At 46.4% G+C, this 143,394-nt stretch overlaps 2 protein-coding genes across 5 annotated transcripts; both read right to left on the bottom strand.

Moving 5' to 3' along the window:
- Positions 1-46,228: 46,228 nt before the first annotated feature.
- Positions 46,229-55,707, bottom strand: KLHL38 (kelch like family member 38). 2 transcript variants are annotated; one of them, XM_066265722.1, is made up of 4 exons: positions 55,483-55,707; positions 53,300-54,892; positions 48,414-48,519; positions 46,229-47,252 (listed from the first exon to the last, which is right to left on the bottom strand). In XM_066265722.1, the coding sequence occupies exons 2-4, from the start codon at positions 54,650-54,652 to the stop codon at positions 46,963-46,965; spliced, it is 1,749 nt and encodes a 582-aa protein (XP_066121819.1). In that variant the 5' UTR covers positions 54,653-54,892; positions 55,483-55,707; the 3' UTR covers positions 46,229-46,962. The 2 variants fall into 2 exon arrangements, with proteins under 2 accessions (XP_066121819.1, XP_066121820.1); XM_066265723.1 differs by having other exon boundaries at positions 53,300-54,887.
- An 18,958-nt stretch (positions 55,708-74,665) lies between these two features.
- ANXA13 (annexin A13) lies at positions 74,666-123,156 on the bottom strand. Of its 3 annotated transcripts, none has more exons than XM_066265720.1 (12): positions 123,063-123,156; positions 121,601-121,723; positions 102,165-102,240; positions 93,597-93,691; positions 90,870-91,040; positions 88,556-88,589; positions 88,374-88,453; positions 86,463-86,531; positions 85,943-86,044; positions 81,151-81,226; positions 78,332-78,444; positions 74,666-75,276 (listed from the first exon to the last, which is right to left on the bottom strand). In XM_066265720.1, exons 1-12 carry the CDS (start codon positions 123,075-123,077, stop codon positions 75,157-75,159), a joined length of 1,074 nt encoding a protein of 357 aa, XP_066121817.1. In that variant the 5' UTR covers positions 123,078-123,156; the 3' UTR covers positions 74,666-75,156. The 3 variants fall into 3 exon arrangements, with proteins under 3 accessions (XP_066121817.1, XP_066121816.1, XP_066121818.1); XM_066265719.1 differs by lacking the exon at positions 123,063-123,156 and adding an exon at positions 121,986-122,018; XM_066265721.1 differs by lacking the exon at positions 121,601-121,723 and having other exon boundaries at positions 123,063-123,143.
- Between the last annotated feature and the right edge of the window lie 20,238 nt (positions 123,157-143,394).

The following is a 143,394-nucleotide window of genomic DNA, read 5'->3' as shown; positions in this document are numbered from 1 at the left end:
TCACTGTAGCTCTCAAAGGGTGCTTGATAATGTCTGTTGAGTGGAATTGTATGCAGTCGGTGTACAAGGCATTTCTGTTATGATTTCAGGAGCCCCAGAAAGAAACTAGCCAACTCCCTGGTGGATGCCTGAGACCTCCCTTCCAGGTAAGGTTTTCGTTTCACTTCAGACAGCTTACCAAAAGGGTGACTGGGTTTTCAGCTCTCCTGGAAATATCTGAATTACAGCTCAAGCATCTTAACCACAAAGGTCTAAGCTGTTCTGGATTGAAATATACACCATTTATCTAAAAATATACACTGTATCCCACACACTACCCTGAGAGGTCTATACAGCTAGTGCTCGACTTACAACCACGATTGGTTCCGACAGACTGGTTGTAACACGATTTGGTCATAAGTTGAGTAGGCTATATGTACAGTACTGTGAAATGATGTTATAAAAATCTTTAAGTCATATTTTATCATAATTTTCTTTCATTATTGTTATATATCATAATTTTCTTTGTTCATTTTATGCCATTTGTATCATCTCTACACCATTTTGTTTCTTATTTTTACATTTGTCAGGTTTAAGTAAAACACTGCATTACCAGTACAACTGGTTTAATATTTGCAAAACATACAAAATTAAAAAATACAGGTGCATACAAAAATACAAAACACAGGTGTAAAAAATACCATAGGAAACATTTTCCCAATTGCAAAACATATCAAAATATATAAACATGTATGAAACATTTTATTGACCACTGGTGCTTGGCTGTGGATCATTGATGTCATCATCTGGGGCAGCAGTTGGGGTTACCAGAGTTGATTTTTTCATAAACATGGTGAGCTTTGTCTGAATTGTATGTTTCTTTTTTTCTTTATAAATTTCACGATACGGATGAAACATATTGTGCACCATCCGTTCAATCCTTGCAAATCGTTCGATGTTTGGGTCCATTGCTTCGAAATGTATCAGAAGTTTACTCAGTAAAGATAAAGCTCTGATAATCCCTTAGTGATGAACTTTCTTTCTGGCTTCTCCTCTTCTTTCTCTGCTTCTCTTCTTTCTTCTTCCACCACTCTTTCTTTTTCCAGTTCGATTAGCTCTTCATTTGTAAGTTCTCCGGATTCTTTGTCTAGCAACTCTTCGACATCTTCCATTTTACACTCCAAAGAAAGGTCTTTAGGGGTTTGATGAAAAATATCCAAGACACAAAACACAAATTGCTGTACTGAGTCTGGGATAACAGTTGAAATGGTGCACGTGGAGGTGGTAGTGCTGCCGGAAGCTGGTCCTCACTGTCGTATGCCCAGCTGGCAACGCTTGCGCTGCCAGACGCGGAGCAGTCGTGGCTAGCTATTGTGGTCGTAAAGTCGAATGGCCGCGACTTGCATAGGTCGTAAGTCGATCAATACCTGTAGTGTGATAATTATCCAAGCTTGTGGGCTCTGGAACCAAGCTGTCTAGGTTCAGATTAGTTGCTAATATACACAGTTCCTACCGAATAGCGATGTTGTGAAATTAAAGGGGTTGGTATTCGTAAAGTGAGTTGAGCAGAGCTGGGCTCAAGGTTGGTGCTTAGCAAGTGGGGTTGTTAATGTTGTCGTGGTATTATTGTTATCTCCCATCTAATCTGGATGATGCAACTGTGACCCTTGGGCCCCCCCCTTTTCTCTGTACCCACCTTGAGGCCAAGCTCAGCACCTTACTGGATCCTTCCTTCAAATCAGATCGAACTCCCAATGTCTCGGTGATAAATGCAGACCTTAATGAAGACTTCTCAGGAAAATTTGGATGACAATGTTGCTGTCACACAGCAAAACTTTAAGAAAAAATTCCCTTTTTCAGCATCTCTGTTCTTTCTCCGTAGTTCCTTTTTCAACACAAGCAACCTCGTCTCTGCTCCTTCCCCAGATACTCTCTCACCCCATTTGGCGGGAGCTTCTCCTGCGACCCACAAATCATCTTTTTCCTTTTCGCGGTTAGAATGTTAATGAACAGAAAGTGCTATTTATTATTTTATGTCAAAGAATAAGTACAAATGCTACATTCCCACAGTTCCTGGATAACCCCAACCTTCAAAACTCATTTAGGTTACCTGCTATGGCCAGGGGTGTGCTGGAGCTGATTCACACCCACTCACAACTGCCACTTGTACACATCTCTTTCCAGCTCCACTTTCAGCGATGCCACATTGGTAACTTGAAATCTGTCACAGGGAGAGTATTTACACCACAGAAATGGGCAAGTGCAACAAACCAGACTTTCTCTTGAGAGTGGATTGTTAAAGGTTTACCAGCACATTACTGCTGCAGCCACTGACACTACACCACTCTGGCTCTCAGGCAAGGGTGCCCTGGCTTGGTTTTTTGCTTCCTAAATTCCTGCTATTCTGAGACTGAGTATAGATTGTTAAGGAGAATTGTTCTGAGTTCTGTAAGCTCTACTCCAGTCCAGCTGTCATCCCTTCTTCCTTCTTTTTCTTGGCCTTATTTCTATTTGTTTTCCCTGGAATCTGAGCTCTTCTCTTCTAGTTAATGAGCCCAGATCTCACCTTGGGCTGGTTCAGGTTCATTCTATTTATTTTTTTGGTCTGAGTCCCCCGCATACCACCTGGTAGGGGTCTCATAAATTATGACCCAGAGTGTGTAAGATTTGATCACAGGAATACAGGAATGGGCCAGTCAAAGATGCTGGAGCAGTTACATGACCACAAGGACTGGAATGCTGTAAGGCATGGTTTCACTGTCAGCTAGCTCTCACTGCAGTCCTGCAGTCAATGGTTTTCCATGTAGCTGCATGTTAGAATTTCCTGATTGCCCAAGTACCACCCCATCGATTCAATCAGACGGACCAAGGGATCATCTTGCCTCTTCAGATCTAGATAAGATGGTTTGGAATTCCCCTTTCTCCATCTGTGGAGGGCCCAAGATTCTCCCTGTTGACTGTTAATTTTATATTCTCATGGTCACTTCTGTTTTGAAACCTTGCCTCTGATGCTCTGGTTTGGTTTAGGAATCCTCTTACCGTCCCATGGATGCTTCTCTGTGTCATAAATTCATCCAAATGTCACTCCCACAGGAAGCCTGCCATTGATTCTCCTAAGTCAAGCTCTTCTTGACATACACACATATATTTTAAGTTACTCTGTACTTTTTTCATAACAGGTAAACCAGTTTGTGATTACATATTTAGTTTTTTTTTTTTTTTTTTTTTTTTTTCCTGAAGTTGGAAACGGGGAGGCAGTCAGACAGACTCCCGCATGCGCCCGACCGGGATCCACCTGGCACGCCCACCAGGGGGTGATGCTCCGCCCATCTGGGGCATCGCTCTGCTGCAATCAGAGCCATTCTAGCGCCTGAGGCAGAGGTCACAGAGCCATCCATCCTCAGCGCCCGGGCAAACTTTGCTCCAATGGAGCCTTGGCTGCAGGAGGGGAAGAGAGAGACAGAGAGGAAGGAGAGGGGGAGGGGTGGAAAAGCAGATGGGTGCTTCTCCTGTGTGCCCTGGCCGGGAATCAAACCCGGGACTCCTGCAAGGCCAAGTTTTGTATTTTTTGATTAATTAGATTCTACACTCTATGAGGGCAGGGGTTTTGTCTAATTTTTTCTGTCCTGGGAATCGAACCCGGGACTCCTGCCAAGGCCAAGTTTTGTATTTTTTGATTAATTAGATTCTACACTCTATGAGGGCAGGGGTTTTGTCTAATTTTTTCTGTCAGACCATGTGCGTAGACCCTCATGCTTGGCACAGACTGGGCACTCAATGGATAGCTGTTGGGTGCTGAAGAGGTGCCTATGGGAAGGAAAATGACTAGGCTTCAGAAAGAGGTGGCAACCAGGAATGATAAACCAATCCAGATGTCTTAATTGAATGTTTCTGGTTCCTTCTTCTTTCTCCAAAGACCAGCCTGCTTGCCTTCCAGTCTACTCAGGGGGTGAGAGAAGGTCATTATGCAGCTCCTTAGTGTACATCACCTCCATCTAAGAGACCAGCTCAGGCTGAACTAGACTCTTAGTCCCAGTTCCTAGATGGGAGAATGTGATTGGCTCTAGCTGACTCAGGTGCCCAATTCTGGTCCAGTTACCGCTGGTGAAGGGACAGGGTATGAGGTATGCCTGTAAGTGGCACGCCTAAGGAGTCATGTAAACTTGGCAGACACCCCCCAAAGATCTTCACTGTAGCCAGTATATAGTGTCACTGTCAAAACTAAAAATTAACCTACAAATGGTGATAAAGAACTGGGAGAATGGGAGAGGAAAGACAGGTGGGCCCAGGTAGCTGAGAGGAAAAGTGAGGACTCCCCATCCATAAGTTGGGGAATGGGTTGTTCGCTTGTCTCCCTGGGTCTGATTTTTAGTTCTAATCCCAAGGGCCTGGAAAGGACAAACATTCCCAAGACCGATTTCCTGGCTGCCTTTAGGCCTCTCATGCCAGGGGAGAAGAGAAATCAGATGGCTTGGTGCCCGGTCTGCGGAACGGAGCTGGCTGGCTCCGGAGTGGGCTGGCATTATCCAGATCTCATCTGACTAACATGAAGTTGTTGACAATGAGGGAGGGTAGAAATTCCTAAAAGGGAGAGTACAAGCCCTAAGCGGTCTCGAGCTCTCCGGGCGAGTCTGCTGTGGAATAAACATGCTGGGCAGAGCTCCGGTCCTGCTCACGATTCTGTAGATGACAGCTTAGTGAGTGTCTACATGAGTCCACGGGATGTAACAAAACATGACATAGCCTCCACCATCATGGAACTATGGGAGCGACTGAAACACAGTAATGTCATTATGGGACAGTGTGGTTGGTGAATGCTCTAAGAGGGTCAAGTGACAAGGAGGCACATGGATGGGGCACCAACCCATGGATGTCAGAGCAAGCTTCCCGGAGAAGGGGATATTTAGGTTGGGACATAACAAATAGGATTTAGACCAGTGAACGGGGGGCATGGTGGGGTGAAGAATAGGATTTCAGGCAGACAGAATGGTATTTACAAAAGCCTACAGAAGAAAAGAGCCTGGTGTCATCTAGAAATTACAAATTGTTCAAAAGTCTAGAACCCTGTCCGGCTGGTCTGCCCTGGGCAGTACTGTGCGTGTTGCTCTACCCTCCCATTGTTTCACGGATGGGATCCTTGTGCTCCCCATGAATGGAGGCCATCCCCAAATATCACAGGCTTTGACTTCTAAGGGAGGAGGACACGGGGGAATCACAATGGTCTCAGTCAACCTCTTTGGGCCATGGTTGTCTCCTCTGCAAACTGTCTGGGACAAGGAATGTGAGAGCAGTTTGCAAAAGGAATGGGTATAGTTACTTTTCATGGTTCTCTGCAGTCCCTGTGTCTGAGGCTGTGCTGTCCACACTCTTTGGCGGAATCCTTCACTTGACCAGTTCTGCTCTCTAGGGCTGTGCTCCGATGTCCTGCCCCAAGGTGTGCATGGCCGCTCAGTCAGCATCCCTCATGGTGATAATACCATGCCTCCTCTCCATCCCCACAACCTGACCCAGAACATCTCTAACAGTTCTGAAAAGCTAGGGGCACTGGAGCTTTATTTGTCTGGGTTTGGGGGATATTCCTACTGTGACACTGGTGTCCCTATGGATTGCCAATGTTGGCTGGCAAGACAGATGTCCCTCTCCCTCTTACTTCTCTGTGCATGCCACCTCTTGAGCTGCAGATAGACACAGAGAGAGCCAAGGGGAAGAAGACGATCTTCTCAGTAAGGGGAGGTGCACTCTTCAATCAAGACTGTTTCTAACCAGAATCTCATGACCACCATGGGCCTGAGTTTTTTTTTTTTTCTGAAACTGGAAATGGGGAGAGACAGTCAGACAGACTCCCGCATGCACCCGACCGGGATCCACCCGGCACGCCCACCAGGGGCACGCTCTGCCCACCAGGGGCACGCTCTGCCCACCAGGGGGCGATGCTCTGCCCCTCCGGGGCATTGCTCTGTTGCAACCAGAGCCACTCTAGCGCCCGGGGCAGAGGCCAAGGAGCCATCCCCAGCGCCCGGGCCATCTTTGCTCCAATGGAGCCTTGGCTGCGGGAGGGGAAGAGAGAGACAGAGAGGAAGGAGGGGGGGGGGTGGAGAAGCAGATGGGCGCTTCTCCTGTGTGCCCTGGCCGGGAATCGAACCCAGGTCCCCCGCACGCCAGGCCGACACTCTACCGCTGAGCCAACTGGCCAGGGCCGAGTTTTTTTTATTAATATATAAAACAGGGAGTTTAGACAGATATTTTTTGTGTTGTTTATCTACCTCCTGCCTAAGAGTCCAGGAGAGGCTGGGCAGAGACAGCTCACGATAGGACGGGAAGAATGGGTAGAGTGAGCGGAGAGGAATGCCACGTGCAGACCAGGGTGGCTGACTCAAGTCACAGCGATCTGGATAAATGAGGGAGGCGGAGTGTGCCCTGGCTTGTCCTTCTAGATGGGTTGTGAGCTCCCCAGTCCCCCTGGTCTTCTTCACACAGTCCCACATGCTTCTCTGTGGTCGGGGCTATACAGTCAGCTCTCCACCTTCAATTTCCTCCCCGAGGTCCTTGGCAACCCCTCTCTTGTTCTCCCTATGACTGGACTCCGGGAACTTTTCCAATCACTCTGAATCACAATGGCTGCCTGCATTTGTTGAGTAACTTACATTTGTTGTGTCTGGTACTGTGCTAAGATTTTCCATACTTTATCTCATTGAGTCCTTATGAAATATACCCTCTAAGTAGGTTCTGCCCAAACACACTTCTTCTCCTCATCTTCACATGGCTGCTTTGTTTCCATGATTCACATATCAGCTCAGTTGTTTTATCTTCCAATGTTTCACCACCCCCCAACCCCCATCACTTTCTAACATACCATGCTCTGTTTAATTTTCTTTGTAACATTTATTATGAAATTATTCTACATATTTCCCTATTGCTTGTCTCCTCTCTAGGATGGGAACTCCCTAGAGCCGTGACTGTGCTGCCGCTCCCTACCTCTAGCACTTAGAAGGCTGCCTGGCATACCCTATTTCCCCGTGTATAAGACACACTCTTTTTTGAAAAATTTGGGGTCTAAAAACTGGGCGTGTCTTATACAGTGGTTGCGGCATTTCAAATGCCGTAGATGGAACTGAGGATGAGGCGATATATGAAGACAGTGATTCTCATCAGACACAGATGAGGACGAGCTAATGGATGTTTTGATAGTGATAAGGAGTTGTGTGAATTTTATGTTGAATAAAACTTGAATTCAATAACTTTATGTAATACATTTTTTTTCAAATTTTAGGCCCCCAAATTAAGATGCTTCTTATACATGGGAGCGTCTTGCACATGGGGAAGTCCGGTATATTACTGTGAAATCATATTTTATATATATATATATATATATATATATATATATATATATATATATATATATATGATTTGTGCTCCCCACGAATGGAAGCCATCTCCAAATATATATATGGTGGTCTCTGCCCCAGGTTCCTGGCACAGAGCTCCTGAAACCCTTGTAAATTCCTAAGTGAGAAGAGCACTAGAAACATCTTTTGTTCAAACAAAATGACTCTAGGTGGCCTCCTGTTTGGAGCTTGGTCACCAGAAAGACCAAGCCATGATGAGAAGCATGGAGTTTTTCATCCTCCAGAGAGGGGAGAGCGGCAGGAAATGGAGTCCATATTTGATCAGGCTTACGTGAGGAAACCTCCATAGAACCCCAGCAGTAAAGGGTTCGGGAGCATCCAGGCTGGTGAATATATAATGTACTGGGAGGAAGACCCCCCGACTCGGTAGGGATACAAGCTCACGTGCTCGGGACCCTCTGCTCTCACCCTATGCATTTCTTCATCTGGCTATTCATCTGTATCCTTTATTTTATCCTTTACTCCAGGGGTAATATAAGTAGTTGCTTTCCTGAGTTCTGTGAACTGTTCTGCCAAATCATCAAATTCAAGGGGGGTGTCACGGGAACCTATGGTTTGTAGCCAAGCTGGACTGAAGTTGTGGGTAACCTGGGATCTACTAGTGATCAGCATCTGGAGTGGAGGGGGGAGGGGGAAGGAAGGGGGGAGTGCTGTCTTATGGGACTGAGCCCTCAGCTGTGGAATCTATGCTCTCTCCAGGTAGGTCTGAATTGAGTTAAATTGTAGGACACCCTGCTGATCCCATAGCTGGTTGCAGAACTGCTTGTTGTGGGGAACTTTCCCCAACACACACATCTGGTGTCAGAAGTGTTGTGAGTCTGGCAGTAGTGTGAGATTAAAGGAGAAACGCAAGAGGAAAGACAGTTTCCCCCAACACAGGTCCACATTCATACAGTCGCGAGGTGAATCAATGCTATGATCACTGTTTCAAATGTGAGAAAAGCTAAGTAGCTTGCAGTTAGAGCAACAGCAGAGCTGGGGTTCAAATGCACGTTGCCTGTCTCCACGCAGACACCCTTCCTCCTGATACTTTACTGTCCTCATGGTGTGACCTTTCCCTGCCTGGTTTCTCTCGCTGGGCTGGAGGTGGCTGGATTCCTTTTCTGCTCTGGCATGCCACCTAACTGGTGCCAAGCCTATGTTTCTTAACACAGAGCACGATCTCCCAGAACGGTACCTCTCATCTCTGCCTGCCTCCCCCCTGGCCAAACTGAACAAACATTTTTTCCACGGGTCTGGAAACTGCAGGCCCAACACACAGTTTTATCTCCACAAACCTAACACTCTAAAGGCTTCAAATTTGCCATCACTTTGGGTGTCCCCCCCCCCCCCGAGATCATGGGACCAAGGACAACTAAGAGGGTTGAGGTTTGAATCCTTGCAAAGCATCCTGAAGGGAGAAAAAGGTGAAAACCCAGAGCCCATTTCTCTCGGTCGTTTTTAAAAGGAAAATGTAAAAATAAAGAAAACTCTGGTTTTCTAAGAAACTATTTAAGGATGAAAGTCCATCTGAACCACGTACGAAATTGGGTAAGAAAGGCAAGAGCAAACCGTGAAACTCCATCCCTGCTCTGGGAAGAAGCAGAGGAGAAGGGATGTGTCTGCCGCTGTTTTTGCTCCGATCTTGTATTTATGGAGTATAAATAAAGAAGGGGTTGGGAGAGGAGAGATGGGAACAAGACAAGGACGAGGACTTCCACAAGATACTGGAGCGAGATGTATGAAATCCCGCCTGCGGCCACCGCAGCCCCCCTGGGTCCGGCCCTCTGACTCCACAAGACGGACAAGCGAACTCAACCTTTCCGGAGCACCTCCCTCCCCTGCGGCGCCTTCTCTTTATCTCAGAATCCATAAGTCACAAGCCAGTCCTGATACATGCTTTCAAGGAACCATGATGGAAATACAGTATACTTCTGTGTTCAAGATCCTCCCCTTCCTCAATGAAACATGAAATCCCTTCAATAAGAGAGGATAAAAATCTAAAAATCCCAAGGATTCAGAAATAGAGCCTCCCATGCTTTCCCCCTGATTTCCTTCTGGCTAAGAGAAATTTCTCAAAAAAAAAAAAAAAAAAAAAAAAATCTCAGGAGGCTATATTGCTTGAAACCAAAACGAGCCACTCGGTTATCTTAACTGGAATTCTGCCGAGACAGCGTCACTCCCTTGTCCAGGGGCTGGAGCTTGGCTGGGGCAGAGCTGTGAGCTACAGGCGGCCATGAGCGGGCAGCTGTTCCTTAGACCTGGATGGGGAGGCAGCCTCGGGAGAGATGATTTCCCCAGGAACTTCTCAGAAACCTCCTACAAGCTCACGAAATACTCTCTTTGAATGAGACGAAGGAAGAGTAGGAAGTTGTCTATTCTTTCTATTTTGGAATGTGCCTGGCAGTGCACAAAGCCACAGGATAAACTATGTGTACCTTCCCACAGTTTATTGGGGGAAATTTACTTGCCTTTTGTTAAGATGAATAAGCACATGTATGTATATATCAATATGTATATAAATAAAACATAGTAGAAGAGAAGGCAAAATCCCATGAACTTTCTTTTTTTATTGATTGATTTTAGAGAGACAGGGAGAGGAAGAGAGAGAGAGAGAGAGAGAGAAGCATTCATTTGTTGTTCCACTTAGTTCTATGTTCATTGGTCACTTCCCACATGTGCCCTGACGGGGGATTGAACCCTTAACCTTGGTGTTTTGGGATGACACCTTAACCCACTGAACTAAAGGGCCAAGGCCAAAATCACATGAACTTTTAAGGTGAAATACAACCTCAAAGAAATAATGTACTTATGGAGGGGCATTTGGGGCTCTGACTCCCTCAGAGGTCACCTGCTTCCGAGGGTCTCTGCTCCTCTGCTGTTTGAGATCACTGGCATGTTTGAGAAGCATTAACACAATTGACAACACTGGTGTCTCTGGGGAAAAGTGTTGATCAGAAGGGGAACAATGAGTGTGGGACAGAGGGGAGGGAGCTGGCAGCCCAGCAAGGTCCTGTCCGGGACAGGCATTTCCTGGAGTGAGTGAGGAGCCTCAGGCTACCCTAGCGCAAAGCCAGTGAATATTTAAACTGTGTGTGTGTGTGTGTGTGTGTGTGTGTGTGTATTCTTCCTCCCCCCAAAAACTGCCTTTGTTCTGCCTTCCTGCTCTGCCAGAAGCCTATTTTTTTTATAATTCGGTTGTCCATGTTGCTTCCTGCAGCGACAGCATCTGGCTTTTTTGACAGTTCTGTTTCTCACTGTAGCGAATCAGCAGTTCTCAATCTGGGATGATCCTGGCAATTTCCCTACTGGGGACATGTGGCACTATGTAGAGACATTTTTGGTTGTCACAGCTGGTGGGGACCTCTGGTGACATACTGGCACCTGGTGAGGAGGGGCCAGGTGCTACTAAACATCTCCCATTTTCCCACCACACACAACCAAGAGCTGTCCAGCCCAAAATGTCCATGGTGCCAAGGTGGAGAAACCCTGCTGTAAATGGCACATGGATATTTCTCCATTGGTCTCTTGCAAGTTTAGTTGGTTTGAATTTGCTGCTGAGAGATTGAGCCACTCTTTGTTAGGATGTAATCAAATGTCAGCCTGTCAGGGTGAAGGTCGACCCCTGGATGGGGCTCACAGATTAGTGCTCTTTTTTTTTTTTTTTGAGAGACAGAGAGAGGAACAGACAGATAGACAGGGAGAGAGATGAGAAGCATCAATTCTTTGTTGTGGCACTTTAGTTGTTCATTGACTGCTTTCTCATATGTGCCTTGACCTGGAGGCTATAGCAGAGCCAGTGACCCCTTGCTCAAGCTAGTGACCTTGGTCTCAAGCCAGTGACTTTGGGCTTCAAGCCGAGACCTTTGGGCTCAATCCAGTGACCGTGGGATCATGTCTATGATCCCATGATCAAGCCGGCAACCTTGGGGTTTCAAACTTGGGTCCTCAGCGTTCCAGGCTGACACTCTTTCCACTGCGCCACCGCCTGGCCAGGCTATCGTTAAAATCTAGCACAGTTACACTACCTCCTACAGCAGGTCCTAGAATAACGTTTCATTCAATGTCATTTCGTTATAACATCAATGAGTTGCCATAGGAACTTAACTCTTATTAAGATCACTTAGCCTATGGTAAAATAGGTTTTGTTAAATGTCATTTTGCTTAAAGTCATAAAACCAACTAATGACATTAAGTGAGGACTCACTGTACCTCTATTATCCTCTTCTTTCCCTGCCTCCTTTTTGTTTGTTCTGAGTCATTTCTTAACGATCGCCACCTTCACCACAGCCAGAAGCAAGAAGACAAATCTTTGGAAGCTGACCAGGCAAATTCCTGGCAGGTCAAGTCATCAGATAAAAACGTCAGTGGGTTCCCAGTCCCCAACCCTGGAAAGTGACAAGAGGACTAACTTGTTTTTGTTTGATTTATTTTGCTTTTCCCTGGAAGATCATCTAGTCCAAAATATCTTCTTCATCAGACTGTTGCCAGCAAACCAGATTCCATCTTTAGGAATGCGGTTGGCTTTATTAAAGTAGTTTCTCTTTATTAAAATATCATTTACTTGATCATCGATCCACTTCCTAGTGATGATGCTACTTTGCTTCCTCTGGGTAGGCTTTTTAAGACTTAAAACATTTTAAGAGAGGGGAATTTGGAACTTTAAAAACTTTCTAAAGAAGCTATACATAATAATTGAGGATCACATTGGAAAGTGAGACAGAAACTAAAGCTAGAAAAAATAAAATAAGGTTTTAGAGCGATTAACTTTGAGTCACAAAACAGAAGGAATCTCAAAATGCTGAGAGCAAGAGTGGCATTTGTTGGGGATGTTATCAGAACCATCTCTTCTTTGGAGATACAGCGGAGGCTGTGAGATAGAATCATATGTATAGCAAAGGGAGGACGCAGGCCATTCATACAGAGTACGCAGGGTACTCTGAGCTAGTGCCTGGGTTCGAGCCCAGCTCTATCATTAGCTGAGAGATTTGGGACAGGTCATTCAGCCTCTTTGTGCCTCAGTTTCTGTGTGGGTTCCGGTGAATATTAAGGACATAATGAGCTTAGCACAGCACTCACAATATAATGAGCTATTATTCTTATGCATGTTGTTATTGTTCTTATTACTCTTGAGGCGACTAACAGCAGTAGTCCGCTTTATGTTCAGTCCAGAACAAGCTGGAGCAGACCCGATGTTTAGTTGACCTTGACTGTAAAATTGTTTAGTGACAAAGGCATTTAAGTTACTTATGTAAACTTTGTTCTACTGTTTATTACGTTGTTGCAGGAAGAGACTGAGATCAATAAGAATATTGCACTATTAATGAGTGATGAGCAACTCTGCAGTTGGTTAGAACATGTGTTCAGTGCATGCGTTAACAGATGCACATGCCTGTTTCTCCGTGTTAGATGTATGAAGGTGATGGAGCAATTCACACATACACCTGCAGCACTACTCAGAGTTCAGACAGAGAATCTAGACAGAGAGTCCTTCCTCCCTCCCTTCCTTCCTTCCTTCCTTCCTTCCTTCCTTCCTTCCTTCCTTCCTTCCTTCCTTTCTTCCTTCCTCCCTCCCTCCCTCCCTCCCTTCCTCCCTCCCTTCCTTTCTTCCTCCTTTCCTTCCTTCTTCCCTCCTCCCCTCCCTCCCTCCCTCCCTCCCTCCCTTCCTCCCTCCCTCCCTCCCTTCCTTTCTCTTTTCCTTCCTTCTTCCCTCCTCTCCTCCCTCCCTCCCTTCCTTCCTCCTTTCCTTCCTTCTTCCCTCCTCCCCTCCCTCCCTCCCTTCCTTCCTTCCTTCCTTCCTTCCTTCCTTCCTTCCTTCCTTCCTTCTTTCCTTCTTTCCCTCCTTCTCATACTGATACCAGGCACTATGCTAGTTGCAGGGGTTAAGAGATAAGTGAGTCCAGGAATGTCAATCAGAATTCTTAGTTAGAGCCCAGAAGCTGACTCTAGCTACACTTATTTATAAAAGGACATGTCAGAAGGATACTGGTCACTTCTCAGAGTAATGGGAAGCTGGGGAGCTGGGCTTGGGCAACAGGCAAAGGCCAAGGCTTCAGAGAACACAAGCCAGAGCCCACCCAGCCACAGTCTGTTGGTTAGGACTCACTGTTGGTGCCACCCTGCTGGGACAGCCACCACTGATGACTAGAGCATGAATAAACTCTGAGTGAACCTGCCTTTTTGTTTTCCTACCTCCAGCTTTGAATTTCTAGATGGAAGCCCCTGATTGGATAGGGTCAGGTCACGTGGTTATGACTGCCTGGGAGGGGATATCTGTCCCTCTTGGCTTCTGTAGGGGGATGTTTAACTCCTGCCTCTCACCAGCTCTCACTCAGTGGAGGATTCTTCCACTATAAGAAGGGGGTTATCAGACCCTGGGAATTAGTTCCCCCACCCCCACCACACACACAAGTAAATATCAGTGCCTCAAGTGTTTGCCCTCACATGACTCATCGTTGAGTTGGAGAAGCAGAAAAGCAAACAGATGAATGTACTACAGCAGGACTGATAGGTGCTCCATTCCTTACTCCAGGTGAGGAAAGGGAAAACTGAGCAGATAAGAGATATGAAGAAGATTACTCTTGAAGACTCCTTGTAAGTGGGAAGCAATGGATAGCACAGGAGACCAAGACGATGCCTAGATCTGGGGACTAAGCAAGGAAATGGATGGTGGGGTGAATCAACAAAGTGGAGAGACCATTTTGGGAGAAGACGGAGTGTTAGGTTTTCTGCATGCTGAGTCCAGGACAGCCATGTGGAGCTGTCTAAAGGCTGCAGGATGCAGGTTCCTTCATTGATTGAACAGGTATTTATTAATCACCAGTTATATCCCAGAACTGTTCCTGGTGCTGGAGTCACAGCGGAAAACAACAGGTGACCATCCTTGCTCTCAGGAGCTTACATTCCAGGGGAGCTCGAGTCAGGGGCACTGGAGAGCCGACGGGCTGGATGTCGGGATTTGGGGTGCATCTGTACTGGGGTGGTAACTGAAGCCTTAGGCAAGGATTGGCCAACGTAGAAGGGAGTAGAACGGAAGAGAAGAGGGCGTTGGATGGGACAGGGGACACACAGGGTGTAAAGAGGAAGAGACAGGAGCACGAGAATGAGCCACCATCTTCCCTCCGCGGCCCAGTTAGTTTGGAAAGCTGTGGCCGAGATCTGCTTGGAGTGTGTTAACAGAGAGGCGCGAAAGGGTCCCTGGGCTCCAAGATGACAGCTGGTGTGGGCCAGGCTCTTCCAAGTCGCTGTGGTCCCCTGGTGGATTTCAGTATTAGCCTGACCCCACTCTCCGTCCCTCCTCCTCCCCCCACATTGCATCCTGCAGAGATGGTCCCCTGTGTCCTCTGCAGCAGATGCTTTGCGCCATCGCAACACCCGCTCAATCACCAGGAAAGACAAAACAAGACAGGTTTCCCGCCTCTGGGATACCAGCGTCACACTGGGGCCAGTAGCTGAGGATGTCTGGGCAGAAGATGGCGACGCTGGTGGGATGTGAAGCTGTCTTTGTAACGACCCGTTTTGGACTTCCTCTTGGCCACATTCATATCAGTTTATCTCTTTCCGTACCCCCGCAGTACTTGGCGTACCAGTTCTGGAACTACTGGTATTTATTGCTGTGCCGAGGAGGCCCGTTGCACAAGTCCTCCTGAAAGAGGACATTGTTTTGATCACTTTGGCATCCCTGCCCTGGGGAGCTGTAGGCTGAGGATCCTACCAGTCAGATCCCTGGCGTCTTAAAACTGGAAAGGAGTTTAGAGGCTGTATTGCTCAGCATTCTCTAGAGAAACAGGACCAATAACATGTACACACACACACACACGTGCACATTATATATTTATATTATATATATATTTAAGGAATTGGTTCTTGCAATTTGTGGAATCTTAGTGAGCCTGAAATAAACCTGCAGGGAGGGCCAGCAAGCTGGAGCCCAGGGAAGAGATGCAGTTCAAATCCAAAGGATGTTGCTGGCAGAATTTCCTCTTGCACAGGGGAGGTCAAGCTTTGTTCTAGTCAGACAAGTTGACACATAAAATGACCCATCATAGAAATAACCAAATCCCGTCCCCTCTCCTGACAGATGGGGGAACGGGACTCCAGGGAGGCCCAGTGATCTGTTTGCAGCTGTGTAGCAATTCAGTGTGTGTGGGGGTCCAGATGGAGACGCAGGTATCCGGGGCATCTCCCCACGAAGGCTGGCTTCAGCTATGCACATTCACATGTGTTTTATCGGCTTGAATTGTTCTGTGGATTGTGATGGTCTGATTAAAATGTTCTTCCTAGTGACTCATCCCTGGTTTGGGGGTGGAGGGCTATTATTTACCGCTGAGAAGGTCAAATCCAGCCACGTAAGATGTGTTCGTTCCTTTCTAAATTCACAAAGGGAAATGAAGAGCTAAGGACAATTATTTTGGGAGATTCATTCTCTGATCCTATTTTAAAAGAAAGAGAAAAGTTTTTATTATTTCTTTTTAATAAGAGAATAGAAAAAAGACTAGATGGGTCCCAAGTGTTTTCCCCAGTTCTGCAACTTGCTGGCTTGATTTCTCTGCCACTGACACAGCCCCCCGGTTGTCCCAGCGCTTGTTCCTGTCGCCTGACGTTCAGAACGGATCTCCAATAGCTGTGCTTTCCCCCTTTGCTCTCTAATTGGTGGCCATTGTTTTAAAATTCACTCTTATAAACCCAGATCACTTGCACTCTGAGACCACTTCCTGCCCAGACAGGAAATTTAAGAGTCTCCAGTGTCAAGCTCTCCCGTAGCCCTTGGCCTCTGTCCATGGTATCCTCTACCTGGAACGCATTTCTCCCTCAGTCTGGGGGCACTTTCCTGCTCATCTTTCAAGGCCAGGGTCACCTCAAACACATTTGCTTCTTGTACTCTCTGCCACGGCACCTGGCCCAGGTGGCACTCAACACCCAGCCCACGTTCCTCTCACCAAGCACTGACTGTATCAGCTCATGGGCAGGGGCATTTTCCATATTTGTTCAAGGGCATCGTGACTACCTTTAATCCTCTCTCGCCTTCCTAAGACCTCCCTGACCTTCCCAGGCATAGTTAATCCCTTTACTTCTGTGCTTCTGTGTCATTTTCTTGTTCCTGGATTGGAGTCCTTAGCAAGCTGGATGATTTTGCTCCAAACTTCTTGTCTGTCTTATTCATCATGGCTTACCCAGCTCCTAAAATGTGGCCTGGACAGTCAGTTCGTTCCGTGTTTGAAACCACTGGCTGCATATCTCTCCGTGCTGGCGCCGGGACTTAGGTGCTCGGCTCCCTGACTTCCTGTCCTGCTCCCCTCCGCCTGGCCATGAGTCCCCACTCCCGGCTTTACTCTGTGGTCTGTTTCAGTTCCGCGGAGACTCTGCCTGTTCTTAAGCTGATAGTAGCCTGAGGACTTGAGTTCATCTGGATCAGCTCCTTGGTCTACAGCAGTGGTTCTCAACCTTTCTAATGCCGTGACCCCGCAATACAGTTCCTCATGTTGCGGTGACCCCAAACCAAAAAATAATTTTGGTGGCTACTTCATAACTGTAATTTTGCTACAGTTATGATTTGGAATGTAAATACCTGATATGCATTATGTATTTTCCGATGGCTTTAGGCGACCCCGCCGGGGTCGCGACCCACAGGTTGAGAACCGCTGGTCTACAGGGTACGCAGAGTAGAGGATGGGCTTGAAACATCATAAAGCAGGTAAGTGGCACAGGAAGCCTTCCCTGATCACCCTGCTCTGTCTTCCCATGACACCAGTCTGGATAAAACATTCTGCTGGGCTTCACAGCACCTGGTACTTTCCCTATTATAATATTTTACCATCACATATATAATAAGCACAACTTTCTTTTTTATTTGAATTTAGAGAGACTGCCACCCTTTATTGTCCCATGAAGGGTCATACAGGTTGTCCTCTGATTTACGTGAATGTATGGTCCAAAGCATAGAGTGAACAGGTGAGTTGAACAAAACCCTTCCTCTCTTTAGGACTTCAAGTTCTGGGAGAAGGAGTGGGAGGACCTATTTAAGTAACAAGCCAGAGCCTTCAGGAAGGGAAGGGGGCCGACACCCCAACTTCTGAAATTGAGACTGGAAGTTAGGGAGCGTTTCAGTGTAGACCAGAATGGCTCTGACCAAGCTTACGAGAGGGAAGGGGCAATGTAGCCCCTGAGATAAAATTATTTCAAGCGAGGGGGTGTCTAGGCTGTGCCTTGAGCTCCACCAGGATCTGAGGGTGGGGAAGACCTGGACCAGCACCGATTGTGGCTGATGCTGAGAATTTGTCCTGACCAAGCTACTGGGACCTGCCCAGGGCTTAGGCTTTGGAGAACAGTGGCTCAGCAAAGGGGTGGAAACCACAGAGGGACATGTGCTCAGAAAGCAGCGCTGCAGGGTGGGCAGGATCTGGACCGGTGACTGCAGCCCTGAAGACACCGACAAGCACCATATGTCCAGCTGCGTGGGACCCCTGGTCCACCGCAACACCGGAAGGAGTATGGGTTGCAGGGATCAGCTCCAGTTCTTCTCTGCTTCATGTGGAAGAGGGATGGACCCTGCCAGCAAGACTCTGCCTCAAACCCCGCCCACTCTCCTCTCCTTTGGCCTAAGAAGTCATCAGTCATCTCCCGAAGAAGGACATACCAGACTTTCTGCCAATATTGGCATATGGTGGTCGAGTTGTTCATGGGAAAAAGAAAAGAAAATGAGTACTGTTGACCTCAAGTTACTGAAGCAAGTTATACTGATAACAGATGTACATTTTTATAATTACCTGCTATGTCTTTTTTTCCCCTCCCGTACACTGGAGGGTTTGAGAAGGCAAACCTGAATTCTAGCATCCAGTATAGATAGAGCCTGCCCCTGGTAGGCACTCAAATGTTTGTAGGCCTAAGATGAATTAATGAGTGGGTAGTTTGACTTCTGAAGACTCAAAGCCAGTGCGTTTTAAGGCTGGGGATCATGACATGGGAACATACCAGCTATGCGTCTGGTGCTTGTAGGTTCTATGGAGAATATGAAGGTGGATCAGCTCTAGCCCTTGTCCTTGGGGAGCTGACGATTCACGGAGAAGAGAGACAGACTCTCCCTACTGAGGTATGATCTATAATAGTGAATCACATGTAGTCTTATGGAATGCAGAAGGAGCAATTTGTTTCAATCTGGGACTTACAGTGTGCTCCAGGGTAACTCTGAGCAGGCGTTACAGGATGAATCTCATTTCAACACGTGGAGAAAGACATTCGGGCGAGGAAATGGCCAGGCAAAGGCGTGAAGACATTCTTCTGTTTTTCTTGTTTTATTTTTTGGTATTTTTTAAACTTGTTTTTATTTTTAAGTTACCATTTACATTCAATATTATTTTGTTTTGGTTTCAATCATGCACTTTACAAAGTGGTCCCCTGATATTTCCAGTACCCACCTGGCACCATCCAGCGCTATCACAATATTATTGACTATATTTCCTGTGCTGTACTTCACACCTCTGTGACTGTTTTGTAACTACCAATCCGTGCTTTTCAATCCCTTCACCTTTCTCATCCAGGCCCCTACTCCCTGGCAACCATCAGTCTGTTGTCTGTATTGATGAGTCTGTTTCTGTTTCTGGTTTTTTGTTTGTTTTTCCATTTATATTGTTCTTTAGTTTCCACATGTAAGTGAAATCATAATGGTGTTTATCCTCCTCTGGCTGACTTATTTGTAGGCATTTAAAGAGTATCTAGGAAGAATGAAGGGCAGGTGGCAGAAGGCTAGAACTGACTCACATGTGGACCAGTTGGGAGAACGACTAGAATATCTATCAGGAAAAGAGGGTGTATCAGTCAAGATAGGCTAGGTTACGCTGCAGTAACAAACAACCCCAGAATCTGAGTGGGCAAAGCGGGGAAGATACGGGGGACAGAAAGAGACTTTGCTGGGGCAGAGGGCGCATGATGCAGTGTGCAGCTGATGTTATATTGAATCGTACACTTGAAACCTGTATAGTTTTGGGAACCAATGTCATCCCAATAAATACAAGTAATAATAATAATAAAAGGAATGAGGCTTCTGAATTCAGCAGTAAGTGTGTGGTTCAAGGGCTCTTTCTCTTTCTCAGTTCTTTGACTGGGGGTGTGGGAGGTGGTGGTGGTTATATGACTGAGCAGAATCTGGCTCTCTGAAGGACAATGAGCATGAAGGCTATAGAACTCTGTGAAGTGGAACTCAGTGGAGCATGGTAGAGGTGTGGCTGAGAGGACACTATACACCGAGACACAACAGGAAAGGCTACTCTGAGCAGAGAGCCAGACCAGCCTGCATCTGGATGGAGCAGGAGTTTGGGAGCTGTTGCTGAAGCAGGAAACAGACTCCATACGAGAGCCCGGAAGACAATGTTTCCAGCGCACGTGAGCATCCTCTCGGGACAGCCTGAGAAAGAGCTAGGTGGAGGTAGTAGTGTTATGAGGTCATAAATTTCCCCCCAAATTTTGTGTTGTTGCTGTTATTGGGACCCTGTTGGACCATCAAGGCAGCTATGGGTGGGTGAACATGAGTCACACTTGTATGCTGGGCTCTGGACACTTGGTAAATACTGCTGACTCACTGCCTATCACCCTCTCAAGTGAGGGAAAGTCCCTAGAGCTCAGGGGCCCAAAAGTTGAGTGTTATCTTGGCCTGAGCTCCTCAAAAATGCAAGTCACTCACTTGCGACAATTGGATGCCTGAAGGGCCATTAGTAGACACCACAGTCTGACCCCGTGGCTCTGTGGCTGAGAGGAGGGGCTTTCATGTGTGCTAGGACACCACATCCCACCCACAGGAGGAGCTCAGGGGGTGGGGAATTTTGGTGAGTACCCCACTCAGGAATGAAAGCAGAGATCCAGAGCTTCGAGGAGCTTCCAGGGACTATTGCACAGAAGAGTCAGGGTCAGGGCCTAAGGACTTGGTGGTATTCTGTATATTTTGGAAAATTATCTATGTGATTGTCTGATGCCTAGTGAGACTCTGGGCTTATCTTTGGGAACAGCAATAGGTTGAGAGACAAAGCCATTCTCAGAAGAAGCATCAATATGATTCGTTATGGAGCAACAGTGTAAAAGAAAGGGGGCCCCTCGGTCTGGGTAGGAAATGCAGGGGCAGACAAAGAACTGGCCTTGAGGGTCCGCCTTCTTTGCAGGAGAAGGTCTGTGCTGGGCCGTAGCAACCCATTTAACGTGGGAGCTTCTATAGCTTCCCCCTGTCTATATCATTACAGCATCCTGGTCAAGGACATCACCAGCTCCTGGTAGCCCAGGATAGAAAACCGGTTGCTTTGTATCCTTCAGTCCATAATGAATAAACTCGTACTGAGGGTCAAATGTGCTGTGCACTGTACTGAGTGCATTACAGCTATTTTTGCATTTTCTCTTTATAGTAATCCCATGAGATGGGTGTGATTGCTTTGTTTTACAAATGATGAAACTCATGCTGACAGATTAAGCAACTGGTTCAAACTGTCTGATATCAGAAGCCACATTCTTTTATCATGCTGCTCCTTAGCCTTGTGTCTTTATCATCCTGTGAGATCAGCACTTCTCTGGGAATGGTTGCTATCTGCCCCAGATCGCCCGGGCTGTTGTTAGGAGGAGACATAGACTGACCTAGGGAGGCAGGACCTCGGGGTCTGGAACCCACCACCTGCCTTTGTAGCAGGTTGTGCTGGTGAGTCTGACATCATCCATGCTTCTGTGGCCAATTTCTGGAACTCATCTCTGCATTTTCATCACCTGCTCTTCATCCCATTTTACACGAAGAATGAATCAGAGGAGACATCAGTTGACACTTCCTGGGTGGCCCTTTTTTAAAAAAAAAAATTAATGTTTATTTTATTGATTTTAAAGAGAGAGGAAAGGAGAGAGAGAGAGAGAGAGAGAGAGAGAGAGATATGACAGAAACATTAATTTGTTCCTGTATGTTCCCTGACCGGGGATCGAACTGACAACCTCTGTGCTTCAGCACGATGCTCCAGCCAACTGAGCTGTCGGGTCAGGGCTGGGTGGCCCTTTGAAAGTGAGAAGAGTAGGAACAGGAGCTGCAGGGTCACCTGGAGTATGTGTGAGTGTGAGTGTATATGAGTGCGTGTGTGCATTCGTGTGTGTGTGTGTGTGTGTGTGTGTGTGTGTGTGTGTAATGGGGGAAATGGCCTCGGAAGAGAAGAAGGGAGCAGCAGTAAGGGGCCAGGTGGGGAGAGGGAAGTGATGTGGCTTCAGAACCTGGTGCAGGGCATACAGGCTACTTGGACTCCTGCCTGGAAGCGAGATAGGAGGATTCTAGGTGGAGGAGCTATTTGAAGTCAGGCAGGCAGCACATTAGCCTATCTGGGGGAGATGCAAAAACTGCTAATGCCTGGGCCCTGCCTGAAGAGACTCATTTACTTGGGCCAAGCTGCAGACAGAAGCTAGACAAGTATTTTTTAGATGCCCCCTTTGCGATTCTAATGACAATTTGGGCAAATGCATGGTTTTCCAGTACCTCCGGATCCTCCCCTCTGTTTTGAATTCGAGCCACAAATCTTTCAACAGACTTCTTGGTTCTGGGCCTCCTTGTTCTCCCTTTCGTGTGGCCAAGAGGTCAGATGACCACATATATGCCTGCGCAGAGAGGTCACCACCTGTCGCTGTAAATCCTGACAGTTTCATCATCCCTGTGCCCCAGGTATTCTCAGTATCTTATAACGACATCTGGATAGATGATTTGTTGTTTTCTGCTTTGTAACAACTTGTGCAGTCAAAAGGGGCCGGGACCTTGGTGCCAATGGCAATTTTGTAAATACAGGCTGGGTGAGTTTATTTATAGGAAATTATGATGATTACCTGTGATTGTTCTGGACCAGAGCAGGTTTTCATATATCTCATCTTTCTTTAATTTGTTGTTAGAACAAGCCTTTCAAATAAATCACTTCTGTAAAGAGCAAGTGAGTGAGCCATGTCAGGGAAATTCCCCCTATTGGGGAGCTTCAGTGAGAGCTGAGGATGTGGTCAGAAATCTCCCCAAAGTCATTAGAAAGATGCATTTGACAATGCTTTAAGGCAGTGCTTGTCCAGCTCGACTGCACACTAGAAGCTTTCGGGGAGCTTAAAACTCAAAATCGAAGACAAGAAAACACTCACGGTGCAGGCGACACCTTGGGACAATTGAGTAAGAGCTTCTGGGACAGGAGAGCCAACATCAGTATTTTTTAAAGCTCCTCAGATGATTCCAATGTGCAGCTGAGATTAAGTGAAGGGATAAAAGAGGCTTAATAAATAAGAGGGTGCCCCAATAAGTTGCAAGGGAGAAAGAAGAGTAAGAAGTCAAGGTTAAGGACTAGTCATATACAACAGCTTTGGAATGTAAAATAGTTAAATCCAGCCAGTTCCAAGAACTCAGCTTAGCCTTAAGAAACTGATGGCCAATCTCCAAACATCCTTGCAATCCCCAGTTCGTGAGCCCTTTGCATCACGAGGCCCAGGGTACATGTGAGGGCTGTTAATGAGAGCAGCACGCCGCTTCTTCTGAGCCCCAAGGCCCAGGGAAGAAGGGAGAAGGGATTTCAAGATCACCCTGATTCTGTACGCAGCCAACAATCCAAATGGATAACTGCCCAGAGGGTTAGGAAAGAGCTGGGGGTGGGGTGGGGAGGCTGTGATCACTCCTCAGGGGTCAGGCTGAGGGGGCCCTGGCTTCTGCATCTGTGGTTCTTCAAGGGGAACAAAGTGACACAGATGAGACGTGAGCCCATCATCCGAGGTCTTAGGTGAACAGGTGCAACCCGATTGGTCAGGATGTAAGTAATCAGCTGGCAACACTTTTTAAAAACCATTTTATTTTGTGGTAATTTCAAATTTGCAAAAGAGTTGTGAGAATAGTACCAAGAACGCAACCATTGGCCCAGATTCACTAGTTGTTGACTTGTGACCACATTTGCTCTCCTACCGTCTCCCTCCCTCTCTCTAAATGTGTATATATATTTTTCTGAACCATTGAGGTTCAGAAAACCCTTTACCCCTAAACACTGCACTGAGTATTTCCTATGAACAAGGACATTCTCTTGCATAGCCACAGAATCGTGGAAATGAATGAAGACCCACCCAATGAGAAAAGCAAAGGCTATTTATTCTGAGCTGCTACAGCAGGGGAGTCGGCAACCATCACTTGATGTTTGGCAGAGACTCCCAGTTAGGCAGAGGAAGGAGAAAGCTTTATAGTGGAAGGAATGGAGGGCTTGATGGCCCTCATTGGAGGCTGTTGACACGAGGAGGGTGGAGGCGGGCTAACTAGAAGTGGGACATCCTATTGGTCAGGGATACATATTTGGTTTTCTCTGATTGGCCTTAAGTTGGAAGCAGGGACAAAAATTAGGGAAGCTGTCAGTTACTAATCAAGTTCTGGATATTTGGGGGCCCAATTTTTTAAATCTCTCCATTGATTTGAGAGAGAGAGAAAGAGAGAGAGAGAAGCATCAGCTCATTGTTCCACTTACTTATATACTCACTAGTTGCTTCTCTTATGGACCCTGACCAGGGATTGAACCTGAGACGTCAACGTTGCCTGGAGGTCACTCTATCCACAGAACCACCCAGACAGGGCAGTTGGGTTCAATTTTGACAGAAGTCACCATGTAGCTTCCTGGATTGTCATTAGAGACAGGAAGCTGGCTTCCTGGGCTGTTGATTGTAGATCACAAATTGCTTTTCTGGGTAGGTCGCTGCAGGTTGTGAGTCTAAGTTTTATTTTTACATATGGACTGGCCATTGTCCATTTGTATATTCCGCCTCACAGTATAATGATCAAGTTCAGGTTTAACTTTGGGGAAAGACACTGTTATCTAACAAACATACTCTCCATATTCAAATTTTGCCAGTTGCCACAATTATATTCTTCACGGTGATCCTCCCTCCCACCCCTCGACGCCCCTCCGGCCCCCAGGTCCAAAATGCAGCAGAGGATCCTGCATTGCATTTAGTGGTCATGCCTCTTTAATGTCCTTTAATCTGGAACAGTTACTCAGCCTTCTTTATTATTTTTTTTACTACTCTGACTTTTTGGCCACTTGTTTATAGCTGGGGCCCTTCCAGGCCTTGCTTCTCAAGTCTCGTTTTAGCGTCTCCAAGACTTGTTTGCACTTACGCAGCTCAGGTAACCAGATAATCACCCTTCAGCGAGAGCCCGGACAGTCACGTCTCTATGTAGAATGGAAGAGAAGCTTGTAAACAGAGAGTGGTACCCACGGTCACGTCCTTTAGCAGCTAATCCTCCGCGGGGCCCCCGGAGTTTGTGAAACATGTTCTGGTTCCATTTGTGGAACTGTGCTGTCTCTCACTGGCTCAGCTCCCGTCTGCATTGCACATACGTAGACACTGGTTTTCTGTCCCCTTTCCTTATCTCTGCTCTGTCTGTCTCCTCCCACCGCAGTTTCCCATCTCTGCAAAGATACCGGAATCACTTTCCAGTCCCTGAGTGGAGAGGGTTGGAGTGCTGTACCCGTAGGGTGGGGTACAGTGGCAGCCATTTGTCCTGGGACCGTTGAAATTGGTTCGTGTTCTTTAAGAATATTGGAGACCCAGAGAAGGTTTTGTTTTGGACCTGAAGAGCTTTGGGGGGCAGGCTTGCCACTCTGAAAACATTCACCCCTTAGGCACGTCAAGCTACTGTCAAAGAGCGATTTCTGGATCAGTCAGCAGCCTGGGTTGTAGTTAAGACCTCTGAATACTCATTCTTCTTAATACACTGAGCAATAGCAAGTGTTTATTTATAGAGGGTTGGATCAAACTAAGTTTTCCCTGTGCAGTGGTTAGGGTTGTGGTCTCTGGTGTCGACTGTGTGCTTAAATCCTGTCTTTGCTATCTAACCATGTGTTGCTGGGTAAATTGCTTAATTCAGGCTCTGTAGCGGTGAAACGGGGTAATATGCTGTTTTACAGGGTCAGAGCGAAGATTAAATGTCATGATAAATAATGGCATGTAACACAGTGGTTGGCGAGCAATAGGTCTTTATTGAATATTAATCATTACTTTGCTTATTACGTAAGTGGAAACTTAAAACTCGTTTGCTAAAACTCCCTTTTCATGACCACTGTGGAAAGAGCAGGGCTTTTGGGGTCACCCAGGTGTAGATTTAAGTCCTGGCTGTGCCCATCACTGGCTGGGTAATGTTGGGCAAGTGGAAACTTCTCTAACCTCAGCGCCTCTCGTGTGTAGAATGGGAATGATAATGTCTGGTTTTGCAAATGTGTCGGGTGCAACTTGGGTGCTTAGTGATGGCCACTGTTAAGCTATTTTCTCCTCCCCCCACCCCACGCCTTCCTGGCTCCACAGCAGTTGAGTGGTATTTCTCAAACAGGAAAGAGAGCAGCTCTAACTTTAACCTGCATCAGGGCAATGATGAGGCCGGAAGTCCTTAGGATCAGTATTATTGGAGATATTTACCATTAAATAAGCACCCACAAAGCTCTAAAAAGCCCTCGCTGGAGCAGATTTCTTCCAGTTTTTCTTTAGGTTCAGCCACGAAAAAGTGTGGCATGGAGAGAATGAGTTTTTGGTGCCTTGTTCATGTTTTCCTTTCCTTTTGGTGTCTTCAAACTAGGGGTTCAGAGTCTTACGCTTCCTCCTGGTCCAGCAGGGTCCCCACCAGATTCCTCCCCTCCCTCAGGAAACCCCCATCTTCGAGCTCTTCCCCTCCTCACCAGCCTGCTTAGACTGTGGTCCTGCGCAGCATCCTTTAGGACCTGTGAGAAGATGGGCAGGCAAGCTGCGAGGCTCACTGGCGCTCAGGGTAGTGGGTGAGAGTCACCTAGTGTGTTATTCTTTTCAGGGCATTTTTTGGTATTTTAAACAGAGGCCTTCAATCTTGGAATCCTAGACCTTTCAGGGTGTAGAGAATTTCCAAGGTTTGCGCTCCTCGTTTTGTTAACAGCTAGCAGCAGAGTCTGGGTTAGACGCCAGGGCCTCCAAATTCCAGTCCAGACTCCCTCCTGTGCTGGAAATCTTGGGTTTCAAGGTAGGCAGGTTGGGAAGATAGCTTTGGTCAGACGGACGGATGCAGCACCCCTTCTCCTCTGAAAGGGGCTGGGCCCCGGGCTGTGATGTGCCCTGAATGAAACCACCTTCCCAGATGTGCCAGGAATGGCTTGGGAAGATGTGTTTCAGATTTCCATTTTTTAAATTTGATTTTTGAAGTGGTTTTATTTCCAGAATTTGAAAAATACATTGTGTTAATTTGCACAGGGAAGAATAACTAGATACCAAGTTATAGGAACGTCATTTGTACTCCAAAATTCAGACATATTTGATCGTACCCACACTAAGAACGCAATCTCCTTTCCTTAATGCCTGAGTTATTCTCAGGGGCCCATGCTCGTGGCCTGGGACTCCGGCCGGCCTCTAAGCATGCTCAGAAAGAAAGGGCCATGCATTGCTTTAAAACCTCTCATCTATCTGCCAGTGAGCCCGCAGCTTCAACTCCTGGTTGCCCTGAGAGGATCGCTTCTATGAGGTCCCTATAAATTGCAAAACTGGGACATAGAAGATAATAATGAAATCATCATGTTTTAGTGCCGTGGAAGAATGAATCGTCAGACTGCAGAGGGGTGGGAATTTCTCTGGAGAGAATGGAAATTGGGAAGGATATGTTCTGATTGAAGAAAGAGTGAAGGAAGAGGAGTAACATTTTAGAGCGTTTGGGTACTTTCTGAGTAAGCTACTTGGAGTTGGGGAACCAGGAACCACTGAGGAACAGAGGGGTGAAATGAAGACAGATGGTCAGGCAAGGAGAGAGGTATTGCTAAAAACGGAGTTGGGAGGGCCCTGGCTGGTTGGCTCAGCGGTAGAGCGTCGGCCTGGCGTGCAGGGGACCCGGGTTCGATTCCCGGCCAGGGCACACAGGAGAAGCGCCCATTTGCTTCTCCACCCCCCCTCCTTCCTCTCTGTCTCTCTCTTCCCCTCCCGCAGGGAGGCTCCATTGGAGCGAGGATGGCCCGGGTGCTGGGGATGGCTCCTTGGCCTCTGCCCCAGGCGCTGGAGTGGCTCTGGTTGCGGCAGAGCGACGCCCCGGAGGGGCAGAGCATTGCCCCTGGTGGGCGTGCCGGGTGGATCCCGGTCGGGCGCATGCGGGAGTCTGTCTGACTGTCTCTCCCCGTTTCCAGCTTCAGAAAAATACAAAAAACAAAAAAAAAAACAAAAAAAACAACAACAAAAAAACCCGAGTTGGGAGAAGGTTGTTGAAATAAATTTCACCTACTCTCCAAGTTTGCTGGTGTTGACTCCATGTTGGAAAAGCCCACTTTGACCTCTCTCAAATGCCCCGTCCTGGAGTATTTGCCTCTTTGGACTGGCTGTGGGAAAAGGTGACTAGTCCACCAATTTAACTCACAGAGATTTCCCCCTCTTTTTTCCTTGTTCCCAAATAAACCTTCAAGCAGGAAAGAACACACAGACCTTGACACAATTCATGTCCAGCTGAAGCAGGGCTGTGGGAGTCCAGTGCCTGTAAATCAGCTTTCCTATCTGAACTCCTCAAAGAAAACCTTCCCCCCAAGCAGCCACCTCGGCCAGAGTTCACACACACGGACCAGCCCCTAAAAATCCTGTCTGCAGATAATGGCGGTCCTCAGCTGAACTGTCTCACTGAGAGCATCCTGTTGTCTGTGACAGGATCCAGAAGAATCCCCAAGGTGGCTGATGAGCTTTGCCTTTTGGAGAAAAAAAAAATTGTAACAAGCAATAAAATTCATTTCACATTGCAGTTTAAAAAGGTCTTTAATCTTGCAATCCTGGATATTTCAGGATGCTAAAATTAGGAAGACGGTTAATTCTTCAAGTTCAATTTAGAGTGAACTGAGGCTTAACAAGGATTCAAGCGCCACCATCTCCTTGACTGAGATTTTTGTTGACATGAGCTTTTCTTAACCTTGAGGTTCAACCAGACCTTAGGCTACAAATAGCTAACACTGGATTGTCAGGGCCTCAAGTCAAGGACAGTTTGGGGACACAGGATGAGGGAAAGTCCCAGTGTGTGTGTGTGTGTGTGTGTGTGTGTGTGCGTGTCCATCCAAATCATAGTTTAGTCCATGAAATCAGAATCATCTCGGAGGCTTGCTCAAAATGTTTGCTTGAAATATTCCGAGGCTCTACCTAATCCTACTGGATCTGAAATTCGTGTGTGTGTATGTGTAGGCTGGCAGCCTAAAACTTTACATTTTACACAGTTTCTCCATGTCATTCTAATGCACACCAAGGGTTGCTATTAATGAGACTCTGCTCCTAAAATTTCCAACACTTGTTTATCTCCAACCTAAATTTCAAATTCTTGAGAAAGATTGATTGGTTTCATGTTTCAACTATCTGTTACACATAACACATTACCTTAAAACTTGGTGACTTAAAAAAACAAATTTACTTTATCTCATGATTGATGGGTCGGGAATTTGAGCAGGGCTCAGTTGGGAGCTCACGCAGCATCAGCTGGTACTGCTGAAATGGGGTCGAAGGCTCTGCTTCCAAGATGGTCATTCACATGACCAGCAGGTTGTTCCTGGTTGTCTGCTGAGAGCTTGGCCAGACTATCATCAACGGGGAGTCCTCATTCCTTCTCCACAGAGGCCTCTCCATGGGGCTGCTTGGCTCCTCACAGCCCTGTAGCTGGGTTCCAAAAGCAAACGCTCCGAGGGACCAGTCGGAAGTTGCAAAGCTTCTTCTGACAGCTTCAGAAGTCAGACAACCTCACTTCTACCAGATACTCTTGGTCTAGAGATTCATTAAGACCAACTCAGATATAAGCACAGGAGAAATAGAATTCACCTCTTGATGTGAGGAGTAGCACGTGTATAGAGGGAGGAAAGAAATCAGTGGTGGAATCTTCTAAGACTTTCCACTGTGCCCTGCTTGGGTCAGTTGTTGACCCCAAGTCAATTAGTCATGGACACAGGAATGGGAACATAATACAGAATTAGCCACTGGGGGCTCAGCCTGGCATATCAAGAAGGCACTCGTTGAAAGAAGAATTGCTATAAATCTTGCAGGCGCTCTTAGGGATGTCTGATGATTACAGAATCTTATAGACTTTCTAGTCTGAGAATTTATTCTGATTAAGAACTGCCCTTGGATATTGGTTATGCAAAGGAGTGGGAGCTCCTCTGACCTTTCCATGAAGTGCACAGTGAAATTTTCAGACAATTATAGCCATTCAAGTCTGGTTCTGGTTCTCTGTAACACCTATCTATTATCTACTAGAGCAGGGGTCCCCAAACTTTTTACACAGGGGGCCAGTTCACTGTTCCTCAGACCGTTGGAGGGCTGGACTATAAAAAAAACTATGAACAAATCCCTATGCACACTGCACGTATCTTATTTTAAAGTAAAAAAACAAAACGGGAATACAATATTTAAAATAAAGAACAAGTAAATTGAAATCAACAAACTGACCAGTATTTCAATGGGAACTATGCTCCTCTCACTGACCACCAATGAAAGAAGTGCTCCTTCCAGAAGTGCGGCGGGGGCCAGATAAATGGCCTCAGGGGGCCGCATGCGGCCCGCGGGCCGTAGTTTGGGGACCCTTGTACTAGAGTAATGCTCAATTATGTATCATTTTTCTAGACTGTAAATTTCTCCACCAGGCTTAAACCCTTAAAAGGCTTGGGCCTGTGTGTGTTGTGTATCCATCACAGTCCCTGGCACATAATAGCAAATGCATGTTGACTATTCTTGAATGAATAAGCCCATTTACTTTTCCTTATCTTCATGGATAGCGAGGTTGACTTTGATGTGGATATTGAGTCCCTATCAAATAATTCATTATATTCTCCAAGCAAAAATCACCTAACGTAGTTTATAGTTGAAATACAGATGGAAAATCAAGTAAACACTGTCCTAAATATTGGTAACTGCGTTGGCCTAGCGTGCGGAGGACCCGGGTTCGATTCCTGGCCAGGGCACACAGGAGAAGCGCCCATTTGCTTCTCCACCCCTCCGCCGCGCTTTCCTCTCTGTCTCTCTCTTCCCCTCCCACAGCCAAGGCTCCATTGGAGCAAAGATGGCCTGGGCGCTGGGGATGGCTCCTTGGCCTCTGCCCCAGGTGCTAGAGTGGCTCTGGTCGCAACAGAGCGACGCCCTGGAGGGGCAGAGCATCGCCCCCTGGTGGGCGTGCCGGGTGGATCCCGGTCGGGCGCATGCGGGAGTCTGTCTGACTGTCTCTCTCTGTTTCCATCTTCAGAAAAATGAAAAAAAAAAAATGGTAACTGAAGGTAAGTTCTTTAAACCCAGCAGAGCGAGTGACTCCCTTGCTCAAGCCAGCGATCTTGGGTTCAAGCCAGCAACCTTGGCCTTCAAGTCAGCTACTCTGTGCTCAAGCTGGTGACTCATGCTCAAGCCAGCAACCTCTGAGTTTCAAACCTGGATCCTCGGCATCCCAGGCTGATACTCTATCCTCTGTGCCACTGACTGGTCAGGCAAAATTAGTCAAATTCTATTGCTTACAACAAAAGACCCTAAATGATGCAATTATATAGTAATAATAAAGATATAAAGAAATATTTCAAAAACGTAAATAAAAATATTTATAGCTTATACAATTAATAGAGATTTAAACAATGATGATATTCATTGTGTCAGGATATAGTGAGACAGGGATCACATGAAATTTCACTGAGATTGTCAATTGGTGGAAATTATTTTTTATAATATGTGTCAAGATTATTTAAAAAGTTCATACTTTTTGACCTAGAAACTCTATTTTAAGCATTTTTCCTAATAAAAGAACAGGAGTTAGAGATGTAGATTTATGTAGAAAGCATTCAGTGCTATTTATAGTAACAAGAAATTGGAATTTACTTAGTATCCAATATATTAGGAGGATGGTCAAATAAATTAAAGAGGTGGCATCATATCATAGTCAAAAGTATGGGCTCTGAAGTTGGTCAGCCTGTCTTTAAGTCTTATTCTGCATATAATCAATGTATAGCCGTGGACCAATTGCTCTGACTTTCATCAAAATATCAACAAAAGGATTTTATCCAATAGTGTTAGCCAGTCTTCCAAGATGGCTTGCATTGATACCTGCTTTCTGGTATTTGTATCTTTGTTTAGTTCCCTCCCACATTGGAGAGGGTGACCTATGTCATTAGTAGAATATTGTGAAAATGATAAAATGTGACTTTTGAATCTAGGTATAAAAGATATTTTGGCTTCCATATTGCTCTTTTTTGTTTGTTTTGTTTTTGGTGACTTTCTCTGGGGTTGCCATGTTGGAAGGGCACTCAGTAGCCTATGGAAAGGTCCATGTTACAAGGAACTGAGGCCTCCTGGTAACAGCCATATAAGAAAACATCTTGGAAGTGAATCCTTCAATCTCAGACAAACCTTCAGATAACACATGTTGAATAACTGACTGACATCTTGACTGTAACCTCATGAGTGACCGTTAGCAAGAACTATTCCACTGAGCCACTCCCAAACCTCTGACCCACAGAAACTGTGTAAAATAATAAATGTTTATTGTTGTTTCAAGCCACAGAGTTATGGAGTAATTTATTATGTAGCAATAGATAACAGGTTTTTTAACTTCTTTGTGCCTCAGTTTATTCATTTGTTAAATTGGGGGAATACTGCTTGCACTAGTTTTTTTTGCACAGAGCAAAAAGGTAATTAAAAATTCACATATCTGTCATCCTGACATAAAATCTTAGAAACAAGATGTGTTTTGATACTAAAAATTGTCAGTTTTTATTAAAGTAAAAAAATACGGTTTATTTTTAAACACCCCATTGGGGTCTAATTGAGCACCTCATTATTAAATGGTAATATTTCTGCATCAAAATGTATGAGTATGCATCCCCAAGAAAGATAAATAAAGACTAAAAATAGCCTCATGTTAGTATTTGCTGTTAGGATTTGCTATGAAATGAATTGATTGCAAATACATAAAAAGAAACAAGCAAGCAGAAATAACAACAACATTGCTTTTTAGAGCTTTTGGAGTTTTCTGGAATTGTGGTAGGAGATTGTGGATTTGTATGGTTTTTATCATTCCAGGTCTTCCCAAATGCTAACTTCTTATATTTTCTAGTTGGTCTCTGGTTATCTTTTCCCATTTATTTAAATCGATGAGAAAGAGACCAACATGGCCTCCATAACTCTTAGAAAAACCCAAGGAAAGTTAGGTTGAAGTATGGGAAAAACCAAAGTTCTAACGAGAGGATTTCTTTCCTTAGGAATTTAGTTCTCATTCCTGGGTCAGCACCTGATAGGCATGACCCTAGAGGAAGCCAGTGAGTCATCCAGTCATGGGGTTTGGAGGTGATTCAGCAACATCGAAGTGGTGTCAGGAGTGCTGTTGGCTGGAGTTCTAGAAGGTACTGATTACACATTCAATTATGCAACTGGCACAAGGCTTGCATTGTGATACAACCCAATTCTCACCCAAACTGAGCATGTGAGACAGGGCCCTCACCTGGTGGAGCATGATCTCCTGGTAGACCTCAGGCCCTGGGAGCCCCAGGAAATTATTTCTGCCAAGATCGTTCTCTGTGCTCTCTTCAGAGAATGGGAGACGGAATGAGAGTCATTCCTGTTCATATTTATTTTCCTAACATCATCCTCTTCCTCTGAAATGAGGTCAGAGATGATTTGGGGGAACCCTTTCATACCTTCTTGATGTATTTATTATCTGCCTTCATGGTATGAGGTGAGGACTTCTCCAAAATGAGTCAATTCTCAGTGTCCAGCATTCAATAATTGAAGTCTCATTCAAATGGAATAAGACTTTGTCCCCTATTTGTAGGCAGAATACTATACGAGAACTAGAAATCATGGGCTTGGTTCAAGCCCCATTTCTACTGATGACCCTGAATTTGGCCAAGTCACTTTATCTTTCTGAGCATCATTTTTATGAATCAAGTAGCGGGGGAAAAGGAGGGCTCCATTAGCAGTTTTTTAAGTGGCAGGAGGGGAGACAGAGAAACAGACTCCTGGCTGCACCTGAATCAGGGATCTCCATTAACTTCAATATTCAACAATTATCTTTGAGAAAGCTCTCTATGGATTTCTTCCCTTTACTCTTCATTCACTCAACAGCTATTTATTGAATACTTACTGTGCACACTGTTTTAGGCATTTAAAGACACTATCTCTGCTCTCAGTTTATATTCTACTATGATAAAGCAAAAAACACGTAAATCTTAAAAGAGGAAATGGAGGTAATGATAAGTGCTACAAGAAAAATAAGGCAAAATAAAGGGCTAGCGAGTGAATGTGGGGGGGGTGGTGGAGTAACAATGAGTACATTAGATGGTAGGCAGGGAAAGATCCTTGGAGGTGACACTTGAGAAGACAGCTGACAGTCATTCAATAATATTTGTTGAATGTATGTATAAACAAGAAGAAATCAGTCGTGGGAATATCTAGAGGAAGAACATTTTAGACCGAGTAAACAGAAAATGTGAAGATCTTGAATTGGGAATGACGTTGATATACATTTGATGACTAGAAAGAAGATGGTGTAGCTGAGACAGAGTGAATAGAGTGGGTGGTTAGAGAGAAAGTCAGAGGTAAACAAGGCCTTGTAGGTTAGGTTAGAGAGTTGAGTTTTACTTTGAGTGCAAAGGGAAACCACTGGCAGAGTGAAATGATTTGACTTATATTTTAAAGTATCATTCTGCAATGTGATACTGTTTTCCATGCATCAGAATGGCTAAAATGAAAAAGACTGACAATATCAAGTGTTGTTGAGAGGTGGAGGTGGAGGTGGAGCAACTGGAATGCCCATGTTCTGCTGGTGGGAGTAGAGATTGGTATGACAAGTCTGGGAAACTGATTGGCTGTATCTAGAAAGCTGCACACCCCATGACCCAGAAATTTCATCTCTACTTATATACTTAGGGTATACAGGTACATCTTTTCACCAAAATATATGCATAAGAATGTTCGTAATAACCCCAAATGGGCAACACCATAAATGCTCATCAAGAGTAAAAGAGATACATAGAGATACATAAATTGTGGTATAGTCATATAGTTGAATACTAACAGCAACAAAGTGAACAAACTATAATTACACATAACAACGTGGATGAATTTCACGAACTTAATGTTGAGCAAAAGAGGTCATGCCAATGAGATCAAATTATCCAATCCCATTTGTAGAACTGCAAACACAGGCACAACTAATCTGAGGTGTTGAAAGTCAGGACAGGTGGAGGGATTGAGCAAAAAAAAAAAGAAAAAACTCACAGACACGGACAACAGTGTGGTGAATGCTGGGGGTGGGGGTGTGTGAGGAAGGTGGAGGAGGAAGGTATAGGGGATAAATGGTGAGGGACAGAGACTTGACTTGGGGAAGAACACAGAAAACAGTGTGCATATTATGTGTTGTAGAATTGTACACCTGAAACCTGTATAATTTTGTTAACCAGTGCCACCCCAATAAGTTCAATTAAAAAAAAAGTCAGGATAGTGATTCCCTTTAGAGTCTAATGACTGGAAGTAGATATGAAGGAGACTTCTGGGGTGCTATAATGTCCCGTTTCTTGGTGACATATGTGTGTTTAGTGGCTTTCTCTAATCATCTCTTTACTCTTGCTTCCTCAGGCCAAACGGGCCTTGAGCCCTGAGAGATGGAACAAAGAATGTGGGAGAACATTTATCCTCGGCCACCACAGAGCACTGCCTGCTTTCCTGTTTACTGTCACAACTTTCTCAAGAGCGTTGGGCAGATAAGCCTCATCCATTTTATAGGTAAGGACAGTGTTGCTCAGTGACCTGCCCAAGGTCCCATGCCTCGTACAAGACTGTGCTACCAGTCTGGGTTCTTGGATGCTTCTCACAAGGCCAACTGCTTTTCATTTCTCCATATGGCCTCTCTGCATTGGGCCAACTGGTCTCCCAGGGCTCCTTCTAGCTCTGTGACTTGGAAATGTTACATTTGCATTTGAGAATTTGAATCTTAAAACTATTCTAAGAAAGTACCCTGTTTTGAGCATTATCTTATATCAACTTCTGTTTTTTTTAAAGTGATGTTTTTGATTAAGGGGATAAAATATTATAAATAATAAAAAAAAAGAAAGGAAAAAAAAGAAGTTGAAGGCCCATTAAATCCTGGGAGAAGAAGTGGTGGTTTTTACTGTCAGAGCTTCTCAGACTCACTGCATGGGCATATGGAATCGTGTGACACATTTTTGCTCTAACCACGAAATTTCATGAATTTTCAATCACTGAATAATGAAATAAATCCTCATTCTAGATGAAAAGGAGGAGGCAATTTTGAGGGCAAAAATATTTCCTTGAAAACTTGGTGAGTAATCAAGGCCTTCATCACAATCCCTGGGGCTGAGCCCTTAAAGAAAAAGTGTCCCTTCCGTGCCTTCGGCGTGGAAGAGCAGGTCATCATGTCCCCATCGGACAAGGAGCGAGTGGCCAAGTGTCTGAGATCTATTTAGTCTCTGGGCTGCGAGGAAACAGCACATTCACCGAGTGGCTTTTGAGGGCCCTCCACTACCATTTTCTCTGTTAGCTAACCGGGTGGAGGCAGTTTACTGTTGCACACAGGAAGGACCTCACGGCTATAAAAGTGGAGCCTGAGTTCTTCAAGGGGAGGAACCATTGAAGGGATTTAAGCAAGGAAGCAACCTGGCCGGATTTATGTTTTAGAAAGGTAAGTGGTTCTATTGCTGCCTCACTTCTGCTGGGATTGTTCTCCAGCCCTGCCTTCCGGGGGCAGGGGGAGAGGGATTTAGAACTGGGGAGTATGGAGCCAGGGAGAACAGTCAGAGAGCCAGAGATCACTGCATCTCCACGAAACATCACTGTCTCCTCTTTCCCATCCTTTCTGCTATCACTGTCATCTACGTCATTGTTAATTTAAATTTTAAATGTCATTCATCTTTTAAATGTCGTTGTGCATTTTACTTCTACATCTGTTCTTACTTGCACTATACATACTGACTATTTTTGCATTAGACATTTACATGGTGATTTTAAGTGCTTCTTCCTCATCAAGCCCTGAGAAGGAGGGGGATATCATAATTCCTAACATACAATTTGGGCAGGGATGTCCTAGTGGTGTTCAGTGACTTGCCTAGGGTCTTCTTGCCTAGGAAAAGCTGGATGGTGACTTCTTATCATTGCCTCCAGTGAGAAGATGGGGGTAGGGCCAAGTGCCTGCCATCCTCCCTGTTGGACACAGAGATATTAAGACCTGTAAACTGATGATATTTGCCATCATGGGTCCCTGGAGTGAGGGACAGGAGGGAGATGAGGCATTAATATGGTCCCAACCTGCCTAGTGAAGAAGGTGAGTTGTAAAAGAGCCAGCACAAGGTAGCAAAAACTTGGATACCTTTATCCCATCTAACATTTTTATTTACAGGTGGGGAGATCAAGGTCTAGAGAAGGGAAGTAAATGATAACAATAACTGTTATAAATGGTTCAATGCTGGCTACTTTATGGATGTCACCCTTTCCAATCCTTGTGGCGAACCTATGAGGGAATGTATTGTATTTCCTAGGGCTGCTGCCACAAATTGCCACAAACTTGCTGGCCTAAAACAACAGTTTTGTTCTCTCACAGTTCTGGAGGACAGAAGTCCCCAATCAAGGTGTTGGCAGGGCTGTCCTCCCTCCAGCGGCTCTAGGTGAGAGGCGAGAACTCGTCCTGGCCCTGCCAGTTTCTCCTGACTTCAGGCGTTCCTCAGCTCAGAATCCAAGCTCTGTCTTCATCTTCACATGGCTTTCTCTCCTGTGTCTCAGACCCCCTCAGCCTTGCTCTTGTAAGGACATTTGTCATTGGATTTAGAGTCCAACCAGATAATCTAAGATTATTTCATCTTGAGATCTTTCATATAACTACATTTGCAAAGACACTTTTCCCACATAAGGTTACATCTTTGGGGGGAGGGGCTATGGTTCATCCTACTACAGAGTGATATCATTATCATTTCATTTCACCGAAGAAGATACTGATGCTCGTAGAGGAGACCTTCCCAAGGCCACACAACCTGCAATGCACTGTATTTAATAACAGTAATGGTAATAATGGCTAACCCACAGACAGCACTTACATATATTAATTCAGTTAATCTTCTCAAAAACTCTATAAGGAAGCAGATATCACCATAATTCCCATTTTAGAGATGAGAAAACTGAGCAACAGAGGGGTTGGTTAATTTTCCCAGGGTCACACAGCCAGTGAAGAGCAGAACCAAGCACATTGGCTCAGCCTGTGCTCTCATCCACTCCAGTACTGCCTTAAAGGTTTCTCCTCAGACGTGAAAGGGCACCACACAAACCATTGGTAGGGATATTTCCAGTGGTGGTTCGGGAATTTTAAAAGAGAGTCTGAAAGCAGAGTACCTGAGATCTAGCAGGGGAGACAGACCATGGGCAAGAACGCAGACCCATGGGGCTTGCACATGCCCCTGGGCAACGAGCATCCTTTTGACTCAGGGAGACCCCCTACCTGTCTCGAAGCTTTCACCTGGCTGACGGCTCCGTGACAAACCTCTCTTGTTTTCGTTTTGTGCTTCCCTGCTGACGGCCCAGGCACCTGTGGGTCAGCCAGGCCTTCGGCTGCTCTCTCCCTCTCCCCTGCTCCACACCTCTTTCCCTTCTCACGTTCAGTTAGTGACCAGTTCTCTGTGGGTCCTGCCACCTTGTTTCACGAGCCCTGCCCTTCCTTTACTGCTCACTGTTATGTTAATGGCCATAACTCATCATCCCTCCTGGATACTGGACTAGCCTTCCATCTAAACTATCTGGACTTCTCCATCCTTCCACCAGCTGCTGGCAGAGTGACAATCATGGACCATCTACCTGGGTCAAGACCACACTCCCTGTGCCCGACCAGCTAACCCCTTCCTCACGTTGCAACTTCCTGCACACCCCCGCCCCCGTGCCATTCTGCGAACTTACCTTCTCCCTCCTTAAACCTTAAATGCCTGGACTGCCATTCATTCATTCATTCATTCGTTCGTTCATTCTTCGTTCAGCAGCCTTTGTTGATTGCCTTCTCCGTCAGGAACCGAGGAAACAGATATGAACAAGGTATTCGTGTTCTCTGTCCTCATGGACCTTCCATTCCTGCGGGGACAACTAAATAAACTCTGAAAAGCCAATAAGTAAAACAATAAATGATTATGAGAAAAAGGTATGAAGAGAAGAAACAAGGGGTGAGAGAGAATGAGGCAGTGGGTGGCATGAGGCTACTTTTGATAGGGTGGTCAGGACAGGTGCCGGAAGGTTCTTGTGATAACTGAACTAGGTAACATATACTGCTCACAAAACTTAGGAGGTATTTCAAAATGAATATGAAGCGATAAACTATCCCCTAGGTTTTGTGAGCAGTGTAGATACAGTGCTTAGTAAATGGGCAATAAACATTAGCCATTATTACTCACTGACTCCCTCATTCTCCAGGCATTCTTTGGGGGCTAATTGTTACACCAAGGTGCAGAGATACTGGTGATCTCTGTCTTGAGTGGAGAATTATCTGGCCTCCCTCAAACCCATTAGCTTTTTTAGTTTTGTTCTTCAGATAAGTAAGCCAAATAAATCTACACCCAAAGTGGGGATTAATTCTGTTTTTGTCTCAAACACTCCACAAAAGACTGAGTCTCAGAGGCCCTGCTAATGAATTCTATTCTTTTCTCTTTGGTCTTATTGTGAGCACAGATGTCTCTGCATCACTCCCCTCCCAGGCCCCTTTCAGAAGGTTTTGATTTTGTGGTTGCCCTGAGGTGGCCTCCTGCCTCTGAACGTGGGTAGAGCTGACAGGTCTGGGGAAACGGCAAAGGCAGCCCCTGGTTCTGAATAGGACATACCTCTGTGCCTATGTCTTCCTAACTTACCAACACCTCGGCCTCTCGAATCTCTGTATCCTCAAAGCACAAGTTTATGGCCCACTGGCTTGTTGTGGGAGCATTACTGGAAATTCTGAATCGCAGGTCCTGGAATCCTATTTGAATCAGACAAGTGAAATGAAGAGCAAAAGAGACTTGTGGATATCTTTAGGGAAACAAAAACCAAATTCCCCACAAGAAGGGAATGACGTGGCATTTGAACGGGAGCCTGGAATTCCTATAAGATTTCGTGAGAGCTGACATTTCAGAAACCAGACCCCCTCCCCCAGCACCCTCAGAATTGGCTTCTGCTTTAAGATGCCGCCTCTCTTGACGTCATCCAAAGGCTTATGTTGTCAACGCGGAGAACAGGGCACTTTGGATGACGTTGTGCTAACAGACTAGTCCTCTTAGATAATTTCTTATGCCTGACCCTGGGCTTCATCTCATGGATCCTAATTCCTTCTTGATTGGTTTGGCAAATGCTGCTTATCCTGGACTTTCGGGAAGCTCTGTCTGGTATACATTGTCTTTAGAGTTTATTAAAAAATTGTTGGTCCTTGTGAAATGGTTTTGTTCATTTCAACACACATTTGTTGAGAATCTGCTCAGTGCCAGGCGCCCATGCCAGCAGTAAGACATGGTCCCTGCCGGTGAGACACCCCTGATGGCAAGGGGGATACGAGGGTGAGTCAGTGTCATGGTGGCCCAGCCTGAGGCCGAGTGGGGCGAGGGCTCATTCAGGATGTTGTCTTAGAGGAGAAGGCATCCTTAGTGGGCCGAATAGTGCCTCTCTCCAAAATCAGGTCTCCCGAGAACCTCCGAATGTGCCCATATTTAGAAATAGGGTCTTTGCAGATGTGATAAAGGGAGGAGCAGGGTGAGATCACACTGGATTAGGATGGGCTCGAAACCCAATCAGAGATGGAAAAGAAGGCAGGGAGAAAGCCATGTGATGATGGAGGCAAAGATCAGAGTGACGCAATTATAAGCCAAGGGTGGCAGTGTCTCCCAGGGGCCACTAGGAGCTGGAAGAGACAAGGCAGGACCCTCCCTCAGAACCTCTGGAGGGAACACAGCCCTGCTGACCCCCTGATGTCAGACTTCCAGCCTCCAGAACGGTGAGAGAATGCATTTCTGTTTTCTAAGCCCCCGAGTGTCTGGTAGTTTGTCATGGCAGCCCTAGTCACCGGTACAGAATCTAAGATTCCGAGCCGAGTCCCGAGGGACAGTGCCAGTCTTGCTCCTTGCTTTCCCATCGCTTTTCCCTGTGTGAGCACATCTAGAGGGGGACACGCCATTGTTCTGTGAGGTTGGTGACGGCAGAGCGTTATCCACTTCCTTGTCCACTCCGTGGCCCCCACACTGACCGCCACGCCTGGCGCATAGGGATTTCTGGTCAGTGTTTGTTGAATGCATACATAACTGTGTAAACGAACAAATGAAGCAATGTGATCAGAGGTGGACCAGTTGGCAAGCTGTGGAGAAAGCCATAGCAGCTGGGGTAGAGGCGTCGATCCGGGCTGTCTGGGTCAATCGCTGTTCCTTGGCAGAAGCGGGGGCTCAGGGAAGTTTCTCGTTGGGGGTGTGCAGACACGAGCCAGTAATAAAGACGGGGAGGAGGAGGAGGTGCTTGGCCGTGTCCACTGCCCACTCAGTGTCAGACACGGTACTGTGTCTGCTAATGACATCATCTTTCTTGTCGTTCTTGAAACAATCCCTCAGGCTGATAAAAACGTCCCCATTTCCCACTGGTAGAAACTGCGGCTCAGAGAGGTGAAGGAACTCGTCAAAAGTTACACTGCCAGCCAGTGGCAGAACCTGAATGTGGCCCAGGTCTCTTTTGCTTTCAAATTTGTATTCTCTGCAGTACAACATGCCACTTCCTTTAACGAATTGTAGGGAAGGGAAGGCAGTCGGGGACCCTGTGGCTGGAAGAAGCTTTCATGCCTTGGAAAAAGGGAATTCTCTGAAAGATGATCCAAGGAGATGGAGCACTTACAGAATTCTGGGGACCTGGGTCATGGGAAGGCCATTGCCGCCTCCAACTTGTCTTCAATAGGGTTTCCAGGGCAAATACCAATGTCACTGTCTTCCCTAGCATGCCTCATACGACACTAAGCTCTTATTTTTCATTGTTGTCAGATAGATCTACAATAACAATCGAAAGGTTAGATATCATCTGTTCCAACCTTATTTAAACCACAATGTGGTTTCACCCGGAGCGGCGCGGACACTCCAGCGGTATTTGGGACCCATCCACTCATGCAGCCAGCCGCCTATTCATTCCACAAATATGTCAGCATCGTCTGTGTGCCAAGTGCTGGCTGAACGTGGCCTAGGGGTTCATAGGGCACCAGACTGTCTTTGCCCCCTGAAGAACTCCCCTTCGGTTCCATTCAACAAGTCTCCATGGTGTTACACTGTGAAAGGAACTAGAGTAAAGGGAGGGAGGGGAGAAATGTTGGAGAACGCTCCACAGAGGAGGCCAAAGCCCCGCACGGCGGGGAAAAACATCAGAGCAGAGGGAAGAGCATGTGTAAAGGCACAGGTAAAGATGTGAATACTGGGGACTTTCCATTGTTCATTAGAGAGAGAAGATGCAGAAGAGGCTGAGGCAGGGTCACAAGAAAGAGACCACTGGAGGGGGGGCTGGGGGTTCCCTGTCAGGGGGTTCACCTTCAGAGCCACCCCTGTGCCTGGGAAGAGAGTCAGGAAGGGTCTGATTGGGGTGGGGCCAGGATGCCAGAAACTCGGTTCTGCTGGGGCCATGCCGCTGTGCCAGAGGATGGCCACGCCTTGGTCAGTGAGCAGTCTGCTGGTGGGACTTCCAAGACGCCTGCTGGGGGTCAGGTCTGGGCGGGGGGAGGTTTCCATGGTCCCCCTCTTCCTGCTGTAGCTTCTTCTTCCGTCTGTCGCTGTTTTCTCTTAACAGGCTCCTGTCCTGCTCACTGGTTTACGTTGGGATAGGGAGTTTGATATTTTCATTAGTGTTTTCTTGCTTAGCCCTCGCTCCACTCCATTTTTCCCCCTTCCCTTGTTGCCTGTTGAAATGATTAGTCAGGCGAGTTAACATTTTTTTGACTTAAAATATTTCAGTTTAACTGCTGCTGGCTAAATATATTTTGACCTCAGCTGTGTACCGTGACTCTCTGCTCAGCCAGGGAGACCAAGGAAGCCTGATGCCAAAACCTCTCTTTCTTTTTGAGCTGAATCACCCTCAGCCGATTGGAGCGGATGCCTCGTGTCCTGAGGGTTGTTTTGCAACCAGTTCAGCTGTGGCGTTGGCCAGTGGGATGCCCAGGTGTGTGAATCAGCGTACCTGCCACAGACGCATCTTATCCGATTCACGAAGCTGGCCAGCCACGTGTGTCCGAATGTGTTTGGTCCCGGTGCCACCCTTCTTTATAGAACCCAGGGGGCAATTTACATAGTTCTGCTGTGCCCTGGGGAGATTTGGACAAGCTCTGAGTAGCCACAAACTCTGGCAGCTTATTGAATAGTGGACAGAGATGGAGCAAAAAGAAAATCAAGGTGTTAGCAAGTCCCTGACAGAAGGATTGTTGGAGGCCCCAGAAAGAGTTTAACAACAGCAAGATCCCCACTTTTAATGCTGGGAAAACAGTAGTCTTTAGACAAAGCCCTGCACCTGCCAGACTGACCCAGGCAGGCCATGCCTCTTCTCCCCCTACCCAGGCTTGAGAAACTCAGTTTAGGACAGGAAAGGGAGAAGGAAGAGAGAAGGACAGAACCATCCCTCAGCAGAGGACCAGGCTGCTCCCACTGGTGCCCACACACCACACCCTGGGTTTGAGGTGGAGAGCCCAGAGAACATGTAGATTCAGTCCTATAGTGTGGGCTCATTCCTCCATCTGTGCATCAGGTATTTATTGAAAATGTGTATATATGTGGTTGTTTTGAGTCCAGCCCTGGGAATGCAGACAACAGGACAGATATGAGGGTCTAGAGGTGAGGACAGTTGTTACAAATAGGAGAAGAGTATCAAAGATAGCCTGACTGGGTGGTGGCACAGTGGATAGAGCACCGCACTGGGACGCAAAGGACCCAGGTTCGAATCCCTGAGGTCACTGGCTTGAGAGCGGACTCATCCGGCTTGAGCACGGGCTCACCAGCTTGAGTGTGGGGTCGCTGGCTTGAGCATGGAGTTACAGACATGACTCCATGGTCACTGACTTAAGCCCAAAGGTCACTGGCTTGAAGCACAAGGTCACTGTCTTGAGCCCAAGGTTGCTGGCTTGAGCAAGGGGTCACTTGTTCTGCTGCAGCGCCCCGGTCAAGGCACATATGAGAAAGTAATTACTGAACAACTAAAGAGCCACAACGAAGAATTTATGCTTCTCATCTCTCTCCCTTTCTATCTGTCTGTACTTATTTGTCCTTCTGTCTCTCTCGCTAAAAAAAAAAAATGAGTATCAAAAATAAGAAAAACCCAGAAGGTATAGGGAACCATTGGGTCATTTAATGGAAGAAGTAACCCAGGCTGGGTGGGGATGCAGGGAAGGGTCTCCTGGACACAGTGGTTTTCAATCTGGTGTGTAAGGTATAAATTGAAATTATATCAGGTGAAGAGGAGAGAGAGGTGTCTGTTAGGCAGGGGCAACTGAAGAGGGGGAAATAATAAAGGAGGGGGGGGCAGAGACAACAACAGGGTGGGGAGGGAGGAATGGCCAAAGCTGAGGCCGCAGAGGCAGTGAGCAGGCGCTGGACCTGAGAAGGCCCTAGAGGCTGGAGCAAGGATTGGGTTTTATGCAAGTCTCTGGGGGCTGCGGAGTCACTGTGAGCAGGAGAGGTCGTTAGGAGGCGGTCGGAGAAGAGGACATCGCACTCGGAGAAGTAGCAGTGGAGATGGAGGGACCGGAGGAGTTCGTGGTCCATTGCAGGGAGCGGCTAGTGGGAACTGCTGACAGATCACATGAGGGCCCCCAGGGAAGGCATAGCTTAGTGGAGACCCCAGGGAGGTGCGGGAGTGACCACAGGGCTGTGACATCTGGGGACAGCGTCTTCAGGTGGAGGGCACAGCAAGGGCGAAAACAGAAAGTGGAGACTTGCGTGCAATGTGTGAGCCTGGTGGCCCGTGTGCTAACACTGAGTGGGCAGGGGACGTCATGGGAGGTGCGACCAGGGGATGCACACAGACAGGTAGCTGTGATGGGCATGGGAACAAGCTTGCAGGTTCCTGACAGCCGCCTGAGAAAGCTGGGAAGACTTCTGGAAACTGTAAACCGGGCAGTGACCTATCCTGACTTACATTATGTTTATAAGAGATCACACAGGCTGCTGCGTTGAGAAGAGATTCCGGGGGCAGAGATGGCAACAGACCAGTGACAAAGCGACTGTAACAGCTCCGGTGAGAAAAGATGGCAGCTCGGACTTGATTTGGGGCTGTGGGTGGTGAGATGTAGTTGGGCTCTGGATACAGTAAGAGAATAAGGGGTGGAGTATGCAAGAGAAGCACCAAGAAGGATGGAGTGACCTTGACCGTATTTAATTTGCCGTTTCTAGGCAACATCGAAGTGGAGATGGAGAGTCTGCAGTGGAGTCCGGAATGAGAGAACATGGGAGGTCAGCAGTGTTTGGGTGCTGCTCAAAGCACGGGCTGGCTGAGCCCACTCACCTAGGGGTGAGAGTAGATATGGAGAAAGTCTACGGACTGAGCTCCGGGGGCACCCCCATTTACCAGTCAGGGAAACGCGGAGACAGGAATGGACTGTAGGGAGGAGGCAGGGGGAGTGGTGTCCTACAGGCAGTCACTAGTGAGGAAGGTATTTCAAGATGGAGAGAGGGTCAGCTGTGCCGTTTGCTGCTGGCTGGTCAAGTCCGACGAGAAATGAAAACGGGGGTGCCGGTTCAGGCGCTGTCGGGGTCACTGGTGGCTTTCCAAGCACACCTTCAGGGAGAAATGGGACTAAGAGGCTGAGGAAAGAGGCTCAAAGAGAATAGGTTGGAGTACAAGGTCAGCCAACAGCTAAGGGGACAGCGTCCAGGTCGGGAAGCTGGGCTGACAACCCGGGCAGGGTGTCTGGGCCACAGCCACGTGTGGGGGGACCAGGCAGGGCTTCAGACCCTAGCAGGAGAAACTAAAGAGGAAAAAACAAACTAGGAAAAAAGGAAAAGTCCAGAACTTGGACCAGTGAGCTGCTTGGGGAGGAAGACTTCAGCTGGGGGGCACTCTGGTGCCAGATTCAGTGCAGCAACTCATTCCAGATGCTTCCTTTGGTGGGGAGAGGACTTCGCCCACACCACTGGGCTGGGACGGGGCCAGCGGCACAGGGTGGGAGCGAGACCAGCATGTGAAGGTCTTCAGTGCCCCCAGCTGAGCAGCGCTCTGGTTCTGCCCGCACATTACAATGACCTAGGATGCTTCCCCCACCCCATCTTTTCCAAACGAGGGGAGGGGAGATAGAGAGACAGACTCCCGCATGCGCCCTGACTGGGATCCACCCACCAACCCCAGTCTGGAGCTGATGCTCTGCCCATCTGGGGCCATGCTCTCAATCGAGCTGTTTTTAGCACCTGAGGTGGAGGCTCCAGGAAGCCATCTTCAGTACCCGGGGCTGATGCGCTTGAACCAGTCAAGCCATGACTGTGGGAAGGGAAGAGAGTGAGGGAAAGAGAAGGTGGGACATCCACATGCCAGGCTGATGCTCTACCACTGAGCAAACTGGCCAGGACCTAGGATACTTTTCAAAATGACAGAGCTCTGGGTCCTGCCTCTGAGAGTCCCCATCCGTCCATCTTTAATGGGAGTCAGTCTCATTTTCAAACATCTTCCCAGATGGTGGTATGTGCTGCCAGCTTCAGGTTGTTCCTGAGCTTGTGGCTGGGCCAGCGTGGGAGGCACTTCGAGATAAAGAGGGCCGCAGGGAAAGTCAGCCCCAGCAATGGGAGGGCAATACTTGCTGTAATCTCTGAAGGAATTTGTTGGCTTTGCTCAGAAGAGCAGTCCTCATAACATTTACCAAAATGAAAATCCTGATTAATTCTGTAGGTTTATAGCTCCCCGGAGGCTGGAGAAAAAACATCACTTGGCAACAGAAATGAACTTTATTCTGGCAGCACAGACAGCATTGCAAACACTAGATACTGAGCTGCACATACTTTCTGGCATTCCAATGCACCGGGTCCTAGAATCAGAGGTGCGGTCACGGCCAATTGCGCGCACTGCCACCTGGACCACATGCTCCCAGGGACTCTTTTGCATCTCTTAGTCCTCTTGTTCCCAATGTCCATGGTGTTCTGGGCAGACGTGCCTTTTGTCAGCCCAGCATTCTTCTTTCGGGGGACCACTTCTATGTCATCATACGCAGTTCCGATAGACTGTGTTAACCCCACCTCTGCCTGTAGGGACACGATCCAGGACTAGCCCGTTACAGTAGCATGATCCATGGAAACAGTGATTTGCTCAAGAGGTTGGCATGGGATTCCAAAAGGGCCAATCAGCACTGGGTTTTCTCTTAGGGTTATTATACGGGTAATCATAAAGTTTCTCCTAAAGATGCAAAACTATAAAATGTGAGTCTGGACTGATCAGTTGCCATTGTCCTCACACTGTGTGGATCAAGTCACTTGTTTGTATAATAAAACCAGAGAGAGAGAGAGTGTTGCTAATAATGTGTCTGGTTCCAGGCTTCTAGACACTGGAACTTTCAGACCTGTGGACTCTGCCCACACCCCTTCAGGTTAAGCTTTTTGGAGTTGGGTTCTCTCTCTTGCAACAAGAGTATCTCAAGTCAGACAGATGATTTCTTGGTTTCTGGCTGACCTCATGGTAAGGCGGCAATCTGGGGAATGCACTGGAGAGTGAGGCAGGCGTGGTCAAAGAGTTTGTGAGGCAGCTGGCCCTGGGATGTCCAGGTGTCAGTCTCGGGGTCGTAGCAGTCGAAGGAGGCCGAGTCCTCGATGCTGCAGTTGGTGGTCAGCCGCCGCCCGCCCGTCACGTACAGCTTGTTCCCCATTACCGTGGCCCCGTGGTGCATCCTCCGGTCTCTCATGTCTGCACATTTGACGAATGTGTTGGACTGAGGGTCATACGCTAGAATCCTCCTTGTGTAACCTGCAAGCCAAGTGGCATATTGGCACGGTCAGCATTGCTCATTTGGGAGTAGAGGTCAGGAGTCTGGGGACGTGTCTGACCTCTGCCACTGCCTAACACTGAGGCTGGACTCTGAATTAAAGTGTGGAATATTTGGTACCCTGTCCAGGGTCTAGTGTGCGGCAGAGAAGGGGGTTGGGCCCTGTACCCTTAGCCCAGAGGTAAGGTGGCACATAAGCCAGTTTTTGGCTGAGTCTAGCCTCCCGAGTCCACCTCACCGGCTATTTCATTTCTCTTCCATGCCCATCGAAGAGTTACAGCAAACCAAAGAATAACCTTTGGGAACTCAGAAATGGGTCCCCACAATGGCCCTATCAGCCCTATCAATGGGGATCCTTAGAGGATTCCCATTCTACAGATGAGCAAAACCGAGGCACCAACAGGGTAATACTTTGCCAAAGAGTATACAACCAGAGAGCGGCAGAGTCAGGGTGTGGACCCAGATCTAGCTGGCCCCCAACCCAGTCTTCCGAACCACGACACTATCCTGGGATTACAGAGAAGTGACCCATCAGTAGCTAATGTGAACAGGGGAACATTTTTTGAGTATCTGCCACGTGTCTGGGACCACGCTAAGTGCTTTCAGTATGTGAGCACCTTATACCAGTGGTCCCCAACCTTTTTTGGGGTATGGACCGGTTTAATGTCAGAAAATATTTTCACAGACCAGCCTTTAGGGTGGGATGGATAAATGTATCACGTGACCGAGATAAGCATCAAGAGTGTGTCTTAGATGGATGTAACAGAGGGAATCTGGTCATTTTAAAAAAATAAAACATCGTTCAGACTTAAATATAAGTAAAACAAAAATAATGTAAGTTATTTATTCTTTCTCCGTGGACCGGTACCAAATGGCGCACGGACAGGTACTGGTCCGTGGCCCGGGGGTTGGGGACCACTGCCTTATACCATCACAACTACTCTGTGAAATAGGTCTTATTTCATTCCTGTTGCCAGAAAAAGAGAGGGAGAAACTTCTGGATGAGCAAAGAACTTTGTCAAGTTGTCCACACTCCCTTATGATTTTACAGAGACAGTCTTGTGGCACGTCTGTTAGTGACCCCTTTCCCACGGGAGACACCAAGCTTGTGCCCAGCCTCGTGACCCTCTGTCCAGACTCACCTCCCACGATGACAATCCGCTCCCCGAGCACCACGGCAGGGGCGCACACATTTTTGATCATTCTCGTCTCCATTTTGAACCACGTGTTTCTGGAAATGTGATAAACCTGAGAGAGAAATATAATCATGGCACGAAATTTAGATATATATATATGTAGTAATTAAAAGGGAGAAATAAGAGTTTTTTCTTTTCACCTTTTTCTCCAATTTTTAGAATGTAAGTGTATCACTATCAATAATCAAATATAACTAAATAACCGAAAGAAGAATATTAGTAGACACTGGTCTTCGTGTGACCCCCTGAGATCAGTGGCTGTGTCTCCATGGGCTGAGAGTTAGACATTGTAGTGTATGTTTGCTTACCTTGCTTGGAACAATTTTTTTTTTTCTTTTAATGAGAAATGGAGCAACTTGGATATTCACGAAACCAATGATTTTTCAATTATTTTTATTGCTGGCTCATGTTTAAATTTCTAAATGTCCCAGTGTATTCAAGAGGGTCTTAGAGCCAAGAATATTTCGGGGCTAAGTGAGGAAGGCGTTGGGAGAGTTCAGGCCTGACAGTCATTAGACCCATAGGAGAGAGGAAGCATGAGAAAAGGAGAGAAAAAAACACCCCCAAACCACACAAAGAAGTAGGGGTGACACTCCGTGGCCATGCTCGGACACAGAGTAGCAAATCACAATTCCAGAACGTGTTTTCCTGTTAATTCTCTCATTGTAGAGTTTAAATATAAAAAGGACATTAGTTCATCCCTGGCAAAGTTTAGCACAAGAGCTATAGGACGGCCTTCCTATAAGAAAAGAAGGAACAAAAACCTCCATTCGCAGAGGAAAATGACACAGTCTTCTCCACTGGAAATTTCTTCTGTATAATATCTAATTGCCATCCCATGAAAAACCTTATTTTTAAAAATTATTTTACCAAAGTTGATCTTCACAATCACCTAATGAAGTAGGTGTTATGACTTACCCTCGTTTTCCAGATTAGACATTGAGGCTCAGAGAGGTTAAGTGACATGCCAAAGCCCCACAACTAGAGTGAGCAGGAGAGCTGGTCTGGTTGAGCCTAAGTCCATGTTCTTAACCTCCACACTCACGGCTCTGCCTGAGGCCATGTAAGTGTGTCTTCTTTTTTTTTTTTTTTTTTTTGACAGAGAGAGACAGAGAAAGAGAGAGAAATAGATAGAAACAGACAGACAGGAAAAAAGAGAGATGAGAAGCATCAATTCTTCGTTGTGGCTCCTTAGTTGTTCATTGACTGCTTTCTCCTATGTGCCTTGACCTGATGGCTACAGCAGAGCAAGTGACCCCTTGCTCAAGTCAGTGATCTTGGGCTCAAGCCAGCGACCTTGGGCTTCAAGCCAGGGACTTCTGGGCTCAAGCCAGTGACCATGGCGTCATGTCTATGATCTCATGTTCAAGCTGGCAACCCCACGCTCTAGCTGGTGAGCTTGTGCTCAAGCAGAATGAGCCCTCATTCAAGCCAGCGACCTTGGGGTTTTGACCTGGGTCCTCTGCATTCCAGTCCAATGCTCTATCCACTGTGCCACTGCCTGGTCAGGCAGTGTGGCCTTTCTTGACGGAGCCTTTTGAGACTGGACTCCTCTTGAAGTCTCTGTCAGTCTTTTAAGTCGGTGAAACATAGAGGGGGACAAGTGCTAGAGACAGGGATGATCGCAATGGCAGTCAAGCCACATGGTTTTATCTGAAAATATGTAGGTAAAACCCTGTGGAAAGTGGGATCCTTTGAGGAAAAGCAAACCTTGGTGCATTTATTTAAATAATTATCCCCGGCCTTCTGTTTCTTATCAGGTTTGGGTATGCTTTCAAAAATAGATTAAACATTTGTTTACAATCTTTGTAACACCCCAGAGAGTTCAGGGCAAGGATATCAAAGGATGGTATCAGTGGAGAAAATGTTCCCTTGTTATGGTAAAGAATTTACTTAATGTTCTCCAGCAACAGAGGTAGACAGAAGGCCAGGTAGAAAGGTACATGTAGTCACACAATTCGCACAGTAACCCCACTACAGTATAGATCTTAAAGGAATGCATGCATGCACCTCAACCATCCTATAAAGAAGTCTCAGAACCTGAGCCTAAATATCCAACCTACTCCATCTCCATCCAGTTTCCCTAAACTTTCCCCTTCAACTCTATCTAAATGAGTAAAATTTCCACTTCAAAGCTAATACTAAATAGATAAGGAAAGTTTCCAGATTAATCCTTTACTCTTTTCTCCTTCTCTTCATTGCAGGGATCACTCACAGGTTAGTGGTTTTGCAAGGGTCTTGTTTGATTATACTATGAATTTCTTGAAATGCCAATTTAAAAAGTTTTTTTTGAGCTTTGTATTTATTCATAGGAAGTTGCTAATTTTGCAATGTGAAATCATCAGCATATTTGTTGACTTTATTTTGAAAAATCTTTTTTAAAGAGGGGGCTTCTAGGTTTCCACAGAAGCACTTTGTTACATCTGTGTTGCGTGGCCGGGGCTTGGAGGGGAGTCGAATGTGTCTCTGGTGGCTCAGCTAAGTGAGCGGGATCTGAAACAGGCTCAGAATCTGCCTAGATGGTCAGGGAGGGGCCAAAAATACGGGGTTAGAGAAATAAAGGCAAGAAAATAAAACAAAAAAAGAATTAAATTGGAGTTTGTGATTTTTCTCCATTTCCACTGGCACCAACTTGGCTCAAGCCCCCACCGTCCCTCGCCTGGACCTCTAGGAGTCCCCCAAGCCCCCACCGTCCCTCGCCTGGACCTCTAGGAGTCCCCCAAGCCCCCACCGTCCCTCACCTGGACCTCTAGGAGTCCCCCAAGCCCCCACCGTCCCTCGCCTGAACCTCTAGGAGTCTCCCAAGCCCCCACCGTCCCTCCCCTGGACCTCTAGGCATCCCCCAACTCTCTTCCCTTGTCCACTCAGGCCCCTCCCAATCGCTTCTCCACAGGGTGTCCAGGGGGAGCTTCTAACAATGCAGAGTTGATTATTTCACTCACTGTTTCTCTCAGGTTAAAACCCCAATTTCTTGACAAGGCTTAGAAAGCCCTTCCAGATTGGGGTTATATCCACAAGAATGTTCCAGAATTTCTATGGGAGGGGCTCAGAGGCAGCAGTCTGGAGGGAGGGGCCCCTTGGAAGGGGCTCATGGAGATGATGTGGAGGCTGACCCTCCCCCACCCAGCTCTGTGCTGCCACACCTCCTTTCTCCTTCTTGGTCTGTGTAGCAGCTGCACTGTCTTGCTTTGAGGTCCCCAGACAATGGGCTGTGCCCCCGTTTCGGCTTCAGGGCCTTTGAGCCAGCAGTTCCCTTACCCGGGAGCATGGCTCCTCCCTCTGTGGATGACTCCGCCTGCTGCTGCAGATGGCCAACTCATCTGCTCAGAGAAGCTTCCCGCCCATGTCTGTCCTTTGTCACATCCTCCTGTCCTCTGACACTCTAATTTTTTTTTTTTTTGTATTGTTCCAAAGTTAGAAGCGGGGAGGCTGTCAGACTCCTGCTTGCGTCTGACCGGGATCCACACGGCATGCCCACCAGGGGGTGATGCTCTGAACATCTGGGGCATTGCTCCATTGAGATGGGAGCCACTCTAGCGCCTGAGGCGGAGGCCATGGATCCGTCCTCAGTGTCCGGGCCAGCTTTGCTCCAATGGAGCCTTGGCTGCAGGAGGGGAAGAGAGAGATAGAGAGAAAGGAGGGGGGAAGGGTGGAGAAGCAGATGGGCACTTCTCTTGTGTGCCCTGACCAGGAATTGAACCCAGGAGCTCCACACACCAGGCCAACGCTCTACTGCGGAGCCAATGGGTCAGGGCCTGTCCTCTGACACTCTTCATCCTCCCCTGCCTTCTCTCTTCTCCTGCCTCTCTGCTTACATCGGCTTCACAGAGTCGCCTTTAAAGTTCCCTGACTTCCCCTAGACTGGTTCAGGGTACCCCGCACCTACACACCCCATGCTCTCAAAGCACTCCTCGAGTCAGCACCTGAACTGCAATGGTCTCCTACTCCCAGAGGGTAAGTGCAATTTACTGCCCATGCCTGTGTCCCCAGGGCCTTCTCTATGGTTGGGGCTCAATGTCACTCTTATAAAGGAACAAGCAAATCTCAGTGACTCCTCGATTATCTTTTCAGGTAGGCCATTATGCGAGCTCTTCATATCGGTAGGTGAACTGCAGACATTGCTAGAACTTGCATGTTGCTGGGAAACCCTTAATATCCTGAAATTTTGGTCTTTATTAATTACACTTCTCAGAGAGCTCGTGAGTGAAATTAGCATCTCCCTATCACTGAGGCAGGGGTTCCCCAACCTGGCTGCACCTAGAATCTGCTGGAGGTTTCTGTAAATGTCAGGACCCCACACGGAGAGATTCTGATCCAGCACATCTGAGGCCGGGTTCCAGGGGGTGTGGGGAGAGGCTGTGGACCAGGGCTTGGGCATCTTCTCCTGAGGTCTCACTGACCTGGGTTAGAAGCACCCGCCAACTTTCTGTAGAATTTCACTCTCTGACATTCAGTGTGTTCCAGCTTGAACTTTTAGATATTTTTTCTCAAGTAGAGAAAAACTCTGTAGACAGGGATGGTATCTGATATATTATTGTACATATTAATCTTACACAAAAAAATTCATAATGGATAAAATCTTATTAAATTTAAAGTAACCTCCTCCCTTCTTTTCTGTTTCTTCTTTTTTTTTCTCCTGCAGATGACAGGTATTGCCTTTGTATGTATGCACGAATGCATATATATATGCACACGTGCCTGTGTGTATATACACATGTGCATATGCATGTGTGTGCGTGCGTGTATGTGCTTGTGTGTGTGTGTGTGTGTGTGTGTGCCATATAGGCACCCACTCATGACGTACATAGTGAGAAAAAGGACGAGCCATTTACCTGGATAAGGCGCACAGGGTTCTGCATGATGTCCTCCCCCCCGAAGAGGTAGAGTCTCTGGTCCTTCACAGCCACTGCAGGGTGCAAGACCCCCACCGGCATGCTGGCCACACTCTCCCAGACGTCGCAGACGCTGTCATATCTCTCCATGGACCCCATGACCTCCTGCCCTTCTCCGATCCCCCCGATGGAGAAGATGAAGTTCTTGTGGGCGGTGCTTCTGTGGGAGTAGCGGGCCGCCAGCATGGGCGGGCCCTGCCGCCACTGATTGAGCTTCAGGGAGAAGATGTAGACGTGGCGCCCGGGCACACCCTTCTCGGCGCCCACGGCCACGCCTCCCAGCACGTAGATGCCGCGGTGCAGGACGACGGCCGCCGCCTTGTAGAGCCGGGTGGGCAGCTTGGCGAGGCCCCGCCACCGGCCAGTCCGCCCGTCGTACAGCAGGACGTCCCTGGTGGTCTGCTGGTTGTCCTTCCTCCCGCCCAGGAGGATGAGGAAATCCTGGTAAGAGTTTCTGGGGGGGACGTGCCACGGCGGCGGGGGGTCGGCGACACTGGGGGTGCCGTACAGGGAGAAGATCTGCCTCCTGGCCGCCTCCAGGATGGTCTGGCAGGAGGGCGAGGCCTGCAGGAGGGCGTCGTTGGCCATGAAGTGGTGGAAGAAGGCCGGGTGGACGTAGGGGAGCCTGACGAGCTTGAACAGCTCCTGCACGTGCCGCCTCCGGGCCCGGAGGTCGTGCCTGACCCAGACCATGAGGGCCTCGAACACCTTCTCCTCCTCCGCGCAGAGCCCGTCGTCCCCCAGGTAGGCGCTCAGCTCCGGGGCGCAGAGCTCCTTCAGGTCGGCCGAGGCGGCCACCTCGGGGAAGCGGGTCAGGGCCACCTCCCTGGCCGCCTTCTTGAGCGTCCCGCAGCTTAGGATCTCGGCGAGCCGGAGCATGGCCAGGCAGTTCCCGGGGGCCAGCTGCGCCCGGAGGAAGGCGGCGCAGGCCTCGAAGAGCCGGGGGTACTGCAGCATGGAGGCGGCCTCCAGCAGGGGCAGCGCGCTCTCCGCCGTGATTTGCGCCTCCCCGGTGTACACGTACAGCACCAGCTGGTCCAGCGTCCCGGGCGCGATGCCCCGCAGCTGGACGCGGGCCTCCCCGCGCTCCCGGAAGTCGCTGCAGAACATGGCCCTGAAGTAGGGGCTGCTGGAGGCCAGCACGGTCCGGTGGCAGGGGACCTCCCGGGCCCCGACGCAGATGGCCACATCGGTCAGGATTCTGTTTTGTCTTAAGCCATTGAGCTGCCTCAACAGGTCAGTGGCGAAGTCGTGGTCTTTGAAGAGCAGCCCATCTGGTGACTCCTGGTCCATCCCGCAAAGACGAGGAGAAGCCCCGAGAGGGAGCGCACGCCGGAAGGTTTAGCGGTGGCAGCTCCCAGGCTTAGGGCATCTGTGTCTGCGCACGGGGACGTGTGTGGGTATCGCCCTGAATATCACTTCGTGAGGACGAGAGAGGGAGGCCGCCTACCCTCCAGACCTCGCAGCTCACTCGTCTCTTTTTGGTTATGATTTACTCGGAAAGGGAACAGGCAAATAATATCCTCATCTGCTCTGAGAGAAACAAACAAATGAAGGTTGTTGGAAGCGACCGATTGTCAGGGGCTGAAATGTTAGCCCGAAGCAAAATGACAGTCCATGCATTTGACAACAGAAGCCTGGAAGCCTTTCTCCAGATTCACAACCTGTCTGGTATTTAGTAAACTCATCCAAGCATCTTTCTGGGTGTTAGTCATTCCCCAAGTTTGTCATTTGGGGGGTGTGGCTCTCTGCTACCTAGACAGGGACGAGGGTTGACAATGGACCTGTGCAATTTTATTATTTTTTTTAAACATGACTTCACAAATTCTTTAAGGTCTTTTTTTCTTATAAACTCGTATTTATTTATTTTACTCCCCCCCCCCCTTTCTATTGAACTTATTGGGATGACACTGGTTAACAAAATTATATAGGCTTCAGGTGCACAATTCTACCACACAACCTCTCTACACTGTATCACGTGTTCACCACCCGAAGTCAAGTCTCCACTTCAAGGTTTTGTATTAAAGATGGAGAAATAGAAAGCAGAGACCCAACAATACCCTGGGCAGGGTTTCTTGCACGACACCTGAAGAAGAATGAAGCAGTAGAGAAACTTCACTTACCTTGTTTTGCTGCAGTGACCTCCGCCGGTGCCTGGTCCCGCTGGTAACCTCCGCAGTTTCCACCTCTGGCTCCAAGTGAAACCATAAACCCAGGCCTTTCCTTCACTTGGCAAATTATTTGTCTCCTGGGGGAGTTCTGGATTTGTTTATGCTAAAGGCGCTTTCACAGTTTTCTAGAGCTCTGTGAAAGGACTCCTGGGCAGGAGACAGTGTATACATTCCAGGGCTAAGAATAGTTGCATATGTACTTTCCACTGTTTTGACATGTGACTTTCCAGTTGCCTTTTGCAGCAACCCCAGGGCCGGCGGGGCAACGGGGGCGGTGGGACCGGCGCATGCCCACATGCCTTGTTTCCTTGGCAAGTGTTTACATCGGCATAAATAGATCTGGAGGAATGGCTCCTCTCAGAGAAGACTTTGTTGCCCACTTGGAAACAGCCTGAGTTCCTTGTCCTAAAAGTGCCTTGGGAATTCTAGACGCCTATAAACAGGTTGCTCTGACCTGGGGCTAGTCACTGAAGCTAGTTCTGGGCAAGTGGGAGGCGGTGGGTGGCCACACGGGAGGCCAGAATGGGGGCTCAGGGGTGCTGTTCAATGGCTCTCTATTTCCACCTGTCTGGCAGGATTTCCTCCTCCAGGTTCCGAGATGGTGGAGTCCGTGACAAAAGTTGTTTTTAATGTGTGTGAAGCATCCCAGCATTTCCAGACTCGGGAGGATCAAAACTTTGCTGGTTCCCCTTCCCCCAGAGGCTTCTGTTTTAAAGAAGTGGGGGCAGGCGTACTCTCCTGCGTCATCTCTGCCTCTCCCGGACATGTGCTGACTGCTGTTCAGTTATTTTTTTTATAAGTCTGGCTTGCTTTTCCATGTTCTGCTGTCAGAAAGGCTTGAACTAGAAGCAGAGGGCAAGGCTTACTGCTCCAGGGCCTCCAGAAAGAGAGTGAGAGAGGAAGAAGCAGCAGCAGAGGAAAATGGGGTGGGGGAGAGGTGAAGGAGGAGGGAGAGGGAGAAAGAGCCGGTGAGGCAGAGAGGAGGGAAGGAGAAGAAGAAGGAAGAGATCAGGAAGAGGAGAACGATGATGGTGACGAAATAGATGTTAACCTCCAAGTGTAAGAATCGGAACCAGGACGGAAAGCTAGAGAGCCACAGAATGAGCAGAAGGGTCCCCAGGTCGGTCCTGTCCCTGCATCCCGGGAGGTCCTGATGGAGGGTGCCAGCAGTGAAGGGCAGGGGAGCCTGGCTTTCCCTCCTTCTCAGTCCTGCTTGGACTATTGCAACACCCTTCCGTGCCAATCTTTCACCTCGTTCCAGTCTCTGTCTTTCCAACACATCCGCTTTGTCACCACCAGTGGAAGCCTGGGGAAAGCGCACCGGAGTCTGCCAGTCCCCTACCTCATGCCCTTCAGTGACTCCTGTGTCTGCAGGACGAAGTCCAGACTCTTTAGCAAGAATCAGGTTGGTCTTCTGATACTTCCCACTTATAATTTTTATTCTAGCTCCATTAAACCATTCGCAGACCCTTGTGTGTGTGTGGTCCTTGTTGGGGAGGCTGGGCTGACCTGGCCTGTAGGGTACCACGGGGCAGGATGGAGGGAGGAGTGTCTCTCATTCATAGCGGCATGGATCATGACCCAAAGAGTGCAGAAGGTCGGGGTCAGGCGAGTGTATCCATAACATGTCCCTGGGGCTGGAAACTAAAGTGAGATCCTCCCAACTCCAAAGCTAATGTTTTAGTGCTTGGCCCTGGAGTCAGCATGGGAGAAAAATAACTTCCTTGTCGGTCTGAAATGCCTGTATTATTTCAGCTGGCAAACAAGCCAAGGGTTTGTTGTGATGGCAGTAGGGAGGGATTTCTGGGAGGGAACTAACATGGCGCCATCCACTGTAGGGGAATCTTGGAACTTTCCCTCCATTCCCTAACTGATTAGACCTTCTGGAATCCAGCCCTGTCAGGTGTCCAAAATGAGCCCTGGTGCGATGTGTCAATGTCTGACCAGCTTTAATAAACCCTATGGATTTAACAGTTTAGAAAGAACAGGTCCTGTTTTGTTGGCCTGACCTCCTAGGAGAATTCTGGCTCTACGTTAAATGTCGGGAAAAGACACAAAGAATCTTGGGGTTTGCTTCATAGCACACCCACATATAACCCCAAGCCCAGTCCGAAAAGTGTCTCTACCACCCACATGTAACCCCAACCAGCCTACTTTCAATTCATGAAAATAGGTGTTGCAGAGGGTTTTATACTTTTTGTCTTACTTTGAGTCCCGTGGGAGGTTAGAGTCTGACTGTATGAGAAGCTGAAGTAAGTGAGGGTATTCAGCCCCTTGCCCCTACTTTGGGTGGAAGTAGGTATCATAACGAGTTCAGACTTAGGCTTTGGGGGCAGAAGGACTTGGGAGAATCTTGACTTTTCCTCTCAGGATCTGTGTGGTTGTGAGCAAGGAATGTATATTCTTCCAGCCTCAGTTTCCCCATCTGTTAAGTGGTAATAACGGTCTTTGTCAAAGAGAAATCATGCGTGGGAAGCCCCTAGTGAAGTCCTCGGCACAGTCCAGGTTCACGGTGGTAATTTACGGGTAGTAGTACACTATTAGTCTGAAAACAATCTCATTAGATTCCAATAGTTCTCAGGGCCCAGTTTGCAGCATCTAATTTGGTCTCCTGCTCACTCTAGCTGAGACTCTTAACCAACTGCCCTGTTCCTCATCCCTCAGGAGGAGATATCTACTCGGCCTCCGGGAGCCTTGGATTCCAGTCCAGGCTCTGCCACGGACTGACTGTGTGTCTTTGTTTTTCTTTTTCTTTTCTTTCTTTTTTTTTTTTTTTTCTTTCTGAAGCTGGAAACGGGGAGAGACAGTCAGACAGACTCCCACATGCGCCCGACTGGGATCCACCCGGCACGCCCACCAGGGGCGACGCTCTGCCCACCAGGGGGCGATGCTCTGCCCCTCCAGGGCGTCGCTCTGCCGCGACCAGAGCCACTCTAGCGCCTGGGGCAGAGGCCAAGGAGCCATCCCCAGCGCCCGGGCCATCTTTTGCTCCAATGGAGCCTTGGCTGCGGGAGGGGAAGAGAGAGACAGAGAGGAAGGAGGGGGTGGGGGGTGGAGAAGCAAATAGGCGCTTCTCCTATGTGCCCTGGCCGGGAATCGAACCCGGGTCCCCCACACGCCAGGCTGACGCTCTACCGCTGAGCCAACCAGCCAGGGCTGACTGTGTGTCTTTGGACAAGTTGCTTAAACTCTCTGTGCTTACTTTCTCCTATGGCTGTGAAAGAATGGGCCAGGTGACTTTTGAGCCTACCCATATCAGTGCACAGGGTGGTTCATGCCCTGAGGTGACCAGAGAAAGGACTGCCTGAGGCTGACCCTCAGAGAAGGGTCCTCCTCCGATTGTCTGCAGTTTTTTTCCTGGTTGGGGGTGCCCGGCCTGGATTCCCAGGGAGGGGCAGGCTGGTGCAAGTCAGTGGCAGGTGTGACAAATGTGAGCAGAGAAGCCATCACGCATGTCCAGGTCCAGTCCTCCTAACACCCTTTGGGACAAAGTGTAACTTTCACACCAACCAGTGAACCGCAGTTGTTGGTGCCAAGGCGCTGTTTCAAGAACGTTCAGGCCTGCCCTTAGAGGCCTGGTGACCGCTCCTCCTTAAGCCATAGGAAGGAACTTGCCTCTTGCTATGTGATTTAAGAACTTGTCCATGTCTGTGAGTTCCTGCCTCTCCGTGTCTATGTCTGTCTGGCTGGGTGTTTTCTAACCAGCGTGTGCAAGGCTGAACAAGGACTTTGTACTCCAGACAATGGCCGAAGGGTGGGCCTGCTCCTTGATTCTGGCGTTGCCGTGACGACCGTAGTCTGAGAACTAAAAGCCTAACCCTGCTTTCACTAGACCAGTCGTGCCAAGGACGGCATTCCCAACCCTTCCTCCACCCTGCCTTACTGCCAGAAAGTGTCTTCATAATTTTTCCCCCGGGGAAGGAAAGGAGAAAAAAAAAAAGCCGACAGAGATAACAACAGGACTGTTAGTGGATTGTTGATATAGAACCCGGTGGTCAAGCCCCCTTCTCCCCGCAAACTACGTCCTGACCTGATACGTCATTTACGCCACAGATCAGCTTTCTGGGCTCTAAATCAAATTGGGAAGAAAGAAATAATATCATCAAAGATGCTTTCTTGCGCTCTCATTTTAGCACCGTGAGTCACCAAGAATAATGCCCTGCCTTCCCAGAGCAGGCGCTCCGATGGGGAGATGGGCCTCAGGCGGGAACAGCACCCCCTCCATGCCACGGAGGCATGACGCAGCAATTTTCTGCTGGGGCATAGATGGTGGCCGACCTACAGAGAGATGTCTGTTGTTAGGGTGAACTTTACTCCCTCAAAAGTAGCATTAATTTAGATTCCCTTGGGGAAATGTGAATTGAGAAAGGTAAAGGTGTAATTAACTAAGGGTCCATCCATCTATCCACTTACTCATCCATCCATCCATCCATCCATCCACCCACCCATCCTTGAGTAAGACAAGGTCCCTTGCCCTTGCTGTGCTTGCAGTCTGGTAGGGAAGATAGACAAAGAAACAATTGAAATGCCCTAATTGTTATGAAGGGAAGCCTTTCTCAGCCTCCCTCCTTCCTACCTCACCCTTGTCCCATCATGGATTCTAGGTCCTCATAGAAAAAGAATTTTGTAGACACATCTTTGAAAAGCTCTTCTATCCAACTGTGTTACAACCATGTTTCTTCATCTGTCTCCTGCGTTGAAGCTCCTTGAGGGTAGGATTAAGTCCATGCTCCTGCTGCGTGTTAAGAAAGATAGAGAAAGGAATTTATTGACAGAGATTGACACTGGATGCTTTTGCCTTTTCCAGACTGTTTATATTTTTACTAGTGGCTTTCTTTTACGTGTCTATGAAACATTTCTAAATCTATGTTTTTATAATGATCAAAAAATAAAAGTAAATAAAAGTATGTTTTGACTTTCTGCAAGGTAGAAAAAAGAATCTAAACATGTTTTCTTTTTTTCTTTCTTTCTTTCTTTCTTTCTTTCTTTCTTTCTTTCTTTCTTTCTTTCTTTCTTTCTTGTTTTTGTGAGGATAACCAATTTGTTGTCATCAAATCATTTAATATACTCTATCTCATCTTTCAAGAATGACTTTCTTGCTTTTGCTATTTGTTTTGAATCCTGTTTACAACTATTATTCAAGCTTAGATCCATACGGGGCTGATTTACGGTCTCGCTGCCAGCTCTTATGCCACAACCTTCCATTCTTTTTTTTTTTTTAATTTTATTTTTTTAATGGGGCAACATCAATAAATCAGGATACATATATTCAAAGACAACAAGTCCAGGTTATCTTGTCGTTCAATTATGTTGCATACCCATCACCCAAAGTCAGATTGTCCTCTGTCACTTTCTATCTAGGTTTCTTTGTGCCCCTCCCCCTCCCCCTTTCCCTCTCCCTCTCCCCCCTCCCCCGTAGCCACCACACTCTTATCAATGTCTCTTAGTTTCACTTTTATGTCCCACCTACGTATGGAATAATGCAGTTCCTGTTTTTTTCTGATTTACTTATTTCACTTCGCATAATGTTATCAAGATCCCACCATTTTGCTGTAAATGATCTGATGTCATCATTTCTTATGGCTGAGTAGTATTCCGTAGTGTATATGTGCCACATCTTCTTTATCCAGTCATCTATTGACAGGCTTTCACAACCTTCCATTCTTAAGTGCTTAATTCTGACTCACCTTTTGATTAACTGCAGTTTACTGACTCACAATTTTTATTTTATTTTTTTAGGGAGACTAGGAGATAGGTACATTTTTTCTGAATCTTTCCTTATCCTAGATTCTCTTTTTGTTTCCTATGATCTACAAACAACTTGGCTGGGTATGATAGTTTAGGGTAAAAAAATTTTTTCTTATTATAAACTTCTAGTTATAATAAATCAAAGGAAATGTGTTGTACAGCATGGTGACAACGGGTAATACATATTGTATATTTGAAAGTTGCCAAGAGAGTAGATCTTGAAAGTCCTCATCACAAGAAAAAAATGTTCTGACTAAGTATGTTGATGGATGGTAACTAGACTTATCGTGGTGACAGTTTAGCAATATATACAAATATAAAATTATGTTGTATTCCTGAAACTAATATAAAGTTACATGTCAATGATAGCTTAATTAAAATAATACATACATTTTTTTCTTCAAAGTTTTCTGAAAGCCACACACATTAGTCTGGAAAAACTGTAGTGCTGCAGAGACGTTTGAGAATTGACTGATTTATGTCTTTTTGTTTCTTAAAATTATTTTTCTATGTCTTTTTAATTAAAAAATATTGTCAGGATATGTCCATGTATCTTATGTTTTTTAAAAATGTAGATCTTGCCTATAAAACATGGCTGTTGATATTTATACGTTGGTCTTTAATCAGCCTAAGAAACTTTTTCTTCAATTATATCTTTAATTATTACTTCAATTGTAGTTCTTTTCTTTTTTTATGAGCAACACCTATATATATTTTTTAATATCACCTCTTCATCTAAATTATTATCTCTTTTAAAATATTTACTTGCTTGCCCTTTTCTCCTGCATTCTAGAACACCACCCCAAATTTACCTTGTACATCATTGGTATACTTCTCCATAGGGTTAGGTTTCTTCTTTGAAATATGTTATTGCGTTTTTATTCCTCTGAAATAATTCAGCAGCTCATCTATCTCTCTTTCTGGCTCAGTTTGATTTCTGCTTAGTTTACAGAAGTAATGTTATTTTCCTTTCTATTAATGTTGAAGTTTTTGAAAAATTTTCTTCTGGACATACTCCTGAGTCTTCAGAAGTATTTTTTTCCTTGTTTTTTTTTTTAAGTATTTTTCCGTGATCTGCCTCTTTTTAAAATGTAGTCATCTTTGTTTAAAAAGAATCATGCAGGCCCAATGATGGACAGCCAACAGACTGTATAGCTTGGTTTGGAACCACTAACTATCCCTTGGGGTGCTCCTTGAATATCCTTCTTATATCTAAACTTGAAGGGCTGGCTGATGGCTTTTCCCACTTCCTAGCACCATTCTTAGGGGTCCCATGGCATCTGTGAAGTTTGGCCCTGCAGGATTGAGGTGTGATTTTCTTCTATCTCCAATGCATAAAAACCCCCAACCTCCAATGCATATAACCCTCAACTGTCCAACAAATGCCCCTAACAGGCTCCTCCCTGCAGCTTTCAAAACTGATTTATGACAACTCCATGTCCCCCTCGGGATCCACTGTGACCCTGGCATGGACCCTCCTCACCATCTCCCACATTTTGCTTCAGAGTTGCAGTCTCTAAAGAGATATGGTAAGATTTTGTGGGTGCATATATGTATATAAAACTGTCTTCTGTCTGTGTCAAAAGATATCACCTATGTAGTAGAGAATAGCTGACCAATTTAAAGTTTGCTTTGTTATCTGGGTCTTTGAGTCAAGGGGCAAGCTTGTAGGAGAAATGAACTCTCTCCTTACTGACTTTCGAAGAACTGGGTCTCTTCTCTTCCAGGAGGTAACGCATGAATGGATCACCTGACTATTTCGTTCAAACCAATTGTACCTTCTTCTGATACTAGGTTGATTCTGATATTGGTTTATAATAAGAACTAATTTTCTGATGTGCAGTGAGCATTCACTATTCCTTGTAAATCATTTTTGGTGAGAGATAAATGTTACGAGGGAGACACTAGTTTGTATTGGCTTCACACATTGTTCTTGAGGTCTAGTCCTCAGACCTGCCAGGGATTCAGAAGCCCCTTGGATAAATGCTTACCTTGCCATCTCTTTCTTTCCTCTACACCCAAATAATCAAAAATTAGAAAACGAGAGTGGGCCAAGACAAACATGGTTGATTTGGTAACACCCAAAGCTTGCCCAAGTTTCCAGGGCTTTGGATAAAGAAATAGGAAGTATCTTCCTGTGTTTTCCATTCTAGTGGGCAGGCCAGCACAGGCCGTGGCGTTTCAGACATGAGCTGGAGGTTGGGGAGTCTGCTATTTAAACTCTTTGTAACACCTAGTGCATTATCAGTTCCCAAAGGCATTACACAATATTAGTAGTAATTATAGCAATCAGAAACCTGCCTTTCTACCCAGGAGATGTGCACATTATTCCTATTGTCATCTCCAGAATTTTCTTCAACACAGGTGCCCGAAGGGGAACTTTGTGGCTCCCCAAGTAGAACATTATACAATGGAGGTGGGGGAGCGGTAAACAGGTACATGACTGAGATTCCTGGGCATCAGTGACTGTTCCTCCAGAAACGGTTGTGTAAGAACAGTAATAAGGGGGATCTTTCCTGAAATTAAGAGAGCCACCACGGCATACTAATTCATGATTTCATCCCAACATAAAATTATTGAACAGCTTCTACACACCCACTATAGCCCTGCTCATGGAATGTATTTGGAAAGACACATAAAGATCTCATTATTACCAGACCATATACTAGCCCTCTCTTCTACCTGAAAAGGACCCCCACCCCTGTTTAGAGCAGATAATGAATTAGATAACAATGACCCCCACCCCTGTTTAGAGCAGATAATGAATTAGATAACAATGGGAGGAGAGTGCGAGAGAGAAGGGGGAAAGATTGTTCCAGAAGGTGTTATCAAAATGTGAGTTCTCTCTAGAAAGAATGCTCCAGTCCTGTGATTGGTTTGTCAGATGAGCTAGTTGAGGTCTCACAGGGGCACGTTAGACAGGTAAAGACAGGTGAACAGAGCAACAGCAAACTTGGGATGGTGGCGGTGCATTAAGGTGGCGCTTCCCTTGGAAGGATGTTTGCAGGACAGTGGGGGATTGCTGGGCAGAGATGTGGTCAGATTTGGTGTTTCCGCGAAATGGGCAGAGGAAAGACAAGCTTGCTTCACAGCGGTGCCTGAGGTCATCTGAGAACCTCCGAGAAACATTTCCGTCTATTTCCATCACACAAGGGGCTCAGATGTTCTGCGTTAGGCGGAACAGACCTTTCCCACTGGACATTTTCCCACGAACTTCCTTCGTGTGTTCTCTCCCCAGGCTCTGTGCCCCTCCGACTCCCCCGCCTTCCCACACTATCTCCCCATCTCATTTTCCCCTCTTGCTTAGCCAACTCATTTATTTCTGTTTACAAAACCGCTATCCTGTTATCTCTTCTATTATCACATCTCATGAGGAAATTTCTGGACTCAACTGCCTTTCTGGATTTAACTGATGTCAGCCTTTGCCCCTCCACTCCTATGAGGCGAGGAGAAAGCTGAGACCCTCATGTGCCGAGAAAGGGGCCACGTTTTCCCAGGTACAACTGCTTCTGAACCCAGGAGTCACTCATCCGGGGTGGCCGTTTCTCTCCTCGGTGTGTGAGCCCAGAACTGCCCACTTCTAACTGTGCCCTAGAGAAAGGAGAGACAGGTCTGACAGGCCACTTCCTAGTTGGGCGCCTCCGAGCACTTCCCTTAGGGGTGCTGTTCAATCCCTAGGTAATCCTATGAGGCAGCCTTCATTAGGGTTCCCAGTATCAATATGTCCCAAATATTGCACAGGACATATCTATGCTAAGCTCTTGTCTCCACATCTGAAATTCAAACTGAAGTGTGCATCCTGCATTTCTATTTGCCACGTGTGGTAGCTCTCCATTGAGTCTGTGCTGCTGATGAAGTTGTGTGACTTGCTCAAGGTGCTTGGCAACTGTTAGCTTCTTGCTTCTATCCTCCATCATATCATTCAAGCAGTGAAAAGAAAGAGAGAGAGAGAAAGGAAGAAAGAAGAAGGAAGGAAGGAAGGAAGGAAGGAAGGAAGGAAGGAAAGAAGGAAGGAAGATAATTTAAAGGAAATGAATGCGCGTTGGGCCCTAACCATTTGCCATTTCATTAGACATCTCCACCTACAGTCAGGAGCTCCCAGGAAGTATTTAAATTCACTAGAGGGCACAACAATAATCTGATACTTTGGCTGACTCCCGGCCAGAATTTTGACCTTTCTGAAAGGGACGTGACAAAGCAGAGAGCCCAGAGGCATTGGCATCCTCAGCCATGAATACCCTCCCTGGATTTGGCACTAAATCTATGAACCAGCTCACCTCTGTTAATTCTTTTATGAGTTTTAGTTTCTTTATTGAAAACTTGAGGATGGACTGCTGACCTTCATTCTTCATGGGGCCATGTCATGCAGTGTGGTATCTCATTTCAGACCAGCTCTGGCACTTACCAGTTGTGTGACCAGAGGAAGTCACCTCATCTCTCTGTGCCTTGGTTTCTCATCTAAAAAATGGGGAGAATGCTTCTGCAAAATAGAATGAAGGCTGTGGTTTTGAGGTGAGGCTTCCTAATTAATTATTTCCCTGAAATGAACACTTACTTGGCAACCTAGTCAATTCCCCCCATAAATAACTCCAGTCAGGGAGTGTGAATGAATGTCTAGCTTTGTTCTAGAAGCAACTGGAGTTTCAGAGAAGCAGAAATCCCCATCTATGTCCCGAAGGACCAATGAACACTATCCCATAGGAAGAGACCAATTGTACCCTGGTGAAAAAACAACAAGACAATAGAATTAGTGGTGTGGTTCAATGCAGAATTATGAGGAATGAATAGTAGCAATCATGGCATGTGCTTTAATGCCCAGCAGTTTACCAAGGGCATTTTCAGACTTCGGTGTGGATTGGAGGTTGGCTCTGCTCATGGGACAAATTCAAAGTGCAAAATTGGGGAAGCTGGTAACACCAGCGAAAACAGCAGAGCAGTTGAAGGTGGGCTGCAAGGAGACTGAGGCAGGGGTTTTTGCAGTTGCTGTTCCTTATGCTGGCATGCTGTTCCCTCTGATAGTCACGTGGCGGCTTCTCAGAGTTCAAACTGGGCCTAGACATTACTTCATTAAGCATACCTCCCTCTACCACCAAAGGTACCTTGCATCCCCCCACCTGTCTCTCTATGTCCTATCATCCTGTTTTATTTCTATTACGCTTAAAAAAAATTACTCTGTAATGTTTCATTGTTCATTCTCTGTCTCCCCTAACAGAACGAAAACCTCACGAGAACAAGAACATGGGGCCCATAGTGGGTGCGTAATGACTATTTGTTGGAGGAATAGACGAGCAGGTGGATAGGGCCTCAGATGCTAGCCTAAGGAGTTAGGATTTTGCAGAAAATGAAGAGGGCTTTGATCAAAGCTCCCCAGCAGTGCCCCTTTGTGAGCAGAGTCAGCGAGTGTCCTGCTCTGAGGGGAGTCTGGAGGGGACGGGAGTGTCTGGGCATGTCTCCCGGTGAAAATGGAGCCTGGGTTTTGGCGCCTCCTCACCCTGTGGCTGTGTCAGGGCCGGGTTCTCACCCCCGCTGCGCATTCGAGTCCCTGGGGGAAATTTAAAATTTCCTAATTCCCGGGCTGCACTCCAGTCTAAGTCCATTAAAATCCAGATCTCCGGGGAGACGCCATAAGCCGTGTGACCGAGGGTGGGAGCCTCTGTGCTCGACACACTGCTGTCTCTTCTGGACTCCAGGCGTGATGAGGTGGCCCAGCTCGCTCACTGTGGGAGACACCACTGCTGTCTCTTACGGACTCCAGGCGTGATGAGGTGGCCCAGCTCGCTCACTGTGGGAGACACCACTGCTGTCTCTTATGGACTCCAGGCGTGATGAGGTGGCCCAGCTCGCTCACTGTGGGAGACACCACTGAGTTTTCTTTCCATCTGCCTCACACCTGCCCAAAGGCGGAGTGCCGCCAGCTCAGTTCTCAGGGCATTTCTGTATTTGAGAACCTGTTTGGGATGAGCCGTACACCCCCTGCCCTCCGGGGTGGAACAGTTCTAGCCAGGGCTTGCATGCCATCCAGACAGAACATTATTTTGGGAGCTGGCAGCCCTGGGCTGGCTTCTGTTTTCCTGGCCCTATCAGCTGGCTCAGTCCCAGCCTCCACTTTTATTGCCCTTGTGGCTGCCACACCACGCAACTCCTGTTTACCATGTCCTCCGCAGTGCTGTGGACAGAGAGTGGCTGACTATGGTTGGTATTATTTACGTCATGTGGAAGATGCCAAGTTGACGTTTGCCAGCAAATCTCATGTCCCTACTCCCCAGTTGGCCCAGGTTGAGGAGACGGCAGAAGGCAGGTGACCTGAGGTCTCCTTCTTGGAAAGGGCTGTTGAGATGTCTTTACTTTTGAAGCTTGTATTTGAATTCTTGGAACTTGCATTTGAAACCTTTTTTTTTTTTTTTTTTTGCTAAGTGTCATCCTCTCTCTCCATCCCCTGAATGCAAATATCTATGTTAATCTTCTTGGGCTGCACGTGCAGTGTGATCTCTGGTGAATCGAACACCTGGGCAATTATCCACAGGCCTGTTTCTAATTGGACTAATTGGAATAGAATTAGTGGAGCTGCAGAGGGTCCTGCTGCTTCCATCTGGGTTCTCACTGCCAAACAAAAGGGCCAACCAATCAGGGACTTAGGTGATGGACACCCTGGAGCAGTTCAAGACCTATTTTGCTCATGAGCCAAATCTCTACTTGCCCTCTTCCTCTCCTACCCACCCTTCCCCACGTGATTTTCATGAATCAAATCCATGTGTATTGTTCTGGAAATCGTGTGTAATGGCTGTAAACATAGCATTGGATCTCCCTGATCTCTGGGTACCCGGAGAGCTAATCAGTTAATGAGTTCTCCATTTAACAAATATGTTGAACGAGTCATTTGTACACAGGTCTTTATTTAGCACCTACTATGTATCAGTCATGGTTCTGTCCCTAGGGTACTGAGGAGTGGCAGACAGTAGGTCAGCAGAACAAACAAACCAATAGGCAGGGATGAGCTGGTGTGAGGTAATGGTGGTGCTGTAAAGGCAAGACTAGGGTTGAGAAGGGGTGGGGGGGAAAGGCTATGTCTCATCCACTGACCCGGGAAGGCAAGGTGGTCAGAGATGTAGAGACTTGCTATGTGTATTGGGGCTGGAAGGCTGAGTAAGATGTGGCCATTGGTCCCCCGGAGCTCCTGGTCTAGCTGGGGATATGAGTACAGAGAATAATGAGAAGTAATATATGAAAACCTATGATGGAATTGTGTAAAAAAGGAGAGCCCAGAGGGAGTGGCTAACTACATGGGGATGGGGGCCGGCAAGGTGAGATTGTGATGCTCAAACTCTGACTGAATAGACAAGTGGAAATCAGAGGATAAAGCTGGCTTGAGAAGGGGTAGGAGGAAATTCTATGAGGTGTTCATCTGGTCAACCGCATTTATTGGGCAGCTACTAAATGCCAGGCACTGTGCTAGGTACTGGGGTATGGTGGTGAACAATGGAGAAAACGTCCCTGACCTCCTAGCATTTACATTCTAATGGTGGGGGGGGATAGACAATGGGCAAGTAAACAAGATAATTTCAGATGGTGACAACTGCTGTAAAGACAATCCAGGTTAATATTAAAGGGAGAGTTTGGATGTGTTCTGAGGGCACTGATGGGGATGAGACCTGATCTGGTGGCCAGCATCAACCTCTGGAGGAGATGACATGTGCTCTCGGGTGGGATCCTAGGGTGCTCTGGGAGAAGGGGCGTTCCGGGCAGAGGGACCTACAAGTGCAGAAGTCCCGAGGCAGGAATAAGTGTGATAGAAAAAAAGCCCTTATGTGGTCAGTGCCTGGTAAGCGAGGGAGTGTGTGGGTTCCAGAGGGAGTCGGAGACGAAGGAAGTGGGAAAGCAGGAAACCAGCTATGGAGCCATTGGAGAAGTCCAGGCTGGACAGGGTGGAGGCTGGACCTGGAATGACAGCGCTGGAGGTGAGGAAACACAGAAAATTGAAGGTATTTGTAGCAATAGGACTAATAGGACTTCTGATACATGGTCCTTGAGGATTGAGGAATGAAGGAATCAAAGATGACTTTGATTCAAGCAACTGGGTGGATGGCGGTTGTTACTGAGACAGGGAAGACAGAGAAAGGAACTGGGGAAATGAAGATTTTCCCTTGTATGCATTTAGAGTGAGATGCTAATTGGGCATCCCAGTGGAGAGGAAGCAGCAGCCGTCATAAAGGCTTGAGCCATATGGGTAACAAAGTCTTCCAGGTGCTGGGATGCCAGCTGTGGGATGGGAAAGAGCCTGGAGGAGGGACACGGCGGTCGTGTTCACTCAGATGGGGAGGGGTCCAAGGAGGATGTCCGTTTGACATCTATCTGTACCACAGATTTGCCTCCTTGTGCAACCAACTGCCTCCTGATTCCATTTCAGGGTTGACTACCCCAGCACAGATGGCCGGCTCGGTTAGACAACAACACAGCTGTTGTGTAGGGAGCTCGTGGCATGGGTCCATCTCTGTGCTAAGGGTTTGCAATACTTTGTCTCATTAATCAGCACCAAGATGCAATGAGGTACAACTCCTCCACGTACACATAAACGTAGTTGTTGCTGCCACCGTTTTGGGTAAGCTCAAAATAACCCGGAATAGGCAACCTCTAAAAAGATTTCTTGTTCGGAGGCAGAGCTGCCCTGTGTTGTCCTGGAGGTGGTATTGCTCTCATCTATGAAGCCTCTGTTGCTTTTGGTCCTTAAGTAGGGGAGCTTCTGAACTCTCATCACCCATTTTACATGATGAGGGAGCTGGACCTCAGAAGAGCAACGAGGCTTCCCAAAGTGACACAGCCTGTGAATGGAGCCACCAAGGGCCACTCTCCCTGGTCTTTCTCTCTCCTCAGTCCCTGCTCTTAATCCCTGCATGGAGGATGAGGTATCGGGAGTGACAGGAGGCAATGGGCGGGGCCTCCAGGGTCTGAGGCCAGAGGAAAAGCCTGTGTGAAAATCACAGAGAAATTTGTATTTCAGAAGGAAAAAAAGATGTATATTCATTGGAAACACTCTTATCTGACACACTTGAGAAGGGCAATCACCCAGGGATATTTAAGCTGAAAGTAGAGCATCATTATAATGAAACATATGTCATGTTACTTTTCATAGGAAGCCATCAAAGGTATACTGATTTACTGAGAACTTTTCTGTGGCAATGAGCCACTGATGGGCACTTGGTGTTGTCATTTACCCTTTCTATTTTAAACGCAACACATCTTTATCTAGTCTTCCCAGGGTATTCAATTTAGCTTTTGCAAAAATAAGAAGTCTTTCCTTTTTGCACATATAGTTCATTGGCTTGTTTAATATTCAATTAAATCACGTTATTACAATATATATAAACAGATTTGGGAACAAATGCAATACGCTCTTGCAAAATGCACGCGCCACCAGGAGAGAGAGGGCTTCCTACCCGGGCCTGCACCGGCCTCCAGTCTTCAGAACATCTGGGACCTCCACCGGTAGACGGTGCAGAGGATAGGGCTGGTTAACCTGTCAAGTTGGTGGAGTGAGATTCCATTAAAGAGGTCCTACTAATAGAAGCACACATGCAGGGCATATCTGTAGGAGCAAGACACTGGAAGTGAATGAAATACTCGTGTGGAAATTTTGCTTTTCTGATTCTTTTTCTTTCTGGCTCAACCTTTCCCCAAGACTGGTTCTAATTTGAACTGGTTCAGTAGGATTTTAAAAACAATCACTTTGATTTTGTTTTCAGTGCAGTTAAAAAAAATTAATACTTGGGTCGGGTTCAACGTTCAGCCAATTAGTGTTTTCATTTTGGCTTGTGAGTCATATTCGGGTCCACATTACTCATAGTGAGAAACGATTCAAAAGCAGTGCTTTTTTTTTCTTGTAGAGTCTAAAAATGACTCAGGCCTCTGTTGTCCTGTGGTATCATTGTTCTGAGCAATGCTGAGGTGACAGTTATTGGGGACCAAAAGTCATGAACAGAAACAGGCTGACATTAAAACCTGCTGTCTTGATTCTAACACCAAAGGTGGTCTTTCCCTTTTGCTTATATGGTATCAATGTTGGCTGAACATGTTTTGAGCTCATTGAAAGTTGGTTACCTTAAGAACAGAAGACATCAGTATTTCTAGTTTAATCACAAAGGAGTCATGGAGCATTTTTTTCAAAACCTAAGGACAATTCCTTGGGTACCGGATGGTGGAGGTCCGAGGACGACCCAGCCATGGCCTGCCTTTTCTCCCCAGACCTGGCACAGATTCTGCCATTCAAAATGGAAATATAATCAGTGGCACATGCAAGGCTCTGTGCCATTTGCTTTGATTCTTTCCATGGCTCTTTTTTTATAGAAGTTTCCCTTCCACTATCGTGTCTCCTTCTGCTGTTTTCAAGAAGTCAGAATCCCCATTGTAGCATGAACCAGGTGGTATTGGATGAAAGTTTAAGATATCATATGAACTCATATATAATTTAATATAGATTCAGATGGATCTATGTTTATGGCTATACCTACATCTACACCTATATCTATATATATTATTTATCTGCATATGTGTATAAATATAGATGTTTGTGATACATGATTTAGTATAAACACTTATATTTCCTAGTTCTGTCCACTGAATGGGCCTAGAAGCAATGATACCCCAGTAACAATGAGCACACCCAGTACCCAGATCTTGGTTTCTAATTTCATTACCCAATAAAAGTAACCAGGGCACCTTGGGCAAATGGCAGATTGTAGAACTTGAGAAGAGAACACATAAAATGGGCCGGGAATATCTTGTAGTGCTAGAAATTAAAGGAGTACTCAAAAACAAAGTGACAGGGTATGTCAAAAGCCAACTGTAAGAGCTCCCAACAGACAAGGCTGGAATAATTTCAGCCACAAAGTTAATGATGTAGTATTGGATTATAGCCCAAAGTAAAAAATACATATTCATAAGCCTATAATAGAAATCAATTATTGAATAGATAAATAATGGTAAAACAGGCAAAACTCCTGTACAGAAGAAGCCCAAATAATTTATGTAAAATTCCCCACTCAAGGAGGTAGACCAGAACTCCCTAACCCTAAAGTGTGGGCAGTACACAGTAACTTCCTTTTAATGAATACAGTGGAGATACCTGAGCCAGGTGATCAATATCAACAGTGATAGGTCAGGTTGATAGCAGGTAGCCTTGGTATGATGTGATGGGAATGGCACTTTATCTCTGTGACTTTCCTCCCCCAAGCCCATAACACCAGTCTAAGCATGAGAAAAACATCAGACAGACCCAAACTGTAGGACATTCTGCAAAATACCTGCCTAAGTAAACAAAAGCAAGGAGAGTCTGAGAAACTGTCACAATCTCTAGGAATCTAAAGAGACTTAGCAACTAAAATGTAATGTGATATTCTCATGAGAACTTGGACCAGACAAACAACATTAGGTAAAAACTAAGGAAATGTGAATGAAATGAGGGTTTAATCAATTATAACCTTTCAACATTAGTCCCTAAGTTGTGACAAAGGCACCACATTAATGTTAGAAATATGGAAAACTGGGGGTGAGGGAGATGGGAACTCTCTGTCATCTATTACAACTTTTCTGTCAATTTAAGGTTTACAAAAATGAGCTAAAATTAAAAAATGAAAAGTTTATTTTGAAAAGTCTCCCCTGGCCACCCTTTCCTTTGTCCCGACACTTTGTCTCCGAACACTCGGGGCTGCAGCCTGTGCCCCGGCCATGCGAGAGTCCGCAGCCGCGCAGACCGGCAGCCCTGCCTCTCTGATCTCTTGGAACTTGACAGGCAGCTCTTGCTTGTTGATATGAAGAACTGAATACCATTTCTGGTTTTATGCCAACTTTATTTCTTGGCTTATCTAGTTTCTGGGAGCTTCTATGAGGCATTTTTACTGGCTGTAATGTGGTCTGAGACATAGTTTCTTTGCAGCCTGGAGGAATCCTGGGCCTCGGTCTCTCCTTGTTGGAAGAGTCAGACTCCACACTGCTGGGGCAGAGACACATTACTCAGTATCTCGAGGACACAACTATGAACACAACATCTTAATTTGTTCATCACCATTTTATGGCCACTAGAAAGACACACCGAGACGTGTTTTCTTATACTGAGTGTTGGGGCTATTTGCTATGTGTTGATCACAGAACCAAAGTGATTTTCCAAGGCCCAAATGTTCCTCACTTAAACATCTCCAATGACTGCCATTGCCCAAAGGGCCGGACCGACCCACACTTGGCAGGCAAAACCGTTGCTAATGTGATTCAAGCAAACTCTTTGGCAGCCAGGACCCTCTTCCTTCCTTCCACCATCTCCGTGCCCCAGGACGGTGGTTATCACTGCTTCCTGAAAACATCGGGTTCCCTTATGCTTCTGAGCCTCTGCCCCTGCCTTCCTTTCTTTGTTCCTCTGGAGACCTCTATGCATTCTTCAAAACCCAACATAAATGTATCTCTTTGAAGTGGTCCCCAGTTACCCCAGGCAAAGCTGCCTGCTCCTTCTTCTTGCTCATGGGAAGAGAGCTTTCCATGCCCATATTCAGGTACTTACAGCATTCTATTGAATATTGGAGGCATCTGTCTATTACTGGCCTGGGAATAAACTGCCCAAGGCATAGCCAGTGTTCCACCTATCTTTGTGTCCCCATAGCCCAGCACAGTGGTGGGCAGAGAGCAGGGAATTAAGCAGGTGAATGAATACAGACCCATTACTATGTACTTTGTGTTATTTTTCCAAGAAAGGCAGTTAGTCGTGTGATTTCTGAATTCCAGCGCTGGATTCAAATTCCAACTCTATCACTTGCAGATGAATTTAGGCAGGTTATTTAATGCCTCAGTTTATCTACTGATAAATGGGAGTGATATTAACCTCATAGGGCTGTTAGGAAGATTAAATATCAAAATTTGCTACTCAGCAGTGCCAGATGCAAATCACCATCCAGTGAAAGACATCTATAATTATTGGACCAGAGTGTCCGTGTTTTCCTGACAGACGCTTCTACATCTAGCAACACGTGGCTATGAGACAAACATCTTGGGGCAGAGATGCTATTGGTGCAGAACCAATTCATTTAAGGGTCAGCCCATTGACCTTGACCCTATTGGCATTGTGCCCAGCCTAACTGTATTTGAAGATCAGATAGAAGACTCAAGTGGGTCAGATGTCTACAGAAGCCACAAAGACTATTTGAGTCCAGGTAAAAGGTTAGTGGATTTAAACTCTAGTTATATTTCTCACAGACAAGTCAATTGTTTCCTTGTTGCTGGCCTTCATGACCGTCCTTGGTGATTATTAACAAATATAACTGTTTGCATATCCCAAATATATTTGAATTTCACAAGTCCTCTTTCTAGGACAAGAGCCAGAGCTAATCAACCCAGTCTTTGGCAAAACAGCTGACGGAAGCGTAATCCACAACTTTAATTAACATCAAGGCTTTGAAATTGAACACGCAGAAGGAAAATGAATGAATTGGTTAATCTCGTCTTCCCTGTACCTTAACCAGTCAATCTTTACCCAGAACGTACACACCACCCCTGTGCAATATATATTCTTCTAAATGTTTTATCACAGATGGGTAGTTGTCTTCATCAGCGGAGGATTTCATCTGTGTGTATAAAGCATTCTGTTACCGTGCTCAAAGAAGTGAAGAGACAGCCCAGGTACTTGCTAAGCCATTGTTCAAGGGTGACCTGTCCGACCGTCTCAAAGCTGCTCTGTCTCTGACTGAAACAGCCTGGCCTGACTGTGCTACTGAAGCTGCCAAGAAAACAACAACAACCGGGATTCTTGAGAGTTTTTCGTGCTGGAGTCACATTTGCAAATCTGGTTTGGAGTGGGCTCTTGACAAAGGTGGTCCCTCTGCACTCCTACTGCTCTGGCGTGGTTCAGTGCAAGAGGGCTACCAGCAGTTTCTGGAAGTCTCCAGAGGTGTCCGAGCGAACCATGTCAGAGAGGGACTTCTGATACTTCTCTTGGAATTTAGCTTTGATGCCCTGAAGGTCTGCCTGCGGAGAGAGCGCAACAGAGATGGAGACATCGGCATTTACAGTCTGTTCACCATAAGCGCAGGCGGGCACGATGCTAAGCCTGTTGTTTTTATTTGCTCAAAACAACCCTTATAGGTAGGCGCTATGATTCTTCCTATTCTGTGGATGAGAAAGAGGTCAGCTCCGAGGGTTGCAGAGGTGTCTGTGTGTATGCACATACTGTATTTTTTGCTCCATAAGATGTACTCCCCCCGCCCCCAAAAGTGGAGGGGAAAATGCCCGTCCGTCTCATGGAGTGAAAAATATGGTATTTTATTAAATATTTTAACACACCATTTGGTTCAGAATACTTTTTTCTTATTTTCCTCCTTAAAACCCTAGGTGTGTCTTATGGTCAGGTGCGTCTTATGGAGCAAAAAATACAGTATGTTCCAGTATAACTTGGTGTGGATTTCACATACTTTTATGTATTGCAAAATATTCCTTCTCGTTTGAATTTTTTCCACAATTATTTAAAAGTGAATCATTCTTAGGTAGCAGGACTGAACGAAACACAGAGATTTGAAACGAAGCCTCTTTTTTTCTCTCGTACCCTGATCAGCAAAGGGTGTACGTGCCAGTCAACAAAATTCAAATCAATAGCGATCTGCAGGATTTCTTTTGGATCTAATTCATTGAAAGCTTGAAAAACCTAGGTGCTGGAAGGGAGGAGAGGACTCAGAAGAAAAACAAATTAACAGCTTGTTCTGCTCTAAAGACACTTACAACCTAGTAGGGAGAGAATACTTGAGGTGGAAAACTCATCATTCCAGAGAGGATGTCACGAGTCTCGTAAAAGAAGCGCAGCACCGTCTTTATGCAGGAATACTTTTTCCTTAACTCTTTGAATTTAAATTCTATCTTGCTTTCTAGACAGATCTACCAACCATCACTCAAGTTCCAGTTGTCTTCCCTCCTGCCCTGATCAGAGAGCTGAGCAGCAGAGAGAGAGAGATGAGGATAGAAGAAGGTGGGTGAAGGAGGAACTCTTTTTTTTTTTTTTTTTTTGTATTTTTCCGAAGCTGGAAACAGGGAGAGACAGTCAGACAGACTCCCGTATGCGCCCGACCAGGATCTACCCAGCACGCCCACCAGGGGGTGACGCTCTGCCCACCAGGGGGCGATGCTCTGTCTCTCCGGGGAGTCGCTCTGCCGTGACCAGAGCCACTCTAGCGCCTGGGGCAGAGGCCAAGGAGCCATCCCCAGCGCCCGGGCCATCCTTGCTCCAATGGAGCCTCGCTGCGGGAGGGGAAGAGAGGGACAGAGAGGAAGGAGAGGTGGAGGGGTGGAGAAGCAGATGGGCTCTTCTCCTGTGTGCCCTGGCCGGGAATCGAACCCGGGACTTCTGCACGCCAGGCCGACGCTCTACCACTGAGCCAACCGGCCAGGGCCGAAGGAGGAACTCTTGAAAGTGGGTGTTGAGCAGGAGAGAGACCCTCGTAGGCAGGTGGTGCCTGTCGCTCTGCTCCGCAGGCTTGTGCTTGGCTGGGAGTGAGGCAGAAAGGGGGGGGGGTCCGTGTGGAGGGGCACACTGCGGCTCTGTCCTTGTACCACGATGCATGGGGGCACTGGGGATTCTGGCCAACTACACCTAGCTGGGTCTGAAGCATCCGAGGGGTGCTCCCCATGTGGAGATGACCCAGGACACGTGGCAATACTGAGATGAGCAGAGCGTCCTGGAATAACCACTCCATGGCCCATCTGTTCCGATGGGGACTTTTTAGAATTCCTGCCCTGCACTGTCACCAACCTGCTTCTCTGGGTGCCTCAGGACTGGCTGGCGGGCTGAGTTGCTAAGAGACATAGAGTCAGAGAAGACAGAGACCTGGAAGAATGGGGGAGAGAGAGAGATTTGGAGCCTCGGAGAAGAGAGTGAAGGCTGGGGTAGAGTAGCAGAGAGATTGGGGACAGGGAAGAGGGAGGAGAGAGAGAGAGTGGCATAGACTTTAAGAGAGAAAGAAAATTATAAATAGTGGAGGAGGAGGAGAAAGAGGGGGAGGAGAAATTCCAGGAATAGAAATAAGAACGAAAGAACAGTCTTGTTGCTAAGTCATATTTAAAACCAACAGTGTTAGATGGTAAGGGTTATTTGTCAAAAGCTGTGGGCCAGAATTTGGGTTGGTATCTTTTCCCCCTTCACTTCACAGTGTTTTTGAGGGAAGATGTCTGTGGCTTTCAAGTACTCGGTTACATTTCATTCTCCAAGGCTTCTCCTACTGCAGATGAAATGCCGTTTCCCCTTTCCTTTGTCCTTTCGTCTACATGTGACTCTATATTCCAAAGCATTTGCTATGAATCTTGACAGCTGCTCCCAAGCTTGGCTACCCACCCCCTATCCCTCTCTTATACCCATGCATTCTCAAAGGGGGACAATATCATTCCTAACAGGGCAAAAATTCGTTCTTACAGGGTGGGGAAAAACCCCCACTCTATCTTTTTATGTAAAAAATACCTAAAAATGGAACATAAGCAGATATCAGTATATCTGCGGTGTCAACATTTCTTGATGTGGGGAGTAACAATTAGGAAAAAACTGGGGCCTAAAAGGCTCCTTAGTGGAGCAATTGATAATTTTTATAAAGCTGAGAAACACTGTCTTGTACTGATGTGTTTCTTGTGCAGAGTTGTGCTTCTGCACAAGGAAAGACTGGTCTCAGGAGTTAGGACTTTGTTAGCTCATTGTCTGTGCTGCTGGGTGACCTAGTCTGGCGCTAACCTTTCAGTGTCTCAGTTTTGTTTTCCATAAAATGAAACTGAACCCTGAAGGGCTCGACCAGGCCCCCTCTGCACACCGCCCCGAGCTTTTTGGGGCTACAGATGACAAAAATAGAAGCAGCTCTCTATCCTGTATTTTTGCAAAAAGAAAACAGGTTAAAGCATAGCACAAGCATAGCACGAAGTCTGGGAAGGAAAAGGATGTCCTTGTTTTACTTTTTCTGTAAACCAGCCCATGGTAAACACTCTTTGTTAATGACATCTGTGGTGGCCCAAAGAGAAGTCAGAGCCCGCCACTTTGGGGTCGAGGGTGTCTTACCTCAGCCCTGGTCACAAAGATGTGGATGAGCGTCTCCTCATCGGTCCCCGCACCCTTCATAGACTTGTAGAGACGGTCAGCAAAATAGCTCTCCTGGTCCCGGGCACACCTCACTGGGTGGAGGAGGGAAAAGAGAGAGGGAGACAGTCACACCCTGTTGAATAACATGGAGACCCGTGAAGGAACAGAGATGGCCTAGGGTGTCACCCTGGCCACCCTTGGAGGTAACTGAATTGGGAGGCAGATGTTTGAAAGGAGAGAACTCCATACTGTTGTGAAATGGGATCTGGAAGTTTCCCCAGCTCAATGCACCTGGATTCTTCAACTAAGAACCCAGTCTAAACCCCTCCTGATGAGTAAGAACCTTCTCTCTTGGTCCCCTGAAGATCTTTCGAAGGTGAGGGTTGCTCGGTCACCCTCGGGCTCTCCCTGCAAAGTTCACGCCTCTCACCAGCAGAAATATCTATCTAAATGAGAATCTCTGATGCTGGAGGCGGGTGAGGAGAGGAAGCAGAGGGGCCGGCAACCTGGCTGTGATAAAAGGTCAGAATCTCGGAGATCCCTTCTGTTGGATTGCGGCCAGCCTTCCTGGGCCCAACAGCCTTCTGTCCTTTCCGTCCTTTCCCTGGGTTTGCTGGGTGAGTCTCATCTCTGGATCCTTTCTAAGTCCCCCACTGCTGTCGTGGTCTGCGATCTGGGATGCGGGCTTGATGAACCGTTTGATCCTGGCTGCAGGTCGCCTCCCTGCGCTGCCGCTAGGGGCGCTCTTCTGCCCCCCCCCCCCCCCCCCATCGGCCAGCTTTGATCTGCTCCGTAAAATAATGAAACATGGCTTTGACTCACCCAGTAGGAGACAGGGTGCATCGCTGGGGGATCAGTCACTCTTCTCTCCCCTCCTCCCAGCCTCGTATGGGTCCAGATTGACTAACACTTTGGGGGAAACGGACCACTTACTCTTTAGGTTGTTGGCACTACCGTAGAACGCTTCACGTGTTTTATTGTCAGTGATTAATGACAAGTAACAATTTCAGCATAAGCATGTAATGCACAGTCTTAATGTGTCCTTAAGGGAAACTCTTGTTTTCTAGGCAATTGCCCAAAGGATGGATGCTTAAGAGGAAGGGAAAGGAACAGAGTCTAAGTTGGGGGTACGTCTTCTTGTACAGGACATGTGTCAGCCATCAGAGTGTCAGTGGAAAAGAAAAACCCAGACCCAGGTGTCTGGCCTCTTTAGCCCAAGAACAATCTAAAAGCTGCTGCACTGACTCGTGGTGGTTATGGGGGGAACCTGTCAATGTGAAGAGCAGCGTATTTGGGACTCACTGCGACCCCCAGACATTCTGAGCTAGTGACCTCGCAGCGTGTTTCTGAAGACTCTCTCCTGTGCAGCACGAAGCGCTGCTGACGGGTCTGTCTGCCTGGCGTTCGTGCGCTCAGAACCCACACGGGCGTCTTTCCCCTTGGCCCAGGCAGGTGCTAAATAAATATTAAAGAACTGAATGGTTTTGAAACCATTCATATTAGTAACGGTTTCCTTATCATGAACAATCAATATTAATAAAGATGACTATTACTCTTTTGAGGGAGCTCTGGGGTTGTCCTGATTCTCTGCCCTGGAAGCACAGGAAGGGTGTGGAGCCTCAAAGCTGAGCTACGAGTGGACCTCTCCGTTTACTGAAGACTCTCACCCGGTAAAGCCCTGAGGGCAGTCAGCCGGGGACTTTGTGTGGGTCCGGCATTTTAGGCCTCTGGCCATCACAACAGAAGTCCTGACAATTTGTGTACAAAATGAGGACAAATTTTTAAATAACCAATTGCTGACAGTGTTCAAAACAAAACAAAAAAGAAAGAAAGAGAAAAAGAAAGAAGATAGAAAAGAGAAGACAAGGGCTGGCAGCTACAGCACATTTTTTAACTTCCAGGGCTGCCTTTTCGGTTCCTCCTCATCTTCTGGGGACGCAGCTCTACCTTCCTGTGCCATTTGGGACGGTGCCCTGGTCTCCCTGCCCCAGGAGTGTGGACAATGGACAATGCCTTCATTCCTGGGCTTGCAGGGAAGAGAAAGCGGCCTGCCAGCCCCGGCCTCAGCCCCGGGCCCATCTCTCTCTGCTATTTCCTGCCTCTGGGCTCCACCTGGAGAGAAGGCCCTGGCACTCGTTGGCACGGTCAAGATCTGGTCTCCCTCCCATCTCTTTCTAAACAGGCCTCATTCATCCCACACGATGAAGGGAAACAAATGGAAAAAGACACCCTCGAGCCACCAGGTAGGTGCAGGAACTTGTTCGTGAATCCAGAAGCTGGGCACTTTGGAATGTGCGCCCTGTGAACCCCATACTGCTCCCTGAGCCTGGACAGTGGTCCCAGGCTGTTGACAGGTGATCTCAGGGACCTGCAGTCTCAGTGGGACTGTAGTGGATGCCATGGTGTGTACCCCAGGTGACCTCTTCAGGACAATGGCACTCAGTCCAAGTGCGGGTGGCTGGCTGCTCACAACTGAGTCCTTTCCCAGGAATTGTCCTCCGAGGAGGGAGCAGCCTTACCCGAGGTTGCAAACACCTCTGCTCGGCATGGGGTGCAAAGACCTGGGCCCCTTGTCTCCACTTAGACCTGGGCCCCTTGCCTCCACTTTGGACATCCCGGCTTCAGGACTCCTTGGGGACCAGGAAAGCCCCTGTTGTAATTGTATCATTTTCATTCTCTCCCTTGCCCAATGCTGCTTAGATGTGTTGTTCCCAAAACAGTTCCAAACAAACTTGCGTCTCTGAATCAGTCTCCGGACAGCCCATCCCAAGTCAGGGGCCCTCCCAGCCCGACTGTACCGAGAGTTAAGTAGGCCTTCTGCAGGTCTCCCGACGTCTCTGCCTCGATGGCCTCTTCGATGTCCTTACCGATGAGCTGGAGAGACAAAGTCCAGCCGTTAGTTCGGGAGGTACTTCCAGTGCACTTGGGGTTCTTCCCCTACAAAAAGCGCTAACCCTTCCAGATTTGGCCACATGGGCTTAAGGAGCTCCTATCTGTCTTCATGGCTTGCAGGGCTGAAGGTGGCTGCCCCCCCATTTGAGTGGGGGCAGGCATGGCTGAGGAGTTAGTCCAGATTTGCCCCCTGATGGCTTTGACCCCAGTCAGGACCATACCCTGAGCCTCAGTGTCCCCCTCTGTAAAATCAGGGAGTGGATGGACAAGGAACATAGGCTATATCAATAATTCTTAATGTTTATAGTATTGAGTTTCCTAAGTGTTTTTAAAAAATTCTTTCCATGTCTAATTTTCCAGGAAGCCGTGGTTGTAATCATCTTACCCACACCTGCCTGGTCTCCTTTGCCCAGGACGGAGGACTCAGTCTCCTACAATTTGGGCAAAATAAATAGAGGCTGTGAAGTCCGTGGTAAGAATGTCGTCTAATCATGTTTCTGATAGAGCGGGGTGCGTGGGCTAGACGCGGAGGTCTGGCCACATCAAATGCCATTTTCATTTGTTCTGGGGTGATTCCAAACGGTCCTGTATTCACCACCAGCTTGCATATCGCTCTGCACAGCATGATACATTAGGTTTCTTTCCAAATATTTATAGAAGCTGAAGTTCAGAGTAAAGTATGACGACACTTAACATGGCTGTGGCCTGGGCCATGCTCACGGCGGGCAAAGAAAGAGAAAGGAGAACTTTTTGTTGGGTTTGGGAAATGAGTCTAAGTATTAGAAATACTGAAACATCTTCCTTGGCCCCGTAGTTCAGTTGCTTAGAACCTTGTCTCGATAGGACAAGATTACAGGTTCTATCCCCAGTCAGGGTACATACAAGAATCAACCAATAAATGCATAAATAACTGGAACAACAAATTAATGTTTCTCTCTTTCTCTCTTTCTGTCTCTCTCTCATTCTCCTCTCTAAAAATAAAAAAATATAAAAAATAAATGGAATTATTTTTCTTAAAAATTATCTTTAGAGGATATGACACAATTGTGATTATATAAATAGTTGGGGCCCTGGAGGACACACCAGTGGAGTTTATGTAGTTTATTCTGAACACTCAGGGAAATAAAGCATTCTTTGTGATGTGAGCACAGTAGACGTGGGGGGGAGGGCCCAGGGTTAGCGAAGCCCTCTTGCCTGAGCTCACAGTGATTCGCACATCTGGGGACTAGGTTGGAGGGCTGTCACCTCGTTCAGGGGTGTGGTGTGGGGGCTGGTGTTTCAGGAGACACTGGTGTCACTTTCTATGAACAGGGTTCTTGTTTTGTGGACTGAGATTATACTGTATTTCCAGAGGGCATTGTATTCATGCCGGTCTGTGTTTATTGAAAAAATCCTCACATTAAAACACTTTGTTTCTATTGTTAATACTGGGCCAGACAGTGCTTTTCAAGTCTCTGTAGAAGCTTAGCCTACGCAGCAGATAAAAGCAGGAGGGCAGGCAGGGGAGGGGTTCCGTATTCTGGCCCTCTCTGGGTCTCATCTTTGCACAATGCCAGGGGGCACTACTCACCCAACACCACGAGAAGACGGTGCTCTCGCCTCTCCACCTCCCTCCTGCCCCATGCCCCTCTACTAAGGCACCTCCCAGCAGTTATGACTCTTCTTTGCAAATGTCGTACTTTTCACTTCTGGGAACACTTAATTCTTAGGAGGTTCTTTGGACAGAACCAGGTTTTCTGATCCCAGCACAGAAACACACTGTGGGGTGAATTCCAGACCAACTTCAAAGGCTTCTTCTAGTTAAGCAGGTAGGGAGATGAGAAAAATAGGGAATTAAAACCAGTTCCTCCAGACTGATGGTTGGGTGCCCACAGCAGAACCCTATCCTTTGGCTTTGGCTACAGCAATTCAGGGGATAAGGACCCTGGAACGGGCTTAGGAACACTTAAAGGGGAGGGAGAAACAGAGAGGGCACGGTGGGGAGTGGGAGCCCGGGCTCAGGGCCCCTACACTGTATACCGAGCCCTGTTTGGCTTTATAACTATATATACCTTTCGTCTTTGGTAGACTTGGGGCTGTAATGATCTTGCAGCAGAGTTGGGAAACCCCTGTTGCTTGGGCTGGGGTTTCTGAGCGCATCAGTACTTAAGACTCAGGCGTACAGGGCAGATAGAGGGCAAAACTCTGAGGTCTTGTGCCAGAAATTACACTTCAGCTCTATACCAGGACAACCTATGCCACATAATATGTGCCAGTGATCTGACTCTAGCATCGTAGTGCTTTTAGCCAGAGACCACGAGAAAACGTAAGGAAGTGCGGTCCGAAGATCGGGTGAACTCTGAGGATGAAATTGAAGATAAAAGGATCAAGATAAATGATGTTCCAGCAGGAGTTTTGGAACAGATGAATAGGCAGCATTTTTGAACTGGTTTCATGTAAAGAATCATCAAAGCAACAGACTATCTTATTGTCCATCTAAGCTTTAGCTCTGATTTTTTAAAAAATATGTTATTTATTTATTTTAAAGAGGAGGGGGATTGGGGAGGAGCAGGAAGCATCAACTCCGATATGTGCCGGACTGGGCAAGCCCAGGGTTTCTAACCGGTGACCTCAGCATTCCAGGTAGATGCTTTATCCACTGCACCTCCACAGGACAGGCAAGCTCTGATTTTTAACACTGTGGGTTCTCAGAGGGCGACTCCTCCCAACTGCTCCTGTCTGTTGAGCTGTCATAGCACATTGAGGATTAAGTGCTCTACTTCTGTTCCTTCATTTAACCATTACTAGCCCAGTGATATAGGGACTATCATTATCCCTATTTCATGGTCGCAGAAACTGAGGCGCAGAACCCTGTAGCACTTGCTCAAGGTCGTACAGCTAGTAGCACAGAACAGACTTGTCACACTTTGATATGCATCAGAAGTTGGAACTTTGTTAAAACGCAGACCGTAGGTCCCCCACCCCAGAGAATCTGACTCCGTAGGTCCAGGCTGGGGACTGAGAATTTTCATTTTAACATGTTGTCATGTGATTTTGATGCTGCTGTTTCAGGATTGATTTTGAGAACTATTGGTCTAGAGCATATCCTTAGTCAGGTAATCAGTAGGCATGCACACACACACACACGCACACGCACACACACTCACGTGTATGTGTGTTTTGATAGTCATCACCAATGACAGCCATCCTCCAAACCTCCGTCCACGGAGCCCAGTCACACGGGAAGAAGGGCTAGGTCATAGAGAAGTTTTTCGGCTCAGTCTACACAGCTCAGAGACCCTGGGAGTGCAGGGTCAGCTGCCTTTGATCGTCACTCTGGGCACAATTTGAAAGCAGAGGGCCCGCAAGGCTTATATACAGTGATGATAAAATTCCAAAGCTTTATTGCCTTTTGATCTGCTGGCAACACATAGGAAACAGTCTTTCGAGTGAGGAGCGGCCAGCTCCAGCTGAGGTAGGAGCTCAGCCTGGGGAATCTCGCCGTTCTCATCCCCTTTCTGCTACCGACTTGCTGTGTGGTCTTGATAAGTTACAGATGGCTCCTTACTCACAACAGCCTTCCCTCGTCCAGCAGTTGTGGTAATAATGGCTGTTCAGCCTACATTATAGTTACAGTATTATTGTGAAATCGAAATGAGATACAGGGCGCAGAAGTGCTTTGAATAGTTAAAAGCATTCTGCATGTGTAAAATAGGAGACTCAAATAAAATCTGATATTCCCCAAAAGGCTTCTTGCAATTAAAGCCTGATTTTCAGGGAAGGACTCACCATTAAGTGCCTTGAAATATCTAACTCGCCTTGTCGGCTTAAAATTATCTTCAGATTTAAAAAAAATTGCGTAAGAGCAATTTATACACATCTTTTCAGGAGCATATCTCTGAGACATATCACATCCATCTTGGGAGTGGTAAGGACTATAAATTAGAATGGTGATAACAGCAAACGTCTGTATGCTTACCACATGCCAGGTACTGTCCTGAGCTTTTGTGTTGATCTTCTTTAGCTCATAAAATAAACTTCTGAGGGTGTGATGGTAACGATCATGGTTCCTGTTTCACAAATGAGGATGGAGGGGCCAGCTCATTGGCCAGCGGTAGAACCAGGATCTGAACCTGGGCACTCTGATGCTAGGACTTTGCTCCTAAGCTTGACGCCTCTCTGCTTTCATGGCCTCTGTGATAAAGCAGTGTCTCCCAAACGCGGCACTCCATTTGGAGCTGACTGATTCTTTGTTGTGGGGGCTGTCCTGTGCATTGTGAGATGTCTAGTAGCATCCTGGCCTCGACCCTCTAGAACAGGGGTCCCCAAACTTTTTACACAGGGGGCCACTTCACTGTCCCTCAGACCGTTGGAGGGCCGCCACATACAGTGCTCCTCTCACTGACCACCAATGAAAGAGGTGCCCCTTCCGGAAATGCGGTGAGGCCAGATAAATGGCCTCAGGGGGCCACATGTGGCCCGCGGGCTGTAGTTTGGGGACACCTGCAGAGGCTAGTAGTACATAGTGTGACAAGCCCAAATGTTCCTAGACCCTATCAAATGTCCCTGGGGTGAGGCAAAATGACCCCTGATTGAGAACCAGTGCTGTGAAACAACCCCTCTGCTCCCAGTTCCAAATCCCAGATTGTGGCATCTCTTGCAGATGACTTAAGACTCCATTTCAATGTGAGCTCCGTGCCCTGGTACTTAATTACTCACAATTTGATAGGCTTGAAAGGTGGCCCGTAACTGCTTGTAGCTCCTCTTGGCCAGGACTTCATTGAAGGCAAGTTCATCAGTGCCCCAGCGGCCTTCCCCTGCCTCGAGGGTCAAATACAAACATTTTGTCAAAAGCCTTTTGCAGAAAGACTGAATAGACAGCGCTGGGACCCGGCCTCATGCACAGGAAATGATAAAATATGCACTGAATAGAAGCCAAATTAATTGACTTAACACTTTCAACTTTTAACCTGTGCATATACTTCATGTATTGATTTATGTTATTTATACTTTGCCTTATTACAAGATAGATCGGAGGTGGTTAACCTCTGCGTATAAAAATAGAAATAATTCTTTTATATTTGTAAAGACTGTTCATATGCAAAATATTTTAAAGAGCATACATATTTCCTGAGTAGCAGTAGCTCCCATTTGCATGAAATAAGAAACATTTGTTGAAAAATAATGCTAATACTTTTTAAAAAAGATGCTGCTGAGATTGGCACACTGGCACACTTACATCGTACAGGTCTTTGGCATCCTGGCCAGCGAGGTCTTTGTCCACATCCTCTCCTTCATCGCGGTTAGCCTAGAAAAATCAACACCTTGCTGTTAACTTGGGTTCCGGCCTGAGCATAAAACACAAAAAGGGGGCACCTGGAAAGCTGGGGGGTGATCCCAGAAGGGCCTCTGAGGGAGACTCAGCCTGGCAAAGTGCTGCTCTTTGCTGCCATCTTTTGGACACAACTGGTAAACAGAGTAGTTTCTCGACAACACTTGTTCTTTCTTTTTCTTTCTTTCTTTCTTTCTTTCCTTCCTTCCTTCCTTCCTTCCTTCCTTCCTTCCTTCCTTCCTTCCTTCCTTCCTTCCTTCCTTCCTTCTCTCTTTCTCCTCTCTCTCTCCCCTTCCTTTTCTTTCTTTCTTTCTTTCCTTCTTTTTCTTTCTTTCTCTCTCTCTCTCTTTCTTTCTTTCAAAATCAGATCATTCATAACCCCAATGACCTCTTAAGTGGGCTGAAAGCAACCTTACAATGTCCCCTACAGTCAGTCACTGGAAAGCTAATAGTCTTCCTTCCAAAATATTTAAGTTCACCTCTGAGGGTCCCAGTCCTGAAGAACTCTGAATGTTGATCATGGAAGGTCTTGAAGTCTAATCTAAGCCCATTCTGGCAGGGAGAATTCTAAGGTGACCCCAATACCCACACCTTCAAGTGTGGGTGAGATGTGTGACTATAATGGAATATCACTCCTGTTGTGTTAACATGGTGAAGGGGGTGTTTGCAGATGTGCGTAAGATCCCCAATCAGTTGAGTTCATCAAAAGAGATTATATCCTGGCATGCCTGACCTAATCATGTGAGTTCTTAAAAGTCCAGAGATGAAGGAAGTCAGAGAGATAAACTCCTGCCAGCCTGGAAGAAAGCAACTCGCCATGCTTTGAATAGTGGTGGCATAGCAGAGGGACTGCAGATGGCCTCCAGGAGCTGACAGTGGTCTCTGGTTGACAGCTACCAAGAAAACAGGGACATCACTCATACAGCCACAAGGAGCTGAAACCTGTTAACCACCAGTGAGCCTGGGTTGGAAGAGGACCCAGGTCCCCAGATGCAATAGTGGCGCTGGTCAACATCTTGATTTCAGCCTGGTGACACCGTGAGCAAAGGACTCAGCTAACCCATAATAGGATGCCTGGTCTATAGGAACTGCGAGATTATAGGTCTGTGTTGTTTCAAGTTGCTGAATTTGTGGCAATCTGTTACACACAGGAGAACACTTATATACTTCCTACTACTGTATAGTTGAAGGCCACTCCATGGCTTCTCTGCTGCCAGTCTACTCAAATTGAGGGGAGGGAAACAGAATAAAGGCACACAGCTAATCAGGAGGATGTGTCCATGAGAGTCCAGATGCTGTCTGGCTGGAGGCCTGGGAGCTGGGTCCTGCGGGCCCAGTTCTGAAAGCCCCACTTCCCTGGCTGAGCTCCTGCAGTGGTTCCTGCAGGCCGAGACTCGTGCTGAATCCTGGAAGTGAGTGCAGAGCTGTGTTGTGGAGAGGGCCCTCCCTGGGGTCCGATGGTCTGGTTCTGGCTCCTGGGCTGCGTCTTACTTTGTGTAAACCTGGACAGGTTACCCGGCTGTCCTCGCCAGGCTTGAGTTTCCTTATTGGCAAAACGAGGTGGTGATACTCAATGAGATAACTCAACAAAAAACGATTGTAGGCTGCAAGCGACCAAATTATCACCGTGGGAGAAATCCTGACCGAATACTCTCACAATAGCTGATCTGACAGCACGGGGGTTGATGGCCCCTTGGTAACATTTTTAATAAAAGAAGGACATGTTTACAACCTACATGGCTTTTTTTTTGTCATGGTACCATGGTGCTGAGGGCTGTTTCCCAAGATCATAAAGCTCATGAGACTTTTTACTCTTACCTGGAGCAGGGACACCAGAATTTTTTTTAAGTTTCCGCTTGTATCGTCCTTGACATCTGATTCAAGGCTCCTGTCAAATACTTTTGAAGAAGAAAAAAGGAGGGGAGAAGGCAGATTTAGTTTCCTAGAGGGATTTTGAACGGAACATTCTTCATGTGGTGTCAGAACGAAAGGTTACTTACACCTTTGGTAGGCCTCTTTAATGGCGACGATTTCCTAGAAAAGGCAATGAAGAAAATCAGTACCTCAAGATGGGTTAATCAATAAGGTACAGAGAGACACATAGGGGGAAGAGTCAGGGGTCTGTCTCCAGATACAGAATGCTCCCAAAGAAGGCCATTCTGTGGGTCAGGGGCTAGGCTTGGAGCAGGTTCCTGTAGGTTTAAAGGAGCCCCTCTGTGCAAACGTTTCAAACCACACAAGCAAGGAATGGGAGCATTCTCCTTAGTTAGAGATGGACATGTCACAGCTGAGCTGACATCTCTCATTACCTCCTCACTGCATTCACTCCACTGACCCAATGCAGGTAAGCCAAGGTTAGAAGTTCAGTTCATATCTTTGCAAATATTTTTCTTTGCATTTGTATATATATAGGTGCTACTGAAAATACATAAAATCATTTGTGTATGCATTTAAAAAGTGGAATACTGAGCATATTGTACTTTGACTTATTTTGTCACTCCATAATATATCTTGGAGGTCCAGCTATGCTCATACATTGTTACCTAGCATTTCATAAATGGATACAAAATCCTGCAATAAACACACTTTGTTCAGCCAGCCTCCATCTGACCAACATTTAAGCTGTTTGCAATTTTTCTCTACCTCAAACAAGGCTTTCTTCAGTAAACAATTTGTTGCATGCGAGCGTGCTGGTGGGTGAGTTTGTATGCAGGGTGTGTCCTGGGAACGATCGCTTTATAGTTCGAGGACTGGTGCCAATGACTCAGGAGCTGCCTCAGTTTACACTTGAACCCGCAGTGTATAAGAGCGGACGTTTTCTCACGGCATCACCTGCAGCTGTTTAAAATGAGAGTCAGCCTGCAACCATGCGAGAAGGTGCTGGAGTGGGCTGACAATAGCAGTGATAAGCACCCTTCCTCCTGCGCTTTGGTGGGTGGGAGGGAAGGTGGATGGGGGAGGGGAGCAGGTGATTACTTGTATCTAAGCAGATCCCCCCCTTTCTCCTCTTCCAACCCACTACCAGGGTCTACCTGCCCTGGGGGGCCACTCTCAGATCTACTTGATTGACAATAAAGGGCTTTGCTTGTTGTTTGAGACCAGGACTTCAAAGATATTAGGCAGAGAGGGAACAGCATATGACCCAATGTATTCAAAAAATAATGATTAAGTTAACCTTCAGGCTGCTGATTGCCCTGATCTTGGACGCCTCCTCGCCTCCTCGAGGGGACTGGGGATTGTGGGGCTGTGGGGCTTCTGGAAAGGGCGGGGATGCCCAGCAGGGAAAATTGCGTGACTATTGGACTAACAGATGCCACTGCCCTTTGCTAACCCCCCTCTTAGGCACAAGCCTAAACGGAAACTCCCAGAAATGGCGGGTTTTTATCATCTTGCTGGCAGTAAAGCAGTGCAGGCAAGCTCCGGAGAGGGGTTTCCAGCGGGAGGTGGCTCGTGGCTGTGGGCGCAGCACAGGCAGAGCGGAAGCAGACAGCGCAGGCGCCGGCACGCAAGGCTTTTCCAGTTTCAAAGGCAAAGCGCTATTGCTTTCCACTCCGGCCACGGTTACTGTTTCCCACCTGGAGTCCTCAAAAATGGGATTTTCTGGCATTTTTCTTGCTGGGGCTCCCTATTCTACCATGATGGGTGGTTGTGGAAGAGGGTGGGGGTCTCCAGATAATGACTTGTAGACCCTCTTTACTCTGGATGAATTCCTTGGCCCTCGCTGCTTCCAGAACCAAAGCCAAGTGGGCTTCCCCTGGGGCCTTAGCAAATGTCCTTTTCAGCTGCTGAGTGTGTGACATGTGCCCAAGGGACAAGGAGAGAGGTCTGCAGATAGAAGGACACCGGCCTCCGGAGAGGTGCCAGCAGCCACAGGACTCCCCTGCACAGCCCTCCTCCCCAGTGCTCCGTGCTAGACAGAGCCGCGGACGAGGCAGCCACCCACACGTGTTTGGGCCGCTTACTGCATGATTCATTCCAGAAGAACTGCAGGGTCAGGCGGGGAGGGGGAGGTAGAATCTCACCTGCTGCATGTAAAACTTACGTGGGTCCATTTAGGAAAACAAAGGCTGCATTGGCACAGCACTTTGGCGAGGATCTATTATGTCAAGCCAGTGGTAGTAACCCAAGATTGATAGCCAGAGGATTGGAGGAAGCATCTGTGCTGCATGGGCCAAGGGGGCACATTTCTGCCCAGAGACTTGCTCACCCCGTGGGAGGGAGGCCGAGTGTAGACTCCTTACTGGCTGCTACGACCCTCTTTGCGGGGTGTATGGACGCTCCCTTGGGGCGGGGTGGGACTCGGCTCGGACTAACCTTATTGGATCTCGTGCACAGGATCTCGATGAGCACTGCCTCATCCGTGCCCAGACCCTTCATGGCCTTCTGCAGCTGCCGGGCATCGTACTCGCTGGGGCGGTCCAGAAGGGCCAAGGCTGTCTTCTTGAAATTTCCACTCAGCTCACTCTTGAGCACCTCCTCCAGGTCCTGTAGGAAGACATTGAAAGCCCCGAGTGGGAATGCCCCGAGAGGAGAGGGGCAGGTGTCTCCTTTCCCCGCTGCGTGGCCTCAGGGCCGACAGGAAACCTGCCCTACACACTCGAGGCAGGATGGACACAGGAGCTCCATAGACACACGTGACCTGCTCCAGGGGACAGTGGTCGCCCTGACTACCCATCCATGTCCCCCCAGGACTGGCTGAGAGGCAGAGAGAAGATCCCCTGCTCAGATCTGGAGGCCCCAATAACAAGCAGCATTTGCCAAATATCTGTGGTTTGGAGAGCTTTCTCACTGATCCTCAAAGCAGCCCTGGCCGGAGAAGTATTGGCATTATCCCTATTTACTGACCTCAGAAAGACAGACTCGCCCCCAACACTTGGCCAGAAAGGACTGAAATACAGGTTTCTAATTTCTAGGGGGACCAGATAATTTGTCACCCAAGTGGCAATGCTTTTGAGAGTGAAAGGGGGACACTATTGATCATTGCAGGGGACAATAAGAATAAACCTTGGGCCGACAGATGTGTAGTCACTTGGTTTTCTTGTTAAATCCTGAAAGGATCACCTAGTAGCTGTCTCAATGATCAGATCGACTAGCGTGGTATTGAAGTGCTTGTGTTCGAGTAATCCTTATTTTACTTAATAATGCCACATCCACATAACTTTTATTAAAGCACATTGTTACAATTGTTCTATTTGATTATTATTGTTGTTGATCTCTTCCTGGGCCTCATCTATAAATTAAACTTTATCATAGATGTATATGTATAGGAGAAACAGGACCCATTAGGTCTCAGGCATCCTCTGGAGGTCTTGGAACGTGTGTTGTGCAGCTAAGGGGCCTATTATATATAAAACTGCAGGGAAAAGAATCAGCTGCCTACTCTTACAAGCCACAGGCATGAAAACAAATCCTTGTGTGTTTACATTCAGTTTGGACACAGAAGCTGGCTCATGACATCTCAGCTCTCATCCTGGTTTTCCTGCTAACTAGCTCTGTCACCCTAGGATAGATATTCTCTCTGGCATGATATTCTTCATTTGGCATGGGGACTTCTATCTAACGTCTCTCACGTCTCCTAGCTTCGCGATGTTGTGATTCTAGGTCGCCTCTCCGGCAGTCTCACCCTCCGGAACAGCTGAGACTGGAAAGCGAGCACGTGATTGGCAGATGTTGGCACTACGAAGCTTTGTGCCCGGGCCTGCCCACTTTATCTTTAGCGGAGCCCCGAAGCCCTCACTTGAACCCCCTTTATTCTTATTTCACAGTAAAAGTGAAGAAGCCTGCGTCTGACTTCCCATACTGCTACAGTAGAGACAGACACGGCACGTGAGGCTGCTCTAGTCAGGCAGCCTGGCACGGATGGGGGTTCCGCATCATTCAATTCCATTAAAGGCAGCTGAACTGAAGATTCACTAATTTTCCATGGTGTCATCAATGAGTGACATTGACAAGCCCGACTGTGAAGAGAGAAGCAGAAAGACGAGGAAAGCACAGCCAGCTGGGCCACTTGGTGTATAACGAAATGGCTCGTCTCGGGGCGATGGGCTCCCCAGGAGTGAGCGCTGGGCCTGGAGTCCTGGTTCTTTCGCTTCCCGTGTGTGTGAGACTTTTTTATACATCGTGTAAGCAAATGGGCACCACTTTTCCTCTCTGCAAAATGCAGACATTCGTGCCCGGCATAGCTCCTCTGCACTGACAGGTGCTGCTGGCCTTCTCCTGCGGGGGTCTCCCAGCAACCTGAGAGGGCCGGGGAGTTATCATTTTCATCCTGTCTGTGAAGAGACCGAGGCCTAAAGAGATCGTTGCCTGCCCAATGTCAAATAAGTAAGAAGATCCATCCCCGTTTCTACATCTATTGATATATATGTGGAGTGATGGAACCTAAAGGTTTCATAAATATGGGTCAGAATACATGATAATTAACATTTAGTTTGCATCCTGATCATGCTAAGGATATTAAGAAAGGTTAAATTATGTTCATTTTATAATAATAAAAATATAAAGCCTAATTCATACTTAAGATTTCTATACACAATACCATTAACCAAAAAAAAAAAAAAGGAAAGAAAATGTTAAGAGAGTAAAAAGGCGAGGCTGAATGAAATGAATATATATTTTCTAGTTGTAATTGTCACTTATGAAGGATATATCATTCTTAAAGACAGCTGAAAAAAAAAATGAAGAATTCTTATATAAAGACCCACTCATGAAAGCTGATTTTCAAATCACTGGCCTCTCTGTAAGTCAGTATGTGGAGTTCAGCCAAATGAGTGGCAAAAAAAGAACAGAGGGGTTAATAGAAAAATGAAGTCAATTTAAAAAATAATGAGTTAAAGAACACTGATTTTACAGGCTATTAAGTTAACAAGGCAATTTCAGTTTTTCTGAAGTCAATTAAAGTTTTAAATAGTTATTCCGTTTTTTCCTCTTGGGCCACCTCAGTAGAGCTGTCAGGATGCCACCCGCTGCCTGGGGACCTAGAAGGTGCAGAGAAGTCAGGGCCCAGGCTGCCTGCTCGCCTGCGAGGACCCTGGGACTCACCTTGCCGTACGTTGCCTTGTACTTTTGCTTGATTTGTTGCCTCTCATTCGATGTCCTGCTTGATAAGATTTCAATGATGGCTGCTTCATCTGTTCCTAAAGGGCAAGAGAAAGAAACAAACTAAGAGCGGACGAAACACGAGAGAGAGATTTAGTTTAGTCAAATCTGAGGAAGCCAGGGCGGTGGCCAGAGGCTGCGGTGGAACCTAGGTGGGCCCTTAAGCTGAAATGTCTCGTGGAGAACTGTGTTCTTTTCACTCACTTGAGAAACATCCGTGGAGGCCTTACACTGCATGAAGCACAGCGCTGGGTATCATGGTGGTCAGAGGAAGGAGTTTATGACCTATTCTTTCATTTCACTTCCAGACGGATTACTCAAGAGGAAATGAAAGCAACTGTCCACACAAAACTTTTGCATGAATGTTCATTGCAGCATTATTTATAATGGCCAAAAGGTAGAAACAACCTGAGTGTCCATCAGTGGACAAATGAATAAACAAAATTCAGGATAGCTATACAGTGCAATATTATTCAGCCAGGAAAAGGAGTGAAGTACCAAACCTGCCACAATACTAATGAACATTGAAAACATTTTGCTAGGTGAAAGAAGCCAGTCGCAGAAGGCCACACGGTAAAGGACTCCATTCACAGGAAAGTCCAGAAGAGGAAAACCTGCAGAGATGGGGCATAGGCCTGTGGCTGGGGTAGGGTGGGTGGGGGATGGGGCGGAGAGCTAAAGAACGGGATGGTTCTCTCAGAGGCGATGAGAATGTTCTAAATTGACCACGGTGATGGACTGTTCACTTAGTCTTAAGGATCCACTCCACCTTGACAGTTCTGGGAAGATCTAGCCGTTTGATTTCAATTAGAGAAACACAACATTCTAGGATGAGTTCACTTGTAAAAATAGCAGGGGTTAATTGCCTGCCTCATTCTGGTTTGGTTCCAACACTGTTATTTATGTTGTTCCTCTTCATTTTCTCCTGCAGTGTCACCTACGGAATGTGTATCCAGTTACTTCCTCTGTATCATTATTTCTTTTTAAACTTCTGAGTGCCAGAAACTTCACCTCAAAAGGGATTTCTTTTTCTCGTAAAAACCTCTTGAATCTGTCCCTTTCTTCCCGTGTGGGCTGCCCTTGCTGGGGTCCGTGGCCCCTGCACCTCAGGCCTGGGCCCTTACCGTTGTCATCCCTTGTGGCCCCCAGGAAGCTGGGGTGCATTCCTGGCTTCCTCTTCTTCCCTCACCCCACACCTAGGTGGTCACCACTAAGCCCTCACTACTTCACCTCTCACACCCACCCAGCCCCACCATTTCCCCCTCTGCTGCACTGCTCAGCACAACTGGTCGGGTTTCTGCCTTGCTCTCACCTTCTCCAATCAGCATTCACTGTCTCCAAGATGACCTTTCTGAGGAGCAGACCAGCCTGCTCACTCTCTTGCTTCAACCCTTTCCACCCAGGCCCCTTTATATCTAGGATAAATTCTCAACTCTGTAGTGGGGCATGCGAAGCCTTTTGGATTCGTTTCTACCTGCTTCTCAGAGTCTTGTCTGTCTCCACTCACCCGCTCCCAGGCCTCCCTTCCCTCAGTTCTACGAACCACTTGCAACCCCTCGAACAAGGAACACTTTCCTTCCCACCTCGGGGTCTTAGCCCGGGCTGTTCCCTCTACCTGGAACACCTGCATCTTTGACCGTCGTGTTCACTCCTACTCCTCCTGTAGGACTGAACCCACTCGCTTCTCTGTCCTGTCTGCCAGGCCACACGACAAGTTTCGTGGGAGCAAGGGGTTCTGCTCACTGCTACGTTCACAGAGTTTAGCAGGTGACTTGCTGAGTGAATGAACATTCAAGTGCATGCGTACATGAACGAATGAGGGAGTGGATGAACGAACAGAGAGGTCTGTGCTGCACGGGGACTGAAGCTCGTCTCTACATTGGTTCAGGCTGCGTGTGCTACCCAGGCAGGCTGTATGCAGCAGGAACTAATAGGAAACCCTCTACCCTGAGGCTCCAGTCAATCTGTATCTGGATAATTCAGGAAAATAGAGTTTAAATTCAAAAAGTAATGTTGTTTATACTTCCTTTCCTGGAATGCTTTAAAAAGAGAGACCAGAGAGCAAAGCAGACCGGCGAGGGCTCAGCAGAAGCCTGGAGGCACGGGGAGGTGTGGCCATGACTCGGTTTCCCTCCAGCCCTTCGAGTCTGGGTCTCAGGTTCATCCCGGGAGCCGTTCCCACTACCCAACCGAGAAGCGAGAAGCGATTAACTGAACAGTGACCTCATCTCACATTTCACAATATGTGTGTCATTTAAGCTGTCTGTGCTGCCCGACAATTTCCTGTAAACATTCACAATGGTTTGAGGCACCAGGGCCAGTCCCCATGCTTCTGGGAAAGACTGGTTAGAGCGTGAGAGCAGGAGGAAGCTCAGCCCTGGCTGTGCGGCGGACACTGTGTGGTAATTACACAGCAGAGGTCAGAGCAGGGTGGTCCCCGGCCTCAGGAGAGCTGGAGGGCCGCCTGGCATTTCCTTCCCCAGCAGTTTTCTGGGAAGCTACCGAGCTGAGTTTCAGCAGGATGAAGGTCGCCGGGTTTGAAGCGCCCTCCACTTCACACCAGGGCCTACGCGCCCGATGAGCGGTGCCTGCAGTGAACCGGGGGCAGGGCCCAGCTTTCCTGTGTGCAGGTGCCACGTGCTCGCCACAGCCTGTCTCCCTGAGCCGGGGGGCTGCCTGCAGCCCCACCTGTAGTGCCCATGGGCCAGTCTTTTCTGTTAAACCACTGGGCTGGCCCTGGCCGGTTGGCTCAGCGGTAGAGCATCAGCCTGGCGTGCGGGGGACCTGGGTTCGATTCCCAGCCAGGGCACACAGGAGAAGCGCCCATTTGCTTCTCCACCCCACCCCCTCCTTCCTCTCTGTCTCTCTCTTCCCCTCCCGCAGCCAAGGCTCCATTGGAGCAAAGATGGCCCAGGCGCTGGGGATGGCTCCTTGGCCTCTGCCCCAGGCGCTAGAGTGGCTCTGGTCGCAGCAGAGTGATGCCCCGGAGGGGCAGAGCATCGTCCCCTGGTGGGCAGAGCGTTGCCCCTGGTGGGCGTGCCGGGTGGATCCCGGTCAGGCGCATGCGGGAGTCTGTCTGTCTCTCCCCGTTTCCAGCTTCAGAAAAATACAAACCCCCCCCCAAAAAAAACCACTGGGCTTTCCAGTCCCTCAGTTTCTCCTTTGGAAATAGAGGTGCAGGCAAGACAGATGAAGTAATAAATGAAGGAGAATTTTGTCTGCCTGGGGGATCATTATTTTCCACTTGCTTGCTGTGTTAGCTTCCCAAGGCTGTATTAATACCCACCAACTCGAGGGCTCAAAACAACAGCCATTTATTCCCTCAAAATTCTGGAGACTAGAAGTCTGAGATTGTGGTGTCAGCCCCACCCCCACCCCCGCCACCGAGGCTCTGGAGGCTGCCGCAGTCCTCAGTGTGGTTTGGTTTGTCTGTGACTCTCCAGTCTCTGCCCGTCTTCACATGGCCTTCTCCCTGTGTCTTCCCTCCTGTCCTGCCCATCTTCACATGGCCTTCTCCCTGTGTCTTCCCTCCTGTCCTGCCCGTCTTCACATGGCCTTCTCCCTGTGTCTTCCCTCCTGTCCTGCCCGTCTTCACATGGCCTTCTCCCTGTGTCTTCCCTCCTGTCTCTGCCCGTCTTCACATGGCCTTCTCCCTGTGTCTTCCCTCCTGTCCTGCCCGTCTTCACATGGCCTTCTCCCTGTGTCTTCCCTCCTGTCTCTGCCCGTCTTCACATGGCCTTCTCCCTGTGTCTTCCCTCCTGTCCTGCCCGTCTTCACATGGCCTTCTCCCTGTGTCTTCCCTCCTGTCCTGCCCGTCTTCACATGGCCTTCTCCCTGTGTCTTCCCTCCTGTCCTGCCCGTCTTCACATGGCCTTCTCCCTGTGTCTTCCCTCCTGTCCTGCCCGTCTTCACATGGCCTTCTCCCTGTGTCTTCCCTCCTGTCCTGCCCGTCTTCACATGGCCTTCTCCCTGTGTCTTCCCTCCTGTCCTGCCCATCTTCACATGGCCTTCTTCCTGTGTGTTCTCTCCTGTTCTGCCCGTCTTCACATGGCCTTCTCCCTGTGTCTTCCCTCCTGTCCTGCCCGTCTTCACATGGCCTTCTCCCTGTGTCTTCCCTCCTGTCTCTGCCCGTCTTCACATGGCCTTCTCCCTGTGTCTTCCCTCCAGTCTCTGCCCGTCTTCACATGGCCTTCTCCCTGTGTCTTCCCTCCAGTCTCTGCCCGTCTTCACATGGCCTTCTCCCTGTGTCTTCCCACCTGTCCTGCCCGTCTTCACATGGCCTTCTCCCTGTGTCTTCCCTCCTGTCCTGCCCGTCTTCACATGGCCTTCTCCCTGTGTCTTCCCTCCTGTCCTGCCCATCTTCACATGGCCTTCTCCCTGTGTCTTCCCTCCTGTCCTGCCCGTCTTCACATGGCCTTCTCCCTGTGTCTTCCCTCCTGTCCTGCCCGTCTTCACATGGCCTTCTCCCTGTGTCTTCCCTCCAGTCTCTGCCCGTCTTCACATGGCCTTCTCCCTGTGTCTTCCCTCCTGTCCTGCCCGTCTTCACATGGCCTTCTCCCTGTGTCTTCCCTCCTGTCCTGCCCGTCTTCACATGGCCTTCTCCCTGTGTCTTCCCTCCTGTCCTGCCCGTCTTCACATGGCCTTCTCCCTGTGTCTTCCCTCCTGTCCTGCCCGTCTTCACATGACCTTCTCCCTGTGTCTTCCCTCCTGTCCTGCCCGTCTTCACATGGCCTTCTTCCTGTGTGTTCTCTCCTGTTCTGCCCGTCTTCACATGGCCTTCTCCCTGTGTCTTCCCTCCTGTCCTGCCCGTCTTCACATGGCCTTCTCCCTGTGTCTTCCCTCCTGTCTCTGCCCGTCTTCACATGGCCTTCTCCCTGTGTCTTCCCTCCAGTCTCTGCCCGTCTTCACATGGCCTTCTCCCTGTGTCTTCCCTCCTGTCCTGCCCGTCTTCACATGGCCTTCTCCCTGTGTCTTCCCTCCTGTCCTGCCCGTCTTCACATGGCCTTCTCCCTGTGTCTTCCCTCCAGTCTCTGCCCGTCTTCACATGGCCTTCTCCCTGTGTCTTCCCTCCTGTCCTGCCCGTCTTCACATGGCCTTCTCCCTGTGTCTTCCCTCCTGTCCTGCCCATCTTCACATGGCCTTCTCCCTGTGTCTTCCCTCCTGTCCTGCCCGTCTTCACATGGCCTTCTCCCTGTGTCTTCCCTCCTGTCCTGCCTGTCTTCACATGACCTTCTCCCTGTGTCTTCCCTCCAGTCCTGCCCGTCTTCACATGGCCTTCTTCCTGTGTGTTCTCTCCTGTTCTGCCCGTCTTCACATGGCCTTCTCCCTGTGTCTTCCCTCCTGTCCTGCCCGTCTTCACATGGCCTTCTCCCTGTGTCTTCCCTCCTGTCTCTGCCCGTCTTCACATGGCCTTCTCCCTGTGTCTTCCCTCCAGTCTCTGCCCGTCTTCACATGGCCTTCTCCCTGTGTCTTCCCTCCAGTCTCTGCCCGTCTTCACATGGCCTTCTCCCTGTGTCTTCCCACCTGTCCTGCCCGTCTTCACATGGCCTTCTCCCTGTGTCTTCCCTCCTGTCCTTCCCGTCTTCACATGGCCTTCTCCCTGTGTCTTCCCTCCTGTCCTGCCCATCTTCACATGGCCTTCTCCCTGTGTCTTCCCTCCTGTCCTGCCCGTCTTCACATGGCCTTCTCCCTGTGTCTTCCCTCCTGTCCTGCCCGTCTTCACATGGCCTTCTCCCTGTGTCTTCCCTCCAGTCTCTGCCCGTCTTCACATGGCCTTCTCCCTGTGTCTTCCCTCCTGTCCTGCCCGTCTTCACATGGCCTTCTCCCTGTGTCTTCCCTCCTGTCCTGCCCGTCTTCACATGGCCTTCTCCCTGTGTCTTCCCTCCTGTCCTGCCCATCTTCACATGGCCTTCTCCCTGTGTCTTCCCTCCTGTCCTGCCTGTCTTCACATGACCTTCTCCCTGTGTCTTCCCTCCAGTCCTGCCCGTCTTCACATGGCCTTCTTCCTGTGTGTTCTCTCCTGTTCTGCCCGTCTTCACATGGCCTTCTCCCTGTGTCTTCCCTCCTGTCCTGCCCGTCTTCACATGGCCTTCTCCCTGTGTTTTTCCTCTTGTCTCTTTAAAGGACACTTTTCAAAGGATTTAGGGCCCACCCAGGTAATCCAGGATGATCTCATCTCAAAAATTCTTAATTGCATCTGCAAGAACCCCTTTCCCAAATAGGGTCACACTGCAGGTTCCAGGGGGACCTGTTTTTTGATTTGGTTCCTCTGACATGTAAAGGGGTGTTTGTTTTTCTTCCTCTCAGGGACACAGAAAGGCTCTCAGAGGGGAAAGCCGCCACGAAGAGTATTACATCGTCCACGGCTTCTCAAACCTTAAGGTGCATTTGCACCACTGTTGATATGCAGGTTCTGATTGGGTGGTTCTGAGTGGTTCCTGACATTGTCCGTTCCCAGTGAGTTTCCAGGTGATGCTGATGCAGCAGATCCTGGAGCCACACTTTGGGGAGCAAACATTTAAAATGACCCACACATCTCGCTTTTGTGGCTGTTGGACGGCGTGGCCTTGGACATTTAAAGCCAACCCTGGTAAAGAACCATCTTTATCAATGAGACGAGTGCATGGTCTTGCTGACCCATTTTGCCAATGATACAATTTTGCTTTGGTTTGCACTTCTTGGTACGGGTTGGAATGCTAGACTTTCAACCAAATAATTGCTTTCCAACATGGCTCTAGTTTCTGATCACCCAATCCTCAACAACTCCTTGGCTTCGGTCAAGATATTTAACCTCTGAGCCTCGGCATTCTTGTCTGTGATGTAATACAACTTTACCGGGCTATTGGGAGGTTATACAAGATGGTGTGCATGCAGACCCCAGCATGGCACTTGGCCCGTAGAAGGCACTCTCCACAAGTGACCAGCACAAGAGAGGTCCCACTGTCTGCCCACATCCAAAGTGGGGGACAGAACACTGCATGCTTGGCTGTTCAGTAGGCGCCCCACCTTTGCTTACCGAGCTAAACTCGCACGGTGGGCAGAGAATGCCTTTCACCGCAGATGAGTCATTCCCACACCCACTTCAGCTCTTGGCTCCAACCCACATCCAGGTGTTAGGACCTCCCTGGAGAGGCAGCAGAGAAGCACCTGTGAGGCTGGCTCAGCCACTCTGCAGAGCTCAGAACCGTAAACATCCCGCCCCTTCCAGGCAAACACTCTCCCGGCAGTTGTTGTTCAAATACAAGATTAGCCAGGGCTGGATAGAAGCAAGGGGCCACTCCTCTCTGCCAAGATTTCCTCTGATGCCCCCAGACAAGCAACCTAGTTGTCGTCCTTCATTTCCAGTGCTCTCCCTCCCTCCTGATTTATTTAAGAACACTTATTATATAGACATCTCTTCTACCACTTCCCTTCCAGATCTTCTCCAACCCCAACTCCCTTGAAACTTTTCCATCATTTCGTGGGCAAAGCAGACTATTCTACGGTTAGATATTCCTTCTATTGGAGCAAAATACATCTTCTTAGAACTGCCACCATGAATCCCAGTTTTTTCCTCTGGCGTCACAAAAGAATTTATGACCACATTTATTCTAGCCCAATCCTTATTCCTAGGAAAGTCACACTCCACTAATTTACTTCTAAGCAAAAATCTAGCACTTGTTTTCTCTAACCATTATGCCAAGTAAAAGGAGCCAGACGCATTGTATGATTCCATCTGTGTGAAATGTGCAGAATACGCAAATCCACAGAGGCAGAAAATAGATTAGAGATCCTCTGACTCTGAAGAGAGAGGGGACTCGGGGTGGCTGCTAATGGATGTGGAGTTTCTTTTTGGGGGTGATGAAAACATTCTGGAATTAGTAATGATGGTCATTCCATGCTGTGAGTATACTAAAACCCAGGCTTCTGGACAAGAACCTCCTTTCATCAGTAATCTCCTTGGGTCTCAGAGCCTCTCTTCATGACCTAGAAAATTTCTCCTTTGTCCCACCTTGTCACTGGGGTTACCTTACTCTTGATCTATTACTTAGTCTCCCAGTCTTGGTCATGTACTTACCCTTAGACATGGACATAAAGAACTTCTCCAGTTTTGACCCTTGATTCTTGACTTTGGCCACAATATTATGTTCACTTGATCTACTTGTAGATGCAGTTCCAAGCTCCCTAATGCAGCTCTTAGCAGACCTGATCTCCACCAGCTCCCATTAAAGGGATTAGAGGGATATAGATAACATTAGCATTGTTACTCATGAAGTGTCTTTTACCTCCAGGTCACATTAAATGTCATACTATCCAATTTCTCATGATTATATTGCATCCTGAAAAGCAATTGGATCTGACTATAACTTTAGAATCTTCTAGAAAGAGAACCTTAAAAGTAATCCAATTGGGTTAGCCTGGAAGACACAAGGTCACTGAGGAGTCATCTTCCTAAGATCCTGGGAAAATTGGACATGACATCAGATTTAATCAACTTCAAAAGTAAATTAGCAAATAAAACATCTTCCATACCCATTCCTTTGCAGGCTTTGTTCAACTTTTTGGCATCTCGATCCACATCAAAACCCTGGTGACTTCTCTCTTTGGCCTAGAGGAAATGATTGAACAGGTGAGTGGACAGTAATAGGCATTCTTAAATGATCTCAGGCCAAAATTGGTTAGTAATTGGGAAGACCAAGCAGATACCCAAATGAAGGACCAGCTGCCACTTTGCATGTGGGTCCATGTGGAAATCAGCTGGAGACACTCTGACCCCAGAGAGATGGCTGGTACTCCTTGGAGCCAGCTGGCCTTGGATGACCACAGAGAATGGCCCTTCTGTTCTCAAAGACAATCAGCCTGGCCAACTCTAGGATGAGTGATTTTCGTATCAACTCTTCTGTTGTGTTGTGTGACGGTCTCTGAAACAGAGAGTGACACAGTGGGCTGGTGTCCTGCAAAGTTGGTTCTCCCCCTGTGCCATGAGACACAAGTATGTCTAGGGACTAGGTGTTGCTAGCCAGAAGCTGAGGGTTCTAGGATGTCATTACAGATCCACTTGGTGAATGCGCTAAAGCTTTGCCATTCACCCAATGAGAGACCTGATATTCAGCTTGCCGGAAATACCATGGAGACTAACAATAGCATAGTTACTGGTTTTTACTGCTCCTTGAGGGGAAAAAAAGATCTGTTTATATACTTAGATAATGTTTCTCATACTTCTGTCATTGGCACAATACATGCACTGATTTGTCTGCAGCTACTTAAGTCTATATTTTTATTCGCTTATTTTTATTTCAAGGGACCTACTTTGTTTTTATTTAAAGTTATTTTAAGAAGGAAACTTCTTGTTAGCCCTAAAGTGGAAAACCAGTATCTGTTAGCTAAACAAAAGGTAAACATGAAAATAAAACATCCTTATAAAAAAAAATTTTTAAATGGGAAGCTAATGGCAGTTACGCATCTAGAAGCTTTGAACACACCCTGCATTTTCTCGCAGAGACTCTCTTTGATGGTGCCTGTCCTTATTACCCATCCCTCAGTGAAGGTCGGTTTAACCGCTCCTGTCTACACCCCCGGTTCCCCTCTCTCTCCCATCGTTTGCTTTGGTCCCTTGGGAGTGACTGGTCCACCCCATAGGGCACAGCGGACACGATGCATTCATCTGTCTTGCATCTCTATTTTACACGGGCTCACTGGGGCTGTCAATCATGAGGCCTGAGCCCCGGAGTCCTGCCCTTGAGTGGGCACAAACCCTGTCACTCTGGCAATTGTGACTGGTTCAGGAGTGAGGATGTACTCCAAGCAGGATCAATTAGAGTCTTTCCCTTGATTGATAAAAAGATATTGAGAGGGATATGTTTGTCCCCCACTGGGCTTGCTAAGCTACGGAGTGTGGATCTAGGGCTGTTGGCAGCCATGCTGTCTGCTACGTGAGTTGAGAATAAAGCAAAGCAGAGACAGAAAGGGTAAAAATATGGAGACAGAGACATTGATTGATGGATGAACATTATATAATCCTCAGACCCAATGCTGCCTACACCTCTACACTTCCTACTTTCATTAACTAACAAATGACCACTTTTTCTTAAGTCAGCGATTTTCAACCTTTTTAAAAAATCTCATGATACATATAAACTAATTATTATATGCCTTTTTTTTTGCCGATCTGACAAAAAAAATAAGTATAATTTTGATTCATGCACACTGAACTGCTACTGCATTGGCTGTTGTCATTTTTTTATTTGTCAGTCTAAGGGAGAAGAAGTCAATGCTCCTGACTAAATAGTCAGGTATACCTGTTTTAAAAATTCTTGCAGCATGCCAGTGTGCTGCCATACACTGGTTGAAAAAGTGGTAGAGCATCGGCCAGGCTTGTAGAAATCCCGAGTTTGATTCCTGGTTGGGCACATAGGAGAAGCGACCATCTACTTCCCTCCTTTCTTCCCCTCCCACAGCCATGGCTTGAATGATTCGAGCAAAGTCGGTCCCTGGCACAGAGGATGGCTTCATGGCCTCGCCTCAGGTGCTAAAATAAATAGCTTGGTTGTCAAGCAGTGGAGCAGAGGCCCAGACAGGCAGAGCATTGCTTGGTAGGGGTCTTCCTGGGTGGATCCCAGTCAGGTGCATGCGGAGTCTGTCTCTGCCTCCCCGCCTCTCACTTAATAATAAAGAAAAATAAAAAATAAAAAGAAGAAGAAAATTGCTGTCTTAAGTGAATGCAAGTCAAACGTGTCCTGATTAATTTCCATGGACTAGAAGCGGGGTGGCTGCTAGGCCTTGGTTAGTGGAGAATCATGTAACCCCAGAGCCGAAGATATCTTCAGGGCCACCTATTTTCCCACTGCCCTTTGGATTGTAAGTGCACGGCCCACCCTGAAGCATCGATTGCCACAATAAGTTGGGAGAGGACCTTATGTTTGTTGAGCACCTGCCACATGCCAGACAAGTTCCTCATTTACAGACCTCTCTTTTAATAAGAGGGTCTTATTTTACTGGGTACAGTAAAAACCAGTAACTAGAAGAGTAGGCATTAGCGACCTACTTTATAGACAAGGAGAGCTGGGCACAGACGGGTCAGGGAATCTGTTCGAGGTCCCGCGGGACGCAGCCTTGCTCTCAGCTCAGCGTGCCTCCCGAAGCCCACGCGGCTGGGTCCCGCGCACCACCCCGCCTCCCACTCCGTGGCTGGGGCCTTCGTGTTCAGCAGAGGAGTGGCAGAGCTCACCTTCCTTTCCAAATCTTCCCTGGGGTATAACGTAAGAAAGCTATCTGGTGCACCTGAAGACTCACTGGCAGGACCAGCGACACAATTTGTGGGGCGCAGTGCAAAATAAAAGTGTAAGGCTCCTTGTTCAGAGACAAGTACAAACCTTAAGATGGTGACGTCAGAGCACCACACCAAGGTGTGAGGTCCTTCTGAGCGCGGGACCCTGGGTGACCATACAGGCTTTTACACTTAGGAAGGCTGGCCTGCCTTCTGGCCCAGGCCTGGAAGGGGTGGTTCTCTGAGCATGGGCACACGGGACGTAATCTCAGAAGGGTGAATGGTGTCTTTGCCTTTCATCAGGAGTATTAAGCAGGGCTCAGGAAGGGAGGTGGAACTGAGGCAGGTCGGTCGATATCTCTGATTAACAGGCTGACTCAGAAACTGTCCTGGACAGCATGTCAGCCTCATTCGTGCAGAGAATTATTATCGGTCCCATTTCACAGCCGGCAAATTGAAACGGCAATGCAGGGCTCTGTGAATGGCCGTGAGGCTGTTCGTGGCCAGAGGGCTTGGCTGAGGGCCAGAGGGCTGGAGTCTAGCCGGGGTCACACGAGTGGAACCCTGGGCTTCTTGCTCAGAGAAACACTTTTTCCCCTCTCATTTGCACAAAGATGCTGCCAGGGTTTGTGTACGCCATGCAGAGACTTGTTTAAGATCATGTGGCCAGGCGACAGGCGGAGTACAGCCGGGGTGAGATCGGGGATCCCCTGACTCTTGTCAGATATGAAATGACCTTCCTGCCTCGAATCCCTACTGCTTCCCTAAGGTGGTCCCATGATACATTAGCAGAGTTCCGGGGGTAGAGGGGTGGGGGAGACCCCCCTGAGCATGCCTGCTTGTGTATCCAGGGACAAAAAGTAAGTGCCATTTGGTCCAAAACAACAGTGCTGTCTGGGAGCTGCTGTGGGACAGCGTTGAGCCTCTTATTAGGAATAAAGATGCTAGCAAGGCTTAAATTCTTTCTTTTGTGCTTAACAGGTAATGAAGCATAAAAGCCTACCACAGATACCTGACCCTCGGCAGGGTTAAGTCACTGTCCCCTGGTTCCTTGTGGGAACCACTGTTAGCCACGTTGGTTATATTTCCTGACCCGAAGAGACTCTGGTCTCGTCCCTCCCAACAGCAGGATATTTAATGTCAGAGTGAAGGGATCAAGCAATGTGATTTTTAAGAAAGGGAGAAAGAAAACAGTCTGCATGGAATTTTCCCCTCCGCATGGCTTGGACTGCCCCCACAATGGGCATATTCATCAGTGATGCCCAGGGTTGAAGCCACGGGGTGTCCTTGGCTTGTTCTGATGAGCTGGGTAACTAACTTCTCCGGAATGTATACAGAGCGGACATTCCACGTCCATTGTTCATTGTTAAACGGGGGCCGGGCAGCTGATGTTGGGGCCTCGGGCCTGTCTGCCCATTGGGAGATGTCATTTTTGAAACTAGAGGCCATGGAACAGAACTTCTACATAAAGCAGGTCTGCAGGAATGTGAGTCAGACACAATATGGGGGCCCGGGGGGGGGGGCCCAGGATGGGGACAGACATGTTTGTGAGGGTGCAGGCAAACACACAGATATTTCACTTGCTTTCAACTACAAGGCATAATAGATTTGTTTGTTTGTTTCTCTTTTGAACAGGATTTGCACTGATACACAGGAGACACATAAAAAAAGATGTTAGATGCTAATAAAATGATTGCAGAAGTCTGGGCTTTCAGCCCACATGGACACAAGTTGAAATGTGGCTCTGTCCCTTAGCAGCCGTGTGCACTTGGACCATTGACCTTAGCCCCCTTATCTGTAAAGCGGGGCAGTGTCTGCCTTGTGAGGCTTGAGGCTTACATGACATAACGTTTCAAAAGCCAGGGAGATGGAGGGTTCACAGAGATGCGTTTTTGTATGTGTGGGTCTTATAGCGATATTTACATTTCAATTCTGCAAGTGTTGATTCGCCAGGTGGCCGCTGAAGATACAATAGTCAAGTGTAAGAATGTGGCTTTCTAGTCATACTGGTTCTGAGTCACTTGCCACCGCTTTATTACCTGGTGATCTTGGGCCAGTTTGAGAACCTCTCTGTGCTGCGGGTTTTCAAATGGCAAAACGGGGATGATAATAGTGCCTACTTTGCGGGTCTCTTGTGAGAATCGAAATGAAGTCATTCAGGCAAAGTATCTAAAATCAAGCCTAGCAGAGTGTATGTGTTTAATAAGTGTAAACAATATTTGCGTAAGGCCAGCGAATATTCCAGAACATTTTAAAACCTTTCCTGCTTGAGGGGTTTTCATCTTGTCAATGGCACGCTAACGATCAATTTCTCATTGATCACCTGCTGTTTGGCTCTAGAGTTCCAGACATAGCCTACATTTCACACAGGGCAATTAAGTGGTTAAACATCCAGGCTGCGAAGTCCCGGGTGACTCTGGATGACACCCCAGCTCCACACTCTGCTAATCAGTCTCATTTGACAAAGCTGATAGATAATTCGCACCTCCTGGAGTGTGAGGCACCACCTGAAAAAGTGCTGGCCAGTCCCAGCGTGTCAGGTGTGACAGGGAACCAAACGCTATTTACTGCACAGGGGGCCCTGCCTGGGGCCTGACTAAGCTGGGGACAGTCAGTCCTGGTTTTTCTTCCTTCCGGCTTGTCTGCATGTCACTTCTCTGTGTCTCCATGTGCCCCCTCTAAGACAAGGACAGGAATGATCCATTCTCTGGGAGGAGGTATAGAAAACGAACTGGGATGCTATAGCCCCAGAAGTAGTGTCACCTGGACAGAAAGAAGACTGAAAACACCTCCCCTGGGAGGTGGCTCAGTGATGTGTCAGCATCCGCACATCGACTGCGCTAGAGGAAGGTCCGCACCTGTACCAAAGGCTAATCCCTCCAGCTGGGAGGGCAGAATGGAGAAACAGACACGTGACCAGGGGCTTCTGTCCCAGTGCATTTTTTTTTAATTTAGAAATTAAATTTAATGGGGTGACATTGATCAACAAGAGTACACAGGTTTCAGGTGACCATCTCTATAGCATTTGAAATGTTGATTGCGTTGTGTGCCCATCACCCAAAGTCACAGAAGGGGGGATATAAAACAGACCCAGTGCAATTTAAGGAAGTCTTAACTCTTATGATCGAAAGGGAACATTTAAAGGACACCTTCCTCCAGTTGCAGCAAGCCCTGAGGATGGAGTTTGTGAAAAAGGTAGCGAGGGACACAGTTTGCAAACTGGTGGCGCTTTTGTTGATGACGTCAGAGTAATGGCGGGGTAGGAAGGGATACTGATAAATCTCCCCCAAAACTCAACAAGATCTTCAACCAGAAACAGAAAAACCTATCCTTGGAGCCTCCAGATGTTTCGCAATACACCCGAAGGTATGGTCGAGCAAAAAATTGGCTAAATATATAACCAAACCCTGAAGGAAATAGGGAGTAAGAAATGCTCTGCCTTCCTCACTAACCTAAACAGAGCAAACTGGTGGCTTTGCATATTATATGGTGACCAGGATTTTCCAGGACCCAGCCTTAAAGACACTCATATTTAAGTACAGTCCTACTTGTCAGTCCTGGTCACTTGATCTTCTATATGGATAGCATCAAAAAGTGGAAAATAAGAATGCACTTCTGAAACACATGTGCATTAATGAAAAAACAATAGGTGCAAGCAAATCAGACTGTCGTTGGAACAGTTCTTCCTCTCCTCCCTTCTCTTTCTCTAGTCCTTCTTCCCTTTTCTCCTTCCTCTTCCCTTTTCTTTTCTCCCTCCCTTCCCCTCAACAGACAAGTATTGAAGTTCTATTGTGTGTTGTAGGCACTACCCCGGGTCAGGGGGACTCAATGATCTATGACACCCAGTCTTTGTCCTCAGGGAAATACACATGAACGCAGATAAATGACAATTGCATTATGATAATGTAAAGAGCTGGGTGCAAATAGCTGAGAAGAGAGAAAGAGATTCTTATGAAGAAGTTGACATTTGTGTTGGTTCTTGGAAGATACGTAGTAGTTGGGCAAGGGGGAAAATGGGGAGGCGGGGGGGGAGGTAGGGGAAGGCCATTCCAGGGAGAGAAGACAGCATGGTGCCTTCTGGGTCTGTGCACATATGTGCTTACTATGGCCTGTCACTGTGCTACTGCTGAGCAAACATGATTGAGCTAAACATGACATAATGACCTGGCATGGACTTGGGAGTCGGACCGCTGTGTCTGGTCATGCTTTTTTCCTCACTGGTTGTATGATGGTAGGTTAGCTGACCCATCTGTCTGAGCCTTCATTGTCTGTCTTTCAAGTGGAGATGCACCTACTCACGGTCGGTGTGAGGTTTGGATGCAATTGTGTTCAGGACGCAGTGGCACATGCCAGATTACAGCAAGCACGAGGCTGGTGGCACGTAGGAGGAGGGATGCTTGGTGACATAGCCTGTAAGGGTCATTTGTAAACTCTTCAGTGTTATCAAAATGGAATGGGAGTGGCATTTTGGTTGTTTGCTCTTTCCAGGGGAGTTGCCCGGAAGCAACTGGCTTGCCACAGTCTGCTCAGTAAATATTTGAAAGTGGTTGCGTGATGTCCGGGCTCTGAGGAAGTGCTGGGGACCAGAGGGCAGAGGGCCCGTTGTACACTGATCTCAAGAAGGCAGCTGTCCGAGCTAAAGTGAAGTCAGAAGGAGGCTGAGGAAATTAAAATTAGCAGGGACAAAATGGGGGCAGGTGAGGATTGTGCTGGGGAGAGCCTTGGACTCCCCCAAACTCTTCTCAGTATAAAAAGTGACCATTACCACTGCTAGTTAATGGTACCTTGAGCCAATATTGGCAATTTGGGCTCAACTTGGTTAGCGTGGATTTGAAGATTGTTATGGAGATGGGGAAATTGAGGTCCAGTTTGAGAAAAAGACTTTCTTGTGGTCATACAGGTTCCCTCCTTCCCAAAATAGCTAGCTGCCCTTGAGCCTGGCAGGATGCTATTTCTCTCCTTAGACTTTCTAAGTCTCTGTTTTCCCATTTGAAAGGTGGTAATAATAGCACCTTTTTTTCTTGTGAGAGGTTGTAAGGATCTGATCCGTATCAGAAGTGCTTGGCAGGATGCTGGGCGCATGCTGAGGGCTCAGGCTATTTTTAGTGCTTCCTCCCATCTTGACCTGGTTCCTATGGAGTGTTGGATGAGCTCTTGACATGGTGCTTTGTGTGACACCTTTAAAATGGATTTCATAAATCCATCCAAAATCAGAAACCATTTTGTACTTATCAATAAGTAGGATCAGGAGCTAAGAGTTTAAGAGAAATATATGATGGAAAAATAAAGCACTTAACTATGTGACAGGCACTGGTCCAAACTATTTACATATAATAACATTTGATCCTCACAGCAACCATATGGGGGAGGCATTATTACCTCCTATTTTGCAGATGACAAAACCAAGACACAAAGATTAATAACTTGCTTGAAGTCACATAGCTGGTACGTGATGGAATTCAAACCAACACAATCTGGATCCAAAAACTCTACTATTAACTTATTAACCAATTTTTTTTTGTCCCTGTCAAAAAAAAAATTTTTTTTTTAAAATTTAATGGTAGAAAAGCTCTGTTTAATTCTTAGAATGCTGGTGTTTTTTCAAAAACACCAGTTGAGACCTATTTATCTGATGGCCAGGAAAGCCAAGGACCTCTTGCATGGCTTGTGGGATTATAAATGTTCTTGACGAGACAATAGGAAGTGAAATGAAAACTGAAGGCCAGTTACCACTATCTGCAAGGCGAAACAGACACGTCTCTCCTGTGGGTGAGTGTGTCTCCAGGGGAGGCTTTATTGGCAAATTCTGCTCCCAATATTTCTTCTGAGTCAAACAGAATCACGTTTTCTGCTTCTCATCTGTAAACTGGGACTAATACCCGCCAGACCCAGTGGGCTCTCAGGAAAGTGAAGTAAGACAAATGTGATTCACTGTGGCATTCTTCACAATAGATTAAAAAATGTGGTATGCCCTGGTGGGTTAGCTAGGTTGGAGCGTTGTCCCGAAATGACAAGGTTGCTGGTTCAATCCCTGGTCAGGGCACATACAGGAACAGCTCAATGTTTCTGTCTCTCCATCTCTAAAAGATGCAGTATATAATATGTAACATATATAAGCCTAGATTCAGATTGTGTAGGTTTGAATTCCATCACTTTACCAGTGGTATAAAGGTCATACCAAAGTGTGAGAAACAGTGAATGTGTTCAATCCCCTTATTTTACAAATAAACTGAGGCCTGATTGTTATGTCATCTTCCCAGGGTCACCTACTTACGTATGGAAAAACCATAAACTCCTCTTTCTCAGGATTATTTTTTAAAACCTCTAACTGATCACTTATTTGTACTTGGAAACCATTTAGTATTATGCTATTAAAGTTCATGAATTCAGAGCCAGAAAATATCCTGGTGACATTTACATAGGCATGTTTAGTAGACATTGATGGGCAATTTGAAACAGAACAGAGGGGCCATTCACATCTTTAAACATGAATCTTGGGTGATTAGTGGAATATTGTTTAATTAAGTTGACAATTTCTTGGGCACAGTCTCCTAGGGACAATAAATTTGACAAAATCTTGTCTTTGGGGGTTTTTAAATCAGAGTCTACTTACACACTTGTCAGAGAGAAAGTAAAACCACTAACTAGAAAAAAATATACCGGTACATTGCAGTGTATTCTGTTGGGTATATTTAAACACAGTTTTAATCTTAGAAGAATATTTGTATTTCACCATGTGGTTATTGCTCCATTTAAATTAGGATTCTTCATGGCCACACTGACTAACAGCCAAGCTGATTCCTCCCTTCTTAGATCTTCTTCCCACTTGAATCCCCTTTAGAAGTCTATTCAAGGAGGTAGACCAGATAGCTAGGAAAGTATGTTAGCAGTCTGAGCCCTGCTCAGTCTTAGAAGGGTGGTGAGAATGCCTGGAACTGTTTATTTCTATTGATCCATCTTTTCAGAGATGTAATTTTAAAATATCATGTACAAATTAAGTGTTGGCCATCAGTCTAAACGGGTAGAGATATTTGCATCATTTGGCAGATGAGGCTGAACATAATAAAAAATCCACTTGGATCAGATCTCAATATGATTTACTTACATATGTTGACCATGTGTTATGAAAATGGAGTAAAACTTTCTAGATTAAAAAACGACCTTTCTCCTAAGTTTGTGATCATTTCTATGTTGGCATATTTAAGAACACGTTTTAATGAAGATTGGTATTGTTAAGATTGTTTCCAGAAAAACAAGCTTTCTTAGGCCATGCTCTGGTTTATCTAAGTCACTGTGACATTTATCAATCAAAGATGACTATGGAGTTGAGACTTGATCTTAAGAAGATCTGACCTTAAGACCCTTTAAGATCCTAAGGTGGTAGACGCCATTACTCCTGAAGGTACTGATGATACATTTAGACGTGCAAACAATGTGAAGCACTGACCATATGCTCTAAGCTCTGGTATGGACAGGCTGAATGGGGCAGCCCTTTGGGGGCTACACCCACACAGAGGAGAGGCGAGCAAATGAACTGAAACAATTGTTTCAGTCGATGTCTTTGCAGGTGAGCGCCGCTCATCTAGGCAGGAAAACCAGCAGCCTAGCAGTCTCATTTCTAGGTCTCTCTGTAGAAAACCCCTTCTCATTCTGGCCATTAGGAGTTACAACGGGGCCAACAGCCTTTTGGTGGAAAACTGGCCTCTCTGCTGCTGTTGTCACCAACAGGGGGTCAAGGGTCAATCTTCAAGATGAGTCAGCTTTTACCTTGTGATAAGAGAGGCCATCAATGTGAAGGAATGGCTGGGTCAGAGGGGCAAAAATGCATGATAGCTGGTGGAAATTCAGCCAGATAAAGACATTATGGGGACATCTCCTACCCCTTAGCCTTGCTTTCCCATCTGAGGTCTGTGTCTAATGAAGTGATTCTCAACCAACCAGGAGCGATTTTGCTTCCCGGGGACATTTGGCAATGTTTAGAGACATTTTTTTGGTTGTTGCAAACAGGGGTGTACTAATGGTATCTAGTCACAGAGGCCAGGGATTCTGCCAAATGTCCTATAAGGCACAGAATAACCCCTCACAACAAAGAATTACCGTATTTTTTGCTCCATAAGACGCACCTGACCATAAGACACATTTAGCATTTTAAGGAGGAAAATAAGAAAAAAAATATTCTGAACCAAATGGTGTGTTAAAATATTTAATAAAATACCATATTTTTCACCCCATAAGACGCACGGGCATTTTCCTCTCCACTGTTGAGAGAGGAATTGTTGAGGGGGATTGCGTCTTATGTAGCAAAAAATATGGTATCTTGTCTCGTCCCAAATGTCAATGTACTAAGTAAGCATCTACAACCCTGGCCTAATGGTTGTAACAATTCTGTCAATACATTATTTTAAAATCTGTTGAGAAGGCTGTGCTTCTCCAGGAATATGGCACACAGGTACTGACTAAAACAAGATCCCCAGTGACAAAGAGCTAATTGCTGCAGTCACCTAAAAGGAAGATTAGAAGTGGGCCACGGTGTCTTTCCTTAATTTAGTTTTGCAGAGCAACCCAGATGGTAAATCTGAAAGATGAGTCCAGGGACGGGGTAACCAGGAAGAGAATGAGTTAAAGCCAGTCCAGAGGGAGAAGCCCTGGCTTCTTTGTTGGCATCGCAATTGGTGTGGGCATCACAGCCTCAACCAGCAGCCTCAGCGGACTCATTCTTGCGGGCCCTTTGGCCCTGGGTTGGGCTGGAGAACTCAGAGTTTCTTCTAGAGGTAGAATAACATGCATTGTCTGAAAACAAGATTTCGTGTTCTGGGGAAAAGGACTGTCTGCTCTGAGGTTGTCCACAGATTGCTTGGGGAGTTAGAGACCCTTGAGGAGCGTTAAACCTCCAGCTAGTCAATTACTGCTGTATTGCTTCAACACATGTAAATCTGGAGGACAGTGTGGTAGTGGGGAGATGATGGCTATTTCTCAACCGGGAAAGAAACCATGCCTTCAAGAGTTATGAAAAATGAAGCACTTTTCTCATTAGAAAAGAATTCTCCATATCCTTCTTCTATTGCCAAAGGCTGTCTTTTTGCCAATTCAATGAAGGTAGGAAGTTGGGATTCATTGCTTGCAGGAAATAAAAGAAGCTAGTGTACTCTGGAATTCTCAAAAGTCAATAATAAGTGGGCAGATGGAATTAGAAAGAGAAATATTGGGGATTGAGCTGGGCCCTGGCAGTGGTGGGTGGTGCTATGCAGTTGGGCATAGCCAGTAATATGAGCAAGTTCTGATTTGCTGAGAAGAAAACAAGGTGAAATGGCTAAATTTGCTTTGAGCAAATTTCTCTCTCGATCAGAATCAAAACAATGAATGTTATTATATCCCCTGGTGAGAGAATTTAAATGTGCATTGAATCCAAGCCTATTATTTCTTTTAAAAATATTTAGCATTTTTATCTTTTCATTCCCACCGCAACCATCCCAACCTCCATCACCAGAAGTGTGGATGATTTTACGCCTTTCTATCTGATCTTCAATGCTTCATTCTCTTTTTATTTTGGTCCATCGACTAGTAGTAGCAGCAGCAGCATTAGTAGTAATATTAATATTACTATTAATAGAGTGATAGTTCTAAGAAAGCAATAATGATAAACAATATCTCCTACCCCCACGGATAGGTAAAGCTAATCTTGGCCACAGTGTCAATTCGAGGTCAGGTATGACCCAAGCCAATCAAAAATTTCTCTGACATGCTATGTATAAATGTATAGAGAATAACCTCAAAAACTTTTTTCCTTGAGGTTGTTAATCTGGACCTATTTGCGCCCATGGAATTCTCTTCTTATTTATTTGTTTATTTTATTTATTTTTTAATTTTTCTTAAGTGAGAAGAAGGGAGGCAGAGAGATAGACTCCCACATGCACCTGACCCAGCATGCCCACCAGGGGGCAATGCTCTGCCCATCTGGGGCGTTGCTCAGTTGCAACTGGAGCCATTCTAGAGCCTGAAGCAGAGGCCATGGAGCCATCCTCAGCACCTGGGGCCAACTTTGCTCTAATGGAGCCTTGGCTGCGGGAAGGGAAGAGAGTGATATAGAGAAAGAAGAGGGGGAGGATGGAGAACCAGATGGGCACTTCTCCTGTGTGCTCTGGCTGGGAATTGAACCTGGGACTTCCACATGCCAGGCTGATGCTCTACCACTGAGCCAACCAGCCAGGGCCTATTTTTTAAATTTTTCTTAAGTGAGAAGCAGGGAGGCAGAGAGACAGACTCCTGCATGTGCCCTGACCAGGATCCACCCAGCAAGCCCCCTATGGGCAACTCTCTGTCCATCTGGGGCTGTTGCTCCATTGTTCAGCAACCAAGCTATTTTAGCAACTGAGGCAAGGTCATGGAGCTATCCTCAGTGCCTGGGGCCAACTTATTCCAACTGAGCCATGGCTGTGGGAGGGGAAGAGATAGAGAAGGGAAAGGGGGAAGGGTGGAGAAGCAGTTAGTTGCTTCTCCTGTGTGTTCTGACTGGGAATTGAACCTGGGACATCCACATGCTGGACCAACGCTCTACCATTGAGCCAATCGGCCAGGGCCAAGGCCATGGAATTCTCTGTGGAGCCTGAACTATCTGTGACCATCCATCCCTCTCACCAACTCCTTCGGCCTCCCATACCATTGAAAAGGAAAAAGGAAAAGCTCATTTTTCAGTATGAGAGAGAGAGAGAGAGAGACAGAATGCTCTGGGGATGAATCATGATGCATGGCTATCCTCTTCCCCTTTGCCAGGGATTGGGTCAGAGTAGGCTTTTGACCAATTCTGGCCAATGAGATAGAAAAGAATGCCTGCTTGGGCTTTCCAGAACGATTTTCCTCACTGATAGGAGTGTGGTACACGAGGAGAAAGCACTTTTTTCTCTATCCCCTTCCTTCTTGCCTATGACCCTATCATGTATGGCCATCGACTTGATCACATGTTGCTTATCTTGCACCCACAAAGGGAGACGTCGCCTGCACATCGAGGGTGGCAGAATGGAAAGGCAGACAGGGTCCTTCATGGTCCTTAAGGAGCTGCTGAACACTGGAATCCCTTCCTTTCAGACATCCTGTTAGGGCTAATCATTACATGTCTTTGTTATTTAAGCCGCTGTTAGTCTGGCAGTCTGTCTGCTACTTGCTACTTGTAATCAAACATACACTATCTTAAGAGCAAAACAAACAAAAACAACTGTGAATGCAGACCTCCCGAGCTGCTTCAAGCCCAGACTCTTCTCTTGAGGTTTTAGATCCAGCTGCCTGCTAGGTCTCACACCCAGGTTTACTACAGATACCTCAAACTCAGGAGATGCTCACACCAGCCCATCCTCTCTGCCACCTTGCAGACTCCATTCTGCCTCATCCGCAGGATGCACTACCAGCCTCCTGTGTGCCCGAGCAGGTAGGGCCCTGGGAATTACTCTGGTCTTCCTGTCCTTCACCTCCCACATCCAATCTGTCAGTCAGCAAGTTCTGCTGATTTGACCCTTCCGTCTGTCTTCTTCTCCAATTCCATTGTCATTGTTTTAGTTGGGGACAAAAGTTCATCATCATTTTTCCGGGGCCACTACTTTTCAACTGCTTTACTTCCTTTGGGTTCTGTTTCTCTTTAAACCTTTCCCCACCAGTCCCTGCACTGTCCACCCGAAGTGCAGCTCTGACCCTGTCATGACCTCGTCTGACATCCATTGAGACTTCCCAATTGCCTACGATAATGGTTCTCGAAGTGCGGTCCCTCATGTCTCCTGCGCAGAATCACTCCCTCCCCTGCCTAATTTCTGAGCTTTGTTACCATAGATACAATTCTATTAGCGCATCCATCACACATCATTATAATTATGGGTTTGTTTGCCTTCCTTCCTAGACTGTGAGCCATTCTGAGGGCATGGACTGCGGCCTTTTCTTCTTCTTCTTCTTCTCACTCACGAGCCTCAGAGAGTACCTGGCTCACAGCGGGTCGGGAAGAATAAGCAGCACTGACAGAAAAGACGGAGAGTGCCGTCCTCTCTCCACGCGGGCAGGGGGACTCCTCCCGCTGCCCTTTCTCATCTCTAGGATGCGGAGGGGGAGGGGACAGCCCCGGGGTGGAGACAGGAGGAGCTGACGGGGCAGTTGGTGCGGGAGGCCTGGGGAGAGGGGCTAGGATGCGGAGGGGGAGGGGACAGCCCCGGGGTGGGGACAGGAGGAGCTGATGGGGCAGTTGGTGCGGGAGGCCTGGGGAGAAGGGCCCGGGGCTGAGGAGGTTTTAAATGCTGTCATCCAGGCATCTCTCCAGGCTGAATGGCGGGGCTGGTTCACAGTCAAGGCTGGGGCTCAGCTCTAGCCTCGGCCTGTGGGAGCCTTCACTTCCACATTGCTTCTCAAACTTTTTTTTTTTTTTTTTTTCATTTTTCTGAAGCTGGAAACAGGGAGAGACAGTCAGACAGACTCCCGCCCGACCGGGATCCACCGGGCACGCCCACCAGGGGCGACGCTCTGCCCACTAGGGGGCGATGCTCTGCCCATCCTGGGCGTCGCCATGTTGCGACCAGAGCCACTCTAGCGCCTGAGGCAGAGGCCACAGAGCCATCCCCAGCGCCCGGGCCATCTTTGCTCCACTGGAGCCTTGGCTGCGGGAGGGGAAGAGAGAGACAGAGAGGAAAGTGCGGCAGAGGGGTGGAGAAGCAAATGGGCGCTTCTCCTGTGTGCCCTGGCCGGGAATCGAACCCGGGTCCTCTGCACGCTAGGCCGACGCTCTACCGCTGAGCCAACCGGCCAGGGCCTGCTTCTCAAACTTGAGTGAACGTCAGGATCATTTGGAGAATGTGTTCAGCTGCAGATCGCTGGGCCCTCCCCCCAGATTTTCTGTTTCAGTAGACCTGGGGCCCAATAATTTCCCTTCTTAACAAGATCCTAGGTTATACCAGTGACACGATCTGGGGACCACATTTAGGAACCATTGCACTAGAAGAATACTTGATGTTGGACCCAAGGTGTCAACTTTGGATACCTTAGAATCACTTGGGAAGCCTTAAAAGATACAGATGCCAGGGCCTTCCCTGCACACTGGTCTGCGAGTGTGACTGGACAAAGCGATTTGGATTCCAACTGAGCAAAACATTGGTTGAAGCTCATTTAGAAAAACTCATGAATTGATGAATTCATCAAATGTTTATTGAGCATTTGCTGCGTGCCGGGCATTGTGTTAGTAATGACATGCAGAGATGAAAAAGACACAGTCCTGTCCCCAGAGAGCCGTCAGTCCAGCGCAGAGAGGATGTATAAACAGAAGGGAAGGGAGGCCTTGTCCACAGAGTATTGTGGAAGCATTAAGAAAGAGCACCTAATCCAACTTGGGGGAGAAGAAGGAAGCTCAGGATGGGGGTCGGAAGGCGATGATGAGTTGGTGACCCACTTCAGCAGTTTCAGAAATCCCTGCAATTTAGCTTCTATTTGGCATAATATAAGCCTTTGTTGAGCCCAAGGCGTAGTGTGAATAACTTGTGCCTAGATCTAGACCTATGCTTTGCCTCTTACTGGATGTACAACCCTGGGCCAATTCCCTAACCTCTCTTCTTCTATTTCAGAGGGGGGAATATTATAGTGTCCCCCTCATTAAAATGTTAGAACTAAATGATGCAACATGTGTAGAGCTGAAGGGCTCACATTCCAAGGACCAGAGCCGATGGCCTGAGAACAGCTCCCAGTCTAGTAAGCACTTGACAGATTTCCATTATTATCATCAGCTCATTTCAGAGGGCCCCTTTAACCTCCAGTTCGACCCATCAGCACTTGCCTGCGGTGGATAGAAAGCAGCTATTCTAAAGAGGTGGGGGGAGGGCTCTTGTATTGGGTTCTTGTTGCCGTGTGGTAGAGTAGGAATGCCAGCGTGCCCTGGGATGTGTCAGAGTCCATCCGCCACACTAAGTGGCCCAGGCTCCTACAGCTTCAGAGTTCTTGTATTAGGTCTTCAGTTTCCTTGTTCTTCCTTCTGTGTATTTGCTCTTGGGAGCCCTTCCCCCACCTCTTTAGAATGGCTACTTTTTATCTATCGCAGGCAAGAAACCCTCAAAGTCAACGATGGTGTCTCAAATATAGCTCTCAACTTGAATGGGAAACGTGCTTAAATAAAGAAGGTGGGCTTTAATGCACGCCGTATTTTGATGTCTGAGGGATTTTTTGTTTCCTCTGACTCTCATGGGGTGTTCTGAAGGACTAACTTTCTGGAATAAAAGATGTCCTGATAGAAGAGGCATGACTGCTTTATCTCGGCTGGTTTCTACATGGGGCTCACTATGCTTTTCTGGCTTTGGAGATCACATGTTAATGTGCACTCTTGGTTAAACTGTATTTACTTTTATTCCAAATTCCCATCACATTTCCCCTGCCTCCAGAGCCTCCCTTCTTTTCTTGGGAATCTGGACCTATATCCTTCTTGTCATATGGCATTCCAGTGCTCCTGTCCACATTCATCAGAGCTTGCCTGTTGTTCACCTGCCACAAGTCCCAAACTGCTCTCCCTTTTAGACAATATTTATGTTGGCTAAATATTGGCAGAAGGAAGTCATAAATGTGGTCTGTTTGCAAACATCATGGCAGGTCGCTGAGCAGATGTTCTTACACAAGTTGGGTTTCATTTATGGGTACTCACGGTGACACCTGCCTTCTTGGGCAGTATGCTGATCTGTCCTTGTGAGGATGGTGGTATGGTCCACGTCAGTGTTTCTCAAACTCTGCTGCTGACTAGCATCACCTGGGGACAATTCACACTCCCAGTGCTCAGGCGAACCCCCAGACCAATTCACTGAGATCCTCTGGGGGTGGGACTCAGGCATCAGTGGTTTCTAGGACTCCCCAATGTGCAGCCAAGTTTGAGAACTTGTTCCCCAGTTCAGTGTTTCTCAGACTTCCACGTACGTAAGAATCACTTGAGGATCTTGTTACAGAGGCAGATTCTGGTTTAGTAGGTCTGGGTGGGTATGAGATTCTGCATTTCTAATAAGTGCCCCGACTACAATGAGAATGTTGCTACTCGTCCAGGGGCCACACTGAGTAGCAAGGCTATTGTCCTGTCTAGTGTCTATTCATCAGCCTTGAAACTAGTTTTCCAGAATTCACTAGTCCTCTTAAGTTTGTGATTTCTTCCCATATTTATCACTGATTCCCCTATGTCTCGCTCCCCCTCTATTACTCTGCCAAAAACTCTTTCGCTGCACTCTATGGTGAAGTCATCGCACTTGACCTCAGTACTCCCTTTTCCCCTATACTGATTCTCTTGAAACCACTCACATGGTAGAATAGAGTCATCTAGCTAAACCCAAGCAGATTCTTATTTTTTCTGTCTATGCACAAAGCTCATTGAGCACAAGAACGTGTCCTCTAGGCCCAGTAGACTTCTTTGAACATCATGTGATTTAGTAAACGATAATAACCCAGTATCGTATGACTGCCCCAAATAGGTTAGTCACAAATGCTAGGTCTCTAGTTTAAAAAAAAAAAAGAATCATTAATGATGACAAAAGGATTGGGGAAAGGCACAAAGCAAAAACAAAGTAATTTTTAGTTTTCAGAACTGGCTAGGATTCCATATTGTAGTACCTTGGAAAATGTAATATTCTGGCCAAGACTCTACTGGCTTTCAAGTGATATTTGTCAAATAGTTATCTGTGAACCCTGGTCTGTGGACATATTCTTGGGGATTCAAAACTTTCCTGGTGTCTTGACAATGCCGATAATAACTTAAAAACAAATCTAAAGCATATTACATCATCAGGATGACCAATCGTGACCAAGGCTCATGATTTCAATGCCTGCATTTGTGTGTCTACGTATGATTGTATATATGCCAAACAGCCAGACTTTAATTGTCGCAGGCTAATGATTAAAGAACAACAACATGAAAAAGGACAGAGGGAGGTTTGATATAAAAATCATGAATTTTAGCCAAGAGAAGGCCCAATTGTATTACAGGGAGTCTTATAAACAAAAGTTTCTCAGTCGTTTGGGGAAAGAAATGTGATAGGAGAACTAAGAAGTCATAGCAATTGGGACCATTTTTACATTGAGCTCGACCACTAATTCTCAGCAAAATAACACTGTCTATGTTGCTAAATAACATATGTTTGCACATCACCAACTTGTGTTTTGCTTGTGTTTAATTTTTTCCCCTCTATATTGAATTTTTTAAAACTTGTTTTGGTTGTATGGTCACTTCAGAACTACAAGGATTGTCTTACGTTTATACAAACTCAAGTTCCTTTCCAATGCAAATAATTTCAGTCATTCCGGGGACAATTCTTTTTTTTTTTTTTTTTTTTGTCCTTTCAAAAGGTCTTACATTTACTTATTTAGCAACACAGTCTTAGAACATATTCCGTCCCTGGGCACATGTTAAATTCCGTCACCAATTTCAAAAATGTCACAGTGGCCATATTACAGCATCTTGCTCTCCATTTTAAGGCACTGTTAAAGGGGACACTGTTGGAAATGTAAACTCAGTTCTCAGATGACATTTCTTTTTATATTAGCTGCAAATATCATAGCAAACATTTTCTGGGGAAAATGTTCCCTGCTTGGAAGTAATGCCTGATGATGACATTTTCAGATTTGAGGTTGTGGAGGGTCTGATGTAAGTCACTGGTGAGGAATGCTGGGCCCACAAGAGAGCCCAGTCGGACCTATGACCTGGGGGCGGGGGAATGCTTACAGGCTGATGGGCCTCTGGCTCTCCACTCCCCGGTGGGCGGCTGAGAAGCCGCACGGCTGCTGAGGGTGGGGTGTCCCCTTTGGGCAACTGTTGACTGCCTTCTGAGAGGGCATAAGACTGGCTCTGAGGATTCAAAAAAGAAATACATAAAAATGCTGGACCAGCCTGACCTGTGGTGGCGCAGTGGGTAGAGCATTTGACCTGGAACACTGAGTTCGCTGGTTTGAAACCCCGGGCTTGCCTGGTCAAGGCACATACGGAAAGCAATTACTGTGAGATGATGTTTCCCACTTTCTCCCCTGCCCCCACCTTTCAATCTGTCTGTCTCCTCTCTCTAAAAATCTGTAAATAAAATCCTTTAAAAAAAAAATGCTAGACCACTCACAAAAGCCAGCTGCCCCATGGGGTTGACCAAGTCCTCCTAAACTGCCAATGGAACAGCAAGTTACTTTTTCAGAGGCCCTCTGCACCTATTGGAAATATTTTAAGAGTAGGTTTCAGTTTCTCTGAAAAATATACTGACTGTAAGGCTCCCAATCTTGGCTCGTATATAAGGTTATTTACAGATGGTTTACAAAAATAACACCTCTTCGAAGAAGGTATTTGTAGGTTTGTGACCATATGACTGCAAGTTTAATTTATCACAAAGGAAATAAATCAGATAAACAAAGTTAGAGTTTACAAAAACATTTGGGGTTTTATTCCCCTAGCTCCTAGTGTACACGTAATCAATCATTCTTGCTGTGGGAAGCTATAGTAGGGGCAGCAAATCCTTATTAAAGTTTTTATTGTGACAGCTTTAGCTATTCATTTTTCAAGATTTTGCTCTGGCCTGCCTTGTGCATTGCTGGTTCCAAATGTCAGTTTTTAGTTATTAATGGTTTAGATGCGTTATTCACATAAGCCTAGGAATTTCAGAAGAAGGGGAAAATTGAGTCCATTGCATGAATATTTACAAATACTTGGATGTTTGATGCTGTCTAGAAATAATATTGGAATATTTTCACCTTTCAATCCAAGTTAAATGGCCTTGGAGGAGTATTTTTACCCTGCTCTACTGATACTTGCAACAAGAACCTTTCTTCTCTGCAAAACCCTGATGGTTGTAGTTTATGAACTTTTGTGCAAATTTGATACCAATAGCTTTAGTCATTCATTCCACAAATTCATATTAACTATTTTGCTTTCTGCAAGGCACCATTTACCACCTCGTTTTAATCACTTCTTTAAAAGGATCATAATTATAATCTTAAGCTCCCTCCAAAGAGATTTTTGACTAATGGAGAAAAAACATACATTCCAAGTGCATTTTAAAAGCATGGTCTGCTGTTGTGAAAACCAGTAAAAAGTGGTAATCACAATCATAAAGTATAAAAGTATCAATCATGACTTCATACTTTAAATTTCGGACACATGCTAACCCGAATTAAAACTTTGAATCCCAAAAGCAATAAATACTTACATGACGATTGCCCATTTTCGGTTTTCTGAGATAGCTGTCCTGTATTTTATTAAGACACAGCTCTCCTAAAGGCCAAGTTTATAATGATTCTCCCCGGACATAATATCTCTTTAGCTTAATAAGTAACTTTTGGCACGGAATTTGAATACATAGTTGGGGATGGCTAGGGAGTGGTCATAGCTACAAATGAGCTTAACCTGTCCAAGCTGCCTTGACAGGTCATTATTTTTAATTATAAGATTTATTCATAAATCAAGGGTAGACTTTTTAAATCAAAGAACTTATTCAGAACTAAAAGGCTAAATCTGTCTCACGTCTAGATCATTGAGTTATTTTTTTTTTTAATTTTGGGTGGTCATTGAAAATTGCACACCTCATAATTATGAAAACATTAACCAAACAAGACTGAAATATTTTTTCCGTTTTACTAGCATCACTATTATTAGTACAGAAAATCTTTTTGAGGGCGACACTGAGTTATGCTAACGTCACTTTAATAATTTAACTAGGTTTTAAATCGAAAGAGTAATGTTGCAGTTAGTACAATTTTCTTCTACTCATATGAAAAGGTATCAGGAAAAGTAAGCCTACTGACCTCCCAGTCCCTCCCCAGGGGTTTCTTGTGAATCCTTCCAAAAATGGTACGTATATACAGCCAGGTACACGTTTGTCCATCTGTCTGTCATCTCTGGACTGTATTTTTGTTTTGTCAACAAATGAGTTTGTACAATGCATTCTGTTCCATACTTTGTGTTCTTCATATACTAAAGAGATACATGTCATTGGCACATTTTTCCCCCCAGTGGCTACGTGATTATCATGGATATGAACCAAACCTCATTTCACCAGTTTCCTATTCAAGGTCATTTCAGTTGTTTTGGTCTTCTGCATGAATCTTGGTCTATGTGTCCATCTCTGTATGTAGAATATAATAAAGTGCAATTGCTGGCCAAAGAATACGTGCATTTAAAATTTCAATAAATGTGGCCAAGCTGTCCTTCGCACAGACAGAAAAATGCCGAACCACTCTCCAAGGTCAACTGACCAATGAGGCTGACTTTCAAAAGACAGAATGCATGCTCCCCCTTTCTCCGTGATAATATGCTAGTGCTCATTTCCTCACATACTGGCCAACATTAAACATTATTAAAGTTTTTTGTTTCTGCCAATTTCAATAACGAATAATAGTTATCTCACTGTTTAATGTACATTCCTTTCCTTTGGTATCTTAAAATTACATACCCTGTTTCTTAAAAGCAGGAATTTTTCTGTGGTCTGCTTATGTCCTTTATTTTCATTTTGAGTTATTAGTCTTTTCAGTACTTATTTGTAACAACACTTGGTTTATAATAAGATCTAGGCTTTTTGTCAAGTGTAGCAATTGTTCTCCCCAGTTTGTTGTTTGTCTTTTGTCTCTGCGTAGGTATTGTGGACGTGGACGTGAAGAAAGGGTTAGTGCTTACGTATTTAAATATACCAAATATACCATTCTCTTCTTCCTTGGCTTGCTTAGAGAAGCATCTCTGCAATAAGATGATCAGAACTTCTTGTTCTTTGTGTTCTTTTAATGACTTCGCTTTTTAAGGCTTACATCTTTGACTTGTTTGGAATTGATTTTGATATAGAGTAAGGAAGGAGTCGAATCAGCTTTCATTTTGGTTATTCAATCGATCTTAGATAGTTAATAAATAATTCATCTTTCCTCTTCTGGTCCAAGCTGCCATCTTTATTCCATGCCAAAATTCCCATACATTATAGTATTAAAATTCTGAGAGGTTTATTAAATTCAGAGTGTTCATATTAATTCTTTTGTTCTTTAACTTTTATCTATCGAAAGCCTTGGATGTGCTGATTGTTGGTGCTTTAACAGTGGACTGGATAGAGATGCATTTTCTCTTCCTAGGACATACAGTCAAGTGTAGGAGCCATACAAGAAACAACAGACCATTGCAGATTATCGTATGGGCTGTGAGGACAACAGAGAGGATACTGTGATAAGTCGAATGTTGTGGTGTGTGTGTGTGTGTAATCACTAGAGTGTATTAACATTTAAGCTGTGAACCAAAGCATGAAAAGTAGCCTATCATTTGAAAGAGAAATTATTCCAGATCTGATGTTCTTAGTTTGTGCTCAGGCTCAGTAATAGGAAAAAACTTTGCAAATTAGAAGACATAAAAGTTGGTCCAAGAGACTGGAGGCTGTTGTGCACCGGGCAAGAAGATAAGAGCTGGAAATACAGTGTAAACAGACAGAACTCTACCCCCCCCCCCGGGCCCTGGCAGTGGAATGGGGCGCAGACAAGAAGGCGTCGGTCACGTCGGTCACAACCGGTGCTTTGACCTTTCACTGTTATTTTGTCTTTAGTGTCTTACTTGTGCGCTGCTGTTCCCCGTCTCCTTCTCCCAGCCTCAGACTTCTCAGGGCCAAGTCCTCCCTGCCCCCCTTCTGCAAACCAACCTCTGTATCACCAACCCCTCCTAGAACCCTTGATCAATGCCGTCTCCCTCCCTTCCTCTCCGGCCCTCCCCCCACCCCGACTGTGGAAGCTCAAAGTTCAGGAGGAACAGGGCAATTGGAGGTGCAGTGTTCAGTGTGGAGATAAGCTGAGTTACTGAGCACAGGAAATGCAGAAGGAAGAGAAAGGTATGGTTTATGGTTGCGGGGAGGTGAAAGGCACAACAAAGCTTAGAGGACAAGTAAGAAGCCAACACACTTTGATTTTTGTAATTTTTCTAGATCACCACCACTATAGTCACCTCTTGATTATTTAAATTTGCCCATAGTCAATTTTAGATTTAACTGAAACATAACTATTCCTAGTATCATCACCCTCACCCCCACCCTTAGTTGGATGGATGTGTAGTAAGGTGGCCAGGATAACTCTAAGCGACAGCAGGGGAAGGAGAATTCCTCGGAAGAATTCCTGGGAGGATGTGTGGGCTGGGAAGGAGTGGTGGGAAGACATGGCAGGGAAGAGAAAGCACAGAAGAGTATGGGGTGGTGGTGGTTGGGTGTTTCTGCATCATTATAAATAATTGGTGATTCTCCATTATTACAGGCACTCTGTAACATCTTTACAAGAGTGGGCCTGTTTACTTACACCTCTTGGGTTTTGGTGGTTCCCAAAATGGGACGCTAGTCAAAGTTCTCAATTCCTCTAACTTCGTGAGTCTCAAGAGCAAGTCATAAATCAGTCTTGCCAAGAGGTCTTTTCTTCTGCACTGCCCACCAAGGTTAAGATTCTAACATGTCTTTAAAATGTTGCTCACACATCCATCAGGAATTAACTTGTACCCCCCCCCCAATAAAGACACATTGAAGTCATAGCCCTCAGTACCTGTGAATGGGGCTTTATGTGGAAATGAGGTCTTTGCAGATGCAGTTGTGTTAAGAAGAGGTCATTAGGGTAGGCCTGAACCCATTATAACTGGTGTCTTTATAAGAAGAGGGAAATGCCACATGAAGACACATACACATGAGATGGGCATATCATGACAGAGACAGAGGCTGGAGTGATTTAGCTGCAAGCCAACGAATACCAAGGACTGACGGCGACCACCAGATGCCGGGAAGAGGCAGGGAAGATTCTCCGCTACTGGTTTCAGAGGGAGCATGGTCCTGCCTGCACCTTAATCTTAGACTTCTGGCCTCCAGAACGATCAGACTATAAACTTCCGTTGTTTCAAGCCACCCAATTTGTGATACTTGGTTACAGAAGCCCTAGGAAACTAAGGCAACATCTAAAACAAAAAACAAAAACAGACAAACAAAATTCATCAGTTGCTATGATTCTCACAACAAATGCATTATGCTGTATAATTTGTATTTAATACAATTTCCGTTTAGAAATAATTCAGGGGGGGATATGATAATAAGACCACAAATGTTTCAGATTATCTTGTAGTCATATAGTCTTCAAAATAACAAAAGCACATAGATGCTGATTTTTAAAAATATAACAACCAAGTCAAACACTTGCTGAATATCTATTTCTGCAGGGAGTATTCATGGTATTTTATTGATTTAGTGTAATTTAGTAGAACCTAAAAATTATAGTTGGTTTTTAGACTCTTTTCCTCTACATAAACAAGAGCAAAAATGTTCATGTTTTGTCATGTATATTTATAATTGTTCTCCCTCCACATCAGTTAATAAATTCCCAAGGGCGGAGACAAGCGTAGTGCTTGGTAAATCCCCATGCTGTCTGAATGTAATGGCTATTTAATAAAAGTTGTTGCTTGATTCAGACAAAAAATACCGAAACCTGCAGGATGGGATGATAGTTGGCTGAAAACAACTATATTTCTAGAGTCCCGTACTTTTCTAAGTAGTGAAACCCATGAAAGGAACACAGTTCACCTTGCAAGCATAAAAACATCGTTTAAAAATCTCAGAGAACAAGACGCTTTCTGAACTCGGTGCTTGGTTAGCAAGCACGTAGTACACATCTGTCACATGCTGGGCTAAAGGTTGTATGAGAAATCTGGGACACAGCTCCCACCCTTGCCCTGTCAGGTGCTTGTGCTCTAGTTGGGGAAATAAAACATCCTTATAAAGAAAACACCATGATTTAATGTAGCATTTTGTGGCAGAAAAACCGTAGCCTTGGGAGAGCAAAAACCTGGGCTATTAGTGGTGCCAGGGCACCACTCAAGAGTGTGATCCCGTCAGAATCACAGTCTCTCCTGTTCTTGGCTTTCTACTATGTAAATGTAAAAGTTAGATTTCCTTTCCACATCTACTTACGGACCTAGAGTACTGTGAATCATTGGATTTGTGAAGATATATCAGGGCTCTTTTGGTTGCGGGTGACTAAAATCCTGACTCACAACAAGTTAAGGAAACAAGGAATTTCGTGGCTCACATAATTGGAAAAGGTAGTCAGCATCGGGCATGGCTGGATCTAGCTACACAGAATGTATATCACTAGGATTCACTGTCTCTTTCCATTTCTCAGTTCTGTTTTCTCTCAGTGGGATCCCACTTATCAAAGGCAAGATGGCAGCCAGGGGATCCACATTTCCATCCCCACAATTCCAAAATTAGGGAAAAGAAAATGAGAACTTTCCTTCACCCTAAGTTTGAATATATGTCTAGGTCTGATTCTCTGGCCCAGATTGGGAGTCATGCTCATCTCTGAACAGGTCACCATAGCTGGGGGTGGGGGAGGTGGCAAGGACAGGATTTTATGTCACCTTTAGTGCTGAGAAAGGAGCCAACCCAACCCAAATCACGTGGTCTGAGAGTGTGGGAGCGGTGGCCACTCAGAGAAAAGCGAGGTGTTTTTAATAAAAGAAGGGTGAATAGATGGTAGGCTGGCCAAAACCAGAGACGTCCACTACAGAAGGGCAAAGGGAGCAGCACACGGGAAGGAAGAGCAGAGAAAGAAAAAGGGACAAGGGCGAGACCATGAGGAGGGGAGGGGAAGGCAGATACAGTAGCCCAGAGGGTTGGAACCCACTCAGAGGCTGACATTGACATGGAAGCCCCCAAAAGCGGAGCTTTCATTTCTGGGACAGCTTTCTCTGCATCCTCTTGGACGACCCGACTGTGGTTGGGAACATTCAATAGTTGGCCGTGCACCTGAACAGTGTCCCTCTTTTAATGGCTCCACCTTGTGTATGTTGTCCTTGTGAGCTTTGCTTCTGCAATGACTGGTGGAGGGGTCCGTCTGTGAACAGGAACCACCACTTTTGGCCCACACTGCAGAATTCTGGAACCCAGCACTCACTAACATGTCTGTATCGATCGCTGAGTCAGGAGTGTTATAACAGGTGCGAGGCATCATGGGGCAGAAGAAAGGAAGGCATAAAGCAGGGTGCCTACTCTCCAGGAACTTAGCATTTATTTCTAAGGAATCAGATATTAAAAAGTAGAATTGGAAAAAATAAAAGATTAGAATTAGAAGCCAGGATATAATTAAGGAACTAAGCGACTCTTATAAACAAGGTACATTGTAGAAGTTGGGAAAGAAGATATAGTGACCCAAAGGAATGAGAAGGGCTTCATGGAGGGATGGGCCTGATTCTGGGTGGTGTGGAGTGGCAAGGATTTGAAAGGACCGTGGGGAAGGGCACAGAAGGAATGGAGTTGGAAGTGGTGAATGCCATTTGGGGACTGATCTGGAGGTGACCTCCATGTGGCATGTTGAGGGGAGGAGGACAGTTGAGGAGACTTGGGGGGTTAATCTGAATGAGAATGTCTGTACTTGAGTAGTGGCCAAGGGAAATGATCAAGGGAACCCAAAGTCTCAAAAGGGGGGATTTGGTGCTGTTGTCTTCAGCGGTGGGGCAATGAGGAAGGAGCTAGTCTAGGAGGGAAAGGGGAAAGCTGAGGTGCCAGAACCCGTTCCCCCCCCCCAATGAGAAGAGTTCAGAGGGCAGGAGGAAGAAGAGGAACGGGTTTGTCTGGGAAGTCAGGGACAGAACCAGACCAGGGAACCATCCATACAAGGAACTGTGAGAGTCTAGAGACGTGTGGAGTCAGAGCACATAGACGAGAATCCAAGACTGCAGACGGGGCTTGGAAAGCCTGCTTGGGTGGGAAGAAGAAAGAGGCTATCAAAGAGGTCGGATGGTTCATCAGAGAGAGTGATAAAAGCAAGATGAGGTGGTATGTCATTGTAGTTTTGATTGGCGTTTCTCGAACAGCTAGTGAAGATGTGCGTCTTTTCATATATATTGGCTACTTGTGTGTCCACTTGGGAGAAGTGTCTGTTCAGGTCCTCTCCTCATTTTTTAATTGGATTGTTTGCCTGTTTGTTGCTGTGCTTTGTGAGTTCTTTATATATTTTAGATATAAACCCCTTATCGGAGCTGTTGTTTGCAAATATCATCTCCCATGTAGTTGGCTGTGTATTTGTTTTGTTGTCAGTTTCTTTTGCTGTGCAGAAACCTTTTATTTTGATATAGTCCTATTCATTTATTTTTTCCTTTACTTCCTTTGCCTCTGTGGTCAAATTCATAAATTGTTCTCTATGGCCAAGGTCCATGAGTTTAGTATCTATGTTTTCTTGTATGCAATTGATTTGTCTATTATCAACAAGACAGGTAATAACAAGTATTGGAGAGGCTGTGGAGAAAAAGGAACCCTCGTTCATTGCTGATGGGAATGCAAATTAGTACAACCATTATGAAAGAAAATATGGTTCCTCAAAAAATTAAGAATAAAACTACCATATGACCCAGCAATCCATCTACGGATTTCTACCCCCAAAACTTGAAAATATTGGAATGTAAAGACACATGCACCCTCATGTTCACTGCAGCATTATTCACAGTGGCTAAGACATGGAAACAGCCAGAGTGTCCCTTGATAGAGGATTGGATAAAGAAGGTGTGGTACATATATATACAATGGAATACCACTCATCCATGAGAAATGATGACATTGCCATTTACAACAACATGGATGGACCTTGAGAACATTATACTGAATGAAATAAGTAAATCAGAAAAAGCTAAGAACTGTATGATTTCACACATAGGTGGGATATAAAACTGAGACTCATGGACATAGATAATAGTGTAGGGCTGGTGGTTACCAGGGGGTGGAGAATATAGGAGAGGGGGTGGGGGGAAAGGCGTAAAGAGGGACAAACAGAAGGTGGCAGAAAATGATTTGACTTGGGGTGATGGGTATACAACATAATCAACAGTTCAAATGCTATAGAAATATTTACCTATGTACTCTTTTTTTTTTTTTTTTTTTTTTTGTATTTTTCTGAAGTTGGAACCGGGAAGGCAGTCAGACAGACTCCCGCATGCGCCCGACCGGGATCCACCTGGCATGCCCACCAGGGGCGATGCTCTGCCCATCTGGGGCATCGCTCTGTTGCAACCAGAGCCATTCTAGCACCTGAGGCAAAGGCCATAGAGCCATCTTCAGTGCCCAGGCCAACTTTGCTCCAATGGAGCCTCGGCTGCGGGAGGGGAAGAAAGAGACAGAGAGGAAGGAGAGGGGAAGGGGTGGAGAAGCAGATGGGTGCCTCTCCTGTGTGCCCTGGCCAGGAATCGAACCTGGGACTCCTGCACACCAGGCCGACACTCTACCACTGAGCCAACCAGCCAGGGCCTATGTACTCTTATTGATCAATGTCACCCTGTTAAATTTAATTTTCTAAATAAAATTGAAGAAAAGAAAAGAAAAGAAAAGAAAAATAAAAAAAACAAGATTAAACAAATGAATAATATGTAGCATTGTGATAGGGCTGCCTCCTCCAGGCCAGCCCTCACCCACTTTGTTATTTTGTTTTGTTTCTCATGGGGTGCAAGAAACTTTACTGGGGGAAGAGGTTTGAACTCTAAAACGATGACACAGGAACAGCATTCTGCAGGTCGAGCAGAGTAGCAGGTATGCTCCGAGCACAATGTGGTTGGTTTTACTGTTCCACCCGGCAGCTACTAGCCCTCTCCCGACTGCTAAGAACTTGGGTGATAGACATGACAATACAAGGGAGACCTAGGTTTTATTGAGAGGTATTTTTCCACTCCAGCCACCTGATCACTGTGTAAACTTGGTAGAGTGACAGGGCCTCATACTCATCTTCAAAACAAGGAAGTAGTTATATTAAATATACAGTATGCTTCATTATTCCTAAGATTTCTTACAGTTTGAAATCCCCTAAGCACAAGACATTTTTTCCCACACTGGTCTTCTTTCACTAGAAATAGCTTTTACAATCTCTGCTGATTTGTGGGAATAAACTACAGGGAGGAATGTTAGATTAAGTTCTTCAATTTTTTTTTTTTTTTTTGTATTTTTCTGAAGTTGGAAATGGGGAAGCAGTCAGACAGACTCCTGCATGCGCCCGACCGGGATCCACCCGGCATGCCCACCAGGGGGCGATGCTCTCTGCCCATCTGGGGTGTTGCTCTGTTGCAACCAGAGCCATTCTAGCACCTGAGCAGAGGCCATGGAGCCATCCTCAGCGCCCGGGACAACTTTGCTCCAATGGAGCCTTGGCTGTGGGAGGGGAAGAGAGAGATAGAGAGGAAGGAGAGGGGGAGGGGTGGAGAAGCAGATGGGTGCTTCTCCTGTGTGCCCTGGCCGGGAATCGAACCTGGACTCCTGCATGCCAGGCTGACGCTCTACCACTGAGCCAACCAGCCAGGGCTAAGTTCTTCATTTTATAGAAGAAGATTCGTGCATTTAGAGTTTGGATGCATTTTTGTACTTTAGGTATTCGTAGGACAGATAACAAAAACCCCAGTGGATAAAAAATCCTTCCTACTACCTATATATAAGATTCCCTTTTATTCTGGTCTTTACCCCCAAAACTAAGCTTCATCTCAAATCTCTCTAGCCTACAGGTGACATAGTTTTTTAAATTTGTTTTTCTGTTTACATGTTCTCACTCCAGAATAAGACTTCCCAGGGACAGTGACTATCTCCTGTTCACTTTTCTAGATCCCTGGCCCTGGATGGCACTTGCCACATGGAAATAACAACAGCAGCTGCCTTACAACAGGTATTTGCTGAATGAGTGACTGAGAGCAATGAATTCTTTAGAAAGCTATCTCCCATTGGCCAGATTTTGTTATGAGGAATTCCAAGGGATATACCAGTTGCTTGAGCAGCAATTTAATTCATGCAAAAATTCCTTTAAAAAAAGGATAGTTGGGCTGGGAAAAGTGAATGAGTGTGTATGTGTGTGTGTGTGTGTGTGTGTGTGTACATACACAGGTTTTTCTCACTTTAAACCAATAGAGGTTAGGAGAACTAGGATTGTCACCTACATACCCAAAGGCGAATGAGTCTGTGTTTGGTCCCGTAATTCTTAAATTGTGTCCCATTAGCATTTTTTTAAAGGAAGTTGAGTCATTAGTGCATTCTAATCCACTGCTTACTAAATGAATTAGACAGGTAATTTATTGAGTGTCTACTATGTGCCAGGTGCTCCTGTAGGCACCGAGGGTTGGTGGTCACAGAACCACATCTGAACCTTGTGCAGCGTACATTCAACAGGGGGGAACATAAAGAAGTAGACAAAGATACAAACAACATATTACAGATTTTGAAAAGTGCAAGTCGGTGACGGAAATGAACAGGAGGGTAGTGAGAAGTTGAGCCGTTGGGGAAGTCAGCTCTAAGGAAGCAGCTGTGAGAAGGGGGTTGGAGGCTTTGGTAGGAAGAATAGACTCAGCATTTGAAGAGCAAGGGAAGGTCATTTCAGGGCAGAAAAAGGAGAAGCCAAGGTCAAAAGGCTCTGGGATATTTGAATAACAGAAAGACGTCAGCTTGGAAGCTGGAGGGCGGCTGATGAAGGTGGAGAGAAGGCAGAGGTGGGTCAGCAGGCCTTTGTAGCCTATACATGGTGAGGGGTTTGGAGTTCATCTGCAGAGAATTGTGAAAGCTTTCAAGAATTTAGATAGGAGAGCTGCATGGTCTGATTTAGTGTTTAGAAGATCACCCTTAGGTATACATACGAGATTGACTGCACGGCACAGGCAGAAGAAAAGACCCAGGTGAGGGAGGCAGGTTGCTCAGATGCAGAGGTGGTGTTCAGAGGTGGGCACCAACTTGGAAGTGAAGCCTGGAGGACTTGCAGATGGATCGGATGTGGGGACAGAGGACAAAGAAAAATTAAGATTGTTGCTCCCAGATTTGAGGTTCAAGTCCCTGGATAGAAGGTGGTGCCACTAACTGAGGTGAGGAAGACTCGGGAAACAGAAGAGATCACAGAGCAGGGCGATGAAGATTTTTGGCTTTGACTCATGTTAAGTGGGAGATGTTTATTAGACACCCGGGTGGTAATGTCACACGGGCATTTGGGTATGAAGGATGCCTAGGTTAGAGGTGCCTTGGGGAGTCTTCAGCCTAGATGTAAGTTGTAAGTCAGGTGGATGGAGAGTGTGAGGACAGAGAAGAGGCGAGAAGGGAAAAGAAGAGGGCTCAGGACTGAGCCTAGGTGTGCCAGCGCTTACCTGAGGGACAGAGGAAGTAGAGGAGACAGCAGAAGAGCCAGAGAAGAAGCAGTGAGTAATAAATGAGCAAATTTGGAAGCATGCAATGTCTAGAAAGGCAAGACAGTGTTTCAAGGTGATAGTTACCTATGCTGAATACAACCTATGAAGTAAGCGAAGTGTCCAAAATAAATTTTCTTTTTATTATTTATTTATTTTTATAATGAAGTAATCTATGTGAACACATGGTTACTTATTTATTTATTTATTTATTTTGAGAAAGAGAAAGACAGGATGGGAGAGAGAAGGTGAGAAGCATCAACTTGTAGTTGCTTTCACTTTAGTTCAATGGTAGTCAACCTGGTCCCTACCACCTACTAGTGGGCATTCCTGCTTTCATGGTGGGTGGTAGTGGAGCAACCAAAGTATAAATAAAAAGATCGATTTAACTATAGTAAGTTGTTTTATAAAGATTTATTCTACCAAACTTAGCGAAAATCTGACATAAAGTACTTGGTAATTATTATATGCTTTAACTTCCTGTAACTCTGCTTTATAAATTTTATAAAGTAAAGTTACTTCCCTACTTTATAAATCACCATTACTGTGGAACCGGTGGGTGGTTAGAAAATTTACTACTAACAGAGATACAAAAGTGGGCGGTAGACACAAAAAAGTTGACTACCCCCGCTTTAGTTGTTCATTGATTGCTTCTTATACATGCCTTGACCAGAGCGCTCCAATGTCCCCTTATTTAAGCCAGTGACCTTAGGCGTTTCATGCCAGCAACTTTTGGGCTCACACCCAAGCCAGCAACCCCATGCTAACAAACCCACACTCAGAGTCAGCGACCTAAAGGTTTCGAACCTGAGACCTCAGTGTTCTGGGTAGACGCTCTATCCACTGCACCACCACCAATCAGGCTAAAATATATTTTATCTGTAAAAATTAACCTTACATATCATGTGAATGAAGCCATCTTTTCTCAGTTTTATTTTTTCATTACTAATTAATAAGAAAATTTCATTTAACTAATTGAATGCTTAAAATTAGTAAATTTTATTAGACCTGTGTAAGGAAATTCGATTATAATCAGAGTCAGCTTCATGGGGAGGAGGTGGGACAAGTGGCTGCTCCCAATGTCACTCCAAGGACATAATGACCTTGCTGGCCACCCAGCTCACAAGACGCTCTGCCCCATCCTGCTTCCCTGTAATGACCTGAGGACCACGACTTGTCCCTTTCTCTTGGCCAGCTTCCATTTGTGTAACTCGGAAGCGTAGGGTGAGACCACTACCTTGCAAAGCTCCTTCCATCTAAAGATGACTTCGATACTAAGATTCTAACTAGGATCAGTCATCTAGTACTTTTTCATTCAAATGTATTCACATCAATTAAAAACAAAACAAAACAAAAAGGCTTTTTGTTGTTCCAAAAATTTGCCTCAGGTCAGCACTGCCAGTGTTACTGTGCAAATAGAATATTTTTATTTCTGGCTTTTCCTTTCATGATTCTGGCCTAAGTAGCAAGACGCAAGATCCCCATGTTCAGACCTCAATTACTTTTATGACATCTGAAAGCCTGCTCCATGTTATAAATTAAAATGTTACTTCCAAGGATGCACTATGACTAAGATGCCAAAGATAAGGAGAGTTCCTAGCCTTTTGAACTCCCCCACATTTTGGCTCTGTGACTCTGGCTGACTTCAAGCCCTGAACTTTCTGTAAAGAAGGTTCACGCGAAAAGTTCTTTGTTCCAAAGCCTTTTGCTCTCCCGAGGACCAGCATGTGTGGGCTCTACTCAGGAGGCTGACAAGCTTTATTGGATGATCTCCACATGGCGAAAGGTAGACTGAGGAAGGCTGTTCCAGAAAAATCTTGTCAGCCTGCATTTCAGATCTTGTGAATGTTCCCGGAGTCTCTTTAAAGGCTGGAGAAACTTGTAATATGTCATGCGTGGTGATAACAGATAAATCATTAACAGAACAAGAAGCTAATAAATCACCTGCTGACCCACAAGCTATAGGAAATGCCAAAAGGTAAAGTGATAAAGGTTAAGCATCACTTTTTAACAGAGAACTAAGGCTTCTTGACCTTTCCTGATAAGTCAAGACGACTTTTAGAGTTAGAATTCTTAAAGTAACAGATGCAATCAAGCATTTCCAGGAATTTCACTAGTAACCTAGATACAGTGACAATTTCTTTTTCATAATTTACATTTTTAAATCCTCATTTTAGTACCACTCTTATATTTATCAGCTCCCTGAGAAGAGCAAGCTCAAAGCATTGCAGCTTACATTTGGGGTTCATGTTAAGTGGCTAGAACATGAAGCCTTTTAAATAATCAGTGAGTAAAGATATCGGGGTGCTACGTACCTTGAAGATGTTTGGTAATGGCCGAGAAAACAAACACATAGACAAAAAGTGATAATGTGCTAAGTAGATGCACAAAAAAACAGTGATAAAAAATTGGAAAAGATATTTTTTTTCTTCCTCTGTAGCAAATATAAAAATTCCATGTAACGGAGACTCCTTTTCTATATAAAAATATTCATTTGTTGTTGACTCAGTGTCATCAAAGGAATTCTGGGGGTATCCAGGAACCCCGTTGAGAGCAAGTGTTTAAAACTAATTAGTACAGTAAAGTCCATTCAAAGGAACATTTTTATTTGGTTGAAAAGATACACAGAAACCTTCTTGTAGAAAACATTGTCGGCATTGCATAGGCACGGCAGCGTCACGCATCACCAGCAGTGAAACCCGGGGGCCCAGGTATGGGTACTACATACACAGCAAAGTTTTTAATTTGGCAGAATTGTGTCTAGGGCAACCACCCCAGGGCAGACTGTCTTTGGTCCCTGAAGAGAATCTAAGTGCCTGAGAGAAGCCACAGCGGGGTGGGATGCAGAGGAAGGTCAGAGGTCAGGGTACCTTGGGTTGGTAAGTGTGCTTGTTAATTTAATGTGTCAGCTTGACCGGGTTTAGAGATGCCCAAAAGCTGGTAAAACATTATTTCTGGGTGTGCCTGTGAGGGTATTTCCAGAAGAGATTAGCATTTGATTCAGTTGACATGAGTAAAGACAAGGGCCACCCTCGTTGATGTGGGGCGGGGTGGGGGTAGGGCATCACACAATCTGTTGAGGGCCTGAATAGAACAAGAGAGGTGAAGGAAGGGGCAGTTCCTGCTCTGTATTGTTGAGCTGGGATGTCTATCTCTTTCTGCTCTTGGGCATTGGAGTTCTGCTTCTCCGGCCTTCAGGCTGAGACTGAATTACACCACCGACTTTCTGGTTCTCTGGCAGGTTGTGGGACGTATCGGCCTCCATAAGTGTGTGACCCAATTTGTATACTATAAATGTATGTATGCATTAGTTCTGTTTCTCTGGAGAGCCTTGCCTAATGCATCAAGATTCATTAGAGCTGTGGTATTGAGTTGAAAGATGGGTTTGGTATTTCAAGGTTATTATCACCTCTGTGTTTCAAGCCACTTGGACTAAACCAAACTCACCTACCTCCCCTGTATGTGCTGAGCACTATGGAAATGCTAAAATAGAAATGATGGAGACGTTACTGGTGCCGTTGATTGCATTATGTTGAAAAGACGTGCATGCATCATCTCACATATTGTGGGAGGTTCGGGTACGGGGGAGTCACTATCCCATGGCTCAGATTTTCAATGGAAAATTGAAGACAGGAAGGAGTCAGCAGATCTCTTACTCCTCTTGCCCTACATAACTGTTTTGCGTTTCAGTAGTTTTAGCAATGAACTGTGTTTTCTTGAGAAGCTGTGGCCTGCTCAGAAGCATAGTATCTTTTATTCGCTTTTTATCCTTCCTGATTCATATTGTTTTCCCCTCACTCTTGCTCTTCTGGGTCTGTATCCCCTGATCAAATGTTAGTGTGTAAGCTTTATCTGTCTGTTTTCTAGAGAACTGGGGGTAAGACATTAAATCAGGGGTCCACAAACTATGGCCCGCGGGCCACATGCAGCCTCCTGAGGCCATTTATCTGGCCCCCGCCGCACTTCTGGAAGGGTACCTCTTTCATTGGTGGTCAGTGAGAGGAGCATAGTTCCCATTGAAATATTGGTCAGTTTCTTGATTTAAATTTACTTTTTCTTTATTTTAAATATTGTATTTGTTCCCGTTTTGTTTTTTTACTTTAAAATAAGATATGTGCAGTGTGCATAGGAATTTGTTCATAGTTTTTTTTATAGTCCGGCCCTCCAACGGTCTGAGAGACAGTGAACTGGCCCCCTGTGTAAAAAGTTTGGGGACCCCTGTGCTAGAGTCTGATGTCAGCGATTTAATGACCAAAATGTCCCACTTGAAAGGTGGTTTGTCCTTTTGTAGCTTTTCAATGTTTTGTGATAAGTTAATATATCATGATCATAATATTGATCTTTATAATTAAAATCCTAACAAACATGTTTAAGTACAGAGAATGACCCTAGTTTATTTTACATAGAATCCCCACCCCCTAAAAAAATTCTTGATATGACCAAACACTAAGTCAAGGAAGAAAATGTGGACTGGCTTAAATATTTAAAGAGATTGAGGTTACTTGTAGTTTCTTGCCAAGTGTATGGCCACTGGATTCTAGAAAAAATAAGAAGCTTGTTGTTCATTTTATAAATAAACCACAACGTTAAAGATTTACCACGTTCTGCATTAAAAAATCAATAGCTGGTACAAGGTGGTACCCGGTATTTATTCTGAAATGAAAAACCAGACACACCTGCTATTAGCAAATAATGACATGATACTGCAAGAGAATGGCCGGGAAAACATACCAGAGCCGCTTAGTCACATGATCTCATCATGCTGGAATTATTTCTGGGCTCCTCTGAGAATTCCCTAGCCCAGGAGTTCTCAACAGGGGGCAACTTTGTCCCCAGGGCACATTTGGCAATGTCTGGAGACATTTTTGGTAGTCACCACTGGAAAAGGTATTACTAGCACCTCATGGATAGAGACCAGGAATGCTGTCCGAAAATGCATAGGACAGCCACACAGCTCCCCCTGCCAAAAAAAAGAATTACCTGACCCAAAATGTCAATAGTACCAAGGTTGAGATCTCTCTAGACTACAAACATCTGATATAAAAATGAGTTCTCTAAAAGCATTCATCTCCTAGTTTCTGCCTCCAAATCCCAAATAAGTTCTGAAGATTTTCTGTAGGATCAGTGTGCATAAATCCACAGCCTGTAATTACACAGATGTCAGGTAGAGAGCAGTGGCCTGAATTCAAATCCTCATTTGACTACTGACTGAGAGTCTTCTGCTTGTCTAGCCACGGGGTGCCTTAGGCTCCCCCTCTGTAGAATTGGGAAAAGAGTAGTAGCCATCTCAGAAAGCTGATGAGATGTTTAAGCAAACAAACAAATGCAAAGTGCTTAGAATAGGGTCTGTCAGGCCCACAGAATTAAATGAATGTACACTATAATTACTATATCCTGACATAAAAAGAAATTTCATGATTTGCCTTTATCTCTAGACCAATTTCCGAAAGTTCAGTCATTTGAAAAATAATTTTATTTCCAAGTATCATCTAAAGTACTATCCACTCAAGATTTTTCTTAAAGTTCTCATACTTCACACTCTTTATAAAATTTTTATGCCCTTCACAGGCTTATTTGTATTTTTTTTAATATACATAAAATGATGCAATGTCATCAAAGCAAGGTTGTTTGAAATCTTGTGCCACAGTTAGACGCCACCCTCTTCTAGTGTACTTCTGTCATTCATTTGGCTGGCTGCTCAGCATATGCCTGTTGTATTCCTCCTGCTGGAGGCAAAGTCCTTCTCCAATATGCTCTTTCCCAGCTGCCTTTGCAGCTAAGGCATGATCAGGTGGCCTCAACCTCACCACTCAGACATGCTCGTGCCTGAGTCTGACTCAGGATCTGGTGGCCAAAGGCAGCGAGTCCCCGTGCCAGTCATCTTAGTCCCAGCAGGATGAGTTCCCATGACTACAGACACCCAACCTTGGGAGGATGAGGGGGCAGAAATCTTCTCACTGGTCCAAGATTGCCCAACATCGAGTAAATTCCCAGAATTACAAACTCCAATGCTAGAGGGCCTAGGCAGTTCCTGTAAATGAGTAACATCACCCAGGCCAGACGGAGTGGCGGCTGTGGGAGCGTGAGCGCTCGCCCTTCATCTAACGTGCGCCCGGTTCCCGCCATCTGTTTTCACGTGGGGTCATAAGCCCTGTGCTACCAGTTTGTCAAGAGAAACAAGCATACTGAGTTTTATGTGAAATCGATGGGCATCCAGCTCAAAGAAATGAAAACCCACTGTGTGGGGCAACGGGATGGGCACTATATGCAGACACCTCGATGTTCCTAAAGGCTCGCATTTCCTGCCTGCTTCTCAGGGGGAGGGGCATTTGAGAGAAACCTTAAAGCGGCCTCCTTACTAAGACCGAGTATTAATATTAGAATTATTAAGTAAGAATATTGCTTGATATTATTATGTCGCAATAATAAGTAACTGAAACATTAATAAGACCTTGTGGCTCCCACATTTCTACTAGCCTTTCAAGTAGAAGCCTTATTCCCTGAATATGTCTCATGTCTCTGTGCTTTTGCTCGTGTTGTTTCATCTTCCTCTATCGACCCCACTTTGCCCAATCATTTTTCCTTCTAAACCAGGGGTCCCCAAACTTTTTACACAGGGGGCCAGTTCACTGTCCCTCAGACCGTTGGAGGGCCAGACTATAAAAGAAACTATGAACAAATCCCTATGCACACTGCACATATCTTATTTTAAAGTAAAAAAACAAAACGGGAACAAATACAATATTTAAAATAAAGAACAAGTAAATTGAAATCAACAAACTGACCAGTATTTCAATGGGAACTATGCTCCTCTCACTGACCACCAATGAAAGAGGTGCCCCTTCCAGAAGTGTGGTGAGGGCCGGATAAATGGCCTCAGGGGACCGGATGTGGCCCGCGGGCCGTAGTTTGGGGACCCCTGCTCTAGCAAGAGCGTTAGCTAATCCTTTTTATTTGAGTATCTCCTGCCCTCCATGACATCTCTATACCATTCTCTGCCAGTCAAAACACCTTCCCCTCCAATCCTTTCAGATATATCCAAGCATTAAAGGCCAGGAAAAAACCCACCTGCTCTATGATTGCTTCCAGAAACCTTCATCAGAAGAGCCAATTCCTTCACTGGACCCATGGATCATCCTGTAGCCATCATCATATACTATGTGCCACTGAATTCAGTACCTGAATTCTCGACCCTACTAGACTGTAAAGTACTGAAGGGTTAGGATCATGCTTTATTCATCTCTGTATCCCCACATACTTAGCCTTGTACCTTGCACAGAGAAACCACTTACACATTTTTGTTGAAAGAATATTCTTTCATTAAATTAGTCTTTCTCTAGAATCAGAAATCAATATTGAGGCCCTGGCTGATTGCTCAGTGGATAGAGCATATGGTGGCCTGGCATATGGATGTTTGGATTTGATTCCCGGTCAGGGGGCACAAGAGAAGTAACCATCTGCTTCTCCCTCTGCTCCCTCTTTCTCCTTCTCTCCTTTTTCCTCTCCTGTGCCCTGTGGCTTGATTAGTTTGAGCATGGGCCCAGGCACTGAAGATAGCTCTACTGGAGTGTGTCAGTCTCAGGCACTAAAAATAGTTTGATTGATTTGAACATTGGTCCAAGATGGGGTTGCCCAGTAGATCCCATTCAGGGCAAATGCAGGAGTCTGCCTCACTATCTCCCTTACTCTAACCTTAAAAAAAAATTCACCATCGAGCAGCAAGACAAAATTAGTTGCTAACTCTATTTCTGTGGTTGGGCTGCAAGCCTCAGGAGCATGGTAGGTCCAGGTGTGACCTTCTACCCTCTACCTGTTTCAGAGTGAGAGATTTTCCTCTGGGATTTTCTTTAATCCAAAATGTGACCTGCTTTGTATTTCTTTCCCATTTAGGAGTTAATCACAATCTTTCAGGTTAATTCCATTGATGGAGTCCATGAAGCAATCTTGTGTCCTGTGCTCTTTGTAGCCTGTACTTTTTTAGGGTTATCTGCCTAGAAGAATCCCTAGGCACTTTAATCATTATAAGGGTTCACAGTTCCCTTTAGATACAGGCCCTTTGGTAAGTCAGAGTTTGTATTTTATTAGTTATTCTTCTTTCTGAGTAGCCCATGGAACCTGCCCTGCTTCCTCTCTTGACAGGCCCTGAGACCCAAGATTTGCTGCTCAGGGATGGTAGTGTGTGGATCTGGATGCTTTCTTAGAGGGAACATAGCATGCTTATCCCTCCACTTTAGTATTACTTCTCATCTCCTGTGTGCAGAAAATGTGTCTTAGCTCAGAATAAGGCTGGGAGTTTTTCTGGGGTGAAAATGATCATACATGGCTATTCATATAGACAAAGAATATTGCAGCTGCTTTGGTTTTGAAGGTGAACCCACTCGTTCTCACTGGCCAGTGTGTGTGTGTGTGTGTGTGTGTGTGTGTGTGTGTAGCAGGTGGGGGTGGGGAGTGACGCTTTAAATCCATCAATTAATATGCTCTTAATTTGGACTTTTCCTGTTTAAATACAGTCATCTCAGCAGGTCAGTGGTTTCTATTCGGCAAGTGCTCCACCTTGACGATTCCACCTTCCTCCCATCTTTCTCCTTAGGATATGCTGAAAGGAACTCATAATTCAGAAAACCCTTTCTCAACAAAGCTTGGCTTTCAAAACTGTATTTTACTCAAATATCCTACTTTTTATTTCAAAAGGTGAACCTTGACTTTATCTTTGCCTTTCCTCCCTCCCTCCCTCCCTTCCTTCCTTCCCTTTCTTTCTCTTTTTCTCTTTCTTTCTTTTCTTTAGAGAGACAGAGTGAGAAAGGGAAAGAGAGGGAGGGAAGCATTCATTTTGTTGTTTCACCTCGTTGTGCACTCATTGGTTGCTTCCAGCACATGCCCTGACTGGGTATCAAATACACAAACTCTTTAAGCATTATCTTTTTAAAGGCAAATGAATGATGTTGGCTTTTTGATTAATTTTCCCCCTGACTTTTGCTTTGCTGGGCCTGTCTTTTACTAGGTATACAATTTAATTGGCTGCACAATTCATTTGGCTTCCTAAATGCTTTGAAATAAGGAAAAACAAACAAACAAAATTACTATGCAAAAAGGCTATACACATTCTAAAAAGATATGGTTTCTAATGACATTGGACTTAATCTTGCCCCACATTGCTATAAAGCAAGGGAACAAAATGCTTACATAGACCTGGGCCAAGAAAGAGCCGATTTATCCTTCTTGGGATCAGCTGTAGTGTTGCCAAGACAGTATCCTCTTTCTCTCAGATCTCTTCTATAGAGGTCATGACAGGATCCTACTATCCCTGAATTTCATTCCTGATCACACTTTCATTAGTAGACAAACTCGTATTTCTTGTTAGACAGTTA

The sequence above is a fragment of the Saccopteryx bilineata genome, chromosome 3, assembly GCF_036850765.1.
Source record: "Saccopteryx bilineata isolate mSacBil1 chromosome 3, mSacBil1_pri_phased_curated, whole genome shotgun sequence".
NCBI classification, from domain to species: domain Eukaryota; kingdom Metazoa; phylum Chordata; class Mammalia; order Chiroptera; family Emballonuridae; genus Saccopteryx; species Saccopteryx bilineata.
Note: the sequence above shows the minus strand (reverse complement) of the source record. Positions and strands in the feature narration are given on the sequence as shown.

What these genes read in the sequence shown, in the direction of transcription:
- KLHL38 (XM_066265722.1), bottom strand. Translation starts at nt 54,652, where the DNA reads ATGGACCAGGAGTCACCAGATGGGCTGCTCTTCAAAGACCACGACTTC. An exon ending in ACCCTGTGCGCCTTATCCAG is followed by an intron (nt 48,520 to 53,299) that starts GTAAATGGCTCG and finishes TTTCTCTCTCAG; the next exon opens with GTTTATCACATTTCCAGAAA. An exon ending in GCGGATTGTCATCGTGGGAG is followed by an intron (nt 47,253 to 48,413) that starts GTGAGTCTGGAC and finishes CTTGGCTTGCAG; the next exon opens with GTTACACAAGGAGGATTCTA.
- ANXA13 (XM_066265719.1), bottom strand. An exon ending in GAAGGCCTACTTAACTCTCG is followed by an intron (nt 78,445 to 81,150) that starts GTACAGTCGGGC and finishes TCCTCCACCCAG; the next exon opens with TGAGGTGTGCCCGGGACCAG. An exon ending in TCTTTGTGACCAGGGCTGAG is followed by an intron (nt 75,277 to 78,331) that starts GTAAGACACCCT and finishes CTCTCTCCGCAG; the next exon opens with GCAGACCTTCAGGGCATCAA.